This window comes from Diabrotica undecimpunctata, chromosome 7 (genome assembly GCF_040954645.1).
Source record: "Diabrotica undecimpunctata isolate CICGRU chromosome 7, icDiaUnde3, whole genome shotgun sequence".
Lineage (NCBI taxonomy): Eukaryota > Metazoa > Arthropoda > Insecta > Coleoptera > Chrysomelidae > Diabrotica > Diabrotica undecimpunctata.
The window spans coordinates 21,175,847-21,320,025 of record NC_092809.1 but is presented as its reverse complement, the minus strand read 5'-3'; the positions used below and the strand labels follow the sequence as shown (position 1 = coordinate 21,320,025).

The 144,179-nt window shown below is 33.0% G+C and overlaps 1 protein-coding gene across 1 annotated transcript; it reads left to right on the top strand.

Annotated features, from left to right (window-relative positions):
* Positions 1-24,674: 24,674 nt before the first annotated feature.
* On the top strand, positions 24,675-138,209 carry LOC140446306 (regulating synaptic membrane exocytosis protein 2-like). The gene is made up of 9 exons (XM_072538844.1): positions 24,675-24,771; positions 37,217-37,341; positions 44,630-44,840; positions 52,432-52,490; positions 132,213-132,394; positions 134,713-135,062; positions 136,811-137,143; positions 137,195-137,483; positions 137,782-138,209. Exons 1-9 carry the CDS (start codon positions 24,675-24,677, stop codon positions 138,056-138,058), a joined length of 1,923 nt encoding a protein of 640 aa, XP_072394945.1. The 3' UTR covers positions 138,059-138,209.
* Positions 138,210-144,179: the final 5,970 nt, after the last annotated feature.

The window sequence follows — 144,179 nt, the reverse complement described above, 5'->3', positions numbered from 1 at the left end:
GATATATTTGCAATCGGAGACACCATATTTTAGAGACCTGTTATAGTCACACCTAGAAATATGTGACGAAAATATTTATCTACATCTAATAATATGATACTTGTACTACAAATAAAAACATAAAATTGACTTTGCGACCAATAATTTTTAATATATTGATGGAATTAAGAGAGCTTACCTGGATAGAACGTGTAACGTAGTAACCACCATGTAAACAGCTCCTCTTGTGTAAATTGATACTTCTCTATGCTAGAAGTCACTTTAAACTAGGCAATACTTATTACAGAATGTCTGTGGATGTATAAGATGTCACATAACTGTAAAACGAAGCCAATTGTGGGTAGGCCAGACACTTGAAAATTGTGTGTACAATTGTAGACGCCATGAGCGAAAGGGTTAACCCGCCGTTACACGCGCTATGAGCGAATCCCTCAACATATTTATTTATAAGCAATAACATTGTAACTTTCGACAGCATTGAACACTGGGCGGTGGAAGAAGCTCTGGTCAATAGTAGCATAGATTCAAGATACCGACAATTGATACATGATATTTACCAAAACGCAACCATGACCGTAATTCTGGGCGACAAATTAATAACGGATAATATAAAAGTTAAACGAGGAGTCCGACAAGGCGATATAATTTCACCTAAACTGTTTACCTTGACCCTCGAAGATATAATAAAATCAACAGATTGGGAAAACAGAGGAATATGTATTAACGGAAAGTACCTAAATGACCTTAGATATGCGGATGATATATTCCTGATCTCCTCGGAACGATAAGAACTAGAATTAATGCTGAATGAACTTCATGAAAAATCACTGCAAAAAGGCCTAAAAATTAACTTCAACAAAACAAAAGTAATGACAAACACGGAAGACCAAGAGCCAATAAAAATACAAACAGAAAAAATAGAACAGGTAAATGAGTATATCTATCTAGGACAAGCAATCAGAGCTAACAAAGAAAATCAAACAGCCGAAATATCGAGACGAGTAAGAATGGGATGGGCAGCGTTCGGCAAACTTTCTTACGTTCTAAAAAATCAAACAATCCCTCTATACTTACGAAGCAAGGTATATAACTCCTGTATAATACCGGTGCTTACCTACGGAGCACAGACATGGACATTTACACAGGCCAATTTGAATAGGATAAGGAAGGCACAAAGAGCGATGGAGAGACAAATGTTGGGTATATCACTTAAAGATAGAAAACGTAACCAGTGGATCAGAACCAGAACAAAGACAGTAGACGCGATAGAACAAGCAGCAAAACTGAAATGGAAATGGGCTTTACACAATGAACTTCTCCAAGACGGACGATGGAACAATGCCATCGGAAAGTGGCGTCCATACAATGTAAAGAGATCAAGAGGCAGACCACAGATGAGGTGGAAAGATGACATCAGAAAACAAGGAGGTCCCACATGGCAGAGAACAGCTCAATATAGGGAAAGATGGAGACTGGGGGAGACCTACATCCAACAATGGAAGGATAGAGAATAGGTTTAAAAAAAAACATTGTCTTAGCTAATACTATAACCTTGACGCATCTAAGAATGCGTTTATAAGAGATGACAACGTTTCAGAATATTTCAGTATGCTGTAATACTTGGTCAAAGTGACAGCCCTCCTTAGGTAAAGGTACTTCTCACTGTGCGTGCGATTACGTTTTTGTAATTTCAAATAAAAAAGAAAAAGTGAGTGAAACCAGCATGTCAGTAGAATCAGTACTCCACAAGAACTGCTGCAAAGAACCCGGAACTAAACAAAGACCCCTTCTACACCATGACGATCATGATATGATGAGAATGATGATGATGATGATAAGTTGAATATATTACAACAGTTCTATATTAATCTATATTTTAATTAAAAATAAACTACTCTGTAGTCAATTTCGTATTATTTTATATGTTACACCATTGAATAAATATTAAATGTATATAACATTAACTGGACTAAAAATAATATATGTTGAGATTTCAAAACAGTTAACATCAAAAATATTTCATTGTATCATCATTGTACCTAAAATAGGGCCATTCATTCCATCAAAAAGAGCTTATCTGTTATCGATATCAGGACGAAACTGTTTATTGAAATGAATTTCAGTTCTGTAAATTTTGCGTTGAAAATAAATGGAAATAGCTCTTTAAATTGGTAATTCTCCCAAACAGACACATGTTGGTTTTATTTATATTTCACCTATGTGCAAAATGATCGCTATGTTGATTCGAGTTTGTAATAAACATAAATCTATTGTAGCAATTTAAAAAACATTCAAAATCAATAAAACGACAATTGGTATAAAAACGAACAGTCACTAATATACATAATACTTTGTATTGCTTGTCATTTCCCATTATACCAATTTAAAAGGTCATCATCGTGATTTAGGAGTTTTCAACGTGTGTTCGGATATGTTTTAGTCCAACTGCTTTGCCTCAAATACTATATTTGGCAACTCACCTCTCCGAATGTCTGTATTATGTCTGTGAATGTTGATCTCTTTCACTATCGGCCTCTGCATAAGCTCTATAATGGGACTGACGGGAGTCTTTCAGTAACTTCCAATTGCTGTTTCCAATCCATTACTGGATGTAAGTAATGTTATGTTCCGGGTCTGAGCAACGCATTTTGGTGACAGCTTTATAAAACTCGTTTGGTTTATTATATGTTCAGATCGAGAACCATCGCACATTATAGCTAAATTTATACCGTATGGTGGAATGATTAGCGAGAAGTTGGTGTGCTTATTTCTAACCGACTGGCTTCCTTTATCATGTACTCTACTATATTGCAGGTAGTGTTGAGAGTTCTATCATTTAATTCATTTAAGATACAATTTGGCTGGGTATCCATATTAATGATTGCTATAGGTAAACGAGCTAACTCTTCTTTGTTTAATTCTATACACCTATCTTTATTTTCATGTCACTTCAAAAGAGTGTAAATTATTATAATCTACTGCAAGTAGATTCCGGCTCGAAGGACCAATGGACAATTCGAATGTTATTATAATTTCGAATTTCTAAGTGTGTCCGATTCTTCTCGATCGACGATAATAAAATAAAATGTTGAAGTCGTGGAGTAAAAGATAGTTTTATTGACAGCTACTAAATTATTATAATCTAAGTGTTGTTGAGGTAAGAATTTATAATAGGCTGCGTCCCAAACTAGTCCCGAAGCCATATTTACAATCTAACTAAAATGCTACGATTCATCAAATAAGTGTATTGCCCTCTGAATAGAACAAAAACCTTTTAATGTTAAAAACTGGCAAATATAATTTGAACCCAGGAAATGATTGCAAGCATTTCCTCTATACCAATTAGGTAATCTATAGTTTGCAGGAAGTTGAATAAACTGTAATCAAATTACTAATCGATATATTTTACAATTATACACGGTAAAATTATAAAAATTCAGGAAATTAAGATTAATGTGAGATTACAAGTTTATAGAATAATTTGTGATTGAACAGGTTGTTTTAGAGCATTTGAAATAACGCTGGATACTGGCGTCTCACACGATACTACAGTTATATTTTGTGTGAGATTACGGCATCAGATTTTTCGGCCCGGATATAATTTTTTAGGTTTTTTGGATCAATACGAACAAAAAAGGTATGCTGTAAGTTTTCTCTTCAGTTGATCGTTTTCGAGTTATAAATAATTTAAAACTTAAAAAAAAAAAAGAAAAAAAAAGAGGTTAGTCTTTGTATGTGGGTATATTTTATATATACGATATTTATACGATATAGAGTAACATAAGCTGCCTAATGCATACGTCATTCTCTTAAACATGACCTTCAACAACACCAGTAATTTACATCTTTTATATCCAATATTAAATAATTATAGAAAAATTTTTAAATCCCAACACCTGGATTGCTGTTATCATTTTAACATCATCAAAGTTTTTTTAATCTTTTGGCTGTAGTAATATAATGTTTAACTAACATTGTTTCATGGTTCATTAACATTTTGTTTTTGACACCGCTCATGGGTATCTTATCAATCAGTTGCCAGCTGAAGTCCGTTTGAAGAGGTTTACTCTCCGGACACTGGAACTCACTTAAGCATGGGTGTATGTTACCTGAAGTAAAATCTAATTAAAATATTAAACATCATATAATATTATCAACATCATGTACACTCTTTGGTAACACATTACATTTTAAAGGGTTTTTACCCAAATATTTTGGTGGCTCAGGCATGGTAACCTGTAAGTATAACCATTTTGTTTTTTTTTAACCTTAGTCAAAATTTTAAACCACATTTGCTGTAATTAAATGGTTTATACTTATTTTAGGTATTTTAACCTGATGATGGAACGGTTGTTCCGAAAACGTTCGTGTTTTTAATGTTGCCCTTTTAAGGGTTTTTATAAAATAAAATATACCCACATACAAAGACTAACCTCTTTTTGTTATACGTGGTATACAGCCAGCTACAGGAATTATTTTCCTTGTGGATTTTAAAAAAAAAACTCAATATGGCGATTTTTAAGGCTCAAAAACAAAACTACAAAAATATTATTTTTAAAATGTGTCCAAATTCAAGTTTAAATCTTTTTCTATCAGCTTCTTAAAAAATAATTGTCCAACTTTTTGTCTGGGCGACCTTTTGAACCGTGTTTGGGGTATCTCATGAAAGTGATTTTGCAAAAAAATCTCATGGGAATATTTTTCCGAACGAACCCGAGCTTTTGGCCTTGTCTATACGGCTTTTTTGTATTTGATAAATTCTTCCTTTTCCTCGTTTAAGTCGAGGGTTATTTTCCCTTTTGAGTTTTTCATGAAGTGAATTATTTTTTTCTTAGTGTACGTAATTTAGTCAAAGTTTTTGTGTATGTTGACCTCATCATGTTTTCTTTGCAATTCTTTTATTTCACATTTTGGTTCGATCCAGGAATGTTTTGCTTTCTTATTCTCATATCTGATTTGTCGATATATTTTCATAGATTTCCACTTGCTTCATTGTTTAATAGGTAGAATATTTCATAAGTCATCAATCTTTTTTCTTTATTCGCTCTTTTTCTAGTTTCAAAAGTTCGTTAGTTTTTGGTACCATCGCGGAATTATTAATATTCAATTTTTCTTCTACAGTTGCTTGTCGATTATCGTTTCTTCCAATAACAATGTAATTTTGCATGTAAGCAGAGTTATTTAGTAAATGTATTATAGAGTTAATGCCATAAAAGTAAATACAATTAACAAAGTCTTATTATTTTCAACGGTTTTTCATTGACCCATATTTTTGATGACAAGTATTTTGAATGATTTTAACTATATACATAACATAGAATGATTTTATTAAGAAAATTTAGTTGCGGTTTTTCTTTAAATCTGCAGATTTTTGTTCACAAAAGTTACAGAAGAACAAATACTTGTTAGCTCAAGCCTTTCTACTTCCATTCGATAAAAACTTTGGTTTTTAATACCTCCAACCGCCTTTCAGAAAACAATTGGAATCGTTTGTCGATGCAGAAGAAAAGAAAAACTTCTCTGGCGGGCGGAGGTAGCCGTTTATTTTGTTTATGATAAGCCCTACACGCAAGCCGTTAGCGTCTATACTGATTCCCGACTATAAAAACCTTTTTCCACTACCGTTTTGGCGTTTGAATAACTCTCCGAGGTGTTTTCGACGAATTTCCAAGAGATGCTTGCAAGCCGATTTTAAATTTTTTATGACAATGGGATTGTTGCAAGCTGTTTGAGCCATGACCGTAACTTTAGGTATCAGAGCCATAAAACTGATATTAGCATTTAAATGTGTTTTGATGATCGTCTTTATGTATTTTAACAGAAGGCACACACATTCTAAAGCGATTAACAATTAAAGTGAATAAAATCTGGTTAATTAAAAGCAAAAAATTTGAATTGATAAGATTAACTTATAGTTGTGACTTAATCGGTTTATCAGTTTCTAAATCTTACAATTTCTTGCTTTATTTACATTCTTAAATTATTATAATTATATTTTCCCACCATCTTCCATATACTATTTGATAGAATGAAGCGGTGAGTGGTGGTTGCAGTGTGATATCTATTGTCTGCATAATTAGTAGCACAACAATCGGCTTACATACCAGATATAGAAATTATCCACTTACTTATTACCAATAACTCTTTGACATTTAATATAGTTTGCATATACCGATATGCTTATTGACAAATATGAGGAATTATCATCCCTTGAAAATCTCATTGTTGTTGGACATTTTAATTTTCCAGAAATTAGCTGGCCCATTATTTCCAAAACTTTATCATGAACTCAAATTTAATACAACTTATAACTAAGAGCCAACAATAATTCTTCAATTTTAGACTTATTTTTACAATCCACGATCAATTAATTTCTGCAGTTAAAGTGTCCTCTCCTGAAGGTCTTTCTGACCACTCGTTTATTACTGCTCACATTTAATTTAGCTTAACACTGATTTGACATTACGTATTTGTGAAGCATGTTGGTACACAGCACTATTTGCCAACAGCAAAGTGTGTACCTATATGGTGCACTGCATGCTGATGGAGTCAATTATTTTATGTACCTGTACAGGTGCACAACCTTAATATTTTATATGAAAATTTTAATCAGTTGGCCTCCTAGACCTATTTTGGAAATATAGCCTATTGTATTATTTTTTGGCAAGAATTTTTCAAAATACTTTACTATTTAAAGTGAAAGGAAAAATAGTTTATTCATCAAATAAGAACACTTCAAAAATACGGATTAATGCAATTTAAAGAAATAATCAGTGCAAAGGTATTTACAACAAATCGGACAACGTATCCACACTTTTTTAGAAGTTTGTTGTACTTCTTTTCGTCCCTCTCTTTTCGCGACTTCCTTATAGAAATTTTGGCATCTTCCTCTCTTGTTTGTCTTCTGTAAAATGTAACGATTTATATTTTGAGAACTTTCTGCTGTCTTTTTTGTTAGAAGACTTTTCACCAACTCTTTTTTAAATTAAGTGTAGGAATCCTTACCTTCGTGCCGAATCGGGATGAACAATGTCTTCTTCTTCTTCGGCTTTTCCCATTGTGAGTTCGCCGTTTTCGTCCTCCACAGCACTCTATTCTCCCAGTCACCTTCTCTGAGGTCTCTATCTATCATAGCATTTCCGACGTATGTTTTCCATCTTGTAGCGGGTCTTCCTCTCCGTCTTCTTCCCAGCGGGTCCCAGTTTAATATTCTTTTCGGCCACCTATGCTCTGGCATTCTTTGTACATGCCCGTACCACTGCAGGGCTCTGTTTTCCAACTTTTTTTGTAATTGAGCATTTTACTTCCATTCTGTTCCATATTTCCTCCGTTCTTATTCTATCCGCTCTTGTGATTTGTAGACATCTTCTTATAAAGTCCAGTTCAACTGTTCTTATTTTATTTCGTATTGTTGTTATACTTCCGCTCCATATAGGGTAATATTCACTATGCTTTGAAAGATCCTCTTTTTGTTTTCTTTGGTTAGAGTGTTGTTCCATATCACTCCATGAAGTGCTCTTGTGGCTTGTTTTCCCCATGCTATTTTCATTTCTATATCTTTCATACAAGTACCATCTCGGCTAATCATTGACCCTAAATACTTAAAAGCCTTACAACTCTTAATAGTCTCTTCTTCTAAACTTAAGTTCAAATCTGCAACCTCGGGTCCAATACATAAGTATTTGGTCTTGCACATATTTATCTTGAGTCCCCAAAGTTCATATTCTTCCTTTAATTTCCTTATCATATAGTCCATATCCTCCCTGTCTTGTGCAAAAATGACTTGATCATCTGCGAAGAGTAGTGAATGTAATATATTCTCTTGTACTGGTATGCCCATTGTTCCGCATTTTCTATACCATCTTTTCAAAGCCTGATCTATATATATGTTAAAAAGTGTAGGTGAGAGACCACATCCCTGTTTCAGGCCTTTTGTTGCGGTGATTGTTTTTGTTATTTCATTACCTGAACAAGCTCAAATTAAATTAATCAGGTATGTGAAGCCATGAGAACCACATTGATGCACATACTATATTTGTTGTATATTGAAAAAAAAATAATATAGAAGACTCAAAATAGTATAGTCAACCTGTTAAGGTTATTTTAGTTATCCCAGGTAGACTCGCAATCTATTTTTCTTAATCACTCAGATCCATCGTCAATGTCGGACTCTTTTCTTCATACAGCTATTGCAACAATTTCTGACCATACAAACGAACGGCAACTATACAGAAATCGACAAAAACCATAGATTAACCTCTCTGTTATCCGCTTAATTCGACAAAGCAAAAGCTTTAGCTAACATATAAACTCACTGGTACGAACACTGGACGCGTTCAGGATTACTTCGCATGCGCAGTGTAAAAATGACCGTTCGCGGTGATCAAGTTATGTACTGATAGTTCGGAATCTTCTTCTTCGGGGTTACTTAGTCCGAAGTTAAGAACCAGTTCAACCGATCCTTGGAATCTGAAGGGAAATTAAGGTCGATTCAAACACATCAGTCACGTCTCGTCACAGTCCCGGCGCCGAACCGAACAATCCGTCATACAAAATATTCTTTATTAGAAATATGCCGCCGGCACTCACATTCATCAGTTGACGAACAGTTTGCCAACAGTCAGGTTTCGACACGTCTATCGCCCGGCCGATTTTATAATCTCGGAGACGAATTTTTTGGTTTTGCTGGGAATATGACGGGCGGTACAAGTAAACAAAATAAAATTATTGACGAACAATTAATAGAATGTGTGAGAAAATATAATGTTTTATATGATTTGTCGCATGCAAAATACATGGACATTCATTTTAAAAATAACATTTAGCAGGAAATAATAATATTTGCTTATTCTTCATCCGAGAAACTTTCCATCTTTTCAACAGATTGGTCGCCGAAGACTGATGCATTTCGGGTGTGTGCGAATAGACGAACGAATAGTTCTGTGACCAGACGGGACCGGTTCGGCGCAGGGACTGTGACGGGACTGATGTTTTGAATCGACCTTTAGAGTTTGTACATGCGCAATAGGAATTTCAAAATACTTCCAAACATTTTTATATATTCTTTACTCTGTGTTTTAAACAGCTGGTTCGTCAACGTTGGCGCCATGAACTGTTTACTTTGCATTCTTTATTTGTGTTATTGTTAAAGTGTAGAAGTATATTAAATTTATTATTTACATCATTTGATTTCGTGGTTAAGTGGTGAATTATCTGTTATTTGTGTGCTTTTTAAGAGAATAAACTTTGTTATAGGATATAAAATGGACATAAATCTATACAACAATTAAATTATTAAAAAAGCTTCGCTTCAACAGATCAGGCTGTAAAATAAAATAAACCTGGCACTGAGGACTGAATTGAACTGAAGGTTGTTCAAAATTCGTTTGCGGTGTAAATCCATGATACAATGAATACACAAGGTATGATATTGCGCATGACATTTGACAGCTGGCCCAGGAGTGTGACGTAGTCAAGACCGCTCTACAGCTTAACGTACATATTAATTTTGAAATTACAGTCAAAAAATGATCTAATTTTTTTTAAATGTTTTGTTTTGGTTATAATTGAATAAAAAATATATTTTCAGTAGCATAAAACCTTTACTTTTCTTAGGGATTCAGGCGAAATATTTATTTTTGTTTTCATACATATACTAATAATATAAGCACTCTTTTTGTTTGCAAATCCTTTGAAATTTAAAAATTTTCTGCAGAGGAAATATTGTGAATAGGTATAGTAGTAGATTTGCTTATTTTGTTTCACTGTCACTCATTTAAAGGCATTTTAAAATAAGGCACAAATAAGTTCAAACGCAAAACACGATAAATATCGACTTCAGACGACTTTACACCGGCAAGACAGAAGGCTTGTATAAAAACAAAAGTTCAACAATAATATCGGTTATCAATGCTGACGATTGCAAATTGCAAGTTATGAGATAATAAATATATTTTAAAGTAACTCAATACTGACTGAGTCATCTATTTTATAATAGAAAAATAATTTAGATATATGCTTACTTTATACAAATATACACTTCGCAAGGGCTTAAAAAATTTGATGGGTTTTATTGGGCCTACCTCTTGTCCTATTTGCTTGGGGTTTAATCTCTAGATTACTTGTACAGCTCGATTATCTGGCATTCTTTTTAAGTGGCCAAGCCAGTTTAGTCTTTGTGACTTTACTAATCTAACGATATCTGCGCTCTGTAGTAATGCATCCAGCTCTGCATTAATTCATTTTTATTCTTCATGAACCTTCGCTATTTTTGAATGTTTGTTATGTGTTAAAAATAGGTGCTTTTAAAAACATTTGGATAAACTGAGTGATGTGCTAGTTATGCAACTAGAAAAAACTCCATTATAATATCTTTCATTTTGTAGATTAACGAAGACCCAGAATTCATATGAATATATCAGTTTAAATCTTTTTAACATGTTACTGTAAAATTGTTGTTATTTTTTTTAGACAGCAACCTTAAATGGCTCTTTCATTTCGATTTTTTAAGTAAGAAACTAGCCTCAGCCTGCTATGCAATTTGCAATAAGAACTGTTTCGGAAGAAATCAATTTAGCATCTTCCAAAATAAGATATTTGTTTTTGTTAAATCATGTTATAATTATTAAAATATGTAAGGTTATCATTATTATAAACAATACCAAGATTATTTTATGTTTGAATATTACAAAAGATGTCATTTAAAATGTTGTGCAATATTGTGTGACCTTACTATACTCATATTCGATGGCCAGCTAGCTCATCCGATCTAAATAAAGTTGACTTTATTATTATTTATTTTGATTTTTGAGTTTTGTTCCGTAGGTATATATGTACAAATTTTGGGTACCTCCATTACCAGTTTTTTGTATCTTTTTAAACATCTGAAATATCGAACTCTGGAGTATAAGTTAATTAACCTGTACCTACGTGTTATAAAAGATAATTAAAACTTGTTTTATAAAGGATATCTATGTTAACAAAATAACTGTACCAACAATCAATAAATTTAAATTAACTTCAACATTTTATTTATTATTAAAATGTTATAACATAATTTTATCTTCTCTTTATAATTACTGTAATTAAATTACCCAAATTATATAAAAGAAAAACTTAAAATTAAAAGTCTTTCCTATACTACATTCAAATGTTGCGGGAATAAGCGTTCTTGACTACGTCATGCGCGAAAGCGAACCGATTTTGGAACATTATGTATCATACCTTGTGTATTCATTGTACCATGGTGTTAATCTATCCTGAACTGATTATGAACCGCGCTTGCGTACAACCAGATTTTATGATATTATTGATAAAAATTAATGTTCATGAACCTTTTATAATAATAATAAACATTAAAAACCAATTATAACATTTTTGTTCTTATACAAACAAACTGTAAAGATTGAAGCAACTTGTCCAAATTTTGCACTAACTGTTTGAGTTTAATACCCTTCTCTAAATTATATTAAGCCTGTCTATGTCGTTAACTTCCTCGCCTCTTTCACAGGTATTCATTTCTCCGGATGAAAGGGGAACATCTCCTAGAAATTCATTTTTAACAAAACTTGAGTTCGGAAGTAAAGAATCTGTTGTAACGAATGTATACACCAAGCTCAGTATATTATGAAAACGATGATTATGATGATTCTTTACTTGAAGTGTTTAAAATTGTTGCAGTAGCATAGCACTGGCACATTTTCCTGTGAGAAGGAAACTAAACAATCAGTTGGGAGTAAGACGCAAATTGGGTAAAGAAGCGCACTGCGAAAATGAGTTTTTGAAAGTTGCCTACAGAAAATTAGTCAGTGTATTGTTGTTTCTTACACTTTTTTCCTAACTTCGAGTTAAATTTAAAAGTATGGTTCTTATTTGAAATTGGATTAAATATACAAATTTTAATTTTACAATATATTTCATTCATATTTGTTTATGTACTGACGAACATTAATAGAAGAAGGTGCAAATATACAGGTAGGTAAAAGTCAGGATAAAACAAAAAACGGATGGTATAACCAAGATTGTAAAGAAATAACGGGAAAAAAAGTGCAAGCCAGAATTAAATGGCTAAGAACAGATAAAGAGGAAGATGGAGAAAAATATGAAAAATTTAGAAAGAATGCTTAGAAAGTGATAAGGCAAAATAAAAGAAGATGGGTAGACGAAAAAATGCAAGAAATAAAGCAGGAAAGAACAAACAGAAATACGAAAAATTGTACAAAAAAATAAAGAACAAAACAAAAATACAAAGGCAAAGCAAACAGAATAAAAAAATAAGAGAGAACAGTGATAATAGAGGATCAAGAATACAAGCAAGTATGGAGGGATTACTGCAGAGAGCTCTTGACGGAGGAAACAACAGGAAAAGAAATGAATAACGAGGAGGAAACGGTGCACGAAGAAGAAACAGACGAAGTAGATGAAGTAGACATCGAAATTTCAAAATAACCAACATTAGAGGAATTGGAGGAAGTAATACAGAGAAGCAAAAATAGAAAAGCCCCTGGTAAATATGAAATTAATATGGAACTAATAAAATACGGAGGGAGGGAGCTGAGAGGAAAAATACTGGCACTATTAAAAAATATATGGAAAGAAGTGAAAATGCTAGGTGACTGGCAGGTAGGCAGATCATAACAATACATAAAAAGGGAAACCAAAAAATTTGTGAACATTATGGAAAAAAAGGTTATTATTATGAGAAAAACGAGGTTATCAAAGATCACAAAGAAAACAGTGGGACAGTACCAATGTGGATTCACAGAAGGAAGATCTACAATAGATGAAATGCACACAATAAAACAAATAATGGAAAAAGCAAACGAATATAAATTAGAATTGGAAATGATATTCATAGACTTCAAACAGGCATTTGATTCAATTAAAAGGAAAAGATTAATGATAGCACTTAAAAAATTAAAAATTTCACATAAACTCAGAAAATTGATAGAAATGACAATGAGAATTACAAAAATTGGCATAAAGACACAAAGAGGAGATGTGAGAGTGATGAAACAAGGAGATGCCTTATCAACAACTTTATATAATCTAGCCTTAGAATATGTACTACGAAATATAAATAAAGGAAATCTACGAACAAGAGGTGAAATAATCACATATGCAGACGATATTGCTATTATTGCAAAGAACAGGAAGATAATGAAAGAAGTGCTAGAAGAAATAAAAGAGAAAGGGGAGGTAATGGGACTAAGAGTAAATCAAAAAAAGATAAAAATATTATAAAGTTTATTTTGATGTTCGTATGTCCGAATATTTTCAATATTAGTGAGTCAGATAAAATTAAATTATTAGAAGAATTTTATTACCGAGTAATAAAAACAAAAATTTTTTAATTTATATTTTGAGAACAATTTCCGAAGAGGAAATCTAAACGTCAAAATAAACTTATTTTAAAGTAAAATTGTAGCTTATTCTTAGTAAAAGTAGTAAATAATATTTAATGAAGTATGCCTTGGATATTAATACACCTGTCCTTCGTAATCTTTCTTTAATATATTTGCTTCCTACTTTATCATCTATCGCTCTAATTAGAGAATAGTATATTCCCATTTAGTTACTTCTACTAAGCATTAATCTTACAAAAAGGAATATCCCAGAATTGGAAGAAAATAAATTAACTGTCAACTTGAACGTTATATATAGATCTTAAAGTAATAGACTAAATTATCAATTTTATACTTTATAATTATTGCTCAAGTAAATTTCTCATTGTCAGGATTTTTGGTGTGCGTTCCTGTAAGGATTTCGTTTGCAGATGCACCTGTTGATTATTTGAAATTAATCTTCCAATTAAACACATGTGGTATTATCGGATAAATAACAATATTTGTTTATGAAGACCAAGAATTTTGTTTATTTAATAATATTGTTTGTAATATTGTTTGCCTAAATACCAAACACACTTTCATACCTAATATAATTAAACTTTTCAGTCAGTACCTTCACTGTAAATCGTTTGAAAAATAAATTTTAATACAATGCTGATTTTCCATTTTTTTTTTATATTTTTATTATTTTTTTAAAAGCATGTAGCGTTCAAAATTAAATTTAAGTTGAAGATAATACATGTTAGATACAAATATTATACAAACAGTATATGCAGATAACCAACTGACACGTGACAAAAATCAGTAAAGAAAATAAATTTAATAAAATTGTTACCTGTCGATGTTTTAATTCATAGTTAAATAAAGGTAAAAACTACTTTTTTTTTCTTTTTAAATGCATATTTAAAATCTACTCATAAACAATACATTTAGTAATTAGTAAATGTGATGACAATATTGACTTGATATGGCTACCATCCAGCGATGGTTCTGCATTTTCACCTATGTAACCAGATCTTCTGGCCAAGGCCTCTTCAGTCTTCGTTCCTTCATTGGTGGCTGATATAATTCACTGATAATTTGGCAGTGGTACGTTGAATTACGAATTTTGGCCTTGTTGGCATGGAGTGATAGAAGATGAAATCTATTCGGTTGGTGCCCTTAGATCATTGTGCATAGTTGCATTGCTCTCATACCAAGGGTATTAGCTATCATGCGCAATGTTTTTGATTGGAAGGCCTTCAAAAAATTTGTGTTTCAAGGTTTGCTACAGACCCAGAGTTCTACGCCGTAAGTCCATATTGGTTTTAGTATGACTTTGTAAAGCAGTATTTTGTTCTCCAATAACAGTTGTGACTTTCTGCAAAGTAACCAATGCATTTGTGACAATTTTATATTGAGCTAAGTTTTTTTGGCGTTAATGGGTGAGCTTTCGGTCCAAATGCAACCCAATGTATTTCACTACGTCTCTAGTAGGAATAGAGGCGTTGTTTAGACTAAATTAGACAGATGCGTCTTCTTGTTGTAAATGTTATTGGGCTGATTTTTCGTTGTTAATTTTAATTTTCCATTTTGTCATTGTATTTTTACAGATTTTCGGATACTATGTCTGGATTTAAAACTAAAACTGCTGTATCATTAGTAAAAGTCGCCACTGTGACGTCATATGTAATGGGTATGTCAGTTGTAAAGATTAGGTACGAGAAAGGACCGAGAACATTTGGATTGAGTGTTAGGTTGAGAAATCATTATTAATTTTTACTTGGAACGAACCAAATTGCTAGACAGTGAACATTTTAATTTATATAGCAAACCATTGTGCCAGAGTTTATCGAAAGCCTGCTGAATTTCGAGGAAAACTGAGGCACACATAGTCTTTTCTTTTAAACTTTTCTTGTTCTTATTTACTATTCTATGACACTGTTAGGTTGTTTTTTTATATGTGTTAGTAAATTCTATTCAGTCAATCATCCCCAACAAATTCTAGTCTGTGTTGTTTTTTAAAAATATCTTTTTTGTAACTGTGCAGTCAATGTTTTTTTAGAAGTCTTTTTTAACTAATCAAATCCTAAGATTCTACAAGTACAACTTAATTATTATTGCAAAATTCTGAAGTTATTTGGTGGAAATTTATAGTGATTCGTTATCAGAAAAACAAAGAGTAGTCAATTTACTATTAGTAAACCTATTAGTAAACTGCCTTATTATTCTGCAAAACAAATAGCCCATATATGAGTATGTTAGACCGGGCCCCTTTATTAAAATTAAATATTCTGTGTCACTGGTGTGGGCGGTCGTTTCCTCAAACTGGAAAACAACTTAAAACTAGCTGGAGTGCGCGAATTCTACTCAAGCGCGGATAACTCTATCTTGTTCGTAAAAGTTGAGACGTGAAATATTTATATTTTTGGATTGTATTTAGTTAATCGGTATAAACAATGTCGAAGGAAATACGTGCCGACTTTTCTATGCACATTTTTGGAAGTGCAAATGGCATTTTCCCGGAACAAACAAGTGTGTTGCCAACGTAATAAGATGTGATACGGTGTTTTCAAAGTGTTCGCTTACAATTGAAAGGTAATGGAAGTAAGCAACCAGCGTCAAGAGATGTTGCAAATATTGTCGCTACAAAAATAGAAGTTGTTTGGAAGAAACCACTTGCCTACTGTTGTGCATGCACAAAAGAGTGGTAGATATAATACTGCAATATATTAATAAAAATATAAGACCATCATCAAACCTTTTAAAGGCAGAAAAACTACTTTTTTGACAGAAAAAATGAAAAAATTTAAAAATTAAGCCAGTAAGTTGTTTGATATTTGCTCTTGTAAATGTAAAATCAGGCAATTGTGTAATATATTAATACTGTAATATATTAATAAATACCAGACCATCATCATACCTTTTAAAGGCAGAAAAACTACTTTTTTCACAGAAAAAATGAAAAAATTTAAAAATGAAGCCAGTCGATGGTTCGATATTTGCTCTTGTAAATGTAAAATCTGACTGATTTGACAATAGAGGTGCTGCTAAAATTGCAAATGTCGTTCTAGAAGACCTAAACTTAATTTCCAAAGATAATACAGCGCTAACCATCGACAAATATCAAATTCGGAGAGGAGTTAAGGAAGCATGAAAAAGAATTTTAACTAAGTCAATTGAAGGTCTGTACTTCGATGGAAGGAAATATCAAACCATGGTCTTCAAAAGCACAAGACATATAATGAAAACTGAAGAGAATATAGCCGGAATTGAAGAACTAGGTAGGTTATATTTTGGACAATTGGCTCTTAGCCAGTCTCGTGACGTAGATATTACCGACGGAATATCAAACTATTTCTTTCTTTTTTAGGTGCCGTCTTCTTAGCGAAGGTTGGCTATTTTGGGCTTTCCTTATTAAACTTTGAAAGTCTAATCTTGTTCAATCTTTGATGTTACGCAGCCAGGTCGTTTGTCGTCTACCCGGGCCGCGTCTGCCTTCTATTAAACTATTTACAAAGCCATAATATAGGTCTAAGCATTATGATATGTGACGGTACAAATGTCAATACGGGCTAGAAAGGTGAAATCATTCGGATTATAGTATCACGAGCAAATAGACCATTATAGGGGAGTGTATGCATATTGCTCGCTAATGAACTTCCCTTGCGACATTTGCTGCAAAAATTAAATGGTCACACAAAAGGTCCCTACTGATATTCTGAGCCTATTGGATTCCTTCTTCCCAATTGCGAAAAAGTGCTTGTTATTAAATTTTATTTATTTTTTATTTATTTCAACGGCAGAACCATTTACGATAAAATACAACAAATAGTAAAAAGTAAAGATCATGTACAATAAACATCAAAACAATAACAAAGAAACAATTAAATAGTAAAAATTTGTATATTAAAACAGTATATCAAATCACAAAAGTTAAAAAATATCACATATCTAGATTAATAATTAGATTCTTAAGTTGCCTTTTGAAAACATTAATGTTTGGACAAAATGGATCCAATAGAAGGTCATTGCAAGAGCTGACAAGGGAAAATGACGAGCATAATCAGTCCTATGAAAAGGAACATAAAAGAGTGCAGTGTATCGAGTTCTCTGTATTGTGTTTAAGTGTACATTGGCTAATAACGGGGGACAATTAATAACGTTGTTTAGAATTTTAAACAAAAATAACATATCAGCTCTCAACCTGCGGTTCTTCAATGTAGCAATGTTCAATTAAGACATTATTATAGAATAGTCTATCAAATAATTTTTAGTATTTCTTATATTAATATGTGCTTTAAATGCTAAAGATCTTAGAAACTTCCTCTGAACGCTCTCCAATTCATCAATGTAGACTTGATGAAATGGGGACCAAACAACAGAGCAGTATTCATGACCTGAGCGTACCAGAGAGCAATACAATAATTTGAATACAATAGGTGAGAGATCATGACTGCTACGATAAATAAAACCAAGATTGCCAAATCCTGTTTCCTTAATTTTAAGAAAATAGCTTTTAAATGTCAATGCACAATCCAATAATACACCCAAATCTCTAATCTCAGTAACTGAATGCAAGAGTACATCATTAAGAACATATCTATTAGCTATTAGATTATTTATACGACCAAATGAAATACAAGAACATTTAGTTGGATTTAAGCTTAAACCATTTTGTTTTGACCATAAACATATATTATTTACATCATCGGCAAGATATCTCTATCCGATTTTACATGTATACAACGAATTAACTTAAAAAAACAAGGGACCACAATGAGATCATTGTGGTATACCAGAATAACAATGGAATTATTTTAAAATATAATCACCAACGCCAGATGCATGAAGTTTGTGGACCAAAAGGTTATGATTAACCTGGTCAAAGACCTTTGAGAAATCAGTGTAAATGCTGTCGACCTGAATTTTATTCTCAAATGCACCCAACAAGTATAGTTGGTAATTGACAAGGTTTGTTACTGTTGACTTCCCGTTAGAGAATCCATATTTTTCATCAATAATTATGTTTCTGCAAGCCCAGGTGAGATTTATCGATACCAGTTTATCAAGAAGTTTCGGGATTGCTGATTGAATAGTTATACGTTTATAATTGTTAACACAGTCACGATTGCCAGATTTATAGATAGGTGTAAGAAAACAATTTTTTGGAAATTTGTTTTGTGTAAAAGTTTTTAAAGGGAAAAAGTACAGTTCTTAATAAGTGCTGCAGGTATATCATCAGGCCCTGAAGAATATGTAGTTTTTAAACTCATAATCCCCTCAAAAATATCAGCCAGACTACACTTCAGAATCTGGAAATCCACAATATAGTCCACTTTAAAATTAGGTAAATTATACTCTTGTATATGTTTTATTATGCTTTAAAATTCCTGTGAGCTATTTTTTTCTGTTTAAATTTAAACCCATAGAAGCTGCTCTGCCTCATGTAAATGAAAATGATTTAATTACAGATTAATAGTATATTTGTACAAACTATCTAAAGCAATTTAAGATGTGATATGTTTTCAAAGTATGAGAGAGGGAAGTCCAGGGAAGATGTCACCGTCACGTTGGTTAAAGACGGCTAAGCGCAGCCTTAGAGTTTATGCAGCTTGTGAAAGCTTAAATATTTTAGCTGAGTGTGTAATAAAAGTATATATATATATATATATATATATATATATATATATATATATATATATATATATATATATATATATCGGTTTTAGAACGTCTTTCGACGTTGTACGATGCCTAACTTCCACGTCCTTCTATCGTCCCATTGGCCATCTCTAAGATCCCTTATACTCATTGCCTTGGTTACCCCTTCTTTCCATGTCTTTTTGGGTCTTCCTTGTTTTTTACGGTTTGGTGATACCCACTGCATAATCTTTTTGGGCAATCTTGTGTCTTCCATTCTTTGAACATGACCATCCCAAATTAACTGTTTCCTCTCAATATCTGTTGTTAAGTAACCGTTTACTCCAATTCGTCGTCTTATTTCCTCATTTCGAACTCTGTAATAAAATTATATTATATTCTTGAGATAAAAACACAGCCAAGATTGGAACATGGTGCCAGGCATCTATGGAAATTAGTCCAGGTCTCGAAAGATTTTCCGAGTAATGTGTCATCAATTATCAATAAAGGTATTCAAAACAATGCTTATTTTGCGCATCCGGAAAATATTCTAATTTCTATGTTAACAGATTCACGTCAACGTATTAAAGAGATTGCTGTCAGAAGAATTTTAAAATGTAGGAAAGCTGACATAAAAAAGCGTTGGAGAGATGTATTAAAATAATTACTGATACGTCAATAAAAGTGTGTGGTGAAGAATATAAAGATAATTACATACGAGTTGAAAGAATTTACCTAACCCAACCTTTCGTGTTAAATATTGATTCAAGCAAAGAGCGCTGCACAGTTCACAGTACATAAATAGTAATTTTTTTAATGAGATAATAGCATCTATAAAAAATCTCTAAATAAAGCATTAAAAAAAATTTTTAAGCTCCAGGGGCCCGGTCAAAAATAATTTATTTCGGCCCATGTTTGGTAGACAGTATTAGGATGAACATACAACTTACTAGCTCGTTTAAGGTTTCTCAAAAAAAAAATCTTTTGCCCTTTTTAGGTCCAGTTTATTATACAGTCATGTTTCTTTATTTATTTTCTGATTTCGTGGTATTTGTAGATTATTGGGTTTCTCAAAGTATTGTAATTCTAATTTTTTCTTAATCGTTTATATTTCTACTGTTTATATATATATACCGAATAAAATGTACTATTACTTTTGCGTGGATATAAGAAAACTTATCTGATTTATTTATCATCATTTAAATCACAATGCTCTTTTAAACTCTTAAAAACCGATTTTTAACTCAAAATTCGTTCTTCGTAATATAAAAATAATTATTTTCTGAGATATCCCGTTGTGTAATATCACTTTTCTAAGAAATAAAAGCCACAGACTTGTCGGAAATTCATTTTTAGCTCAAGTTTATGTGCAAAGATAGAATCTGTTGTTTTTAGTACGAAGTATATGTGCAGAATAGCAACGATGATTATATCTTTATTGCTCTTAGAAAATTGAGGCAGTATTTTTATTCATGTTTCAGCAGCATAAATCGTGACGTAACCAGCGTGTATGAAATCTAAAATGTGAATTTATTTTTTGCCCCAAAAGGTTACTAATTTTATGTATTCGTAATTTATTTTCTTTTATACAGGGAATATTCAGTTGGACTTTGGAATAAGTCTAAATTCTCAATCAGACTGTTATTTATTTTATTTAGCGTATGGCTCAATACATGGAGTAAATACAGTTATAATTGTAAAAAACGTTTAAATAAAAGATTATATAAAAACGAACATAGACAGAATACAGATAAAATACAAGATAATACAAACAGATAAGGTTATATCTTTAAGTCAAGTTGAGCTATTCATTCAAGGCTTGCAGGCGTAGTTTTGAAAAAGTTTTTGGGTCCCCTCGATATGCCCTCAATTCATATATCTCCACTATGTGTTGGATGGTTTGATCTGGAGCTCCACAGTCGCAGCTGGAGGTAGGCTGTTTTCTCCATTTATGTAGGTTGTGTGCGCATACTGGATATCTCGTTCTAATTCGGTTTAGGCTCTTCCATATGTTTCGTGGCTGGTCGAAACTATCAGGCTTTTGGACTGGGACAATAAGGTTGGTTACTTCAGGTGGGCTTCCTCAGTCCACAGCGTGCGCCATCTGGAGGTAACATTCAAATCATCTGTTGTTAGCTGTTGGGCTGTTCTTATGGGTGGTTTTCTGGATGGGACTCGGTTTGCTGCTAAACTCGGGATGTCTTCATGGATTGGTAGTTGCAAGTTGCTATTTACTTTCGAATGCTCCGTTATCAAGGCCTTTTGTCTTCGTAGAATAGGCGGAGGAATATGGCTAAGGATCGGAAGCCAATATAGTGGAGTAGTCTTGATGCAGCCGCTAATCATTCTCATTGCTATATTAAGCTGCGTATCAACTATTTTCACATGACGACTATTTAGCCAGACCGGTGCACAGTACTGTGCCACAGAACAAACCAAACTTAGCACAGATGTTCGTAGTGTGTCCGCAGATGCGCCCCAGTTGGTACCACAAAGATTCTGGATAAGGTTATTTCTACTACTTATTTTTTGTGCAGTTATTTGTAGATGTTTTTTAAACGAGTGAGTCCTGTCCAAGGTAACCCCCAGATATTTTGGGTAGGGTTGGTAGGGTAGTGCTACATTTCTCATTTTGACCTCTAATTTTTGGTTTGCCTGTTTGTTATTGAGGTGAAAACAGCTTACCTCAGTTTTATTTAAGTTGGGTATCAGGCGCCATTTTGTGAAATACTCATATAGTTTGTTGAGGTCGTTTGTCAGCACGTTTTGAGTCAATCAGACTGTATTACTGTTACTCATACTATTTTAAGGGTAAAAATCACACTATGACCTTTTTCTATTGCGTCACTTTTATTTAACTCTGATAATTCCTTAGTGATTACAGCCGGTAATTACGTACTCTTATTCCTAAAAAGTTTGGTTTATCTAGAAGCTCTATGTTAGCTAAGTCTTCCTCTTTTATCTCATATGCTCCCAGATAATATACTTCGTAGTACCTTAGGGTAGGGGAGAATGTTGTACTTAGGGTCTATTTTTCGTTTTTTTATTTTTATAAAGTTTAGAAATATAATATTCGCAAAGTTTATTAAATAGCTTCGTTAGTAAGTTTGATTATTTACCTATTATATACTAAGTGACATAGAAATCCGAACACCCAGTTTAAATTATTTTATTTTAATAAAATTTGGTGTAATTTATTTATCTTACTGAAAAAAACAAGTGATAAAGTTTTTAGCCTTATCAGTTGGGGATTCCGGTTTTTATACTTTTTGTTTTTAAATTCACTAACAATCTAAAAATGAATATTTCAGCCGCAGTAAACATCCAAATTTGGCGGATTGTGGTTCTTGGCATTCTTTAAGATTGGTTACGATGCCTAGAGTACGGAGACCTGTACGATTTCGTCAACTTAGTGAGTTTGATAGGGGCCGTATAATGGGATTTCGGGAAGCTGGACTTTCTTTTCGGGAAGTTGCAGTTAGAGTGCAAAGAAGTGTAGACACCGTGGTTAAGTGTTGTCAGGCATGGCTTCAAGAAGGCCGTACGCAAAGAGCAAGGGGCACTGGACGCAGCCGTAGAACAACAGACTGTGAAGATCGCCGCCTAAGATTATTGGCCTTAAAAGACCGTTTCTCCACTACCAGCTCCATTGCAAATGAATGGTTTGCAGAACACGCCAACACGAAAGACCTATTGGCATGCGAAGTGTTGACCGACAAATGAGAAGTGTTGGCCTGTTTTCATACCGACCACACTGGGTCCTCCCTTTAACTCCAGAACGCCGCCGTAATCGCCGCAGTGGTGCAGAGAACGGTCACTCTGGAATCAGGAATGGAACAGTATTGTCTTTAGTGACGCGTCTAGATTTTGTTTAGGCATGCACGGTGGTCGAGCGAGGGTTAGAAATCGACGTGGTGAAAGGGGGAATCCACAGTTTTTTGTTGAAAGACATGTTCATCACACTGTTGGAGTTATGGTTTGGGGTGCTATAGCTTATGGTTTCAGGTCACCTTTAATCTTCATCAGAGGTAACATGAACGCGCAGCGTTATATTCAAGAAGTTCTAGAACCCCACCTTTTACCCTATCTTGACACCCTGGCAAATCCAACTTTTTAACAAGATAATGTCCGACCACATGTTGCAAGAGTTACAATAGACTTCTTTCAACATAATGATGTCACATTGTTAGCATGGCCATCAAGATCTCCCAACTTATCTCCAATTGAGCACGTGTGGGATATGATAGACTCTACAAGCACTTGGAGAATGCGTAACACATCGGGGTGCATCCACACATTATTAAAGGTAAAAGGGCTTTAAAACAATGCAGTCATTTTGAAATTTTAATCATTTACTTATTATGCTTCATTAAGTACTTATACAAAATTTTATTAAAATAAAATCATTTAAACTGGGTGTTCGGATTTCTATGTCACTTAGTATAATTATATTATTTATACCTACTTTAACTTATTAGTAAGTCAAAAAATACATTTTAGTTAGCCCTTGAAAGTTGATCCAAGATCCAAATAATTTCCTTACTGTGCACTAGTGAAGATTTTTCTGATTTTCCTGATTTATGTTCCTTTTAGTCTCAACCAACATCCTTTGCAGTCTTTTTTTTTTAAGAATCTTTTTTACAGGCACACTTCACCACCGTACATTAACACAGGCCTCACCAACACTCTTATATATTTTCCTTTCCAGTCCTTCACCGATTTGTCGATCACAGAGTACTCCACTTATTCACTTTCAGTTAAACTATCCAGCCTGTATCTTGTGGACATATTTATAATCTATTGCAATTATTAACCTTTTGCCTAGTTTAGTTGGAGGCAAAAACACGCAGTTTCGTTATCTCCTGTAGTCTGCAGAAATTACAACAGTTTAGAACTTTTCCAATGTTATTACTGGAGACCTTACATATTATGTTTCCATTTTAAGTATCAACAGAAGTTCTATAAATTCACTAATAAATGAAAAAGAAATGTTTTTAAAAAATCTTCATTTGCGTACACTTGTCCCTACAAATGGGACAGTAGTATGCAAGTGCGTATTTTTACCCTAAAATTAAAATGTATAAAACCCCAAGGCTAGGCGTTTAAAAAAAAACTATTGAAAAAAAACCAAAAGGAAAATAGGTACAAAAATATAAAAGAGAACTGTATTTGGCGAGGTCGTCAGAGAATTCTACTGAATTTGAAAATCTGAAAGAGCTGGTTTTTATTGATTTTGAAAACTTTAAAACAATATCGTCCTTTCGAAAAAAGGCATCTTCCAGTGTCTCATGAAAACGAAATGTTGTGGGCAGTCGCTTAAAAAATACGCCTTCATAACCATCATCATTTACTTGGCAAAGACATTAGGTAAAATATTTGGTACAACATCAACGTCTGGCTCTTCATCGTTATCGGAAAAATGAATGTCACAATAATCAATACTTTCTTGATAGGAGAGTGCTACTGATTCATCAGATGATGTTTCGTCAAAAAATTTTCCTTTTGGCAGCCCAAACTTTGGCACTTTGAAATTTGATCTTTTGATTCTTCAGTAATGCTTTCCTCTCCTTCTCTTTTTCTGCTTTCTTTATTTCTTCTTGTTGTTGTAAAAGTCGCTCCTTATTAGGTGTCGATGTTAGTAGGGTTGACTGACAAACTTTTTCTGGTTCGTTTCCTTTTCATCTTAATTTTAAGGGAAGCGAAATAATGTCTGAAGGTGCAATTACTGACTATTCTGATTTTGATGACGGCTGGGGCTCGTTCGTGCCAGTGACAGTTTCTTTTTCAATATTTGAAGAATCAGGTACAGAAATTCTGACTTCCGATTTTGATGACGGCTGGGGCTTCTTCTTCTTCTTGCTGAAACTGGATTAAAACTTGACCTTGATCGTCTGAATCTTTACCTAAATCTTGCTCTGGTACGTCCGCTGGCATAAAATCTACGTCCGAAAAAATATTTTTATCTAGTGGGTAGATTCCTGTATACCGAAAGCCCTCTCTTGCTATATCTACAGTAGCAGTTTTTGCAAATGCTGTGGAAAAGAGACCAGCCACATTTTAAGTGGAAAGCACCTATCCTGAATGGGAAATGGTCTAGCAGTCAGCGACACTCTCATAATATGCTTTTAATGGTTTAAAAAATGCCGATCGAGTGGCTATGTCTCATGGCTGCTATGTGGTGGCAGACTTAATAAATGGATAAAATTATCTTTTGCAAATGTTACGGCTTGAAAACTTGTGTGCGATACATGATTAGTTAGAATCGGAAGAACGGGGTTCTTCTCTGTTGGACACGTATGTTTTTTAAAATGCTCCAGGTACTTGATAAACGTGGGAGTGTTCGTGTAACCAGTATCAGTAACAGCCATGTCGCAGGCAGTGGGCCTGTCTTTGATTAGAAGAAGATTCATCCGTTTTCGAGCAAGTAAGAAAAATGGAGGGACATGGTGTCCAGTTGCCCTCATAGAGCAAACAGTCGTAGTTGTTTGTCCTTGTTTGGCAGCTACAGCTTTTGCTACATCCTTCTTTCCAACTGGGCAGATGGTTTAGGACTGTCTGAATGCCCGGTTCATCGACGTTATACATACGGTTGAGAGGTAACTTATATTGTTTATAGTGTTCTCCAAAATTTCAAAATACTGATCTAGGATCTAGTTGCACTGTATTGAAGCCCATGGTTCTGGCAATACTTGTTTTTCGTGATACTCGTAAAGATAGTCGGCTGCATTTCATGAAAGATCTAGTGAAGTCCCGACCAGCCATGGATGCTCAATACGGTTTCTTACATAATAGGAGTAAATTAAAAAACGCAATGACTTCAGCGTCATTCCATAAAATCGTTTGTAGAGTTCTTTGCAATACCAAACTATTTCGTTTTCTTGGTACTTGGTTAGAACTGCTTTAAATCTACCTAACGACTGGATACAATTTCCTTTTTTCAACATTTGCCGTAGTTACGCTTCATGAAATCCCACAGCTTTTACTGTCTGACGTATAGAAACACCATTATTAATAAGTTCATGAGCTTCGCACAAAATAACTTCTGTCAAAGGCTTGCACTCTGATTTTCTTTTGTAGTTTCTGGAAAACAAAAACCAAGATTTATATGAATTAAATATTTAATTTCGAAATTAGTAGAAACAAAATTAATTTATGATAATGGGGAAAAAATACGCATTCGTAGTTTTGCCCCATAACTCTCGCGTATTTTTACATTCGGCAACATTGTCAAAACCATCTGTTGAGATTTTAAGGACCTAACCTCAATCGAAAACTGTTAACATAATAACCCACAAACAAGCCAAGAAAATACCCGAATAAACTAATTCAACGAAAAATACCAGTTTGATTTTATCACAAATTAATTTTGTTATGTCAATACTACAGTTTAATGCAGTGGTCGCCAACCTGTCGATCGCGAGCTACCGGTAGCTCGCGGAGGCAATTCTGGTAGCTCTCACAACGATTTTAATTTAAAAAATACAAACTGCAAAAATCAGAGAACCTTCCGAAAATTCCACAAAAAAATCTAATTGTCATAATATTAAACATAAACAGCGGCAACGTTGCGGTGAGCGATCTGCCCCTGACGCCGTCAAGCCAGAATCGGCTATTTATAGAACCGTCCAGCCGGACCAGCGCGTTAGTGTTCGAGAACGATCTGGATTGCTTTGAACGGGATAAATACGCACGGCGCGGCGACATTGCGCTTAGTTTAAAACTGAACGCGTAACCAACGTCCAGCGGTTGGGTTAGTAGAGAACAACAAAAATAATATTATGGCAAGTAGTTGTAAGAAGGTAAAGACATACCACTTTCATTCGGAATGGGAAGAACAATACTTTTTTACAGAAGTTAAAGATAAAAATGTGTGTTTGTTATGTAATACTTCGGTCTCCGTTGCTAAAAAAGGAAATATTGAGAGACATCATAAAACTGTACATTCTAATTTTGAAAAATCATTCCCACTACATTCTGCCGCCAGAAAGGAGAAACTGAAACAGTTAAAAAAACAGTTAATTGGACAACAATCAATATTTTTAAGAACAGTCGACAAAAATAAGGCTGCAACTGAAGCATCGTACCGTGTGTCCCAGATAATTGCACAAAAAAAGAAACCTTATGAAGACGGGGAAATGATGAAACAGGCGTTTTTAGAAGCTGCTGATTGGTTATTTGCCAACTTTAGAAATAAAGACGAGATAGTTTCAGCTATAAAATCAATGCAACTTTCTGCTGATACAGTGATGAGACGTGTAGAAGTAATGAGCAATGATTTTTTTACAGTTAAGAACTGACTTAGATAAATGTGTTTATTTTTCACTTCAACTGGATGAATCAACAGATGTCGTTGACACTGCCCAGATGGCCGTGTTCGTCAGGATGGTTTTTAGTGATTTTACGATTAAAGAAGATCTTTTGAAGTTCATTCCACTGAAAGGACACACTACTGGACAGGAGCTGTTTTCTCATGTAAAAAATATTATTTCTTCCGAGAAAGTTCCAATATCGAAAATGGTAGGCTTGACAACCGATGGCGCTCCAGCTAGGGTAGGTTGTGATAAGGGTCTGGTGGCGTTATGTCGTAAAGATGAAACTTTTCCGCAATTTCTCTGTTACCACTGCATTATCCATCAGCAAGCATTATGTGGAAATTTCCTGAAACTAAGCAACGTTATGAAACTGGTGGTAAAAATTGTGAACAAGATTAGAGCTCAAGCGTTACAAAGAAGATTATTCAAAACCTTGGCCGATGAAGTTGACTGTCAATACGGGGACCTACTCCTTCACTCTGAAGTCCGATGGTTAAGTAGAGGACGGGTGCTAAAACGTTTTAATGATGTCCTATCTGGCATAGTTCAATTTTTCAAACAACGCGATGAACCGACTCCGGAATTAGAAAATTCAATCTGGCTTAGAGATTTTGGTTTTCTCGTGGACATTACAGAGAAATTCAACGAACTTAATTTGCAGCTTCAGGGGAGAGACAAAGAACTAGCGCAAATGATTTCTGATATAAAAGCTTCTATCAAAAAGCTGGAGTTTTGGGAACAAAACCTAATTAACAGCGATTCCAAGCATTTTCCTATTCTTTCAGAAAAACTATCTCAAAATCCATTAGAACCCTATGACAACAAATATCATCGTAAAGGATTTCAATGAAATCGCTTTAGTAGCGCAGTTTGTTGTTTCACCCTTTATGGAAATTGATATCTAGCAGTTTGCAGCTTGTGTTATGCAGAACTTTGGCGAAGACATAGCTGCAACAGAAATGGAAGTCATTGAGTTTCAAAATGATTAGCCTTAAAATCGTTAGTCTCAAGTACTGAATGTATCTGGCCTATTGTAAATAAAGAAAAATATTCAGTTCTATGCCGTGTTGCCTTGAAAGTGAAAGCATTATTCAGTTCAACCTATTTGTGTGAATCTTCTTTTTCCAATATGACGTTTATTAAGAACAAATATCGCAATCGACTTACAGATGAACATTTGGATAATTGTATTCGAATGGCTGCATCAAATTATATTGCAAACATTAAAAAAATTATCGATGAGTCTGAGTGTCAGCCTTCTCATTGAACGTGCTTTTTTATTTTTCAATGTTTATGTTTATGATAGTGCGTTACTTTTTTGTTGTTATTATTAACTATTTTTAAATCATACGTGACATGCCGTTGTGGCTGGATAAAAGTTTGTGTTTATTTTTTAAATACCTTCGTTTGATAGGTAGGAATGTAGCTATGAACAAGTACGTACTAGTAATATTAGTTATTTTGTTATTAGTTTATTATTAGTACCTATGTATTATGTATTACCAGTTAAACAGTAAAATAAATACATATAATGATAGATTAACCGTGAATTATTTCATTTACGTTGCGTTACGTGGCTTCCGTGTGGGTAGCTCGCTGTTTATTCCAAAATTAACAAAGTAGCTCAACACATTGAAGAGGTTGGCGACCACTGGTTTAATGTAACAAATTATATTTACCCATCGAGTTAGAATCTATGGAGAAGCTATGAGCATATTAACGTATGTACTAAAAACGGCGTAGGTAAGCGTGGCTAACTGTGATATCAATATGGCGGTGGGATCATGGCCGGACTCAATAATATTAAAACTACTATAAAAATATGACTAGTTATTCAGAAGATTTAATCATAATCTAAAAAAGTGCAATACATTTTTAATAAAGTATGATTTATTTATCCCGCGGTAAACACTAAAAACACGATATATTATACATAAAGATAAATTAATACAGTCAAATACTATTAATTTATTCTCTGAAGTACGAGCCATTACTTTGTTTACATATTTGTATACTAACCTGTAGAACGTTATTCCTGAAGATTTTTTATTAACAATGCTTCTGCCACTGCAACTACGTTGAGAACAAGAAACCATTATTATGCACTATCACAATATATTACAGTTTCTATAAAAGTATTATAAAACTAAAAATATTCGAAAAACAACAAACGTAAATATACATAATACGATCTGTCAAAAGTGGCAAAACAATATGGCCGAAGTGAGGTCGTTTTTAGTCACGTGATGCCCTCTCCATAGATTCTAACTCGATGTACCTATTTACCTCATAGTTTGTAAACAACGCCTTGAATCAGCTTTAAACTTGGAACAACACATATGGCACACTGTTGCCAAACGTTTGTAACTAAAATCGGTTCAAACTGCACATTAGCGGCCAATTTAAATGACGTTCGTTGTTTTGTCCCGTGCGGGTTTTGACCACCAACTACCCTATCAGTTAAATACATAAGTATGACCTCTAGGATTAAAAATTTGTTCTGGTTTAAATCTCATACGTACAGCTTGTAAAAAGTAATTTTAAGATGTGTAATTAATTATTAATAAACTAAATAACAACGATGTTTCGACACCAAGACATTTAATACTAATATATAAGCATTTTTTTATAATATCATCATTAGTTTCAAACCTGCGAAAGCGACCCTGTACTCGTTTAAAAGAATAAAATCGGCCTAAAAAAAGAGTATATCACTATAATAACTATAAATGACTATGACATAAGCTTAATTTATAGTTTCTTATAGTTATTTCCAAAATTGAACAGAGAATAAAAAAATATCATTTGTATTATCGCAGTTACTTTAATCCCGTAAATTTAAAAGCAACAAACCAGATTTTCCAAAAAATATTTTAACTTATCATGTTAAAAGTTTTTTAAAACTTAATGGAAAGTTGTATATAAAAGGAATTTCACAATGGCGAAGATGGCACTGCGTGTATACAGCTTTATATTAACAATAATGTGTGTAATAATTTTTCCGAAAGTTTAAAAGCATTAAAAAATTTGTGTACGCTTCCTCTGACTACCTTCGAAAACGAGTGTGGGTTTTCAACCCTAAAAAGAAGAACTTTTTGTAGAAACACCTTGACCCAAGAACGGTCGTGTGCTTTATCTTATCTACGCTAAGCGTAGGAAACAATAAGTAAACATTAAAAACTTTAATAAAAAAATATTAAATTTAAAATTTTAATACAGATTATATATATATATATATATATATATATATATATATATATATATATATATATATATATTTATATATATAATATATGTATATATTATATATATATATATATATATATATATATATATATATATATATATATATATATACCCTAAGATACCCTGGTTAGCTACCTTGCTGGTCAACCAAAAAAAGCGCAAGCGTATATAAAAATTAAATAATTTCTTGGTTTTAGTAGAATCAACCCTAAGGCTTTGGATAATAATGCTGAGATTTTATGTTTATAGATCAGAGGTCTCACTAAAATTGATAATTTTACGGCCTTTAAAAGGTGGTGTTTCATGGCTGACAGAACCAAATGTACAGTATTTCCAGAAAATGAAAAAAACAAATGGAGCCAAGGCAGGAAAAGAACATCCTGACTCAAGAACTTACGAGATTGGTTTGGACTTGCAACAATTGAACTGTTTAGAATCTATTTTTCTATCTATCTAATTAGCCTTCCGATCCATCTTTGGACATAGGCCTCCCCAATTCTTTTCCATTCTTCTCTGTCTGTCGCTACAGTCATCCACCTAGAGCCCACGTGCTTCTTGATATCATCTGCCCATCTCATTTGTGCCTTCCTCTGCTTCGTTTATATTCCCACGGTCTCCAACTTATAGGAATTTTATTCCAACTGTCTTCTTTTTATCTTATATTGTGTTCGGCAAATCTGCATTTTAATTTTGCAACTTCTTGTCTAACATCCCTCACTTTTGTTTTTTTTCTTATCCACTCGTTTCTCTTTTTATCCATTAGTCTTATGTGCAACATTTGTCTTTCCATTGCTCTTTGGGTTTTTATGACTTTGTCCATGTTTGCTTTTGTAAATGTCCACGTTTGGGAACCATAAGTGAGAACAGGGAGTACTCATTGATTGTATACTTTGGTCTTAAGATGTTGTGGATATCTTTTGTTTTTAAGAATGTAGCTCAGTTTGCCAAATGTCACCCATGCCAGTCTAACTCGTCTTTTTATCTTTGCTGTTTGGTTTTCTTTCTTAAGTTTTATAGTTTGACCCAGATATATATATATATATATATATATATATATATATATATATATATATATATATATATATATATATATATATATATATATATATATATATATATAATCCTGAACTTGTTCTATTTCATCTTGTCCGATCCTCATTGTGATGTCTTCATCTGTATTTGTTATGATTTTGGTCTTGCTGTAATTCATATTAAGGCCTGTCTTCCCAGCTTCTACGTTCAGTTCCTTCATTATTTCAAATAATTCTTCTTTTTTTATCGGTTATTAATGCGATATCATCAGCGTACCTTAGATGGTTCAAGCGTTGTCCACAAATTTTTATACCCTTTTCTTCCCATTATAATCTTTTAAAAATATCTTCCAGAGCCTGATTGAAAAGTTTCGGTGATATTGCGCACCCTGTCTCACGCCTCTATTTATTTGTATTGATTTTGTTCCTTTATATAATTTTAATTGTTTTGGCTTCCTTATATATATTGGCTATTAGTTCCATATATCTGTGGTCAATTCTGCTGTTAATCAAAGAACTTTTCACTGCCCAATGTTCGACACTGTCGAAAACCTTTTCGAAATCTATGAACGCTATATATAGAGGAATGTGGTATTCATTTTCTCGTTCTATAAGTATTTTCATACTTAGTGAATGGTTACTTGTGCTGAATCCCTTTCTAAAACCAGCTTGTTCTTTGAACTGGTATCCGTCGAATTTTGTCGTCAATCTATTGGTTAAAATTTATGTTAGGAGTTTATACATTACATTGAGGAGTGTTATAGGACGGTAGTTTTTTTATATCTGCTTTATCCCCTTTCTTGTGTAGGATAATGGTTACGGATTCCTTCCAGTTGTTTGGGATTCTTTTTTCTTTTAATATCTTGGTAAAAAGGGAATGACGAGTATTAATTACCATTTTTCCATCATAATTCAGCATATCTGCAGTTATTCCATCTTTTCCAGACTATTTGTTGTTTTTCATTTCTTTCAATGCCTTCTTTATTTTTGATTTGCTTATTTCTGGCTGTAGCTCTGAGTTGACATTTTTTTATTTTAGCCTTAAGTTGGTTTTTAATTTCTTCTGGTGGTTCCTTTTTTGTTTTATATAATTCTGAGTAGAAATGGTGGATTATATTTATGATTATATATATATATATATATATATATATATATATATATATATTATATTTATGATGTCATCTTTAATGTTTGTTTCTACTCCGTTTACATATTTTATTTTGTTTATTTCACACTTACCTAATTTCGGTCTTAAACATTTCATATTTTTTTGTTCTAATTTACTTCTTCTATTTTTATTTCTTGTTCTTTTTTTCTTATTTTCTTTTATCATTCTGATTATTGTTTTGTTGATTTCTACATATTCTATAGATTTCCTTATGCCTTCTTCTTTCAGCTTCCTTCTTTTATCCATAAGCTTCTTTGTTTCTGTTGATATATAGTTGTTCTTTTTTAGATCCTTTTTTGCTATTTCCTCTCCACTTGCTGTAAGTATGTTGTTTATTTCGTCTATATCTTTATCATCACTGTCTTACTCAATTTTTGGGTAAGTTGTTCTTTTAATAGGTCTTTGTATATCTCTTTATATTGCCCTAGTTTGTTTTTATCTATTAGATCCCAGTTTCTAAAGAAAAATAATTAGAAACTGGGATCTAGTTTAGAATAGCGGTATATATTTCCTCCTATAGATTTCCAACCTCCTATTGGAAGACAAAACCTAAAGAAGAAGATCTAATATAAAACTAGAGCATTATATAAATAAAAGCATGGCATCCTTAAATTAACTAGAGGAAGTTGCAGAAAAGAAGTTATTTCAATCAATAGTTTGTGGTTTTTCATACGTTTTTCATACAAATGGATGTATAGTATGTAAAACTTGTATATGCATCTTTGTATTATATTAAACATTATATTTAATATATTTTCTTCAAAAGACAATTAGTTTATTATTAGTTATGGGGTAAATAAAATAAACCATTCGTAAATGTCATAAATTTCCTTCGTATTAGAGACAAGCGATTAACCTAAATTGGTATTTAATGTTTGTAATAATACAATGAAATAGAACTAAAATATTACGTTCATTATCGACCAAAATTATTATATTGATTTTTAATATGTATTGATTCAGAAGAAAATAGGTATTATTTGATTAAATCTAATGTTAATTAAGAATCATTTAATCTTGTGGATAATGGAATATAACACATATCTATTTGTATATATTTCTGAATAAAATATTCAATACGCTCTATCTTGTCGTCTTTCTGAGTGTGTGACACAAAGGCAACTATTGACGTCAAAAATCTGTCGATTGGTAAAAACAAAACAAATCATTTAGTTAGTAGTTTTCAGCGATTTGATAGTGGTTGCACTATTACCTGCTAAAAAATACCCCTAAGATCAAGATTTTTTTACGATATTTTAATGGTTACTATTCGGAACTGGGACGACTCCAAAAACCACACATCATTAAAATCAGTTAAGCCGTTCTCTAGTTGTAAATAGTATACCTAACACGATTTAGGTGCTTAACACGGTGCAGCTTAAGTGTACTCAGACCTTGAAGTAGACCAGCAGTAACAACAAAGACATATTTAGCCTACAATTCTTCTGTCACACAAAAATAGCAATCAAGGCACCAAAGTAAAATATATTGCACTAAACCGCACTACTGTCTCAAATGTAGATGGCAACATAATACAGAAGATTGTAAAAACCCTAGAAACACCCCAGCTAAGTGTGCATTATGCAAACAAGATCACCCTGCTAGCTATAAGTGCCCTTTAGTCTACACGGAACTAGAGGAAAACAGACATATGCCAAAAAACAGAAAACCAAGAGCTTTAAAGAACAACATTTAACAGCCCTCATGTATGTACTGAAACAATTTACACCACTTTACAAAACCATCAAAGAAACCTATGCAAACCAACTACGAATTAGAACCTAAAACTAATATAGGACAACAACTAATAACATTCCTAAACGAGCTCAAAAACATGTTCTCGCAACTCATGAGTCAAATAGTATGATATTTATAGCCGAGGGAGACTGGAATGCGAAACACAAACACTGGAGCTCAAGACTTACAACAACATAAGGTCATAATCTTCTAAAAGCAATGACCGACTAAAACTATGATTGTCACAACAACGAAATCCCTACGTACTGGCCGAGTGACCCCAGAAAAATTCCAGATCTAGTAGACTACTGCATAAGCAAAGGAGTGTCTAGAAACAACTGTCTAATAGAATCCAGCTATGATCTCTCATCGGATCATTGTCCGGTTATTATGAGCCTGAGTACCACAGTTATAAACAACCCACCCCCTCCATGACTCACGTCAATACGTCAATATTTCACCACACTTGTGTAAAAAGCGGCATGGCAATCTACACCACCAACTTAACGCAAACCAACACATACCACAAATTTTCCCCTGCACATTCGCCAACTCATTGCTAAGTCATGCTAGAAGAACCTGGCAAAGATCTAGAAACAACACAGATCTATATAAATTGAATAGACTACGTATGCAACTTGGAGCGGTCATAGTCAACAAAATGGCGAATGGTCCTGTTTCAACAAAGAAAAAGCGGACGTCTTTGTTGAACATCTTAAACACGTATTTCAAACAGACCCTGATCAAGAAATGAAAGAACCAATTAGCGCAGCATGTCAAATGTCCCTCCCGATTAAAAGTTTTACTCCTATAGAAGTCAAGAAAAAAATAAACAAACTCAACTCACGAAAGGCCCTAGGTTATGATTTAATATCGGCAGAAGTACTAAAACAACTTCCTTGCAAAATCATTACTTTGCTAACAGTTATATTTAACCGCATGCTAAGCTTATCATACTTTCCAAGAATATGGACTTTTGCTGAAATCATTATGATCCTTAAGCCAGGAAAAGAGCTCAATGAAGTAACATTTTATCGACCCATCAGCCTACTTCCAACCGTAAGCAAATTTTTTGAAAGATTGCTGCTACAAAGGATATACGCAGATCGTGAATTCCTAATTTTTCTACCAAAACATCAGTTTGGCTTTCGGGAAAATCACTCCACTATTCAACAAGTCCATTGAATGATAAATGAAATATCAAAAATCTTAAAGAAAACAAATACGGCAACGCTATCGTATTTCTAGACATCTCACAAGCGTTTGCCAAAGTCTGGCACAAGGTTTGCTTTACAAAGTATAAAAAAGCACGATCCAGCAACTATTTCCTTCTACTCACATCCTACATCAAATAGATATTCTCTGTAAAATTCAATGACTAAAATCCAACCTCCTATCAACTCCGGAGTCCCGCAGGTAGTGTTCTAGGACCGCTGCTTTTCTTACTCTATGCAGCCGATATACCAGATCAGAGACTAATAATATTACAATCGCTTCCTTTGCTGACAACGTAGAAATACTTGCTGTAAATGAAAATCCCATAGAAGCCTCACAAAACCTGCAACATCATCTGAACATACTCAGTAATTGGTATACAAAATGAAGAACAAAAGTAAACAAAACAAAATCAACTCAAATAACATTTACCAATCGCCAAAACATATGCCCACCTGTAAGAATGAAAAATGTAAGAATATCAACAGTAACAGACGGTAGATACCTTGGCCAACATCTTGACCAACGTCTCACTTGGAAGAAACATATCCAGACCAAAAAAAGACAGCTTAACTTAAAATTCCGGCCAATGTATTGGCTCCTTTGAATATCATTCAAAGATTCCAGTTTAAAGTACTAAGATGTATAGTGGAAGGTATGTAAGTAATCAAACATTTAACTACGACTTTAAGAGTCCTTTCATCAGAGAAGAAATCTATCTAGCTACAGAGTTAAAAAGTGAACGTACCATTCACCATGAAAATGAGCTAGTAAGGGAATTATTCCACAATGGTCCATCCACAAGAAGACTAGATAGAACCTGCCTCCAAGACCTACTTTAAAAGTAAACCAAAATAGAATAAGGTGAGCCGTCATTGGATGTGTCTCCTTCACGTCCAAAACCAGTAACACATTTACTTAATACTCTGTAATGATGTAGATTATAAATAAACATAATTATAAAAAAAATTGTCGTAAGAGATACGAAAAGAAATTATTGTGTATAAGGTTGAAGCATAGATGGAACCACACTTTACACAAAATATTTTCAAATATACAGAGTCAGCCATATTGGTAGGGTAAACAAATTTATGTTTTTTTTTAATGGAGTATCCTATATATATTTACAATTTTTGAACTATTCTCATTTTTATCGTTTTTTAATATTAGGATCTGCAATGTTTTACGGGGTAGTTTAAAAGAAAATTACATTTTTTTTTTATTAATTTCGTAAAAAATCTATTCATATTCAAACGATTTTTAATATAGTCTAATATTGTCCAAAAATTATGAATGTAAATTATTTACTTTTGGTATATAACTATTTTAAGTTAAGTGTGGAGAAGAAATAACATTATTCTACGTACATTGCATGTATATTATAGATATTTATCTTGCCTCTTAAAAAGTACACGCGATATTTAAAATACGAACAAATTTGTTTCAAAACTAAGAAAAAACATATGTTTCCGAACAATATACCATCATTAGATCCATTCGTATTCCTACCCTAACCTCACTTTTGTGTTTCTATTACAGCTCGTGGTTTCGGAATGCGTGTTGTGGGAGGAAAAACAGCTCCCGATGGTCGTCTTTTCGCCTATATTGTCTGGACGGTCCCTGGCGGGCCAGCTGAAAAGGGAGGATTGCAACAGGGTGACAAGGTATGTTTTTAGATTATATCTAAATGTTATACATGGATTATAATACATATGGGTTTGAATTATGCAAAAGGTATTAAAAGGGATATTCAGAGAATGTTTGCTTTTACCTTTAATTTTACACCCAAAGGCTACTACCTACATATAAAATGATATGTAAGTGTTATCTTATTTAAATAAGGATTTAATAATAATAAAATTCAGTGTCAAAATTTCATCAACGAGTAAATATATGTTTAAAAATTTTAAATGAATAAATAAATAGTCATAACGGAAGCAAAATATTAAAATTTCAACTTTATTTATTTTATTCTTATCATAAATCGTTAAAGATTTGGTAGAAAGAACATTAAACGATATGTGATTAAGGCAGTCGTTAAATTGGGAGAGAAAACATTGCCATAGCTGTAAAAGATAAATAAAGAAGAAAGGTAATGCATAATAAGAAAACATAAAAAAATTACAAAAGGTCGAATGTACAAAAAGAATGACTGAACAGTAGAATAGAAGAAAACGCAGAGAAAAATATAGAAAAAAACAATAGGGGCTACATGCCGGAGCAAGTCAATAAATGTGAGATCCCTAAAGATTATAATAGACGGAGAGAAGGTTAAAAATCTAATCGAACAGAATGAAAACTAGATCAATCAATAAATTAGAGAAGAGCATATAGAAAAACCAATATTATGGTGGAATTGTAACTGCGGACAATGATTTGGATAAAAAGTGTACAAACAGGAATGTTCAATATAATAAGTAAATTTAAAACGAGTGCCTTGAAACAACTAGGGAGAGTGAAAAATAAATGAAAAAAAAATATAATTTTCTTTCTTTTTTCATTTCATAACATAATTACAACAAATGCTGGAATGGAGTGGCCTATTGTTGTACGATATACAAGGTAGATTGTTTATCTATTAAAGATAACCAATTCCATTCAAATGATAATGAGTTTGTAATGGGATGTAGATCAACAATACAATAAAATAAAGTGGTAAAAACTGTACTGATACGTGTTTCGAGATTCTGGAGTATTTGATGTTTTGTACTTCGTGTAGGCCTCTCGTTTCTCTTTTACATAATAATTTGTTGCCAAAAACCAAATAGACTGTAAAGACGTGTCAACTTTCTTAGCAACCAGACAGTAAGTTCGTAGTTACCATTGGATATTAGGTCAATATTAAATATTTGTTGTGTCACATCGATTTAGAAGTCTGCACTGGTGTCTTTTTGAGAAATATTACTCTAATAGAAATAATTTGAAATTACGATGGTGTTGTCAAAAAACAGCGAATAGAAGTTTTGATGATCTTATGTTACGGCGATCATAAAAGCAGTATGGCAAAAGTATGCGATACCTTTAATGAAAAATATCATGATCAAGTACTAATAAGTAAAGCGACGGTAAGCAAAATATTGCGTAATATAATGATATTGACAACGTTAGAGATAAGCTCAAGAGTGACAGACCCACTGTTTTGGATGACAATCAAATAAATATATTACTTGAAGTTGAAGAAAATCCCCATTCTTCATTTACAACTTTATCAACTAAGGATGAGATCTGTCGTGCTACTGTTCATAAAATTCTAAAAAGAAGGCCAAATTACATCCATATAAAATTAAACTTATATAAGAACTTAATGAAGACGACTGTTGCAAAAATATGCAAGAATTGTGTAATCTAAATAATGAATAATTGAAAAATAGTTAATAGGCAAGTTTATACCCAATATCCCCAAAAAGTAAGTGTATGGGCTGGGATTGTTAAGAATGCCATCGTATTTTTTTGACGATACTTAACAAAAAATTAAGCCACAACACAAAACATCTTCTAGAGGAAAGAAGAAAACTTAGGAAAAATCAGGATCATAACCAAAATGAACTAAGAATTTTGAATAAGAAAATTAAAAAGGAAGTTAGAAAAGATTTGAGACGATACAATACGATGGAAATAACTAGAGTAATAGAAGAAAACAAAAGCTTAAAAGTACTCAGACAGAGCATATTCATTGGAAGAAAAAACTTCCACAAATTAAGAAATGAACAGGGGCAAATCATTGAGGATAGAGTTCAAATTATAAATACGATAGAGAGTTTTTATAGACAACTATACAATGAACAGCAATGTAACCGGAGTGGATCATTACCAAAAATAATCAATCAGAAATCTGAAATTTTACCGGACGTAACACCCAATGAAGTTCGAAGGTCAGTGCAAGAAATGAAAAACAATAAGTCCCCCGGAGGCGATGAAATAGTGGCAGATGCCTTGAAAGTGGCTGGAAAAAGATTATGGCAGGTCCTTGCCAAACTATTCACTAGATGTTTGCAGGAAGCAATAACACCAACCCAGTGGTATAACGCAGAAATTATCATACTTCATAAAAAAGTGGATGCTACCGACCTCAGAAATTACAGGCCCATGAGTCTACTTTCACATATTTATAAACTATTTACAAAAATAATTACGAAACGACTAGAAAATAAATTGGAATTTTATCAGCCCATAGAACAGGCGGGTTTTAGAAAAGGCTGTGGAACAAACGATCACCTACTGGTAATAAAAAATCTTATAGAAAAATGCACTGATTATAATAAACCACTAGCTTTAATATTTGTCGACTATGAAAAGGCATTCGACACCGTAAATCAACAAAAAATGTTGGAAGCCTTGACAGAATGCCGAATTGACTATCGGTATATAAATATAATTAAACAAATATACCAAAACGCAACAGCCAGTGTTAGAGTGGGTGATCGTCAAACCCAGAAATTCCCGATACAACGTGGAGTACGCCAGGGGGACACCATATCGCCGAAACTGTTCACTTTTTGTGTGTTTTGCCCCGAAAAGGGCAAAACTGACCGACAAGAGCATAAACATAAACGGAGAAAAGCTTAGCCATCTAAGGTTTGCAGATGATATTGTACTAATAGCTGATAGGATAGATGAGGCCAAAGAACTTTTAAATCAGCTCTACCTTTCCTCGCTAGAAGGAGGATTGAAAATAAATATATCTAAAACCCAGATGATGACAAATCTTGTAGTCAGCGAAGATATATGCGTAGGAACAAGATCCATAGACCAGGTAATGGCCTATAAATACCTAGGTCATGAGATTCGCATAGGAAAAGATAACCAAACCGTTGAGCTTCTCCGTCGTATAAGACTGACTTGGGCAGCCTTCGGCAAGCTGAACCATATTTTCAAATCGTCTGATATACAAATATGCCTTAAAAGAAAAACGTTTAATCAGTGTGTTTTGCCAGTGTTAACTTACGGTGCGGAAACGTTGACCATGACAAGGAGAACAGTTCAAAAGATCCATGTGTGTCAAAGGGTGATGGAGCGTGCTATGTTGGGCGTTTCACTACGAGACAAGATCCCAAATCGCCAGCTACGACAAAGAACAGAAGTGGCTGATGCAGTAGAGAGAGTAGCAATACTGAAATGAAACTGGGCAGGTCACGTGGCTCGAATGACAGATAATAGATGGACAAAGCGGATACTAGAATGGAGACCAAGAGATGATGACTACCGAAGCAGAGGTCGTCCACCAACACATTGGACTGACGATCTAAAACGTTGTCATAGGAATTGGTTGCAAGAGGCACAAGATCGAAATAGATGGAAAAGTATGAGGGAGATCTATGTCCAGCAGTGGATAAGCGAAAATTGAATGATGATGATGATGATGATGATGATGTGACGGATGACAGGTATGACGTTCCAAACCTACGTAGTTCCTCTTTTAACCGCAACATTTCCAGATATCAATAATCCTGGTCAAATAGATACGACCATTTGGTTTTATCAGAATGAAGCAAGTCCACATTATGCTGTAGTGGTTAGAAATTTTCTAAATGCAACTTTTTCAATCACTGGATTGAAGGACGCGGTCACATTGGTGTACTACTCCTCCAGTTTTCTAAGCATATAAGTAGTCTATATTGGAATGCCCATATTGCAGCATTTTCTTCTCCACACTGAGAGCGCCTCATAAAGCTGCTTCCTTGACTTTATTTATTATCTCTTGTCTCAGATTTTGTAGTAAAATTGATCCATAACAGTCTAGTAAGCAATAGTTAAGCATAACTTAAGCATTATGCTTTTCTTTATTGGCTTTAACAAGTTATAATTCATTTCTAGAAACATGTATCATACTCTCAGAATAATAGTAATATTGAAGAAGTTAATTCAATTAATTAAAAGATCACTGAAAAAAAAACAGATATAGAGTAGCTACTGAGGAAGATAGCTTGTCAGAAAAATGCTTTTAGGTTTTTAAAGAGATTAATACAAGGAGATTAACTAACAAACTTTGAGACTAAGTGGCACTATATCGGTAAAATATTCTTTATCATTTTAATTACCCTTACTTTTTAAAACATTTCGTTTTTTTAATTAATAAAAGAATCTTATCCTAGGACAATAAAATGTCGCGAAAATTTGCAGCTAAGAATATTATATTTTTAAACGTTGAAAGATATTGGTGTAAAGAAAATACAAATTGATTTTATGTAACGTTCTATAACATGTTATTTTTAGGTTGACATGTTTTCTTTGCCGTTCAGCCGGCTTTCTTTTCTTTTTTCGGTATTTTAAATATAAATATAAGTTTATAGATTTTTCTTCAAAAAGGCTTCAAATAGAAAAATCGTTTTGTACATTTTTACATTGTATTTTATTTATGTGTGGCGTAGAAGGGAATATATTTTAGGGGATAATCAATTTACTTTTTTCTCCATCACTAACGATAGCTGTGAAAATAAGTAATGAGGCGTCGATTATTGAATTCTTAAGAATTCGGATACTACTTTCCTCTAATCTTGTGATTTTTTCCTTCTCAATCGTCTTCAGACAAAATCCTTGCCAATTTAAGTCGAATTAGTAGTAGTAGAGACAAGTAAGATTCATAACGCAATTAAGGAGATAGATAGACTATTAGTACACATAAAGTGGATAGGTAAAATGAGATTGACGGCTTCTGGGCAATGTACAATTAGAACATAATATTTATCACTGATATTATTCAAGTAACCTCAACAGAAGGTACGAAAATGGAGTAGGTATAATCTTAACGTATAGAATGAGAATGTTGTTTGACGGTCCATACTGACCAAACATTTTTTTGTAGGAATTCATTTAAAAGGTTTATAAATATGATATAAAATTACTAGTTTCTTCAAAAATCATATAGTTTTTGACAAAAATATAAAAAAAAAATGGTGGACAACAACATCAAACCGTCAACCCAAGTCCTGCGCTGTGGCCGCTATGGACATGCGTGGCTGAAACAACCTGATGGGCAACACGTTTACTGTATGTGTTAGTGTCAGCCATCGCGTCGTGTTTTTGTAAATGCAATTGAGTATTTATGTGGTGAACGAAAATAATGTCGTATGAGAAAGAACAGAAAGGACTACAAAACTGTGGAATGAAATACTTTCTGAAGAATCTGACTTTTCACCAGACGTGTCTGAATATTAACCAAGTGATTTAGATTCAGCTAGTTATGATAAGCCAATATCTCCAAAGAAACGTCTAAGATTATTGGATTCACATTTTAAAACACAAGATATGACTTTGAAATCCACCAGTTCTCAACAGCCGATAGCAGAAGAGTTTTGTTTAAGAGAAATTGAACAGACGTCCAATGTAGCAGAAGCGGATCTGTCAGAACAGTATTTTTTTCCTGATAATGTACAACAGATGTCAAACCTTAATGCTAATACATGTGATATTGAAAAGTATATAGACGATGTTATTGAGTAAAATACAGTTTTTCTGAGGACAATAATACTACGATTAATGTAGAAATGTTACAGTCAACCGAATGGGAACTTGTTACCGAAAATAATTTGAAAAACTTTGTATTTTCAGGGGAAAATCCAGAGATCCGAAGTTCTATATTTGATAAATATAATATGACTCCATACGACTTTTATAAACTTGTGATTACGTGCCCATTTCTATTTAAATGGGCCACAGATTTATCCAGCTTACACAATCGAGTACCTTTTGATAGTCAACGAAGCATTTAATCATAGGTTGTTGAAATTCTCTAGACTTTTCAATGAGTTGTCTCAGGTTCAGGATTTGTTCCTGTGTACCTTTAGCTTTACAATCCCCGCTTGTTCCTGAGGTATTGGGTAATGTAGATGGGTTTTTAATCTGTTTTTGATGATATGCAACAAGATTTCACTAACATGTGTTATTAGTGACAGTGTACGATAGTTTTCACATCTGGCAGTATTTCGCTTTTGGTGTAGCGGGATATACATTGAGGTTCATCAATCAGATTTTCCTAAATTCCAAACAACCACACAGGTAGAATAGATGATATGTAATCCTATGTTACCTAGTGACTGTAGTATTTCACCTGGTATTGAATCAATGCCTGGGGATTTATTTCTCTTTAGCGATTTAATTGCATCTTTGACTTCAGCGAGAAAGACAGTAGGGTAGTCAGAGGGCCATCGATTTTCTGCTAGTACCTCGTTATTTTTATAGCTCGCCACAGTAGTTTTGCCATGTTTAGAATGTATTACCTTCCTTATCTATTATAGACCACGTTTGAGATTTAAATTCTGTGGTAAGGAGTTTAATCTTCTGAAATAAATCCCTCGGTTCATTTCGAAAACCAGGTTCCTATTCCATGTTCTGTATATATTTGAGAGATGTAATCAGCTTTGTCTTTGCGGCACTGTTTTCTGATTTCTTTTGATAACGCTCTGTATTCATCGTTTGTTCCGTATCTAGTTTTATGTTCTTTTCTGCTTTGCATCACAGTCCACGTATTATCGGATATCCACGGCTTACGGCCCGTGGAAACCGCTGCCTCAAAGTCTTTTGGAGCCTCGATTATCTTATCTTTGCGATAGATCCAAGTAATCTCAGGGTCAGGACATTTCTTAGGGGTCTTCTCTTGGGAACGTTAAAACGAAGTCGATCGTTCAATACCAAGGGTTGATGATCACTTCCACAGTCTGCGCCAGGATATGTTTGACAGTTAATGGCCGATATCTTCCATCTTGATCTTATTAGGATAGCTATGAATCGCATAGATAACAATACTACAATATTGATTAACAATTTAAGAAACTATGCCGTCAATCCTTATCGGTGTAATGATAATCTATGATTTTATATCATCAAAAACAGATTTAATGTTTCTTACAACACTGTTAATGGAAATAATATTTGCTAATTTTTTCACTAATCTTGGCAGAAAACAATTCTATAATTTTTCTATAACATATAATATTCCTGTATTTTGTTTTTTAGGTATTGGAATGGGGAGGAGTCTCATTAATTGACCGTTCTTTCGAAGAGGTTTGCGCTATAATGGATCGAACAGGAGACACTGTGGAATTGTTGGTCGAGCACGCCACTGATCTGAGAATGTGCGACCTACTGGATGATCCGATTCCGCCACCAACTACGGTTATCACGGGACGGAAGCCTTCCGAGGCAAATATTTCCGCGTTGCATATAGGTAAGTTAAGTACAGATATATTGGAATCCATTAAACCCACGCCTATACCTTCCAGGTCAAGTAAAATCACTTGCAAGATTGGAAAAAATTTAATATTGGTTGCTTATTTTTCAGTCGGTTCTATCTTGTCTTGCTTTTATACTTAAGGGTCTAAAAGTTTGAGTGAAGGAAAATGAAAAACTAAAAAGTGAAATAATCTATTTAAAGTAAAATGAAAGGGTACATAATAGGACATCCAGCGGAAGTGGCCATAATGCACTATACAATACCTAAAACTAATAATAAAATAAACCAATATCAGCGTATAGAAACGGTATAAAAAAGACTTATCAAAGACTATATCGTCGGCTGTATGCAATAGTAACACAACACAAAAACTGGTTTTTTTTCCAAACAGGGGTTTAAAGTTTGTGTGCCAATAATTTTGTCTTATTTGTTGTAAACATCTACATTTGTTATAAATACAATAAGACCTCTATTTGCAAAACAACCAATCTCCACCCTGGCACAATTGTTGTAAATCGTAATTTTTTACCGTGAATATATTTGTAAAACCTGGAGCCACAAAATTTGTTATCCATAAACCGTGATCGCTCAAAATTAGTTTTTCGTTGCTAGTTTCTTGGTTGTTATTAAAATACTCTTATAATTAAAGAAGAATATTTGGAGATTGGCTACTTTGCAACTAACAAGTGCAACAAAACAATTATAACTTGAAATTAAAAATCGACCTGTTTTTGTGTTCAAGTTCGATCAGAAACAATATTATGAAATTTATGCGTTACTTAACATAACATCCGTAACATCATCATCCAACCCTTTGCGTCCACTGCTGGACATAGGCCTCCCTCATTTTTGTTCATTGTGCTCTATCTTGAGCACTTTTCATCCAATGTCTTAACATTTTCTTGAGATCGTCAGTCCAATGAGTAGGGGGTCTTCCTCTACTTTTTTTGCTTTACGTCGAACTCCACTCAAGCAATCTCTGTGTCCACCTTTCATCCCTGATTCGGCCGACGTGTCCGGCTTAGTTCCATTTCAGTGTGGCAATTCGGGAAATTACACCGGTAACTCCTGTTCTTCTTCGTAAGTCTTCATTTCTAACTCGGTCACGAAGCGATATACTCAGCATTGACCTTTCCATTTTTCTCTGAGCTATTTGCAGCGTTTTAGAAGTTGTAACTGTCAATGTCAAAGTTTCGGCACCATAGGTCATCACAGGTAACACACATTGATCAAATGTTTTACGTTTTAAAAAAATTGGTATATCGCTTTTAAAGATGTCTTTAAGTTTTCCATGGGCTACACATGCTAGGTTTATTCTTCTTCGTAGTTTGCATATTTGGCTGTCTCTTGTGATGATTATTTCGTGTCCAAGGTATAGGGTAAAGGTGACAATGGTTGGCACCTTTCTGTCTTAGTTGGGTTTCATATATTGAAAAGAAACCGATATTGGTTTATGTGAAGTATATAATGAACGAATATGAGTGTCCAGATATTGCTTGTTAACCCTACATCATCATTTTCTATGGCTATCCTTGTTTTACACTAGAAATTTATGAATTTAACAAGGATGGACGTAGTTTATAGTGGTTGGCATGTATATTACACTGCTTGGCATCTGATGATTTAATGGTTGGCACTTGTTTTGTGGGTTGGCATATCAAGTTTTTCTTTTTGAAAAGTGCTTAAAATTAATGTCCTAATTTACCTAAAGTAATAAAAACCAAAATTTTCGCTTAATATTACATTTATTAGACGTAGGATATTACAAATTTGTGGAAAATGAATACTTTAATTAGAGTTCGGTGCACTTACTGCAGATGAATACTTTATCAAATATTTTTTTGTTGCATTTCAAGTGAAAAGTTCTTATACATTTTGAACATTTTCTTCCTTTTCTGTTTAGGTATATATTGTCACCACATTGATAACAAATTCCGTTTATTACTAGTATTTTTTAGAAATAGTCATGCCACATGACATCTGTTGAGATTTTGTATTATTTTCTCCAATAGTGTCAAAAGAACATCCAGGAGATGAACAATCAAGATTTTTTATTTCTATATGATTTGTCAACTTCTGTAAACTGCTATTTACACTTCCATCTTCTTCATTATTTTTCTGCTCATTTTCAGTTATATTCTCTGTGTTACTTTTTGATACAGCTGTAGCTGGCTTTACTAATATGTTTTGTTGGATACATACTGATTTTTTTTGGCTTCAACATTGACTTTAGTTTTTTTGTTTCTTTCTGCTAGTGTAACTTTCCTTCCTTTACTTATATTAGCCTTTTTCCTGTCTTCCTTTGCTTTTCTTCTATTTTTTTTTTCTTCTTCCTGCAGCCTTTTTTTCTGTTCTTTATTCTCTGCAATAACTTTCCATTTTTCTGATGTTATGACATATGGCAGTTTTTCTATTTGTCTTTTATTTTTCCTTAAAGGGGACGATGGCCAGTGCAGAATTTCACTAATAGGCACTACGTTCTCTATAATCACATTTTTTGGATTAAGCATATCTTTGACTAATAACTGATCAAATGTTGATTCTGTTTGAGCTGTAGAAATATTATTATCAAAGAATTCCATGGGTTTCTCAGGATTTGTTGAAATATCAGGCATGACCTCATTAAAGGTACCTAGTGCATCTCTCAATTCGGGATCAAAGCTAAAATCCAGGAAGATTTCACTAGTTTCAGTATTTGCGTTAAGTAATCTTCTATCAGACAGTGTGTCCACATCTGATTGAAGTGGCATGTCTACATTATTTATACCTGACGGACATGGTATATCTAAATCCGGTTACTTTCTATATCATATGAAGTAAGTGTGGTATTATTGTTGCAAGTAAAGAAATTCCATATTTTCTTTAAACATAGATTTTCCCTACTACTATTGATTCCACCATTGCCAACTTCAAAATTGTGCAACAGATCTGGACCTAGCAATCTTTTAAATGTATCAAGTGTTAACACCGGTTCATCTGATGCATTAGTAGTGTTTATTTCATCACCGTCATTTTGACTTGTCTCCACTCCATTTCCTTCATTCTTGTGTCCCATACACTTGGAATAGTCTATTGCATTACAATCCCAAGGAAATAGGCCAGTAGCTCTAAACCCATTAATTATGGTACTATTTTTAACATAGTCGTTTACAACCTTGGAAAGTAAAGGAGCAAAGTTTTCTTTCGTAAACTGGAGCAATGGATGTTCTCTTTTCCATTGAAGTATGCCCTTTTGCCAGCCTGCCTTTAATGGCTTAAAGGCAGCGACATCAGCCGGTTGCAACAGTCTTGTAGCATTTGGGTACAAAGCTATCAGCACTATACCCAGCTTGTTGCATAACTGATTAACTTGGAGAGTCAGATGTGTTTTATGCCCATCGACAAATAGAATAACTGGCTTTTCAACCTTATTTTTTACAAGGAATGGGTTAAATACGTTTGCTATGTATTCGTAGAATAAAGCAGATTTCATCCAGCCATTTTCTGAATAGCCTACTCCCCAATCTTCTGGAACTGTTTCCAATATTTCTTTTGGAGGTTTTCTCTTATATGGAAATATGATCATTAGTGGAGTCACACCACCATTGGCACAAAAGGTGAACATTACTGTTAACGCAGCTTTAGCAGTTGCTTGATCCACCTCGTACACATTTTTTGTACCTTTGCATGCAATTACTTTTTTATTTTTTGGGCATAATAAAAAATTTGTTTCATCTCCATTATATATTCTATTGCCATCTTGCAGTATACTTTTAACACCTTCATTTTCAAGTTCTGTTTCGATTGTTTTGAACCAGTTTTTGATATCATTTTCGCTAATACAGGCACTAGCTTGCGTAACTGCTTCGGTAGTCCTCAAGCACAATTCTGGATTCCTTTTCATGAATGCACGATACCAACCTTTGCCAGGTAAGCCATCAGGAAATGGGGTGACTCTATTGGCGTTCTTTATAATATTTTGTACGCTGTGTTGGACATCTTCAATCCGCCTAGGGAAACCTTTCTTTTGGCACGTTACTATCCACCTGTTAATTTAGAAAAAGTAAATATCGTACATTATTATAAAATTTACGACTTACTTAACCAAAATTGATTCTTCCTCTTTTGTAAGATAACTAGCTGGACCAAAACCTGGTTTCTTGAATTTATTTCCCATTCGAAACTGAATCGTTGATCTGGGCACACCATACAATTTTGAGGCTTTTAATTTTGACATGCCATCCTTAACTGCTTCTACTGCTTTATGAATATTTTCTTCTCTTTCTCTATTCATTTTAAACACCTAAGAGAAATTAGAGTACCTAAATATAATGCCTTCAAATATTTTAGGGGCATATTTGGTTATTTTAGGAAAGTAACTACCTACTTACACGTCTATATACTACCTTTTTTGCAAAGATATTTTTTAAATTAATAAATCCTAACTTTCTTATAAACTTAGCTCCTACATAAAGGAGGTGTCAAAGGTAGGTGCCAAGGATTGAAATACACAATAATTTTTAAAATACGGTGGTTGGCACTACATGCCAACCAATAAATTTGTCATTTTTTTGTAGACAGTCGTTGGCACTAAATAAATTTGAGGTTAAAGTTTATACAAAGCCTCATCCTTTAGTGTAATCAAGATATAGACATTGTACACTATACATACACTAGATTTTTTATGACACAACTTACCTTTGGAACAATATATACATAAATTATTCACACACTGTTTAGCAATATAAACTGTCTCCAGACTCTTCCAGATACAGCGTAACAAAACCATTCATGAGATGGATTTACTACCAACGTAAGAGAACAAAAATACTAAATACACCAAACTACCAACACTAAACTGTAAAACTATAGAAACCTGATGTCCACAGAATAAAATATAAACAGTTGCCTTGAATCAGAAATTTGCATGTCAACTACTATAGACCTGCCAACCACTGTCACCTTTACCCTATGTATTTTTCCACCAGCTCTACTTCGTTGTCTCCAATATTGATATTTCCAGTAGGTACTAGATTTTTCATGAATTTTCATGAGTTTTCAAAACTATGTCATCTGCGAATTTCAAATTTGTTAATCTTTCTCAGTTAAGTTTTTTACAAGTGTATTCTAGTACTGCGGTAAACAGTTTAGGCGATAAGGTATCACCCTGTCGGACTCCTCTGATCCGTGTTTTATGTAGTTTCACCGACATAGCTGCGTTCTTGTATGTATTGTAAATTAACCTTGTATATCGGTAGTCATACCGATACCTATACTTTTAAGACACAAGTGTTGTAGTTTTTGTATTCCATAGGGTACTGGATTGGCTGATGAATAAAGATTTAGTTTTTTTGTTTATTTATTTCTCACACATGGATAATGGATACACAGATTCTATAGGTTATATATGTCATGTCAAACTTCTTCTTCATTTTATATTAAAATTCAGTTGTACCAACTGCTGAGTACAAAACTAGTTACAAACATTAAAACATAAAAATCCTAACATAGCCCCCCTTTGAAGGGAACCTTCAAAATATATAATGTAAATTTCACGATAATTTCACGATCGTTTTAGGACACCTTTTGTAGTGGGCACAAGGGATACTCGATGAATACCATCTGGACCAGGAATCAGCTGCAAAATTCGTCCTAGTTGCCATGTTTGTGGTGGTAAGTGGTCATTACGGATTAATACCAGACTTCCAACTGAAAGTTTTGACTGTGGAGACTTCCATTTATATAGTTGGTGGAGCTGGCTGATGTACTCTTTTGAAAATCGATTCCAAAACTGTTGTTGCAAAGGTTGAACAGCTTGGAGTCTTGTGATACTATTTTCTGCTACTTCCAGTAAGTCTAAGGAAGGAAGAGAAGTAATAGGATGGCCCAAAAGGAAGTGGAAAGGAGTCAGAGGCTCGTAATCATTTGGGTCATCTAAAATTGCATAGAGCGGTCTTGAATTTAGAATGCCTTCAATTTGAATAATCAGAGCAACTGTATATTGTATGGTTATTCTTTTTACAAAAGTTACATTTTTTGTAATGATTATTTGAATTATGGCTCTAAATTAAAAATTTGAATGATTTTTTGTTTTGTTTTAGATTAGGTTTTATATTAGAACTAGAATTAATGTTTACATTTGTAGTGTTGTGTATAATTTCCAATATGTCTGCTTTTGATTTAAGAAATTCTAAGAATTCCTCCATGTTAGGAAGTTCACCACTAAATTTTTTCTCTTTCCACTCTCGAAAAGTATTTTTGTCTAATTTTGATGAAACTAAATGTATAATTAGAAAATCCCACAACTGGTCTTTACTAATACCTATGTTTTGTAAAGGTACAAGATTTTTTGATACATTGTCTAATAGTCTACGAAAACTTGTTGAGGATTCTTTAGAACAATGCTCTATGTTAAGAATTGAATTTAAATGACTATCTACTAAAAAATACTTTTTGTCAAACCTGTCTAATAATGTGTTCCAAGCTTCTTAATATAAATTATCAGTGAATGGAATTTGATCAATTAAACTTTTTGCATAACCTTCTAGTGATGCTCTCAATAAAGAAAATTTTTGAGAATCTGTCAATGATGCATTCTCATGTATTGTTGAAAGGTAATTACTTTTAAACTCCAGCCAACTGTCATAATCACCTTTAAACATTTGAAGTTTAATTTTAGGTAAAATAATATTTTGTAATGGATTTTTATTATAACTATTACAACTTAATGAATTGTTACTAGTTGGATTTGCAGACATACTTTCTATGTATGTCTTAAGAAAACTTAGAGTATAATAATAGCGCTTTTTAAATTGTTCTCTCTCCTTATAGTTCTCCTCAAGTTGTTGTTCAGGACAATTTACCTCTATTTCTAATTGAATGATTTCAAAGTCTTTATTTATTAACTCTAATTCATTAATTCTCATTGTAGCATCAGTTAATAAAGATGTCCTATCTGGTTCTGATGTTTTTATAACATCTATAAACTTTTCTACCAAAGTTAACCGCCTTTTAACTGAACCCCTAGTTCTAATACATTTTGCTAAATCAGACATGATTATTGATTAAAGCCTCTAAATTGTGAATAATAGGTTGGATAATCAGTAAGGTAAAATAGGAAATAGAATGAATAACTTACGATTACCTCCTGTGTGTGTAGTGTATGTAGAACACTTCAATCTGAATTTTTTTAAGTTCTTGTGCATATTTTTTGAAAATAGCTGTTTCTGGATATATCACGCTCGAAGGATCAACAAATGTTGTATTTTTTGTATTCCATAGGGTACTGGATTGGCTGATGAATAAAGATTTAGTTTTTTTGTTTATTTATTTCTCACACATGGATAATGGATACACAGAATCTATAGGTTATATATGTGATGTCAAACTTCTTCTTCTTCTTTTTATATTAAAATTCAGTTGTACCAACTGCTGAGTACAAAATACATAATATGAACTGAACATAAAAATCCTAACACACAAGGATATAAAAATACCGAGAATTTTCCGACATATACAATATGTAGTTTGAATTTATTTATTTTAAATATCTTTCTAATAAATTTAATTCGTATTTAAGAAGTAATAATTGTGTTTGTTGTTTCAGAACCCGATAATGACAAGGCACCATCTTCACCGACAAGGCGAAAACTACCTAAAACGCCGGTATAAAAAACAAACCTATTATTAATATACATATCTAACTATTGAAATGTGACTGATTTATACATATATTATTATATGCAGTTATAAATTTACAATGTTTGTCTGAATGAGGTAAGAGTTACCCAAACGAAAATTGTTTACCTACTTAATTATTCATATTTTTATATTGTTAATTATTATGTTATCATTGTTAAAATCCCTTGTTTTTATTTCGTTTATATATTATCTTATATTCATTTATTAAGTCTATAGATCATATAAGCAGGTTGCTATTAGCACAGTGTAGTCGATGTAGCGGAGATTGTTAATTCGGATTCCCATCTCTAAGGAATTCAGTGAAAATTTCTTCAGTATCTATATATATATATATATATATATATATATATATAAATATTGAAGAGAGTCGACAAGTCTACAAATCGACAAGAGCTCACAGCCTAATCCTGGCTTAATCCTTGCATTATTTTCACTGCCTTCGATTCTGATTAGAGCACGCTGGCTAAAGTACAAATGTGTGATTATCCTGATGTCCTTCTTATCCATTCCTATCCTTTTTAGGGCATCACAGCACCTCTAAAGTAGGACTTGTAAAATGATAAGTACTTCTCGTGTACCCGCGAAATTACGAAATATAAACTGCATTACTACGACATTTTCCTTAAATTTTTTGTAATTCTGACATGTAGGATTAAAAAAAAAATCTCAAATACCTAATTCGAACAACTCATAGGCCTGATGGTCCGAAACTAATCGCACGTTTTCGCAGATAGTTTCTTTAGCAGTGCTACAAATGTTGACAATGTTACCTGAATCCAAGAGGACGTTAAACTGTTCACTTAACTTCTGTATGCTCACTTCGCCCGTCACCGTCATAAGTTATTCGTCTAGACCTGTGTCTTTACCGTTCTTAGACCATTCTAAAACCGTTTTCACCTCGTTCTTTAGTATTGGCGGCCAGTCTTCTTCATGTGCCATATCAGAAATATCCGATGTTGGCGATCACCACTGCGAAGGCTTGACGATCTTCTGCCATGTTGAATAACTGTCCTACTGTTGCTACTGCTAACACTGTTTATCTGATCCCCTGTTGAGTTTAATGCCTAAAAACCGCCCTTGTAGCCTCTATAGTATTTATTCTATCTCTTAATATATTTGGTAGCACCTTGTATGATATGTTTAGCTGCGTTATATTTCTGTAATTCTTGCACACTGTTCTGTCACATTTTTTATGAATTGGGATAATTATACCTTTGTTTCATTTCCTTGGCAGTTTTTCTGATTCCCATTACTTCTCCGCCTCATGCAGTCACTCTCAAGGATTGTGTTGTTTTTTGTCATGATATGGTGTTTTGATGGGAATTCGTCTGTTCTTCTACTGTCTGGTATGTCCTACTTGCGATTTTGGCTGTACCCCCTTAGTTGTCTGACTCTGCATTTGTCCCCATTTCGCTTCTTACCTCTAGTATATTTCTTAAATATCTTACGTTTGTTGGTACATCATGTATCTGATTTCTTGTTTTTCCATAGTGCGACACCTTTGTTTCTTTATAATTATTCTTATGGAGGAAGATCGTAGACATTGCTATAAGGTTATTAGTTACTGCCAGATTCATTAATTATTGTCGGTTTTCATTTGCTTTGAAATTTATCTTTGAAAACGTTATGTCACATCTTTTATTCTGAGATTACTTATTTGATTATTTACATTTATTACTTTACTTACACAGTCAGTGTTCAATGTGAAACCTGTTTCAAGCTCATATTCATTATTTTCTGTACCACCATTAAAAATTGTTTAACCATCCATCACTAATGTCCCCTCATCTGATCATCTAATTTCTTGGGGAGGGTTTACGTCTACCTGGTACGTTAATATTATTTTACGTAAAAAAGACAATTTTTTTTAGTTTATTAACATTTTGTATTTGGAAAACGATTTCCGAGGTGTAAATCGAAACTTAATTTAAAGTAAAATTGTGGTTTATTTTCAGTAAAAATAGTGAATTATTATACGTATATTTCTAATGTTAAAATAAGAAATTGCTTAATAAAGTCTTCAATTCATATCAAGCATTGTAAATTTATTAAAAGAAAAGAAGTATTTCGCGTTGAAGTGCAATCAGTGTTCAGTCTTAGATATTTTTATTATGATATAAATAATGGAGAACGAGGGGCCCAAGTTAATTTTTGTATGAAGCTAAGAGAAACAAAACACTTACACTAATTAAAACGACATTTATCGTATTAATAATAATATTAACATTCATAAAATTAGTAGTTGGTAGGTAGATATTTGATGGTTCAAGAATTATTGGTGTGATTTAGGTTTTAGGGCCATTTTGCTAATATATTAAATGGTTAAGATTTTAACAAATTGGGTGTATTTTACTAATGATGAAAATTCATGTTAATAAAACAAATATAACTCAACTTTTATATATATTTTCAAACGATTTTTCTAACTTACAATAAAATGTGTTTGATGAAGAACCGTTCTCAAATAAAGAATTCCAACTGAAGTATTTCCATTTATGTGTAGTCAGTGACAAGATTTGGGGAAAGCGAATTATTTTTCTCGATTTAGGTAATACACTTTAGCTCATCGGCTTATTTATTTATTTCAAAGAATGATACAATAAACCTGAGATCTTCTTTTTTTATACTTAACCGATGAATTGTGCTATAATCCACGTTTAAGTTGGAAACTCGTCTATGTTGACAATTATTTGAATTGTTGTTTTGCCATTGTTAAATCTGGTTATGCCTCTTTCACTTGCCAATATGCTACATGCTTTTACAGTACTCAATCTAACCGAATAAATAGTGGTGTTTACATTAAAGATAGAACGGTTCAATGCTTTTACTGCAAAAACGGAAGCACTCAATAAAGTAGTCGAATACCCAATGGACTAGTCAAACAAATCGAATACAGAATATCTATATCTATAATACTAACATTACGATATATTTTATAGAACTAACGGTTGTGTAGACGCTATCGCGTGACGTCAGATGGGAACTTCCATTCTACATTCTACTTCTTTAATAGTTATTTAACCAACAAGTGTATTAATAAGGGCAATTAACAATTGAGATATTTTATGTTAATGTTCGAGATTGTTAATCGCCATTTTAATTCACTTCATTACGAAACTTTTCCGTCGACCGTACTTTTCAGAAATAAAGATATCTTAGTTTAAATATTTATTTACTTAACGATAAACAACAATTTTTTCAGCTTTCATTAACTTTATTTAAGTTTAATTTTCCTTAGTGGTAGTTTTATTATTGTAAACATTAATATTCGAAATAGTACAATTACTGAAATTAAAGGGCCACAAACTTGCTATTAGTCCTTTTTCGGCAATGTTTGAAAAATATGTCAACAATACAGATTCTGAATATCGTATTATTTTTCTCTCGTCACACCATGCAATAAATTCAGCGTATGTTTTTTCGTACAACACTTTGCTCTTTTCAGGCAGTAAACTTAAAGATATTTCATTTGCAGTTTCTGCCACTTCTGGTGTATTTAAATTAAACTCTTCGTCAATATCCATCTTTTGATTTTTCAAATACATAGAATTTTAAACAATAAAGTAAATAATGACATACAATAACAGACAATAACAGATAGTACTAACAGCGGCTACTTTATTTTAAATTTTTTAGTGGGAATATAAATAGGTATATGTTTGGTTGCCTACACCACAGGTCACTGCCAATCACAGAGCGTATAATTAATATATGCAAGCAATATATGTTGTGTTGCCTATAATGAAATCGTTCATTAATAGAAAATCATTCATTAATAGGGGTCATTAATCAATGAGGGTGTTAAAATTGATCATAAATGGACGGTCGACGGAAAAACAACTTTATTTAATACTTACTTGTTTACAATACTTTAACAAACTGACTTCTAACAAACTTCAAACTTCAAAGTATCAATTGAGGAGATTTAAAGCAAAACTGAATAAATCCACTAACAACGATTTTTTGCAAAATAGGAATTTTCTGTGACGCAAAAAGTAATTATTTTTTCAATTTAGTAATGTTTGTATTTTGAGAACGATTTCCGAAGTGGAAATTGAAACGTCAATAAACGTACTTTAATCTTTAAGTGTGGCTTATTCCCATTTAAATAGTAATTATTTTTTTTGTTTATCTTGTTCGGAAATAATATTAGAGAAATCATAATAAAACTTTTGCTACAATATAAATTTAAAAAAGTGATATTTACTGCAAAAAAAAATTTAAACAAAAGTGGATTTATTTGGTTTTGCTCACAACTTTATTAGCAACAATTAACTCGATTCTTTAGGTACTTTCTTAGTATGTTCAACTTGATTATTTTCACATAATAGATTCGTTTATCACAAAAAAGTTTCGTCACTTTTCCAATCCTTTCCAAATTGTTTTTCCATAATTTGTTTGACACTTTATATGTTCTTTGGTGGAATAGCACTTCGCAGGTTTACTTCGGATAGAAAAAAATGTTCTCTTTCCCCTTTTGTAAACTGCTCGCCTAATTTCGGATTGGGCTTTAAATCAATAATGCTGAAAGCATAAAATTAAAATTTCTTTAGTTTTTTTAATCTGTGTCTTTTTCAAACAGATTCTTATTAAGTCTGATATTCCAACAATCTTATTAAGGTAATTTTGTAATTCCTTGATATCAAAAATTCTCCAGTCTTGTCCTAAGACTGAGATTGGGTCCCTAAAATTTGTGTTTTAGTTTAGTTTTAAGTACTAAAGATAGCAGTGCCAAAGATTCAGGTATCTATTATCCTTTCTACCAACTAAAACCACCCTCTCTTACTTGTGCACAGTTGACTGTCGCACGTACCGTACTCCGAAAGTAGGGTGGCCGCTGTAAGGCTGACGACATTTTTAGAACACTCCCTTCTCTTATCTAGATGTTATCTATTGTTCTGAAGCTATTTTTTTGTGGCATTTTAAAGTAATTACTATTTTAATGGGAATAAGCCACAATTGAAGGTTAAAATAAGTTTATTGACGTTTGACATTAATCCAACTTGTAAATACAATACATTTTGGAGACGAGTATCGCCGTATTCCCGTTCTCCTCTTCCAATCCTCCCGGTCCAAGGCATGCTCCTCCTCCAAACCTCTCGATTCCATCGCTCTTCTAATTCCTTCATTCCATGAGCGTCAAGGTCTACCCTTTTTCTTCTTCCAGAGGAATTCAATTTGTGAAGTTTTTGGGGCCAGCGTTCGTCAGAAATTCTCAATAGGTGTCGAAACCATTTTGAACCTCTTCTTTCTATTCTGGTACTTCGGTACCAACCGCTACTCTTTTTTCTAATAATTGTTGGAGTATAAACAAGTTATCAGTGCAAGACAAAGATCAAAGATTCAAACGTCAATAAACTTATTTTAACCTTCAATTGCGGCTTATTCCATTAAAATAGTAATTAGATCTTATCTCTGTCATTGGCCCGGTTGGTGTTTCTCTTCTTCTTTTTTCTTTTTAATGACTGCTCGGATGTAATTGTGAACACTATTCCATCCCTTCGTACTTCCCGTCATCTTCACGATCATCTCTCTTACAGTCACAGGGTTCATACCTATTGCTTTATACATTTTGTTTCTCTCCACTGTACATCTATTACACTCCAGTATAGTGTAACAACCGTATAGGCACTTATCTGTATCTGTCTTTCTGAACCTATGAAGATACGCCCTAAAACAGACAATATACCCAGTCCCTTAGGCTCGGGATCAATATCTTGGTCCACTGGGCAACATTTTCCTGGTTGTTCCACTCGTCTTGACATCATTCCATTGGTTTTCTCTTTCTTCTTTTTTTTATAGCTGTTGTCAAATACTGTCTTCTCTCATAGAGATGTCTCTTTTCTACTAACACATGCAGAGGAACACAACCCGTGAAAGTCCACAAGGCCGCCGCAGATACAGTACTGTAGGCGAATGCTACTCGCGACAGACTCGTTCGGTCTACTTTTTTCATAAGCCCAATATTAGGTATCTATATCTAAATATAATGAAAAATATTATTAATTATTGTGTATTAATTATTGTGTATTTATATAATAATTATTGTGTTCTACATATTTAAAGTGGTAATTTAATTATTCAATTAGCGTTTTGGATTTTTTGTATTTTGTGTGAAAGACAAGTTACACTTTCCTACTATTCTTTATAAATTTTTTACTTTATATGCCCTGGGGGATGTATAACCCCCAAAACCACCCTGGGTGCGACACAGGGTTGACGTGGCAGTTAATGTGTCAAGTGCAATTTTTCAGTTCCTTAATAATATCTTCTATGTTTGTAACAATAAAGATTTTTTAAATTACACAGTTATTGTTGTCCAATATGTATTTATCATTTCAAGTCAATCGCATACCTTACGTCAATTTAACTTTGTAATTACTTGTATTGTGTTGTAATTACACTTTAGCAGAACATAAAGTGTGCCAAAGTGTCCAGTAATACACAAAGTTTAAAACGGTTTATATGTTTACACTTTAATCAAATGCGCAATATGGCCTCCTTTTAGCTCAGTAAGTTTATTAATTATTTTAATAAAGGATCCTCTCATTTAGTATTTATCACTTTCTTATATTCTCTCTCTTCGCCAACTTATACCAATTCATGCCAGTATCTAGGTCTCTCCCGATTGCTTCCATCTTTCTTTATCCTGTGCTTTGACTGCAATCAAATGTTTTTTATTTTAATTTCCACATGAACTTGCTGCAAAATATTAATAAATGTCAAGAGAAACATATTTAAACAAAACTTCTTGCGTCTCTATAAACAAGCTAAAGTGATGTGGATTAAATCATAGTATTTTAAAATTAATATTGTGTAGTTAAATGTTCATAAGCATAAATGAAACACCCTATACATAAATTTTACCGTACATGTATAAAATCTTAACTGTTTCAATATATTTCGGGCAAATGACAATTAGCTAGAAAATTTTTAGAAAATAATTTACTTTTTCGTTTATTTTAACTTTGGCCTAGTTATAGTGTGCTTAAGCAATATTGAAAAACGTTTTATATGGTAAATTTCCATATGCGATTCCTTTCGTACGTTCTTCATTCTTCCTAAACGTTTACTGTAGGTTTGGACCAATTCTTAATCATCTTCTGTCTAACTTCTGCGATTTATAGCTACGGGAGTTCTTAGATAAATCAAAAAAAATATGTAGTTCAGACAACATATACGAAAAATGTTAAGTAGTCCGCTACTGATATGTTTTAAGTGATTTATAATGGCTGTTTGCAATTAAATTAATTAGGTTGATGGCAAAAATATAACCTTTAATAATAACTTCTGAGAACAAAATGCATCTTTTTCAATACATACGTGAACGTAAAGTTGCATAAGTAACAACTAGGACTCAAAATAGATGTTACGAACTTCTAGCTGAGAATATGACGAAATTAAATATGTAGTATCAAGAATATTAAATTAAAACTTAAAAGATCTACAAAAATATACACAAAAGGAAATAATTTTCGTTTCATGGAGTAAATATCATTTACAAATAATACGATATACAGTACAGATACTATCATCGATAATACTCAGGAGCCATTTAAGCTATTTGAACTAAACTGGTATTGTTTTGTACTTCATAAAGTTTAAAATTTAAATAAATTACTTTGTGGTTGCATTTTTCACAGTGACGCAATTTATTTTTTTATGTGGGGGTGGTTAGTATAAGCTTGACTTAAATTTTCAAGTTTGTGATATCGCCGAGGGGCGCCGTCCCTCGGCGTCCATCTTTGGAAAAGGGGTGCAAAAGATTTTCGCGCTGCACCTCGTAAAGTAGCAACCCTATAGGAAATTTTATAAAACAATATTTTAGCAAATTAAATTGTCTGTAACTTTATTACAAAAGTAAGTTATAAACAAAAGTAACTGAAAATTTTTAACCACATTTTTTTTATTAAGTAAACCGCGTCAACCATGAAAGGTTATTGGCGGGGAAGAGTTGTACATAAAATCAGATGTTTGCTTATAACAACTAATTACTAATTGATAACTTAAGTCTATTTTTATATTAGATTGTACAATTTAGATAGTTTTAGAAACTTAGTCACTTTATCACATTTACTATATTTCAGAGCACTTTTCAGATCACTTTGAAGTCATTCCAGGTGATAGAGTGGGCAACTAACAATAATGTGTTTGATTGTCAGAAGAATATCACAAACATAGCACAGTTTTTGTTGTTCTTTCATTAGGTTCTGGTGGGTTAACCTGGTATGTCCTATTCTCAAGCGGTGTTGTATGACATGATCTCGTCGTTTTTGTGGCATTATCCCTTTTGGTGACAAATTTGGGTTGATGCGTTGCAGTTTGTTGTCGTCAAGTTTTTTCCATTTTTCGAGCCATATTCTCATTGAAAATTATGTGATGGTGTTTTGAATGTTGGAATGAGGAATTTCTAGGAGCTCTTTATCTGGTCTATTCGTATAGCAGGCTTCTTTAGCTTCCCGATCAGCTTTTTCATTACCTATTATGCCTACATGAGATGGAATGCAAACAAATTCTACTTTTTTATTCTTACTGTAAAGTTCTTCTAGATTAATTTTAATTTGGCATAGTATTGGGTGGTTTGGGTAAACCCTTAATATTCCTTGTACTGCGCTTAAAGAATCTGTGAAAATGACTGCTTCCAATTTGGGCTGGTTTAATATATGTTGTAGGGCTTTAGATATGGCATGTTAATACGGATTGAATGTTTCACTGAATAAGAGACATTTTGTTTTTTTTTTATTTATCGTTAGAAGGAGTATTTTCCTGTGATGCGTCAGTATCTTCAGAGGTGTCCTGAATACTAAAATTTTGGTTTATTTTACTAAGTAGTTTTTTCTGGATTCTTGTAATTCTAGATTTAATTGCTCTCTCGTTTAACATGAAATATATTTCAGTTAGCATATGTCCCAACCCTTGTATATCCTGTGTGTATTCTAGGGCCAGTTCTACTGGGGTGGAAGAACCTTGAACGTCTTCTAAGAATGCTAATAATTGGATCTAATTTAGTACATATGGTGGTGATGCATCATGGATAAATTGTTTGACTGGTTGTAATAACGACTCAATATTAGTAGTTTCTGAAATGAATTTGTCTAATTTGATATTTTTTTTCTTCTTTTTAATTTGCACTGGTTTTGGTTTCGTGAATTCTGTTGGTATAATTTCTGTAGGAGTGAAGCAAGTTGGGGATTGACCACATTTTCTTTGGCGTTATAACTTTTTTCTGGTCATTTTATAAAAAAAGTACATCAGAGAAATTTTGTGTAGGGTATTTTAGCGAATAATGTACACTATTAATTTGTTAAATTTTACAGCGCTCCGAAGTTCACCGGGTTCTTGAATACTCGTAAGAATACGATAAAAATCAACCATTAGGCTTAGTTTTCTATTATATATTTTTTGTTCATATAATTTATCATTTTCGAAACATTTCTATGTTATTATTAATTAAATATTGACCCTTGCCCCACCACAAAACTTATAATATTATTGATTTTTACAATAAGTGGTAAACAGTGTACATTAACAAGAATCCAAAGCAGTTAGAAAAGTTGTTATAATTTGTCCTAGTAGGTTCAGCTGTTTCTTCCCCCTATACTTATTCATTAAATTATGCTACATATTTCGCTAAGTGCAGAGTTATTGAATTGTGACAATTATTTTGAGTTTTATAGGTACAATTAAGAGTTTTGTGGACAAAATTTTTAACACTTTGATTGTGATTGTTCCATTTATAAGAAATCTCTAAAGAACAACAAGGTAAGAATTGTGAAGGCAAAATGGATGAAACCTTTGCTTGATCTTGAATAAAACTTTGCAATTTTTACATTGATTTTTGGTTTTTTGGATTTTGTGCACTATTGCTTTATTTGCGCAGGATCATTCCAGGATCAGAGTCATTTGCGCCAAATACAACATAGGAGGATTTTTCAGGTACTTATGTAATGAAGGTACAAAAAAAAAGCATTATGGACCTTATTGACAAAGTCAATGTTCCCAGCTTAATAGATGTTGAAGCTAAGTATGAGTATGTTTTTGCTTACTTACATGAAAGTATTGAAAAGTGCCAATTCCTAATGACAGATTTAATAAAATCGGTTAAAGGAGATTACATTCATCACAACCGTACAATCATAGAACGATTAAAGACGAAGTATAAAGATGCAATTTTATTTTTCAATAAAGCTGACCAAGATTGCATTTTCTGCTTCAAAAGGTTGATTTATAAAGTAATATCCAGAAGATCATCTCATAAAAGAACCAATAAAAAAAGTAAAGTTCGTGTAACCTTCTGGCTAAGGTTTAGTGTTATGGTTTTCTGGTCGCGCAAGCGCTAATAACATAACTTAACGACTACTTTCGTAGCCGGGACCGACGGCTTTTACGTGCCCTCCGAAGCACGGTGGCAGCTCAGGTAAATTAGAAATTGAAAATTTTGATGGTGCCGGGATATGAACCCGGGCCTTCCAGCTTTTTTAAGTCAATTACATAGCCACTGAGCTACGGCTGCCGCTATAAAAAACAATTATCATTATTAGAAGAAATTGAAAAATGTTAGACATGCAGCTGCAATTATTTTAAAAGACATCTGTTCACAGTCTTATGAAACGAACCAGTATCCACCTTCACATGATAGTTTAACGGACATTCATACTTAACATTATTAAATGCCAATCAAAACGTAAGTCATTACTTGCAGTACTAAGATAGTGTATATCGGTTGTTCACTCCATAATTGCAGCACCTCGACATGCTTTATTTATTTCTCCCCTGCCACTTGAGGTTGGGGATCTTTTTTATACAAAAAATATTGTTGTAATCTTTTTAATTTTCTTTCGTCATTAGGCTTCTTCTTATCTTATAAATCTATTTCTTCTTCTTCTCTTCACTGGCTTTACAACTCGGGGTGAGTTTTCGCCGCATCTATTATCGCCTTTCATCCTCTGCGATCTTGCGCTTCTATTTCCCATTGTTGTACCCCAATTCTAGATAAATCGGCTTCAACATCATCCTTTCATCTTTTTCTCGGTCAGCCTACTGATCTTCTACCATCTGGTCTTTCAAAAAACACTGCCTTTAACACTCTGTCATCCTATGATCGTACCACGTGACCTGCCCATCTTATTTGGTTTGCCTTGATATGTCTAACTATGTTTTCAGTTCCATACAGAGTCACCAATTCAGCATTACTGCATCTTCTCCAATCCCCTGTGAATTCATCTCTTTGAAGGCCAAATATTATTCTGAGAACCTTTCTTTCAAATACTAGAAGCTTATTGATTTCCCGCTGGTTGACAGTCCATGTTTCACTGCCATATGTAATAATTCAAATAATCGACTTGTACAGTGTTAATTTAAATTTTCTTTTTAGCAGCTTCGATAGCTTCGATCTTAATAATGTTGAAAGGGAGTATAATGCTCTATTTTCGGCAGCTATCCTTGCTGAGACCTCTTTTTCTATGTGGTTGTCCGCTGTGATTATCACCCCCAAGCATTTAAATTCCTTTACTACTTCGAAGTTGTGATCATTAATACTGATGTTCTGTCTAACTCTTAGTCTTGGATTTTTGGTTACTACCATGTATTTCGTCTTTTCTTCATTTATTCGGAGACCCAGACTACCTGTTTCTCCTCGAGCTGTGAAAACACCTCTCTCACGTCTCTTGTAGAATGCGTGACTGCATCTATATCATCAGCAAAGGCCAGCAACAGTTTTGATCCTTGATCAGCAAATCCTCCTGTCAACTCAGACGATATTTAACTTATTGCATATTCTAAAGTAAAATTGAACAGCAACGGTGACAAGGGGTCCCCCTGCCTAAGTCCTGAAATTATCTATTCTATTTCCTTGTTTGAAATATTCTTCAGTGTATTTCGTCCAGCCCCTAATATTTTACCTCACGCTTTTACCGATTGATGGTAAAAATACTTTTCAGACGATCGGTGGTATTCAATGTGTTACACCATACACCTTACGACAGTATAGAGGCTGATATATCAGTTTACCACGTATCTCCAAAAGAATATCAGCTTCAGCTAAATCTACTTAAAGGTTAATTCCTCTTGTATCCTACTCAAAAGGCAAAACAATTGGATTGGGTAAAATAAATGTTTTATTAATTGAAAGTATCATACCACAGACCAAAAAAATTGTCTTTAAGCCTTGTGATTTAATGTGGCTTTATGGTAAATGATCTTCCACTTTAAATAGTAGGGGATGGAACAGTTTTATGATTGAAGCAACTGCTGAAAAACCTTTTCGGATACGTAGAATCTTACGTTTGCCATTTATAAATGCTCCTCCATTAGACTATGACACAATTTTAGCATTACTTCTACTTTCCGTTGAAAAATCTAAAGGTTCCAATTAAAAAATATGTATTGTGACATATGATCAACCGCTATATTGGAAGCTGTAAATAGGCTTACTGGAAATACCAAAAAAAAACGCGCCTCTAGACTCTACCTCATAGGTGGCGGGGAAAAGGTCGATAATAAATTAATAATCACATAGAAATGGTAGGAAAATGATAAACTATATGAATAAAAAAATATATAATAGAGAACTAAGCCTAATAGTTCATTTTCATCGTATTCTTATGAGTAATCAAGAACTCTGTCAACTTTGGAGGGCTATCAAATCCAAATAAATTATTGAAATTAAACAAATTTGTAGTGAAAAAAATTCGTCAAAAAACCTCTATAATATTGTTTTGATGTCATTTTATTATAAAATAAATAGAAAAAGAGTTATAAGGCTCAAAAGATAATTTGTTCAAAAATTCTTAGTTATTTTCGTTTATAACTTTTAATTTTCAATTTTACGATAAAAAGTATTACAATAAAATTTTGTGTAAAGCTGCTAATTTGCGAAATACAGCGCGAAAATCCTTGGAACCACTTTTTCCAAGGTTGGCGATACAAACTTAAAGTTAAGCTTATCCTTACCCCCCTCCCCCTAACATATAAAAAAATAAAATTGCGTCCTCTGAAAAATGCACGCTAAGGCCTAAAAAATGTAATATTTCAACAAACTAATAGGCCAGAATCTGGAATTGCTTGTTCCTGACATGTAAAGCTATGGTTTGTTAGAACAGTAAGCGACTCATACCTCACAGTCAGTCTAACGCCGCGTACGTTCGTCAAAATCAAAGAAATGGTTCTCTATGATAACGGTGTGTTAGGTTCTGCTGAGCTGCGCGCACTGCACAGCGGTAGCAGTGTACGTTGACGGTGTGCGCTGGAATCAACTGCGATTTGATTTGGACGCAAACGTTCAGCTGAGCTCACAGCGTACACATCTATACCGAAATTATAATTGTATTTTTATATAGTTATTATTATTGTAATAATTAAGTGATGCCTACTAAATTTTCTCCTGAGGAAGATAAAAGACTAGTGGATCTAGTACAAATTGTAAGACAGTTCCAAATAAATCCCTGGAAAGTCTTAAATATTCTCGAAATTTTTCCTCCGTTTAAACAATGTTTCTTCGACTATTAATTTAAAAGCACCTTCTGTATTAAGACATGAAAAAATTTCGTTTACATTTTTATTTCTTTAATTTAGATTTAACGTTATCAACTCTTCTTCTTCCTCCTCTTCTTGGAGTAATAAAATTATTGCGTTAAGTTTGCGAGAATTCATTTTTTTAAACGTATAAACTTTGAGGGAATAAACGTGAAAATATTTTCCATAGGTAAGAAGGTTAGGTTAGGTTAGGTTAGGTTCTAATTTCTAAACTTGTTTTCAGAGCGACAGAGTATTTATGCGAATTAATCTAACAAACCGACTCAACCAAAACTGCCGTGAGTCGAGTACAACAGATTCTGCTGTACGTGTATGCTGTGCGCTGCGCACGGTTCTAACAAACCGTAGCTTTAAGCATGTAACTACTGTAATTCTACAGCGCATGTAACCTCCCAACCACGATACACTTACACCGGTATGCTAACGCGCAGAGAGAGCAAATGAATATTGAGTCTATTACTCTCACACTTTGACGTCACGGCGAAGCAACTTGAATATATAATATCACATAATATATATTGGTTTATGAGTTTAATTGGCCTAAAATAAGATAAAGAAAGCATTTAAATTATTAAGATTAATTAATATAATGTAATGATAATTTAAATTGTATTAAGAGCTACATAAACATAATTTCACTAAACACATAATAAAAATAAATAAATAAAAAATTAATAACTAAACGCGAACTGAAAAGACGGTTTTCGTCTAAAGCAAATTTGATAATTTTTGAGAATATTTAGTTTATAATATGTTGTGAATAAAAAAAAAGAAAACAAATGTGTATCATTATAAATTACAAACTCAACCAATATTACAGATATTAAAATTTTACAGATTTGGTTTAAAAATAGGGAAGTTACAATGAAAAACGCACAATGCATAATATTTGCCCTTTTCAAACGGATGCTCGCCATGAATTTATTACTTACTTATAACTTATTTCTTCAAATCTTGCAATTTTTAAATGTTGACATTTTTTTTTCTAATTTTCTCTTGCAGTTTTCAAAGCTAATTTTTTTATTAAGATGTCTTAATCTAATATATGTACGTGTTTTGCTTAACGGATACGGTATGGCATTATTATTTTCTTCTAATTTTGCCATGGTCCTAGCAGTTAAAGTTTTAAATAAATTGGTGTCATGTGACAATGAAGATGAAATTCATGATCCAATATTTGTGCAACAAAAAGTAAGTCGTCATTAGGATTTAATAAACCACCTCTTGAAATAAATTGTATCCAATCCGGCATGCCAGTAATGCTATGTTATCCGCTTTACATCCTAAGTTGGAATTTATCTACGTATCTAGATATATATTTCAAAGCATCTTGGTTAATTTTTTCTCCGCATTCAAGAAGATTTATTGTAGGAACAGCATCAGGTTTAAGGTTCCTAATACTTGGCGGCATAAAATTTGAAAAATATCTTTGTTTTATAGATATTTCAAAACAATTCTCATCGAAATGTGTTGAACAGATGCATGCTGTAGGGTATTTAAAATATTATTTTATATATTATATGCTAGGTATATTCAAAATTTTTGCATAAACGCTTATATGTAAGTTTAGGCAAATACAACATAATTATCTCCTTAAATGTTTAAGCGTTATTGAGAAATTATTTTGGTACAAACTTTTCCTCTTTATGCAAATTTTTACACACTATTAATATAAAGAGATATTTCCCATTTTTTTAATTTATTTTATCTTGTCGTATATCAGTCCCTTTTGTTTTTCTATTATAATTGCCACATCCAAAAACGGCACATCCAGGCATAACTATAATTATTTAGTTTTATACATAAACGTTAATTTCAAATAAATCACCGGCGAATTAATATATCTAAACGTTAACAAAAGCTACGAATATCTATCTAATGTGTTTCGCGCGTTATTCTTGCTTCGCCGTGACGTCACTGCGCCAAGCCGACGCGTTTAGGATTTTGATCTAAAAAAAAGGTATAAGTGTATCGTGCTCCCAACGCTCATTGATGATCTTCTCAGGTATCTGTGTGATTTATAGCATTTCCCATAGCCCATCATGATCAAGGTTCACTTGTGAAAATTAAAAGAAAAAAAATGAAGAATTTCCAGGTACGAGCCTTTTCTCGGCCTTTTAAGATATTAATATTCATGTACGCGAAATTGCTTACTACTGAAATGGAAATGGTACGCGAAATAGAAGATACTTTTATTTCTTAATCGATACAAAATAAAAAAAAAATTAAAATAAACATTATAATATGTTTTCAATGAGTCGTAATAATCTCTTCAAACAAAACTTTCCGTAGCTATAAATCTTTAAAAATCTAATACACCTAAATACTTGACGCTAAACTATACTCTGAGAGTACGTTAAATAGATTTTGTTATATTTATGGTATACAGTACGGCTGGTATACAGTATACAATCAAGATTGAATATTTTCGTGATGTACTTGTAAGACTGGGGTATTGGAAATCATGGGTATTGAACATCACTCGATATTTATGTTATGTTTCTTTATTTTTTTTAAATTTATTGTTTTAACTAGTACATATTATCGGTTGAAATTCATACAAAAACAAAAACCAAATGCACAACAAATTTTTTTGTAGTTCTCTGATTTCGGAACTTTTTTAGAAAATTAATTTAATCTTCCTTAAAGATAGCTAACATTTAAGACATAATGCTGCTTCGATATTTAGTAAAACGACAAGAAATTTAGAAATGTTATTTAAAATATTTGTTTAGAAGTTAATTGCAAGGATTCATTTTGAAAAGTTCATAACTATAACAGTAAAGGCAGGTTTACACGTATTAAGTAAGCCGTCGCACTGGCACGACAGCGCTGGCATAGTAGTGGCATCACATGGTACAATGAATACACAAGGTACGATATTGCGCATGACATTTGACAGCTGGCCCAGGAGTGTGACGTAGTTAAGATCGCCTGAACCACCTCGAACCCATTATTACAGCTTAACGTACACATTAATTTTGAAATTATGGTTAAAAAGTGATCTATTTTTTTTTAATGTTTTGTTTTGGTTATAATTGAATAAAAAATATATTTTCAGTAGCGTAAAACCTTTACTTCTCCTAGAGATTCAGGCAAAATATTTATTTTTGTTTTCATACATATACTAATAATATAAGTACTCTTTTTGTATGCAAATCCCTTGAAATTTAAAAATTTTCTGCAGAGGAAATACTGTGAATAGGTAAATAGTAGTAGATTTGCTTATTCTCGTTTACTGTCACTCACTTCCAAGCAGTTTTACTGAAATAAAAATAAAATAGAGTACAATAGAGAAAAATCTGTTTTACAATTCCATATGGTATTTTAGATGAGTTATAATGAAATTTAGTAAAATAAAAAATATACACATTACTATAACCTACCGATTATTATATGCAAAATTTACATATCAAACAATATAATAATATGAAAATAAGACACAAATTAGTTCAAACGCAAAATACAATAAATATCGACTTCAGACGACTTTACACCGACAAGACAGAAAGCTTGTATAAAAACAAAAGTTCAACAATAATATCGGTTATCAATGGTGACTATTGCAAATTTCAAGTTATGAGATAATAAATATATTTTAAAGTAACTCAATACTGACTGAGTCATCTATTTTATAATAGAAAAATAATTTAGATATATGCTTACATATGTGTCTTTATACAAATGGTATTTAGTTACTATTTATTTATACTGTATATAAGTATAGTATATATATATATTATAGTATATATTATATATATATAGTATATATTATATATATAGTATATATTATAGTATTTTTTCGTAAAACTGAAAGTTTTTATTTGCCATTGTATATCTGGTTTTGTACCTTTTTCAAAGTATGCTGTGCAATTGCTTGTTGCAATAGTGACAATGAAGATCAAATCTTTAGGTTTCATACATTTCCTAAAGATAGTGTGACCAGAAAACTGTGGATTATATCTTGTTGTAGATAGGATAATTTTAATTGTAATACTGCAAGAATTAGAAAACAGGAACTTTTAAATTACGTTCCTAAAAAGGGTCTAAAACTGAAACCTAAGGCAGTACCTAGTCTTTATTTGCCTAAATCAACATCGGCTACCCTTTTAACCAACCAAAAGAAACGCGTACAAGGAGGCGAACACAGAGAGATAAAAAGTATGTTGAGCAGCTTCTTACTACTTCTAGGTCAACGACGTAAGTCTAAATCTTTATTTTTATTAATTATTAGTCATGAAACCTTAAATGGTTTTTTCATATCGATTTGTTAAGTAAGAAACTATCCTCAGCCTGCTATGCAATTTGCAATAAGAGCTGTTTCGGAGGAAATCAATTTAGCATCTTCCAAAATAACATATTTTTCTTTGTTAAATCATGTTATCATTATTAAAATATACAATGTTATCATTATTATAAACAATACCAAGATAATTTTATGCGTGAATATTACAAAAGATGTCATTTTAAATGTTGTGCAATATTGTGTGCCCTCACTACACTCATATTCGATGGCCAGCTAGCTCATTCGATATAAATAAAGTTGACTTTGTCATTATTTATTTTAATTTTGTGTTTAGTTCAGTAGGTATATATACGTACAAATTTTGTGTACCTCCATTACCACTTTTCTGTATCTTTTTAAACATCTGAAATATCGAACTCTGGAGTATAAGTTAATTAACCTGTACCTACGTGTAATAAAAGATAATTAAAACTTGTCTTATAAAGGATATCTGTTTTATAAAGGATAAATATTATAATAACATAATTTTATCATCTCTTTATAATTACTATAATTAAATTAGCCAAATTATATAAAAAACGTAAAATTAAAAGTCTTTCCTATACAACTACATTCAAATGTTGCGGGAATAATCTTGATTACGTCATGCGCGAAAGCGAACCGATTTTGGAACATTATATATCATACCTTGTGTATTCATTGTACCATGGTGGCATCATGCTGACACTTTTTGCGCCAGTCCAGCGCTGTCTTGATTAGAGAGCTGGTCTATTTTTCATGCCAGTGGTCTTCGTTCGCGTCCCCTCTAACCGCGCCAGCAATGGTTGACATGTGTACACATCGTTCCAGTCGCTGGCGTATCTGTGAATCTGAGTGTATCTGAGTACAACAAACGAACGTGTCAGTGAGACTGGCGTCAGCTACTGGATATGTGTCAACGTGCCTGTCCAGTGCTGTCCTAGTCAAGCACTGGCATGTCAGTAAGACTAGTGCCAGTTACTGAATATGTGTAAACCTGGCTTAACGCTATGTTATCGATGATGTGTATTGGTTTGTGTTTTTTATATTTAAATTAAATTTTATATTTCTTATATATATTATATATGAATAATCCACCAAGCATTAAGACATACTGTATACCGATTATACTAATTTTAAAAACTTAAAAGAAACAACGAATTTTTTAGTTTTTTTATTGTATGGTTGTGTTTTGAGGTTGATTATTCTCCACATGATTTTGATATTTACTTAAAGAGACTTAAACAAAATTCAATGGTTCATACTTTAAAAATGTTTATATCTTTCTGACACAATATTTGCAGATTTTATTATTTATTATCTAATTTTATGATAAATGGTTCTGTTTTCCACCCATGTGCCCACCCAAACATTTACATATACTACACCTACTTAAGTACACATAGGTACGTTCCTTAGTACTTAAACTAGGCATTTTTTATATTAGGTTGAGTTTCGTCTGTCTAATTTTGACTGGCAAACAGCTAAATATATCACAATTATCAAATATGCGCAGTTTTCATAATAGTTTTTAAAATTAAACAGTTCTGAGGCCTTTATTTTATAAAGAATAATAAACCGGCATTTATGCGCCCCCTAGGTTTAAATAAAGCATTTGACCAAGTCCAAATACAAGGTATAATACACTTATTCTGTGACAGAACCATACAAAACAAACAAAATTAAGACAGTGGAAAACATGCACAAGAAAAACAAAGTAGTTACAAAGCTCATGATCAGATTCTAGACAAACAATACTACAGATTCTCATTGGATGTACGAATTTATAGTAGTCTGATATCTAGCAGCTGCCAAAATCTGCCTTCGGCGAAAAAGTTAATGAAGTTCTGATAGACAAACTATCGACCAAATTACTTTTTTATTCTGACTTTCCAAGTTTAACTAATATATTCCTCATAGCCACACTAAAGTACATTCGTTTACCAAATTCCCATTAGTATGTGTTGATATTCGCCGTCTCATTCGTCAAGAGGCTATTAAATATAATTTATTACCTTAAGTCAGACAGATTCTCATGTTACAGATCCAATTTGCCAGCATTTTAAATTCAGATTGTATCGTGTTGATTTTTAAGTTTATATATTGTGTTATATTTATGTTATAGTTATTGTTAAGTTATTTACTGGTGGTATTATTTTTTAGAGTTGAGTTTAATTGTGATATAATGATTAAATTTCAAGAAAGTCTTACACTAACAGTTTCAAAAGTAAATATTTTTAAAAATCATATGATACATAGGTCGTACATCAGTACGACCTTGTTTGGCTTACACGTGGTTCTATTGACGATTGGGAATTTGTAAAATGAATACGGTTTAATTAAATTACTAGCAGATTTAACAATAATTTATACACACGATTAGAAGGGATCATTAAAAGAAAGATAAAACTCTAAGAACACGAATACGTTACCCTCAGTCAGCAAATGAAGCAATCAGTACCACTGTAGAAGAATGAGTACTTTACTGAGAACTCTACAAAAGTATATCATAAGTTGATATAAAACAACACTCTCACTAAAGAAAACAAAAAATAATCTTTCGCAGTATCTTGGAAAATAAGAGCGGAAATATGGACAGTGACAACAAGAATACGAAATAAAATAAGAACAGTCGAACTGGACTTTATGATAAGATGTCATAAATAGCCAAAAAGAGTAATGAAATGGGACATCCATAAAGAAGACTTAGAGGAAAACCATTTAAAAGGTAGAAAACATACATAGGAGTGCGGTAACGGAGAGATCTCTTAGCTAAGGTGACTGGGTGGATAGAAAGCTGTGGAGGGTTAACACGGTGAGCTCATAATGGAACAGTGCCTAAGAAGAAGAATCAAGAATTCGCTGAAATATGTCAAATTCCAGATGTGTGTCCTATTTTTACAGCAGAGGCGGTTGCTATACAAAAAGCACTACACTGGAGACAAACAAGGCGAAAAGCTCCGGTTCGTTCGGAACAATATTCCTATGAAATTTTTTGCATAATCACTTTCATATGATACCCCAAAATAAGGTTCAAGAAGTACCCTAGCGAAAAGTTGTTCAAACTTTTTTAAACAATTTTTGTTTAAACAAATTGTGACAATCTAATTTTTGACCTGAATAAATTTTTCTTTAATTTTTTGGATCATTTTTAACAAAATAGGTTTCTTGTAATTTTTCTGTAAACTTGGACGTTTTCGAGTTATAAACAATTTAGAACTGAAAAAAACCCGAGCTTTTCGCCTTGTCTAAGTACCATTATTTCTTGTGAGAATATTGTAATATTAGAGGAACGGCGTCAAATTCCGATTCCCAATTGGTTTTTACTTTTATACTAAAGTAGTTTGAATTCAAATTTAAGAAAAAACCTAAACTAACATTATCTGGGAATAACTTTTCTTAGTTTGAAATGTTCTAAAAATATATACACTTCTCCAAGAAATTAACGCGCCACTTCAATAAATCAATTTTATTTGTAAACAGACAAAGAATAAAAAATAAAACTTCACCAGATTTGTTCTACATTTTATTAGTAATTATAACAATTTGTCTAATCATCAGAAAATATTGAAGTAGAGGAGAAAAAAAAATAAAACGGAAAATTCTAGAAAAATAATGATAAGAAAAGTAAACTAAAATATGAAAAAATCTTAATAACGAGTGTTTCCACCTCTGCTACGTATAACAACCTCACATGGCCCATACTTAAAATTAATTGCCGTATTTCATTTTGGTCTAGTTCTCTCCAAATCTGGATCAGCCTCTTTCCCACTTCCTGTAAGTTGTTTGGTTGGATCGGTGTCGCTCTTAATCGCCTACCAAGGATATCCCAGAGATTTTCAATCAGATTTAAATGCTGGCCATTTTATAGTGTTAATTTCTACCTCTTCCAGATTTGTGCTGCCTGAGGTCTGGCATTATCTTGCATTAGTAAGAAATTTTCACCGATATATTTAGCGAATGGTACTACATATTGCTACAGGATCTCCAATATTGACCGTTCAGCTGTAACAGTTCCATTTTGTATGACCACTAGGTCCGTACGTGCGGTCAAAGAAATACCACCCCACACCATAACGGATCCTCCACCAAAAAATGTGGTGGGTGTGTGAGAAGTTACACTGAGCATATCGTTCGTTGGGTGGTCGCAACACGCGAACACGTCTGTCGTTATTGTATAAACAAAATCGGGATTCATCAGTAAATAGCACTAGTTCCCAGTCAGCATCTAACCAATTAACGTGTTCTCTGGCAAAATGTAGTCTCCCCTTGGTTGCTCTGCAGTTAATAGAGGACCTCGGGCGGCAATCCTAGGTGTTAAGTTGTATTCCCTAAGTCGCTGGCGAACAGTTTCAGTATTAATTTGTATAGCATGCACGTCTCGAAGCTGAATTTGTAGACTTCGATGTGTTACAAAACGTTGTCAAAGAGCAGAAATTCTTAAAAATCGATCTTGAATAGAGGTAGTTACCCGGTTTCGTCCTTGCCCTGGTCTGCGAGTATGATCCCCTGTTTCGAGGAATCTTTCTAACACCCGTAAGACGAATGTGTGGGACATAATATTAAACCGACGATCGATTTTTCGGTAACTCCAACCTTCTTCCGACAGTATCACTGCTTGGGCACATTCATCTCGGGTTAAATTACGTGATTGACGCTCCATAATAAACTAAAAAATAAAAATAAATAAACATTTTTTGCTTCTTTTTGTTTTGTTGCAAAAAAAAACTATAGCGATAAAACACAGTCAATAAATATAGAGTGTACGAATAGCATATACAAGGAAGGGGCTTGCAAGATATAACATTACAATGGAAATTTTTATTAACGCTAATAAAATATTTTAACATTTCAAAGTGGTGCGTTAATTTATTGAAGAAATGTATTATATGACTGCTAATTTTTGCAAACGTTTACAAAATAGGCACTTAAAAAAAGTGCTGTAAATTCTGACCCCTCTTTTTCCTCGTATTTCGTACCCCCTAAAAATCTAATGGATTATCACTGGTATAAAAATAATTCAGTTAAATAAATATAGAAATTTATTTCATTTTTAAAATAGATTGTTTAACAAACTGTGTACAAATCTGACTTTTAAGTGAATTAAATACAAAAATATCAAAATAAATTAGCTTTTTCATAAAAAACGTAGGTCTATGATTGTTTTAAGTTTGAATCTAGTTTACTGACAGAAGTCGTATATGTAATCATGTTTTTCCGCACTAATACAATCAACATGTGCCCAACATTGACACATTAGGTATTTGATCCACTGTTCACCTGTCAGTGACTTAGACCATTGTTTGTTGCAGAACATACACGTCACATCCCATTTATCCGGTGCTTCACTTTTCAGAGACAAATGATCTTCTTCATCAGATGAAAATTCTTTGTGTATGCTAAAATCTAATTGTCTCTTGACCTGAAAGTTAGGTTTAGCTTTTTACACTCTTTCTGTAGGTTTTCTTTATTTTCAGCCTCTATGTGTTTGATCTTTTTTTCCTGGCAGAAACTTTTTAGCATTTTCTGCCTCTAAGTCTGCTTAATAAGGAGACAAAGTGATTATGGCCGACTTGCAGGGCTTGCTGCCTCTTCCAGATGATTGTTTTATCAATTTAGGCACAGTCAAGATTTGAAAGGAGCTTGTGTAAACTGGAGAAGGATTTGACAGAGAACTTGATAAGCGGAATGACAGCGGTAGGGTAGGAGGTTCTACCAACTGAGTTGAGGTGGACGCCTGTCATGGTGCAAACCATGAAGGAGAATGTGTCACCAGGTGAGAAGATTCAGGATTCAGAATATTTAGAATCAAGTGTGTTGTTCATGTTGTGAATCATCAGATATACAGCCGTTATTATTTAGATCAATAGGCTTCTCTTTTTGGACTTTTGCAATGAACTTGGCATCAGCAAACTTGTTGCTATCCAGTGGGAAAATTCCAGTTATCTTGAACCCATTGATGGCTATTTCTGTTGTTTGACACTTTTTGTAGGCCTTGTCAAACATCCTAATTACGTCAAATTCTATTAAAGTCTGACTATAATAAGTCTTTAAAGAAGACAAAAAAGACTTAACTATGGGCTGCAACTTAGGAGTTAAATGAGGCGGTAAGAAGATGATTGTAACATGGTTCTACCTAGCCTTCTTGATAATGCAAATTTTTCTAGTATATCTTGAATGCCCGTCAACTACTAGGAGAAAAGGTGATTCAGTTGTAGATTTTGAAGTGCTCAAAAAATGGTCGAACCATTTTGTTAACAGTTTTGTTATAATCCATCCTGATGACTGCACGTGAAAGACAGGACCTGGAGGAGCTTTTTTTGCAACTGAGCATTCATGTCTTTCCAAAGAAATACATGAAGGCACCTCTTTCTGCTTATCTAAATGAGCTTACCGGCCAAAGTTTGGTAATAAATTTACCCTCTTCATCCACATTTTTTTGTTAAAACCTAGCCACGCTTTACCTGCCACTTGTGTTTAAAAAAAAGGGTGCGTTATGCCATTCCGCCATTCAGCCAATTGATAGGCCATCCGAAGAAGGTCTCGCCTACTCAAACAAAAAAATGTAGATTCCATAACCAAACAATTAATACTTAACCAACTGTTCCTCAAATTTGAGAGGTAAGACAGTGGGCCTTTCTGCCCTAACTAAAGCTGCTTTTGCAGATTCTCCATATTTTTCCATTGACAAACGCATCAGCGTGGTCTTGGGTACTTCAAAAGTCTTGGCAGCCTTCTTTCATCCCATTATTTTTGCCCTAGTGGCTTTTATAGCCTTTGTCATATTTTCCTCCGACCATCACTGCTTCTTCTTTTCTTTGGTAGTTTACGGCATGGTTTTTTAATCTGCAGATATAACATTCAGAATTAGTTTTTAATAAGGAAACGTTTTTTCTATGGATCCGAATTAGGAAATAACACGTGCAAATCAAAACTAACCCCGCTCAAAAACTTAGAGGTAGAATTGTTTTTCCGTCACTTTAAACACTACACTAACTCATTTAGTACATACGGTAGTATTAAATTCTTATCTTCACGAGAACTATTTTAGAAAATGATAAACACAGCAACACTGCAAACATTCCAGGAGTTACAAAAATAAAAAACACTCGTCACTGTCTAAACTCAGTCATTAACTGAACATCGGCAGAGCCTCAACATCCGGCAATGCCAAGGAAAGGTTTACGCTGTTTTCCCATTGGTAGCAGCGCCTCCGTATGAAACTGCACTAGGGGTTCGAATTTGCTGCGGTTCCTCTATCAGTCTTGTAGTCTACAAGCTATTGGTGGCCATCCACTAAATTATTTTGAAAAGTTTACTATTCTGAACATTAAAAAATTGATTTAAAATACACCAATAAAACAGTTACTTTACTCTGGGTGAAAAAACTCTCTAGAGTATTTGTAAATGCAATAGTGGATGAAAATGTGGAAAAAAATGGGTAAACTATCAGAAACAACATAAATCGTCAACTTCTAAAATTTAATTTCTCTTGTCAAAAGTAAGGAAAGCTGAAGGTAGAAGTCTAAATATCCAAAAAAATATTAATTAATTGCTTTATGAATTTTACTATACATCTGCGTTTTCCAACAAACATCCCCCATGTGTATTTCAATTATAATAAAATTTATTCCTCAATAATATCCTGCTAAAATCAACAATGGTCCTTTCCCGAGATTTAAATTTATAATATATAATTTTATTATAATTTGTAATATGTTTTTTAAAAAGTTCTCTGCAAAATAAGTGTTTGTGCTTTTGGAATTTTAATATTAGTAGTTAACCATTGCAACTGTTTACTTGATTTGATTGTTATTTATATTTATTTTACATTAATTTAAATTTTTGGTTTGCAAATAATTTTTTAAAGTATGAGCCATATAGACTTTTTTATACTATTTATACTTATCCTCTATTTTTTACTATCGGTAAAAAGGTATAAACTTTTACATATCTTGGAACTCTTATCAAAGAACAAATCTTTTAGATAAAGACTAAGTAACGAAATTAAGACTAACTCTTTTTTCTATGAACAATTGTAGATGTAAATAAAGACATTAGATTTTTAGAAAATATTCAAAGTATATTGAGCAGACGACAATCTTGAAGAATTAACAACTGGTTTTACAACTAACTAATTAGAAAACGATTCCGTACAATCAGCGATAATGAAAAACTAGTCAGTAAAATTTTTGTAGGATAAAATTTATGGAAAATTAAATCAAATATATTTATCAAAATTATAGTCCAGTTGTCAGAGAATTGACCCCTAAAAATCATACGAACAAGCTGAATTTTGCAGAAAATATTAATTTTTGGATACCAAAAAAGACGCAAAAAAATCCATTTATTAAAAATCTATACATTGTAGAGAAAAAAGTTTTAAATAAAAAATGTAGCTAAACAAATTTTAGACAAAAATGTTAATAAGCATTTTTTGTGTAGAATGAACCGTTCTATTAGAATCAACGTTTGAAGCGACCGTCGATTTTGCATGTCAGTCAAGCGCGAAATCCATGTTCAATAAAATTTGTATTAGCTCGACGGTAAAAATTCGATATCTTTTGATTCAGATGTCCTATCGACAAAACTCAAGTTGCACTATAAAGGCAAAGAGTGCATCTTTTGTATACGGTTTTTGTATTTTGCCGAGAATAAATCAGTTTTTACAAAGGTATTAAATAAATGAACGTGGCGCGATTTTTGCCATTTTTGCTACGATTTTCGTAAGCTCAATAAAATTGATTACTTTCATTGACCAGTTTTAGTAAAATTTCCATTTTTAGTTTCCGTTGTTACCACAACTCAAATTACAATTTTGAGTTGTGGTAACAATTATGAGGCATTTGAAATATGAATAAAAAACGCAGAATTTAATGTTTTATATTACAAAAGATCACAGGTCACGGGAAATGCATTTAAGAAGACGGTTTTGGGTGTAGTTTATTGCAGAAATTTTGTTCTTTTGAGAAACGTAGTAGTGTAATTAAAAAAAAAAAGTTTTAAATGTTTTAGATTGTTTGTTGTATGAAAGTTTTTAAGCATATTTCAAATGCCTCACATTTGTTGCCAACACTCAAAACTAAATTTCATGCTATAGGATTTAAAGGTTAGGCTCTAGTAATAGAAACTTTATAGTAGTTAGTCAATAAAAGGGATAGATTGTATTTATCTCGTAAGAATCATAAAAAAAGGCAAAAATCGCGACACGTTTATTTATTTAAATTTAACACCTGTATAAAATCTGAATTTATTTGCGGCAAAATACGAAAACTGCATACGAAAGCTGAACTTTTTACCTTTAAAACGCGATTGTTGTCAAAAGGTCACTTGAATCAAAAGATATCGAATTTTTACCGCCCAGCTGATACAAATTTTATTGAATGTTGATTTCGCGCATATGACTGACATTCAAAATCGACGGTCGCTTCAATCGTCATTTCTGAGAGAATGGTTCATTCTATACCAAAAGTACTTATAAACATTTTTGTTTAAAATTATCTCAGCTATATTTTTTATTTAAAATATTTTTTTCTACAGCATACAGATTATTGGTAAATCGATTTTTTTGCGTTTTTACCCCCTTACGAGGAGGGTTTTAGAGGGAAGCCTGGGGGTAAAAGTAGTAAACTCTATTGCATCTTTGTTGGGGCCCCAAAATTAATATTTCCGGCAAAATTCAGCTTGTTCGTATAATTTTTAGAGGTTGAGTGGCATTTTTGTCTCTGACGACTGGATTATAAGATATAAACAGATATTAATTTAAACAAATGGATTAATTACTAGCTGAGTACTTTCGGCTTACAAAGCCATAATGAGAGCTATGGTCAACATATAAAAAGTACCACTACTCAAGAGAGATCCCATTTAGCGGAAAAATCACAATTTTCTCTTTTTTTATAAAAGTTAAAAAGTTACAAAATCTTTTTCGAAAAAACACATAAAAGACAGAACATTGGACTCCACAAGAAACACATTAAAAAGTTTGTTTATGGTGCCGGTGTAAGAACTCGATCATTTGGTTATAGTTGAACCGGCAGAAGTTGCGGTTGAAATCTGAACCAAAGGGTCGGGTTCTTACACCGGCACCATAAACAAATGTTTTAATGTGTTTCTTGTTGAGTCTGATGTTCCATCTTTTATGTTTTTATAACTATTTACCTTTTATATAAAAAAAGGAAACATTGTGTATTTCTTCACCAAATGGGATCTCTCCAGAGTAGAAGTGATTTTTAAAACTTTACCATAGCTCTGAGGATTACTTTGTTAGCCGAAAAAGCTTCAAAAATACATTTTTCCATTCTTTTATTTGTTATAATTTGTCATATTTGTTATAAGTGTGTACAAAAACATATCAGTCTTTCATTAGATATTAATTTACCTACAAATAGTTACTTTTTATATATTCTAGAAAAAGTAGCCGGTGAAAAAGTGAGTTAATCCTTCAAGAGATACAATTAACATATCCTAAACTGTTAGAATAAAAATGTTAAATGTCTAATAAATGTTTAAAAACCACTAAATTTTGAGTTAAGTCTGGCTACAGAAAGATGAGAAGAACATGTTATCATAAATCTTAAACCGAAGGAATTGAAAAACAATATCAGTTCAAGCTCTGGTCGGAATTGCTTATTCTTCTCATGGTTGTGTACCAAACTCCTGAACTCGAAACTAAATAAATTGCTTAGATATTGAAAGTGTTAGTATAGTAGAATCAAAACTGAGAGCTTTAATTAACTTATATCTTTGTATACAAATAAATTTATTAACAGCAAACACTAATGATGTAAATATTAATAATTTTACATTTTTTGTCAAGTCGAGTAGAGTGGAAAACTCTTACTAATCTTTAACATATCTAAAACCATATATTTTTCTCTAAATAGGAAAATCATCCTTTTTTTTCTCTATAACACAGGATATTTTAAAAATGTTTGGTTTATTCAGGAACCACTAAAATTTTTTTAACTTAAATTGAAAAAAAATCTATATTAATCATTCTTAGTTTTTTAAAATGTACGTAGATTTTTAAGGTTGTAGATATTGATAGAGTGAAGTCATTGCATTAGAGGTATTTGAACACAATGGAACCTAGGTTAAACGGAATCGCTTAGGGCCGGTTTCACCAACGACAAATAGCAGTCTATTCAATGAATAAAGTTATTCGACCAATAAAACTGACATATCTGCATTTCACCAACGTCAAATAAGACTTATTCTATGAATAAACTCCAAATAAGTTATTAGTCCAATATCGGCCAAATAAATTTTTATTCTTCAAATAAGTTGACAGCTAACCTTACTTTAAATATCAATAATAAAGAAAATTCATTAGTTTAACTAGAAATTGTCAACAATGTATTGCAGGTAAACGTAATTATATCACACAATTTGAATTTTGTATACATATATATTTATTTTAGATTATTATCTTCATCATCATCATCCTCTGATGACGGAAATGAGCAGCGAAGGAGAAGACCACGCTTGCAGCTGCAAAGAAGAAACCCGTTTGCTGAATTTGATGATGTGGACTTTAAAACTAGGTTTAGATTATCAAAGTTCTCCATTTCTTTCTCTAAATAATTTTTGCTCCTTTCGCGTTTTTTGTCCATTTTGTTTGTGTCAACGAGTACAGTCTGTGGAAAATCATTACACTTTTACTTATTCGACGAATAACTAACTGAATAATTTGTTGTTGGTGAAACCGGCCTTTATAGTCATAAAACGTTTCCCAGGTTAAATTTGATACATTAAAATGTGTGTTAAAATGTAGTTACAAAGAAAGATTACTTAGAAAAACTATATCCATAATACAAATAAATTCAACGTAAATCGGATACTTATGAAAGTCAGTTGTTTATCATTACAAGATTTTTTTTAGTAGTTGTTAAGTTTAAAGACATTATTACAGACCACAATCGTGTAGTCGCAACTATCCAATTAAAACTTAAAAGAGTAGTCAAGGCTAAACCCAGTCATAGAATAGCATGGAGTAGTGCTAACCAAGGACAGCAACAGAAGTATGAAGACATAATAGACACGCAGTTAGAATCTAAGACAATAGCTCCCACTAAGGAGAAGACAATAAAAGAAAACATTAAAGACATGTGGGGGAAAATTAAAAATACTGTCTTGGAGACAGCAGACCAAAGTATACAGAAAGAAAACCGTAAACATAGAAAACCAAAGATGACAAACGAAGTATTACAAATTATGGAGAGGAGATGGATAGTAAAAAACAAAAACCTAACAAGATACAAAGAACTCAACAGGGAAATTGAGAAAAAAATAAATGTAGCTAAGGAAGAGTGCATAGAAGAAGATCTGCATATGAAGCATAAAGATAGAGAACTACACAGAAAGGTTAAAGAAGTAGCTGGAATATGGAAACCCAAACACTTATCGATTGTAACAAACAAGAAAAACCAAATGGAATTGGACCCTGAAAAACAGAAAGAAATATGGTAGCAATATCTTAAAGATTTGTTTGGTGATCAGAGTGATCTTCTATCCCATTATCAGCAATACAGGATAGTTTGAACTATGTATCACCAATCATTATATAAAAATTCTTGTACCGGCATGTAAGTACTATTTTGTTTATTTCTAATTTATTACAATTCAATAGATTATCTCTTACCAATTTGTGGGTTGTTACTTTGTCTGCTAAATTAATTTTATGCATATTAATAAACACAGACATGTAATATTGGCATAATTACTTAACCTTTTTTGATCTATATCTTTATAAGACAGCACCCTAATATGGGCTTTTTATAATTTCAACATTTAATTTACTTTGTACCGTTTGACCTGAAGATGCTTTGCAAATTTTAGAAAACGAAACCGGTCGTTTTGGGTAGTAAAATTAACTGATTGTAAGTCTAATTTATTTCTTTTACCTAAAGGTAATTATATATAGAGAGACAGAGTCAGATAAGTAATTTTTATTATTGGTATTAAAGGGAAAATGAATTATCGATTTTAAATGAAAAATAAGTTATTCTAATGACAATCTTAATGGTTTTCCTGTAAAAACAGATAATTATCTATGGAGTCATATGAAGCAGTCATAAATCAGAACGCGAAATAGATTATTATTAAACAAAATTAGAATGAGATTATTAAATGAACAAACAATTGACGAAATTAGTAACAAGCCTTCTAATCAGACAATCATACAATTCTCTTAATAAGAAATACATTAAAAACATTGTTAAAAATGTCGTTTATGCGAAAATCAAAAAAGCCGATGTTATGCGACGAAAAAGCATTATTCTGCAAATAATTTATGTCCTCAGAAGAAATTATCCTTACATTCTTGGAGATAAGAAATGTGTACCCTATAAATTTGATCAACCAAATGACAGTGGAATTTTTAAAAAGATCAGGGCCGTGCACAAATCCTATACAATGTTACTACAATTTACAATATACAAGCTATTGTTTGAGCTATAATTGATTACATTAATGTTAACTACAGTCCATCTAATTTACAAACCGTTGCACGTCATTATCTACGTCAGAGATCGAAGTTGACATAGTTGTCAAGGTATAAAAAATTCCTGAATCCATTTTAAATCAAATAGGTCACATAATTATTGCAAAAGTGTACAACAACAGTATACAACACAATAAATTAATATTTAATGTAAATAAATAGAAACAAAACAAGAGTTAAAAAATAATCTTGTTAAAAACAATTTGAGCCGCTTGTTTAAAAAACAACATATTTTAATTAATAGTAAATAATAAAAACAAAACTAGAGTGTCAACACCGCAACTGTCAAATAAGTGTTACCAATTTATGCCAAAATTTCACCTTCGTTCGATTACAGTTACAGTGTGTTCCGAACAAATGTTCTTCATAAAAACGTTTTATAATGCATTTATACAAATTAAATGAAACATATTATTGTGTATTTCTTTAAGTTAACATTAATAGAAATCTTTAAATATTAGTTCTACGCGTATATAATAAAATATGTCTAATGGCTGTAATGCCAGTGTACTCGGCAAAGTGATTCTAAAAAAGAACACACCTACCGCCTAAATATTTCGTGTTGGTATCATGTGACGTCTCGGGCTATGACGCCGATGACGTGCAACGGTTTGTAAATTAGATGGACTTTATACATATTTAATGCTATGTTTAAAGTCGTTAATATTATCCAATTTTACGTCAAAAATGTTTAGTGGTTCTTGAACTGCAAAATGTAAAAAATTAAACATCCTATGTACGAACATGCAAACCATACATTTTCGAGTACCATATTTTTACTGTCTCCCTTCATACTCCCACTCTTCGACTTTTTAACTATCCCCAAATTTTCAACCAAAAAACAAAACTTTTTAATTGGAATAAAACCCGTGGTTGGAATATGATGTAAAGTTTTTTAATGCTAAAACATAAATATCTTTAATTGTGTTTGTTATTAATAAATTTATTAACTGTTTTGTACATATCACTATTCTATCCACTATTTATGGATTACGTATCTGCGCTGGTTATACAGGTTGTTTTATAGTAGCTTCAATAAAGAAAGTCGAAAATTACAAAATATTTTGTATTTTACATAAATCGATAAATAATCAAATTTATCTCTTAATATGTATCAACAAACAATTTTATACAGTTAACAAACGTGTAACCTAACCTAACATAACCTGTTTCTTATTAAAACTAGATGATTAGAAAACTGTTAGTGCAAGTTTGAGTATACATATATGCAAGTTTGAGTAATTGTACTAATAATTATTATTAAAAACCATTTTCTACAATATTCTTAGGTAAAGTAGGACTAATGGCTAAAATTATATTCTAAATATGTTTTGGTAAATTCAAATGTCTTTTATAATGACAAATGGACCAGATTTAGAGAACATGAATGGTACTTAAAAAAATCATATTATAAACAAGTTTATTGAAATACCTTTTCACAAAAATTAATTTTAGTAGGCTTAGTATAATTGTATGCCAAAATGTTTAGGCCTCCTAAATCACAAACGTAAGTTTTATTTTCATAACTGTTGACACAATGTTCATCACAGCGCTGAAAACACTTTATACACCTTAGCAGAATGGGCCTCACTTCACCCCACTTTTGACGTTTGATCACAGTTTTTGGTGGAGGCGGGTATTATGTCACGTTAGGTGTGCGTCAGATGACGTTAGGTGTAAATCAGGTCACGTCAGATGTACGTCAGCTCATGTACGATGTTAAATGTCACGTTATTCGACACAAAATATGACCAGACGTACACCTGACGTGACCTGACTTATACCTAACGTCATCTGTCGCACACCTAACGTGACATAATATGCGCCTCCACCAAAAAATGGAATCACACCTTATCTACTATTAGGTATAAAACAAACATTCGATGTCCATGTCTTCATTGTCTTTATCCATATCCATGTTCGAATTATCATCCATAATTGTATCATCTCCAAATACTTAGGAATTATAATTACACCTCCAGTTATTTTTCATTTCACTTTTTTCTTTCTTAGATAATTCAGTGTTTGTGTTAATGTGAATTCGAGGATTAATTTTAGTTTTTTTGTTTCTTTAGAAGACTATTTTTGTTTTGTTTGGAAATACTTTGTTTAAGTTGATCTTTGTAAGAAATATTGGTTATAGCTAGAACATTTTTGATGATATTGTTGCTTACTGCCTTGTGAGAAAGCACTGCAATTTAATTGACTAACATACTTGACTTTTATTACTTTAGCCACTGCTATGGAATTTTCATTTGATTAATTACTGAGTTTTCTGCTGTGGCACTTTTTAAATGCAAGCTTACAGTACAGATTTGCAGTGAAGCTTTTACTTTGCGACTAGGATTATGTCTTAACCATGATTCAATTTGTTTCGAATAATGTCTTAAATAGATATAAATGGCAAGTCCAAAGATTGTATGCTGTGAAAACTGTATGGTAGAATACATACAATGGTTATGCAGATTTTGTACCCTGGTTCGACATCTAAATTTCTTGTGTAACTGTAGTGAGTATTAAAGATTTGTAGTACTAGACATTTACGAAAAGGATTTACATTGGCGATATTTACGGCAAGGATTTACATTTGCGATACGGCTCTGTAGCCATAAGCAGAAAATGTGCTACTGAATCCATATAAATAAATGGAAAGCTGAAAAAAAATCCAGCGGTGCTCTGTCTAATTACATAACACAAAAAACACAACAAAATCAGAAATGAAACGAATACTTTAGTTAGACAAATAAAAAGGGAACACTGGCAGAGCTTCTCAAAATAGATGGAACACAAAAATAAATATGGAGAATGATCAGAGGACAAAAAAAAAGAGATGAACGAGGTAATAAAACGAAACACATTTAAAAGGGAACATGGGCAGACTACTTTCAATCCCTATCTGCTTAAAGTGACGATAATGAACTACCAACACCAGAGGTGACGACAAATGAAGAAAAATGTAAAACGCTATGGAACAGAGCTAGAAGTATAGATATACGACGTAGATGCCGAGGTGAAGAATATCAAGCACTAGGTAAGAAATAGAAGAGTAGAATGGAACGATCATCTAAGCCAAATGACAACAAATAGAGTAATAAAAAAGACAAGAGACGCTTTCGCAATTGGATGACGATCAGTAGGAAGACCATGAAAACTATGGAACAACTTACTAGAGGCACATTGCAAAACAGAAAGTCATTTCTACATAAAGAGAAGAAGAAGAAGATGTTTTTTCGTAGAAACATGAATAACGGAGGAGCAAATCCACGAACTGGATTCAAACAAAACACAATAAAGACTTTGTTCATGGAACCTGTCAGCTCTACACCAATACTGCAATCAATTGACTTATTTTACATAATCCATTAACTATAATACAAGTTTTCGAGATTTCGGCAGACCTGAAATATGCTCTCCGCTAATAGATATTTTATTTGATCAAGGGGCTATCCAAGGTTCTTCTATTAAAGCAACATCTAACCCTATAGCAACAGTAAGTTCTATTTTAAGCAAATACAAAATACGCGGCCATATCGTCCAATGTCCGCGATAAGTACTAAGGCTAAAATATTCCAGAGTTCCCAGATCTTTGGGGCATCGCTTAGACAACGCTCACCGTATAATTAGTCAGTTGTAGTGCAGCTGTATGATAATTTGCTAATTGAGCATGAGGACTTCCACACCCAATCTATTCTATACGGAGTAGTGGCGAGCTCAAACTCACAGTCTCAGGTTGGCATCGCTAGTGATTAGTAAACCGCTTTCAGCAGCACTAACTCTTTTATTTCTTCCCACTTTTAATAGTATGACATATGTATTTCTTGATTGGACGGTTGTTATTCTCGTTTGGTCAATATCTTTTAAACACTGCAATTCTTGCAGTGTTTAAATTAATTTTAATAGTTTTATTAACCCATAACACAGCTTAAAAAATTCAAATACTGGGCGTAGATTTACTCAGTTACCGTGACCCAGTCAGAGACCTGAGCGGGCAGATAAAAAGGCTGTAGCAATATCTGGATGTTTAATAAATATTGTCTGAAATAACTTATACATGCGAACACACAGCAAAGTTAAAATTTATAAAACGTATGTATATCAGACCCATGATGACTTATAGAATAGAATCACCGGAAGACACCAATAACACCACAAGTATGCTATGTACAACCAAAATTAAGATACTTAAAGTAAGATACAATATCAAGAAAAAAAGGGGTAGATTATCAAACATCATCAGGGAAGAGTGCGACATACAAGATGTAGTGAGTGAGCTAGAAGGAAAACCTGATGGCAAGCGACCACCGAAGGGATTACCAAAGAGATGAACAGTACCTTAATGGCCTGATCATGCTGTATAACTAGTAAAGAGCAAAACGTGTCGCCCATTCTTTGTCTTAATAAATACCTACAATGATTTAACACGGATTGTGAGTATGAGATCCTTTTACCTTACATTCATGAATATATGCTCACACCAGTAACCTTTTTATTATTTGCTTCCATTTCATTACAGCCTGGTTTTCTTATTGATTGGCAACAAACAATTCTGGAGTTTTATCTATCTATTTGGCGTAATATTCCAGTTACATCAGAACTTTGACTTAACCAATTTCTTAAATATATTATAAATGCTAAAAGAGCTATGATTGTCTCATAATTAAAGGACATGCCCCATAACCGAAATTAAAGTACATTTTATATTCGAAATTGAATGCTGTCAAGTTCTTATAACACATTGAAAACACATTTATTACAAATTCTAACAATAAATAAAGATATTTGTACTGTAAATATGTTTAACTGATATATTTTTCAGTATTAAAAGTAAATATTAATAATAAAACCCTAATATATGTATTATCTACGAAGTGTATTTAGCTAAAAAGGCTTTTTAATATAAAACAACCTGTATAAACTGGCTCTTTACAGTAGAACAAGTATATACAGTTTACCCGGCAGTAATGGTAAGTGTGCGCATTTATTTGTTCGATGTTAATAGATGTTTTCATCATTCCCTACATTCATCTTTTTGTTTTTGTATTTATCTAGTGTTTTATTTTATTCTATTTTTCTTTGTTTTAAGTTTTAATAATACTTTTATATTAATCGGAAAAACCTGGTTCTAAGTACGGTACACCTTTACAAATTATATATTATATATAAGCTTGAAAGCTGCATTGTTATTATTATATAGCTGTATATTACTTTGGCCACCATCCATGTAAAAATTATCCTAACTATAAACAATACCAACAATATAAAGTCATAGTGGGGAGGGAATGAAATAGCAGATAAGCAAACAATCTTCTTCTTTAAGTGTCATCTCCGCGATGGATGGCCGCCGTCAGAGACGGCGGCTTTAAAATGTTAATTTGATCTACATCCGCACAACTCTCTCAGGTTGCGCAGTCATAATATTCAACATCTCTTAACACTTCTTTTATCTTGGATTTCTCCCTGCATAATCAATTAGCACAAGATGTATCTCTCTCTACGTGTTCGTATCTCACGTCCTGATCTTGCAAGGCCATGACATAGCTCTTCTGTTTACTCCTCTCCGGCCCTCCAATTTCCTTCTTCAATATCTTCTCTTCAATTATTATTTTTATCAGGATATATTTCTCATTATGTGGACTAGGTACGAGGTATTTCTTTTCTTAATCATTGTTTCTTAAGTTCTAACTGTCTATTTATGGTCTTTAATACTGTTCGATTCCTAATGTGTTGTGTCCATGATATTCTGAGTATTCTGCGATAAAGCCACACTTCAAAGGCTTCTAGCAGTCTCATGGTATTTAATTTTAATGCCCAGGCTTCAACTCCATACAGAAGGACTGACTAAACGTAGAATTTAATAACTCCAATTCGAATGTCTAAGCTTAGTTTTCGGTTCTAGATATTTTGCTTCCATTGTGCATGTTCCTAGCCTGGAAGTAAGCAGGATAATAACAAACAAATAATGGTATGTTTTATTGATAAACGTGAAAATTATATAACTATAGAAATCAAAAGAGGTGTTAGACAGGGTTGCGTGCTGTCCCCATTGTTATTTAATCTGTACAGCGAAGCTATTTTTAAGGAAGCAATATCAGAGGAACAACAGGGTATATCAATAAACGCAAAAATCTTGAACAACATAAGATTCGCAGACGACACCGCTGTTTTTGCAGACAGTCTAGAAGTACTGCAACGCTTAGTAAATAGATTACATCAAGTCAGTATAAAATATGGACTACAAATGAACGTTAAGAAAACCAAGTGCATGATTATTTCTAAGCAACATACAGTAGGAAGGCTAGATATAGAGGGAACAGAAGTAGAAAGAGTGAATAACTACAAATATCTGGGAACCTGGGTAAATGAAAACAATGACCAAGGTAGAGAAATGAGGACACGCATTGAAATTGCAAAACAAGCATTTATAAAAATGAAAACAATGTTTGTTAATCGGGACCTTCCTCTGGAGCTGAGGATAAGAGCCTTAAGGTGCTACGTGTTCTCGACTTTGTTGTGGGAATGGAATTCTGGATACTAAAAGTGGATAATATAAAGAAGTTGGAATCATTTGAGATGTGGTGCTATAAGAGGATTTTGAAAATACCATGGACCCAACGAGTTACAAATGCAAAAGTGTTAAGAGGGCTACAAAAGTATTGCGAAGTCATAAATCACATCAAAACAAGAAAGCTGGAATATTTAGGCCACATTACCAGAAGTGCGAAATACGCGATATTAAGGTTCATAATGCAAAGTAAAACCAAGGGTAAAAGGTCCATAGGAAGACGAAGAATTTCCTGGCTGAGAAACCTAAGAGAGTGGTATAGTTGCAGCTGAGTAGATCTTTTCAGAGCAGCCGCCAATATGCTACGAATAGCTGTGATGATAGCCAACCGCCGATAGGAGAAGGAACTACAAGAAGAAGAAGTGAAAATTATTCACAACATAAGTTCAAAATGTCAAAAATAAATTTTAAATTCGCAAAAGGTTTAAATCTCTTTTTTGAACAAACGCCTAAATATAAATTGTATCTAGAGATAAAAATGTTAGTTAGGCAAAGATTTATAGAGCCATAAGAAAAATTGAAATAACTGCCCCTTATACTACCTTGAAACTAAAAACTGAAATATCTGGTATTTCTACAAGAAAAAGAATTAATCGACTGGTGCAATCAATGCACAATTACAGAATTATAAGCTTATTGAAGCATGTTCTCTAGCATTCTTTAACGCATATATAAAAAACAAAAGAAAAACATTAGTAACAATGTTTAGCTTGACATAAGACGTGAAAACATTATAAACTTTTTTAAATATTAAAATAATCTGATATTGATGACAAAGATTTACGCATAATCAGAAGCGTATATTTACAACAAAGGTCTACTGTTACGAGTATGCAATGAAACCTCATAAGAATTACCAATAAAACGGGAAGTTCATTAAAGTTGCATTTTATCACCATTATTCAATACATACTCGGAAATGCTGTTCATGAAAGCTATTAATGGGATAAGCGAGGGCCTAAAAATCAATGGTAAAAGCATTAACAACTGACAATACGCGGACGATAAAGTTTTTATGGCTGATAGTGTGGAGGATCTGCAGACACTAATAGATAGTGTAGTGAAAGGCCCTGACAATTACAGCATGAAATTAAACTATAGAAACACCAAAATTCTTCTAGCAAGCAATAAAGTGAAATTTTGAAAGGAGTAGGCAAAGTAACATATCTAAAATGCAGCCTAAAGAAAAGATATGGTCAGTAGTTGAGATTAGGTGTCGCACAGAATATTATATACGTATAGGTTATATTGACTATTAAAATGACAAAATTACACTACCTGGAACATGTCACATGTGAAGATAAACATTAACTGATACAAGTGATCATGCAGAAAAATATTGGAGGTAAGCGTAGCAAAGGAAGAAGAAGAATGTCTTGGTGGAGAAACCCTAGTGAATGGTTCGCTTGCAGTTCTATTCAACTGTTCCGAGTAGCTGCCTTCTAGGTCATAATTGCTATGATGATAGCCAAGGTTTGTAGCGGAGATGCCACATAAAGAAGAAGAAAAAGAAGGAACCTCTATTAATATTTATTATGCTTGAAAAATCATGTTTTTGAAAGTTTAGATTGAGTGTTTGGTAAATGGCTCTAACAAACTTGGAGCGAAATCTAAATCAATACATAGTATTGAATAAAAATTGCATTCATTCTACATAAAAGATCTGTAAGAACCTGAAAAGATGACATAAGACTGAAAAATAAGAGTAAGCAGGGGAAAATATAATGGGAAAGATATTAATGATGATTTTGGAAAATTAAATCAATTTTTGACAGTTGTAGATATCTTATAGCCTTATCTTAGAAATACTTTCTAAGTCAAGTCATTTTTTAATTTCTATTGAATTTGCTACTACCATTTTCTACTTAAAGGATAAACATTAAATCTTAAACTGTATCTGATGGACAGCGTAAAATCCCTTTTACTGATTAAATTATATTATTGGGAATCAGTCGCAATTGTTATAAAAATATTTGATTTGAAATTTCGACTTCCAGCTCGGAAACTGCTTTGAAAATACCAATTTTTCACTAACTAGTTGAAATGACTAGTTTAGAACCGTTTCTTTTTGTAAAGAAAATTCGCTTAATAAAACCGCTCATATATTTTATATAATTTCGGTAATTTCTGTTATTTGATGTTGTAGAATTATAATATTATTATACATCATCTTCATCTATTGTAATTTTTGTTTATTTTTTTTAATATTAGAGCCCAATGGTCGCAATTATCTGAAAAATATTTTATATATATTTTTTTTATTAAACATAGTTATAACTTTTTGATTTTTCAAACGATAATTCATTAAAATATAAACGTCTAAGACAAATGAAGACGTAAATGAAAGAGGAGAATTTGATTCGTTTTGAACTATTGATAAAAATGTGTCATCTTTTAACCAAAATAATAACTAAAAGTATCTATAATGGTTGGCCACTGAAACGACTTCTCCCTGATACTTGGCAATATTTTATGAAAAGGTCAATTTTTATTCCAACGGGGACATATTGTAATAATATAGATACCTGTCATTTGTCAATCCCCTCCCTTCCAGTAACTCAAACCTTTATTTTTAAATGTTCATGTGTGGCACAGCAATAGACATGTATTTCGCTGGAGAATTCGAGCATCCATTATTTGTTTCAATATTAACTCTATTCTTGTGAAAAAATATCAGTTTATTTCAAACCAAACGTAAAGAATATGTTTTGTTAGCTTCAATTTAAATTTTTCCCGTTATGTCAAAAACTACATTAAAATGAAATTTGCAACATTAAAACGAAATTTGCAACGTTAAAGGAAATTTCGTTAAAGGTTGTTAAATATAACGTGAATAAAATGATTTAAATTTTAAATTAATAAATTTATAATTCAAAACAGTTTACTTATCAGCTATAGTTATTTAATTAAATGTTCAAAATGATATCCACCAACGTTCATGTAATTATAAATGTTAATTAAAGCTGTTAGAAATTAGGACGGCCATTTTAAATTATTTTAGGGGTTCTTCTTCTTCATGTGCCTTGTCCGTTCCGAACGTTGGCAATCAACATGGCTATTCTGACTTTGTTTACGGCAGATCTGAATAGTTCAGCAGATGACAATCCGAACCTTTGCCGCAAGTTTTGGAGCCACGAATGTCTTCTCCTCCCTGGACCCCTTCTGCTGTCCATTTTCCCTTGAACGATCAGTTGTAGTACTCTATATTTATTACGTCTCATAACGTGACCCAAGTATTCCAACTTTCTTTTCTTTATACTTATTTTTACCTCTCTCTCTTTACCTATCCGGCGTAGTACCTCTTTGTTGGTCACGTGCTCAGTCCAGGATATACGTAATATACGTCGGTAAGCCCACATTTCGAAGGCCTCTACTTTTTTCATCAATGTTGCGGTCATTGTCCACGCCTCCATTCCATATAACAAAACCGGGAATACATAACATTTCAGAAGTCGAATTTTGAGAGGTAGGGTGAGGCTTTTAGAGGTGAAAATTTGCTTCATGCTAGTGAACGATGCTCTTGCCTTTTCTACTCTTATACGTATTTCCTTCGCTTGATCCCAATTTGAGTTAACTGTTGTTCCCAAGTAGATGTACGAATCCACGTGTTCAATTCTTTCATTGTCTAATATCAGTTGCTGTGGTGGTTGTTGGGTTTTGCTTCCATTTGGTTTTTGTGATATTTAGTCTGAGTCCGTATTGTGCACTTGTTTTTTGTATCTTACTCATTAGGCAACTCAGTTACTCCATGCTACTTGCTAGAATCACAGTGTCATCAGCATACCTTATGTTATTAATTATTTCTCCATTTATCTTTATGCCTTCTGTGCTTTCCTCCAGCGCTGTCTTAAATACTTCTTCTGAGTATATATTAAAGAGAATAGGAGACAAGATACAGCCCTGTCGTACCCCTTTCTTGATCTCAATTTTATTGGTCAATGTAGATCCTACTTTCACTTTAGCTGTTTGACCCCAATAGAGACTCGCTATTGTTCGAATGTCTCTGTAGTCGACTCCGATCTTATGGAGAACTTCAATTATCTTTTCGTGCTTTACGTTATCGAATGCTTTTGCGTAGTCTGTAAAGCATATGTACACGTCTTTGTTCATATCTCTGCAGCGCTGGATGAGTACCTGTAGACTAAAAAGTGCTTCTCTTGTCCCAAGAGAATTCCGAAACTCAAACTGCGAATCTCCAATGTTATCCTCGCATTTTTTGCTTATTCTGTTGTAAATAACCTTGGTGTATGCCTTCGAAATGTGGTTAATTAGACTTATCATCCGATGTTGATCACAAGACTTTGCTTTTGGTTTTTTCGGTATGGCAACAAAATTTGACTCTAGCCAGTCTTCAGGAAACTCCCCGCTGTTATAAATATTGTTAAAGAGTCTGACGAGTGAGTCTAGAAATTGACTGTTTGTTTCGCACAGCATTTTAAATACTTTCCCGTATACGTTATCGTTGACTGGTCTTTTGTTATTTTTAAGACAATTTATAGCATTCTCCACTTCTGATTTTAGAATAGAAGGGCCAGTATCATCATTGCTCAGTGTATACCCAATAGGACGGTCATCATTAAACAGTTGTTCCACATAAGTTTCCCAGATTCTAACTATTTTGTCGGGGTCTAGTTGTAGATTTCCATTATCATCGCACAGCCCTTTCGATAAAATATTGTAGCTTTTCTTTGTTGTGAGTTCCTTTTAGGGGTTACTAGACTATATCCATGCCCTATTCGTCATTTTAGTTCTTCCAATAAAGCTGGAATGGTATTATTATTGTGGCTTTTTAAATAACCGTATCGGAAGAAGTTCAGGTGAGTTAGATCGGTGAATCTTGCTGGCCATTCATTAAAATCTCCTCGTGTTTAATCCATTACCTAGGATACTTTTCATTAAGGTATTGCTTAATTTCAAACTTTGTGGCAAAAAGAATGGCCCAACAATACGATCCATAGAAATTTGTGCCTATACGTTTAATTTCAATGGTTGGGTATGTGTTTCGCGGAAAACTATAGGTTTTTCATCAGCCCAATAACGGCAATTGTGACGACAGTACTATTCAGCCAGCTTTCATCGATATTAACGTTTTTTAATATTTCATTCTCAGCAAAATTCTCTGATATTCTTTTTCTGTATAAGTATTCCGTGGATTCCGTTGACTCTTATTGTTGTTTGTGTTGGCGCCGCTCTCTTGGGTGTGAAGTATTTGATGATGATTCTTATTTCACATAATACTAGACTATGATCGCTACCTACATCTGGTGAGTTGAGGCCTCTTACGTCAATTATTTTTGTTATAACATAATCCATCATAGATCTTTGTCTACGGATGTTATTGAATGCATATTTGTATTGGTCTTTGTATTTAAAAATATGTTGTTTATTCTAAGTTCCTTATTCGTGCAGAAGTTTATCATCAGTTCTCGATTATCGTTTTTAAAATTCTCGTCATGTTTTTGCTTAATTACGGGTATTACTTGATTGCCTATTCGAGTATTAAAATCCCCCAATATTATCATCTTCCGCCTGGCTTGATCTACATCTTGTTGTAATTCGTCATAAAACGTTTTCCTTGTTATTTTAGGCTTGTTATTTTCTGGGCCGTATACCCCGATGATGTTTAGGTCTTTCTTCTCCATTCTTATCTTTGCTTGTTAAGATCCTTTTTGATATGTATTGACACTCTTTGACCTTCTTTGGTCCTATTTTCTTTTGCTACTCCGCTGAAGATTAGTAGGTATTCTCCCAATATTTATTTGTCCTTATTGGGTTTTTCATTATCATCTGGGTTTTGGATCTTTTTGGCTTGTCCTTATTTCTTGCCGTGGCTGTCTTCATAGTAATAATCCAGTTTCAAGGCTGTTAATTGTTTATTTGAGCAGTATTTGTTTTTGCGATTGGTAGGTTGCTAACCTTGCCAATCAATCTCTTAATTTTATCCCGGGCTTGAAATCGGCTGTGGTAACCGCAGAGCTACCCAATTCATTCAGCAGTTACCCCAGAGAGTGTTTAATATAACCACCAGAAAATTTAACATGTTAATTTCCCAAAAAAGACAAAATGCATGGATATAAAAGCAAATTTACTAAGATGTGAAAATCTCTACACAGAAGTGAAAGATCAAGTGAAAAAGAGCAGAACAAGAACAATAATTCCAAAAATCAAATATTAAATAGAAAGTTTGGATTACTATTTTTATTTTCTCAGTCATAATCTCACAAAACTGTAGACGCCTGTCTTGATCATCTTCATTTGCTTGCTGCACCAAGTATATTTTGTAGGGATGAAATTCGTAAATAAGCATGACCTAAAATTACTACTAAAAGTCCTAACACGTTTCCACACTCCATTTTTTAACTAGTTTTAATACGTGCGAGAGACAAATTTGATTGAATAATTTCGCTGTTCTCCTTACACACTTTCTATTCTCAAAAAATATGAAAATAAGTTCAACACCTTCTGCTACAGAATAGACCATTTCGAACCAAATTAAAAAATACTTTACTGTTTAATTACGCTGTTAAACTCGACCAACAACATTTCAAATAACTAAACTTTTTGAAAATAAATTGCAATGTCATTTTTGACGTAATGGAAAATACCAGCTAAATATAGGCGTTATGTTTTGGTTTTAAGAAGTTTAATACTTTTAATATATTGATATTTTTCTCCATAACAATCTTCTTCTTCTTCATGTGCCTTGTCCGTTCCGAACGTTGGCAATCAACATGGCTATTCTGACTTTGTTTACGGCAGATCTGAATAGTTCAGCAGATGTCAATCCGAACCATTGCCGCAAGTGGACCCCTTCTTCTTACCCTGGACCCCTTCTGCTGTCTATTTTCCCTTGAACGATCAGTTGTAGTACTCTATATTTATTATGTCTCATAACGTGACCCAAGTATTCCAACTTTCTTTTCTTTATACTTATTCCTACCTCTCTCTCTCTTTACCTATCCGGCGTAGTACCTCTTCGTTGGTCACGTGCTCAGTTTAGGATATACGTAATATACGTCGGTAAGCCCACATTTCGAAGGCCTCTACTTTTTTCATCAATGTTGCGGTCATTGTCCACGCCTCCATTCCATATAACAAAACCGAGAATACATAACATTTCAGAAGTCGAATTTTGAGAGGTAGGGTGAGGCTTTTAGAGGTGAAAATTTGCTTCATGCTAGTGAACGATGCTCTTGCCTTTTCTACTCTTATACGTATTTCCTTCGCTTGATCCCAATTTGAGTTAACTGTTGTTCCCAAGTAGATGTACGAATCCACGTGTTCAATTCTTTCATTGTCTAATATCAGTTGCTGTGGTGGTTGTTGGGTTTTGCTTACTAACAATAACAATAACAATATGAAAAAAAAAATCACATATGCCTGAATTTTCCAGCGAAGTATATATCTAGTGATGTACTCATATAATCTATTTTCCATTTAAAAATCGGAGTTTTCATTCTAGAAGGAAGAGAGTTGACAAATGCAAATTATATCGTTAAAAGATGGCCCCTTTCCAATAAAAATCGACCTGCTTCAACATTTAAAATCCACATAGTTTTGCTAACTATCAGGGTGGACTCTTTTGAATTGACAACCTTATATAATAGCTGTTAATGCCAGAGCCAGAAAAGCTATCCAACAATTCACGCAAACATTCAAATATATACACGTGCTTATGTTAAATTTTTTTAATAAACATAAAATGCTCAAAAAATTTCACTAATTTATTAACATAAAAGTTGTTCTATGTTAGTGCCAAAACCGGACCTGTTCTGAATTCTGAAGAGTTCGGAACAAGTACGGTTTTGGCACTAACAATGGCTATCAACATTGCAATATAATATTAATAAATAGTCCAGTCGTCAGAGAGTTGACCCCTAAAAATCATACGAACAAGCTGAATTTTGCAGAGAATGTTAATTTTGGGACCCCAAAAAAGATGCAAAAAAGTTTACCACTTTTACCCCCGGGCTTCACCTAAAACCCCCCTTGCAGGGGGGTAAAAACACAAAAAAATCGATTTATCAAGAATCTATACACCGTAGAAAAAAAAATTTAAATAAAAAATGTAGCTGAGATCATTTCAAACAAAAATGTTTATAAGCATTTTTTGTGTAGAATGAACCGTTCTCATAGTGTAACAAAAACAATGGGGAGCGGTGTAACAAAAACAAATAAACTAAAGCTGGCTAGCAGACGGTGCCGGAGAGTGACTACTTGACACTCAAAAGAGGATTCGGCCAATTTGCATGCCCTACAGAGACTGTAAAGTGGATATATGAATGACAAGATACTAAAAAAAAATAGAAATAATATAAATGAAAGTGGTAAATTATAGAAGTTGCTGTAAGATATGAGTGGACGCCAGGAAAGTATTAACATATACCTTCCAAGGTATCTTGTAAAGCTATTTGCTGCAAAAAAAAAAGGAAACAGGTATTAATTAAAATATTTAGTTTTCACCACAAATTTTAATACCTATCCAAATATATACAGTATAATTTTGCTTTTATAACTACCCACCACCAATTATGTACAGTCAACCTAGTTATATACAAAAAAATAAATACCCCCGTTATACACAACTGATCCCAGATGATCTGAATTTATAAATAATAAAATATAAGACAATTTTAATGATTTGTCCTAAAAAGGTAATTTACTAGCCTACTAGAGAGGTAACCCTGTACTTCGGCTTTCAATTAAATATTCGGCAAAAGTAATGAGGACACTATCCTGAAGGGGTAGATGTCCAAAGGTTTAAATATATAATAATACAATAACAATTAATAACTCTCTGATTAAATGTTTACACAAGAAATCGTACAAATGAGTTAAACGGGAGGATTTAAAACCTCAACCTACTTAGTCCCTAAATATGATTAAATATTATTTTAGAAAAAAAAATTATGTTTTTTTATTATTATTTTAAAATAGTATGATTTAAAGTTAAAAAAAATATTGTAAAAAAGATTAAAACTAATAAATAAACTTAATACAGGTTTACGAGATTTTATATTCTGAAGGAGGAAGATACTTCTCGCTGCTTTCTCAAATTGTCCGGGAATAACAAGGCCAGATCTGGACCTCTAGGTAACAGCCACGTCAAAAAAAAAATCAACTCTGGAACCAGGTGTAGTTCCGACCAGGTATTAACTTAAAAATTCTTCTTGAAAACATCCAAAAAAAAAACAAAATCAAACATTCTTCCCTCGACTTCTGCTTGACTCCCAGAGGTAGGCTAAAAAAACATTTGTTTTAGAGTTCTTTCTTACTCTTGATACAGAGTATGGAAAAACACAAGGTTTATGAACCTTGAAAGGTTTTATAAAGGTTACTTATGAAGTGTGGAAGCAAAAACTTAATGATTTTGTAAATGATGTGACCTTCGTATGGCTTGACCGTATTTTAAGTAAAATGGATTAATTATATCGACAATTTTAACGAAAAGCATGATATGGATAATAATATATTTTATAATATAATGAACGGTATACGACAAAATATTTTTATCGATACTCTTAATAGATAATAAATTGTTTTAAATATAGATAAATATGTTTTTTAAGGCCGGGAAGTAAAATTAAAATACATATGATTTTATATCAATAACACCTTCGATTTACATGTTGAATTTTCTTAATGAAATGATGGGAAACATTTCAGATAAATATATCGAATCAAATGAAAAATGACAATACTGTAGGATCTCAAAAATGGCTACTGGTTTTTATATTTTCATTTTATTGATAATTGGATAAACTTACCGGTTTAGAGTGGTTATAAACCAACAGGACACAAAAAAAACCAAACCAAAACTTCCTGCAACTTCTTAAGAAAACTTTAATATTCTAAATAAAAACCTTTTATGCCTTCTCTGGCCCCTGCCTCTAAACCCAAGTGTCTCTACCGAACGTCGAAGCAGAAGTGAGCAATCAGCACTTGTTTTGAGTTAGCTAAACTATGATTGCAAATATAGACGCTTGGTGTCTCTGTTGAATACCAACTTAAAATTTAAGAATTAAGGAAATTATTAAGAGGATATGGATTTAAAATTTTTATTTAAAGTGAATAAAGAATTATTGAAGTGACGGACTCGTTACAATAGAAACAACGCTTGAAGCGACCGTCGAGTTCGCGTGTCAGTTACGAGCCCGAAATCAATGTTCAATACAATTTGTATCAGCTCGACGGTAAAAATTCGATATCTTTTGATCCAAATGCCCTAGCGACAAAAATCAAGACGCGTTTTAAATGCGAAGAGTGCAGCTTCCGTATGCAGTTTTTGTATTTTGTGGACAATAAATTCAGTTTGTATGAAGGTGTTAAAAAGTTGCGCGATTTTTGCCATTTTTACGATTCTCGTGAGATCTAAAAAATTTATCACTTTCATTGACCAGTTGTAGTAAAATTTTCATTTCTAGAGATCAATCTTTAAAACCTATGACATGAAATTGCAATTTTGAGTTGTGGTAACAAATATGAGGCATTTGAATTATGAATAAAAACGTAGAATTTAATGTTTTACATTACAAACGGTCACACGTCTCGGAAAATGCAATTAAGAAGACGATTTTGGGTGTAGTTTATTGCAGAAGTTTTGTTCTGTTGAAATACGTACTAGTGTAATTAAAAAAAAAGTTTTAAATTGTTTAAGATTGTTTGTTGTGTGAAAGTTTAAATCGAGCGTTTTTAAGCATATTTCAAACCTCACATTTGTTGCCAAAACTCAAGGCTAAAATTGCATGCTATAGCTTTTAAAGGTTAGGCTCTAGTTCTCGAAACTTTATAGTGACCAATCAATGAAAGGCATAGATTGTACTGATCTCCTGAGAATCGTAAAAAATGGCAAAAATCGCCTGTATAAAATCTGAGTTTATTTGCGGCAAAATACAAAAACTGCGTACAAAAGTTAAACTCTTTACCTTTAAAACGCATCTTGATTTTTGTCGATAGGTCACTTAAATCAAAAGATATCTAATTTTTACCGTCGAGCTGATACAAATTGTATTGAACATTGATTTCGCGCGCGTAACTGACATGCAAAGTCGACGGTCGCTTCAAGTGTTGTTTCTAATAGAACGGTTCATTCTACACAAAAAATGCTTATAAACATTTTTGTTTAAAAATATCTCAGCTACATTTTTTATTTGAAATATTTTTTTCTACGGTGTAAAGATTCTTGGTAAATCGATTTTTTTGTGTTTTTGTCCCCCTGCGATGGGGATTTTAGGGGGAAGCCAGGGGGTAACAGTAGTAAACTTTTTTGCATCTTTTTTGGAGTCCTAAAATGAATATTTTCTGCAAAACTCAGCTTGTTCGTATGATTTTTAGAGGTTCATAGGCATTTTCGTCTCTGACGATTGGAGTAAAAGTCATTAATGTCCTATAAGAAGCTGTTTGATTAAAAAAATATGATTCACCAATTCTTGGAAAGATATAAAAACAACAAATTCTAATATAATTTCAAATGGTTAAGAGTCTCTATATTTAATGGACATAACCAGGTTATATTTGACGTTTCGATTTCTATCTCGAAAGTCGTTCTCAGAATTTTCAAGGTAGAAACCAAAACGTCAAGTAGAACGAATTTTTAATTAAAATTATATTTAATTCCCATTAAGTATAGTATATATCATAGAAATAACACTAAAAAAGTTTCAGAACCATTAGAATGTTTATTTACTATCTTTAATGGGATTAACCACAATTTCCGATTAAAATACGTTTTTATTTTGATGTTTCGATTTCCATTTCGGAAATCGGTTAATTTGTGCCCGTGAACGATTTCCGAATTGGAAATCTAAACGTCAAAATAATCGTATTTTCGACTGAAATTGTAATTAATTCACATTAAAGATAGTAAATAGCATTAAAATGACACAAGAAAATAGTTTCAGAACAACATGTAAAGTTTCGCACATTTTATAAATTAGATATAACGATCGTTGGGTTTAATGCATTCATTTTTACTCCTGTTAAATTAGTTAAACATTTCTTTCTGCGTTTACTTGCCGAAAATTTCAAAACAACGCTATCTGATCATCCCTAGAGTAAACTGTATTACTACCAAAAAGACAATATTGTACATTTGTGTCTAGTAGTATAAATGTAGTAGATATTTTGTTGAAATTGTACATGGATCATTTCCGAAATTTCGTTCGTTGAAGTTTTAAAAATGGTCCCTAGTTGTTAGTTGTTATTAAATGTTAGTGTCAGCTGGGACAATTTGTCCAAAATTAACAATGAAATAAGTCAATCTGTGCACTTTTAGTCGCCATTGTCTAGACATATTCTAGATTTGATATTGTAGAAATATCTCGTCGATAGATTACATCGATTTATTGATTTGAATATTATATTTAAATATATAAGTAATAAAAAATTATTTATCGTACATTAAAACAAGCTCAATGAACAAAAGTATAAAACTAACTTGTATTTCTGCAAACCTATAGTAGTGTATCTTAAATGATTCAAATTAATAATAAATTCTAAAGCTATCGAATTAGGTTATAATATTGACATATCCACTAGACTTACCATATCCAACACCATATCTCAAAACTATCTTTATAGGCTCGGTTCCAACTGTCTAGTAAATTTAGTAATTATTTGTTGCTACGTTGACTAAATTTTTACTTACTGACAGTGGATGGAAATTACTATACAACCAATCATACGTGGTCATAACCAATATATAAATAAAAAAAATATTTGCTAGCGTCTTTTTCATCATCGTCATCATCATCATGGTGCTACAGCCCTTAGAGGACCTCGACCTTCTCAAGCTTTCTACACCATTCTATTCTGTCCCTCGCTTGCATTTTCCAGTTGCCGACTCCGATCTTCTCGGCATCTTGTGTTACCCCGTCCATCCACCTCAGCTTTGGTCTACCCCGTCTTCTCATTCCCACGGGTTGCGCTGTTAGAATCTTTTTTATCATGTTTGACTCAGGGGCCCGGGCTACATGTCCTGCTCACTGCAGGCGGTTTCGTTTAATTATAGTGGTAATATCTTTACCACCAAACGTATGATTGCAGATATTCTGCAGATTAAAGTTATATCTACGCCTCCATATTCCGTTCTCACAGACCGCTCCGAATATCTTGCGTAGCACCTTTCTTTCAAAAATGGATAGAGCAGATTCATCTGTTTTCCGTAAAATAGTTTCGAAACACAATTCAGATTTCAGCCTTAATCTGAGCCTTCTAAAAATTACAAGGCAAAACAGACGTTGATAAAGATGTTAATAGAGACATGGGGAATCTAAAATTTGCATTCCACAACATGTCTCGTGAACTAAGCAGAAATCATTAGCGAATTGGTTTCTTGTACTCATACAGAGTAGATCCGAATAAAATAAAAAAGACAGTCAAGATTTGATTTCACGTACAAAGCGTCTATGTATCTGTTTATACGTATTTCGCCTTAATAAGGCTCATCAGAACAGATATTCATAGGCGTTCTTAACGTGAAAAATAAATGTTTCCTGTCTTTAAGAAGCAACACTAAAATGGCTTCGAAACGGACGCAATAGCGACATCTGATAATAAATCCGTAAAATAGTTTCGAAACACAATTCAGATTTCAGCCTTAATCTGAGCCTTCTAAAAATTGCAAGGCAAAGCAGACGTTGATAAAGATGTTAATAGAGACATGGGGAATCTAAAATTTGCATTCCACAACATGTCTCGTGAACTAAGCAGAAATCATTAGCGAATTGGTTTCTTGTACTCATACAGAGTAGATCCGAATAAAATGAAAAAGACAGTCAAGATTTGATTTCACGTACAAAACGTCTATGTATCTGTTTATACGTATTTCGCCTTAATAAGGCTAATCAGAACAGATATTCATAGGCGTTCTCAACGTGAAAAATAAATCTTTCCTGTCTTTAAGAAGCAACACTAAAATGGCTTCGAAACGGACGCAATAGCGACATCTGATAATAAATCCGTAAAATAGTTTCGAAACACAATTCAGATTTCTGCCTTAATCTGAGCCTTCTAAAAATTGCAAGGCAAAGCAGACGTTGATAAAGATGTTAATAGAGTCATGGGAAATCTATTAACATCTCTATCAACGCCAAGTTGATTTTTAAAACTTTATAGTCGTTTATAGATTAGTATTTACAAATGGAAAGTTTTTAATGAATAATGAATATTCACTCCCATTATTCATGATTATTCTTCTTTTTTTAATTAAATAAGTCCACAGGAATAAGTTTATTTGAGCTATTCATAGTAAAGGTAGGAATTTTTCTGTTACTTGGTTCAGACAATGAATCTGTCAAAATATTCCCAAGTTTAGTGAACAAACTTTACTTATAAACACTAATAGTGTTTCTTCACTATACAATACTTCATTTATCGTTGTTTAATTTCCCATCATAAACTTTTATTTGTATTTGAATAAATACAATTTAATGATTTTATAAATTTTTGAAAGGCTTTCGGTGGTGTATAATATTCGGCCGAAAAATGGTTTTTTTGTTAAAGAAATGAATTAAACTACAGAAAATAATGAAACAACTGAAGCACTAGAAATACAATAAAAGGAGCTAGTACATATTTTGTCGAACAAGAATAATTTTGTAGATATTCTTAAAAACCGACAATATTCGAGGAAAACACGAGCAGAAGTGTCATTACAACATTATTTGTTCAGGCAAAATATGTTTTTAAAATTTCTTATTTTCTGGTAAGGTTGATAATACGACAAAACTAAAAGCATCAAATGTTGAAATAGTCAAGAAGTGATACCTGGAGTTTATTAACATTTATGGCAAGTCACAATACTCAGTAAACAAAATCAGATTGATGAAATAAAAAAGAAGCAAAAATGTAACTTCGGCAAGCTGTATTATGGACTAAAGGAGAACAAATACCCTGGAATATAAAAACAAAAGTCATTACTCACAAACTCGATAACATTGACATTATCGAGGACAATGTAAGCTAAAGGACAGACAGCCTAAGGTAAAGATAGCGAAATCGAAGACAAATGCTGAATATAAATCTATCAAAGAGAAAAAGAAATATATTGGTTCATAGTAAAAGCCTAGACTTGATTCAAAAGCTGAATTCCTCACAATGCAATGACTATCGAATATTAAGCTTGATGTCTCATGTCCTTTAAACTTTTCTCAGAATAATCCATACACGAATTTACAAGAAGTGTGAGTTTCAGACGAGTGATACTCAATTCGGATTTTGAAATGGATTGAGAACAGAAGAAGCCCTTTTTGAGTTACATTTGTTAACACAACGATGCAGCGACATGAATGTAGATGTAGATGCATGTTTTATTGATTATAGAAAAGCATTTAATTGCGTTAAACATCAAAAGATGGACGAAATTCTGAGAACAACTGGAATTGACGAACAAGATGTGTGTATTATCTCAGAACTATATTGATATCAAATAACAACAATTGAAATAGAGCATACAATATCCGAATATATATGAATCCAACGAGAAGTACGACTGGGTTGTGTCTTGTCACCGCCATTATTTAATCTGTATTTGGAATCTATATTCAAAGAAGCATTAGACGAGGTCCAAGTAGGAATCAAAATTAACGCATCTTAACACATCGTCCACACAAACACGCCATAACATAAATCTAGGTCTTCGAGCTTAGGCAATATAAACTGAAAAACTTGGAGTTTGCAGAGAATTTATGCTAACTTACCACACCAAGAAGTTGAAGATAAATACACCATAAATAAGCATACCTGATGGAGTACCTGTGTAGATTTGAAAGGCTCTAAGAGAGAAAGATTTTGATGTGTTGTGCCAAATGTTGACCAATTCATGAAAGGAGAACGTAACGGTACCACTTTACAAAGAAAAGGGGCATTCAGGACTGTAAGAACTAGAGCAGGGTAAAGTTAAAGTAGCATACAATGAAAATTTGGGAAAGAACTGTAGAGCTAAGGTCAAGGTGAGAATCATCGATGGAAGAAAAACAGTTTAAGTTTATGCCAAAAAGTAGAAAAACAGATAGCTTCTTTGCTTTGAAACAGTTGAGAAGGAAAAAAAGAGCTACATTTGGTAGTTATATATCTTGAGAAAGCATATGAGTCTCAGTTTCTAGACAAGAGCTATGGAAATATTTGAGAGAAATGAGTTTCTGAGACGTTTGTAAAGCCCGTGAAGAATTTCTACGAGGGAGCATAAACTTTCTAGTGAAGGTTGGTTATTATGATCTCCTAAATACATGGAGATGACAGAAAGACAATATTCGATTTAATTTCAATGCAGGGCATCCGCCAGCCACTTGTACGTATTTCATCATTATTAGAGTGACATATGCAGAAGCTTATGGAGATGAAGTACACAAGCAGAGCTGGAGGTAGAACAAAACCTGAAGAGAAGTACAGAAATTAAAAAAAAAAAAACAAAATAATATAGAACATATAGAAGGATCTACCTACTACTACGATATACCGACTACTACGAAATAAATATGACTGTTCTATTTATTCTATTCTAAGAAGAAGAATTACATGCGCCATGTGAATTAAATTTGAAAATATTCAGGAATTTATTAGATTCACGAAGTTTAGATGTGATTATGAATAATCAACGGTCATTACACATATTCTGCAGTTTTTTTTTTTTCGTTTTTGAAGTTTTTGTCCCCTTAAAGTAAACAAAGAGGATATCGATGAAAGTCATGTCAGAAAGATCAGACAGTACAAGTCCTCGCTTTTATGCTAACAACAAAGAAAGTTTAGCCCTTGTAAATATAATTTATTTTTCATAAATTTTTGGTAAAATGGTATAATTGTAGAAATATTGTAAAACAAATCTCGGAAGTCAGAATATATTATAAAATATTTTTAACTCTATATAGGTAATTACGTGCATTTTAAGTGGGATGTGTTATAAGTAAATGCCTAGTTACTAAATAGAAACAGCTGTATCGTCTTTACAGTAGCTTATTATACCCAAAAGACCGCATCATTTTTAATGTTAATAATTTTGCGTAGGTATAAAAAATAAAATATAATACAAGTAAGTTTTTATAAACATCCATGTCTTTAGCCGGTAGTATGCAATTTAATTACGAGATTAGACTTGGTTTAGTATAAAAAAATAGATCAAAGAGTGATTTTAAGAGAAAATCATAATATCAAAACTAGTTTTTGCAGTTAAATTTTTTTTTTATTTTCGCTTGAATGATTAATAATAATTAAAGTTAACTACAAAGAGCTAGTACAAAAGCAGAGTACAAATAAAATCAAATATATGTCGCAATAGAAATTCTATTAATGAATTACCAATACCAATGCATTTTATAAATATGCGTAGGCACTATTTAAAGCCCGTTTGGTTATAATAATATAGTAGTCGGAGTCGTATTTTATTAATATCAGTAAAGTACACAGATTGACTTTTGAAACCAAATAAATGACAATGTATACATGCCTACAAAGTAAAAGTATTAAACAAATTTTTCGTCTTTTTATACTTCAATACCTTTCCCTTCAACTGGTGACTTCCTGTTGACGTTTGGCAGTCAATATTTGAAAAATACGGTACGTTTGGGCTTTTTGATTTTGTATTAGAGATTCCAAAATACCTGCTCTTTGTCCCAACTGGCACGAAATCTTGCTTTATCACTTCCATAGTTGCTTGCCTTGTCTATGTTTGTATGTGTTAGTATTAGTACTTTTTGTATTGTTATGTCTTTAGTTTTAAGAAAACTTGCTTTGATTTATATACAGGGAAGCATTAGAAAAATAGTTTGCTTATATGATTGCTGCAATATTTTTGCCTGGCACAAATGTTGTCCAGATATGTAAATTGTCCAAATTTTTTTATTATTAATGATACATTTAAAATATGCATATGCATGGTACTTGACTAGTACAACAAATTTATCATACACTGTTCAAAAAAATTACGGAAACACATCTTTATAAGACTATAAATTTTTGAGTAAAAACAATCTACAGGTAAATATTTACAGTCCATAGATTTTTCTAATAAATAAATAAAGCTAACAAGCAAGACTTTATTTAATATTAACATGTGACTAGAAGTGTTAAAACACTACAAAAACAATGTGGTGATATAAGCCTTATTTTATATACTCGATATCACTCAGGAATACTTTGCACCATACAAAAAAAGGAGATATCTTTGAATGCTCTAAACACAGAGGAATTACGCTTCCAAATGCAGCGTATAAAGTACTATATCACCGTATGGCACCATATGCAGACCGGATATCAGGAAAATACTAGGTTGGTTTCAGAGGTGGTAAATCGACAATTCATCAGATTGCAACGCTGATACAAATTTTAGAAAAAACACTATAATATGGCATTGGTACTCATCACATATTTACAGATTACAAAGCAGTCTACGACTATGTGAATAGAAGAGAATTGTTCAAAGCAATAAAAAAAGCTAGGAATACCACACCAGTTGATATATTTAACAAAACTAACGCTTGAGAAAGTTGAATGTAGAATACGAATTCAGGGGGAACTGTCTGAACCTTTTAAAACAAATAACGGTCTGCGCCAGGGAGACCCTCTTTCCTGTATACTGTCCAATCTGGCTCTGGAAAAAGTAACACGTATGTCACAAATCAGTGATTCAATATATAATAAATCAGTGCAAATCCTGGCCTATACTGGTGATATCAATATAGTTGGGAGAACGAAAAACGCTGTACGAGAGGCGTATGCAGCATTAAAAGAATTAGCTACAAAAATGGGTTTAACAATAAAGACCAACAAAACGAAGTATATGAAAATAAGCACTCAACCACAAATCCTACTCCCACTGCTATAGAAAACGACGTCATCGTAAGCGCTATCAGAGTGGAGCCATAACCTCTTTTGGTATGTAGGCCGGGCGATGCCGGCTGGGTGGCTACGATCATCACGCAACCAAACCTCCGCCATCCGAAAACCGGCCCAATCCTGCTGGTCTGTTCCTCCCCGTTCCGATCCGGAAAGCAACAGACCAGCAGCGTATGGCCCTTTTTAGCCCGATGTTTGGCCAGATTTAGTCATACGAGACCAACCATCCCCCCCTGTAACGCAATCAACGCCAAACGCTCTATCGCGGGCTTAAGAAAAATTAGCCAAGATAGCAAAAAGTGCTATCACAAAAGTTTAAAAATAGTAAATATAAAAAGTATAAAAAGTAAAATGGGACATTCACAGACATGAAAGAGACAACACAAACATCTACGAGGTCAAGTAGTAAAACCCTAACTAGACGAACGTAGATCCCACGATAGGAAGAAGCCGATATGTGATACTCGAACATAAAAATGTCATAAGTCATTTATGTTAGGACCTCATAAAATGACTATGAATATGGATACTACCTTGAATTGCCTTTGTGATAAAATTGCGGACGTCGAACCTTGAAAGGTTTAAAATTCTCATGACAAGAGAATTCGACTGACACCATGTTCCGCGAGCTCCCCCGATTAAAGGTGCCATGCAAATCTGTTTCCCTGGATATCGGGTCTGCATGGTCTAAAGGAATCGAGGCTCTGTATACAGCGCTGTTTTATTAGCAGCGGCTGTACTAAGGGGTCAGGACCCTCCCAGCTGACGGCAACGTCCACAAGAATTACCCGCTCATCCCAATGCGCGACAAGGTCAGGTATCTTTAGAGTCCCGTCGGCGCATCTTATTCGCAGCTCAACCTCGCAAATCCACCCTTTCTTATCAGCTGCTTTGCGTAGGTACGTAACGAGCTGGTCGTGTCTCTTGATTCGGTGCCAGTGTGATGCGGGGCACTTTTGCAAAACGTGACTAAGGCTCTCGTTACGTTCGTATCCCTTTCTGCACCTCCGTTCATGTGGTGGATTTGAAGGGATGCCTCTAGTTGGCAGTAGATTTCCTCGCAGCTGAATTGCCTTGACAAAATCTATCCCCGACCAGTAAGGTGGTGGACTGCTTATTCAGGCTGATCTTTCGGAATGTGAAGAGCCCTGGCGAAGTCCGTTTCCACTATAGCCGTCCTCAAGCTTCTGGCTCAATTCACGTGCGATTGATGCTGAATTGCCTGCTGATGTTCTGGTCCATTTAAGGATCTTCTCCCAGAGACGAGACATGTATGGTAAACTGAGGGCTAAATGCGACGAGTCAGTAGCTGAGCTTCGTAATTTCGTCAGTCTCCTTCTCATAATAGCTGGGACGTGCATGGCCATGGCGTGGCCTCTTTTGTGGGAGCGTGGATGTAAGCACCTGCGCACTCTTGCGATTGAAGGACAGAAACTTCCGAACGGCTATACGCACGGACCTGTCAAATCCCTTCAATGTCTTCATAGTGATGGTTGGACTCCGAAAATAATACTACCGCAGAGATAAACCGCAGCATTTGCACGGCTAACATATACTATTGTGGGCTCAATCTTCTCCTTAAATCCACAATTATATCAAGAAATATAAAAATAAAACTCTACAAAACAATAATACGCCCAGTCCTAACCTATGGTTCAGAGACCTGGACTCTAACAAAAAATAATGAAAACATGTTAGGATGTTTCAAAAAAAAGTACTAAGACGAATCTATGGAGCATTGAATGACAATGACGTGTGGAGAAGACGATACAACTTTGAACTTTATATAATATACCAGGAACCTGATTTCGTAAAATATATTAAGATAGGACGTCTGAGGTCGATAGGGTATGTAAGGCGGATGAGCTCATTGGTCAGAAAAGAAGAGGAAGGCCCAGAACAAAGTTTCTTTATAACATCGATGAGGCCTTGAGAAATATGGGAATACGTACTTGGTGGAGAAAGGCGATGGATAGGGACGACTGGAGAGAAATTCTTGATGAACCTAGGACCCACGAAGGGTTGTAATGCCAGAATGAAGATGAAAATATTGAATATGGGTAGCAAAAGAACAATCGCTGAGAAGTACAAAGAACAAATTTAGCTCACGGAAACACGAAAACTGAGAACTATCTAAAAATAAAAGAGGTTTCAGTTCTCTGGAAGTCCAAAAATGTGTCTATAATGGAAGACGAAAATATCGAAATGGTAACAGATTTAGAAAAATAAATTTGGGAAAAATATCTGCTAAACTTTTTTAGAAGAAGGAGACGATCTCCTCATATTGACAGCAGAAGTTGTATGCACTATAAGAGAAACAAAGTGCAACAATGCAACTGGAGGAGACTCTGTCGTAGCAGAATATTTTAAACACCTTAGCGAAACAGCAGTTAATAAATTAACGTACTTCTTCAATGACATATATGAAACAGTAATGCTACCACATTACAACATAGAGGCCTAATATGTCTAAGACCAACACTGGGTGTCCAAACAATCATCAGAATTAAAGATACTTAATAATAAGGAAAAGAAGAATAAATATAAAATAACAAAGATAGTCGAAGACTTCTACGAAACTTGTACAGCTCCCAAAGTCAGCCTAATAAATCAACAAAAGAGAACGTCAAAAGAAAAACAAAAATTTGGTACTACCAAACATAGAGGAATTCCAAATAGAAAGAGGTTTAAAAGATCTAAAAAATAATAAAGCTGTAGGATACGACGATATAATTGCCGAGCTTTTGAAGACAATAACAATCTCTATACTAACAGAGTTATTTAATAGATGTCTCCATTATACCAGAATCCTTAAAGACTGGAACGAGAGTCTAGTACATAGTTCACATCTGGCGAACGCATGTGACCGAAGCCCTTTGACCGAATTCTTTCGATACTTTTGGCGTCCGATGAAAAATTTGGTCTTTTGACCACATTACCGCGAACGAATTCGTTGCAGTTATGTAAAAATTACATCGGATAAGTATATAATTATTGCATGTGCGTTGTATATTATTATTATTAGTGGGGCGGAGGCTAAAGAAGTAAAAGACCTCCCCAAAGCTGGCATGGAATACGAGCTTTTTCAAAATTTTTGTAGAATGAAGTCTACTGTTTTTGAATAGTTAATTAAATGAAATTGGCCCAAAAATCGCGAAAGAAGATACAAAGTTAAGAGAAGCGAGACCGCCAACAGAAAAATTAATGTTAACCCTACGATATTTAGCTACTGATGACTCATATAAAAGTTTTATGCACTGGATTCCAAAAAACTTCTTGGACCTTCTTGGACGCATTTCCCGTGACGTGCGATCATTTGAAATGTAAAACATTAAATTCTGCGTTTTTTATTCATATTTCAAATGTCTCATATTTGTTGTCACAACTCAAAATTGATATTTCATGTCATAGGTTCTATAGATTGATCTCTAAAAATGAAAATTTTACTACGACTGGTCAATGAAAGTGATCCGTTTTATTGATCTCATGAGAATCGTAAAAAATTACAAAAATCGTGCCATGTTTATTTAACACCTTTATAAACATGGAGTTTATTCTTAGCAAAATACAAAAACTGCTTATGAAAGCTGCACTCCTTACCTTATAAAGGCATTTTGATTTTTGTCGATAGGAGACTTGGATCAAAAGATATCGAATTTTTACCGTCGAGCTGATACAAATTTTATTGAACATTGATTTGCGAACGTAACTGATATTCAAAATGGATGGTCACTTTAAGCATTGTTTCTGAGAGAACAGTTCATTCCACACAAAAACTGCTAAAAAACATTTTTGTTTAAAATTATCTAAGTTATTGTTGTTTTTGCGTTTTTAGCCCCTACTAGGGAAGTTTTCGGGGTAAGCGCGGGGTAAAAGTGGTAAACTTTTTATTCATCTTTTTTTGGGGTCACAAAATTAATATTCTCGGCAAAATTCAGCTTCTTCGTATGATTTTTATTGGTCAACTCTCTGACGACTGGCCTATTAAAGCCAGTACAAAGAAAACATGTAACTCAAAAAAACCAAGAAACAGCAAATTGTCACAATTTACAGGAAACTTAATGAAAGAAAGAAAATGCACTAAGAAAGGAATATCGGAACATACAGAATTAAATAAAGAGGACATGAAAAAAGTACGAGAAGACATTAGACAATATAATATAAACTCGTACGAACAATTATAGAGGAAAACAAAAATATGAAAGAAGAAATATCGAAAAGCTCTATGATCAAATCCTAGACATCTTACAGAAGCTTAATAAACATGAAATTTTATATATTATAAACAACTTCAATGCAAAAATTGGGGAAGGTCAACGGGGTCATGCTGCAGGACCATATGGTTTTGGACAACCTAACGATCGAGGACAGAGACTGTATGAATTTTTGTAAAAATAACGATATGGTCATTGCAAACACCTGGTAGAAATTACCCAAGAGACTACTATATACTTGAAAAGCCTTATTTGATAATAGCAGCAGCACTGGGTCTTCAAGAAACCAAATAAAATATATACTCGTAAGTGAGCGCTTCCGAAATGCTGTGAAAAAAAGTCATTACATTTCCCGGAGTAGATGTCAACACCTTGTGGCAGATATTAATTTACGGTTATAAATCCTACGACAAAAACCAACAACCAATATAAATAATTTTGAGGATATAAGGATAAAAGATAACATTTTTTTATGTTCATAAAAAAGTAAAAGAAATAAGCAATATATCTAAAAAACGAGTTTCCTTTATACTACTTGCCAATAACAACAAAATTATTGTAAATGGGAATTAAATAAGAATGGCAACTGTGTATATCATAGTTGTTTGAAGATGGCAGAAATAATAATACCGAATCCTACCAAAATTGTAGTGAGAGCTCGGAAATTATGAAATCAGAGGTAAAACACGCTTTAAAAAAGGCTAAAATTAGGAAAGCTTGTGGCCCAGCTGATACACCAATTGAGTTATATAAATGCACGACAGACCCTACAGCTCTTGGCTCACCAACTTGCTGAAGCTAATAGGTGAAGATAACATGAAAATACTAGTAATACTTTTTAATGCAATATGTAGCACAAGAGTTATTCAGTTATATTAGGTATTTACAATATCTAAAAAACACAATGCTAGAAAATACTCAGAATATCGATTAATTAGTTTAATGAGCCACACTCTTAGGATTTTCCTAAAAATACTCCACAACAGAATTAGACTTAAATGCGAAGAAGATCTCGAAGAGACCCAATTTGGTTTTAGAAATGCTATGGGAACTAGGGAGGCACTTTTTGCGCTAAATATCCTACTACAAAAATGTCGTGATTAAACAAAAAATGTATTTGCATGCTTTGTGGATTTCAAAAAGGCATTTGATAAAGCTGAGCATGTCAAATTAATTGCAGATGATAAAAAATATAGAAATAGATGACAAAGATATTCGTGTCATAAAAAACCGGTACTGGAATCAAACTGCTATCGCAAAAATTGGAGACAAGTACACCACGAAATTTTCATACAATTCCCATAATTGTTCAATGTTTACTCAGACCATCCGAGTTAAAAACGAAGTTGATAAACAGCTATATTAAATCAAAATCAACGGTAAACTACTTAATGTAATTAGATATGCGGACCATACAGTAATTCTGTCAGAAAATATTGGTTTCCAAATTGTGCTTGATCATATTCACGAAGTAGGAGAGGAAATGGCATTAAAATAAACTCAAACAAACCTGAAGTGTTAGTCATTAGTCGTAACGCACATCCAGATACAGAGCTTCAATTAAATGGACTCTAAGTTAAAAAAGTTCACAAAATTACATATTTGGTAATTGTTATAACGGACCAACCAGATCCAGCCATATAAATAAAACGAAGAATAGCAATGACTATAACTACTTTTATTAAAACGAATACATTTATTTGCAATAATCATCTCAGTTTAGAACTAAGACAAAGAATGGTTAAATGCTACAGCTAGAAAAACCAGTGAGGAAGTCACTTAGGAAAAAAGGAGGGTCAACAAAGATAGAGAATTCCTAAAGACTATTAAACACCGGAAAAGATCTTATCTGGGACATTAAGTAAGAGTAAATTGATATAGAATACTACAACTGATCCTTAAAGGCAAAATAGACAGCCGTCGAGGCGTAGTGAGAAAACAGGTTTCTTGGTTAAAACACATTCGTGAATGGACTCAGATATCAAATGCAGGACAATTATTCCATGTGACAGAAGATCGAGAAGCCTTTTTAATAGTGATCACCAACATCGGATAATTCTAATATGATACGTGAAGAAGAAGCAGAAAGATAAAAACAACGAAGTAAAACGTGACAAAGATGAAATTAAGACAATAATCGAAGACTTTTATCAAAGTTTATATTTTGAAGTGACGATCATAACAGCGTAAGTTACCAATACCGGATCAGAACAACTACCAGACATCACAAATGAGGAAATTGCGCACGCCGTAACCCAAACGAAATATAACCGTGTTACTGGTGAGGACGAAATTACTAAAGATATGCTACAATTAAGAGGCACTATAATTTTAAAGGCAATGGGAGTTCTTCTGAATAAATTTTTAGCAGGTGAGAGAGCCAAAGCAAGTCAGAGACCCAGATAGCTGGCAAAATTCAGTCATTTCATTGTACAAAACGGCGATAAACGGCGATTCTCACACAAATTACGACTAACAGGCTATCTAATAAACTCTACGGCTATCAACCTCCAGAACAATCTGGTTGCCGCAAAGTTTATAGCACTGTAGAACAGATTCATAGCATCCGGAAATTGATAGATAATTGCAACGAATACAATGTCTTATTACACTTAACCTTTATTAACTATCACAAGATACAGAAACGTTACATTAGAAATAAAAATTGATGAGAACACAAAATCTAACAAAATACGCATTGAGAGACGAGTGAGATAAGGCGATACGATTTTCCCAAAGTTATTCACATTGGCTCTAGACTCTAGAGAACGTTTTCAAGCAGCTTAACTAGGAGCAAAAAAATCTAAATATTGACGGACGATATCTGAGTCATCTCAGCTTTGCTGATATTGTCATAATTAGTAGCAAATTCAACCAGCTACAAGAAATGCTTTTAGAATTAAAAACTGTTTCAGAAAGAATAAGGCTTGAAAATGAATCTAACGAATATGACTAAGATTCTTACTTTGGAGGAAGGAAGTATCAGTTACTGTGGAGGAGGAAATTGTGTAGAGACAATTAGGTTGACCATAAAAGCTGTCATCAAAATGACAATAACATAGAATGCAGTGGAATGACTTACACTGGGAATAACTGTAAAAGATTGCGTCCGTTATGAAGAAATACAAAAGAGAACAAAAGTAGAGAACGTAATACGACTCGCTGCTTTAGGTCTTGGGTAGGATATGTGAGCAGCTAGACAAGATGATATCAGGTGTAGTAAACGTATCATTTATTGGAGCCCTAGGTTACATAAAAGAGATGTGGGTCGACCTCCACAACACATTGACAATTAAGGCTAAAATATCCTTTACGAAAGTCGAATATCTCAAAAACTTACCCGATACGAGCAGAAATAATCTCTCAGAACCACGCACTGTAACTTTAGGTAGTCCCGTGCATTCTTGTGGGTCAGAAATTCGATAAGAATCAACAGAAACAGACATATAACATTTAGTGTAACATCATACATCTGAGTGATTCTACATTCAACATACGGACACCAATTTTAGAAGAAAAAAAGAAAATAAAGTAGACACAGTGATAGGACTGGTAGAATTACGATGAAAAGGAGGGCAATGTATCGAACTAAAAAGCAGTCACCAACTATTCTACACACGAGATGAAAATCAAGCAGTGGACGGCGTAGGCTTATTTATTAATAAAATAGTGACATCCAGGATCACACAGAACCAATATGTCGGAAAACGTAATATCTGTAGACATCAAAATTAACCAACATTATACGTGTAAAATTATTCTGAGTATGTCTCAACATCAGATGGCGAAAGAAAGTAGAGCAATTCTACGAAGAACTTAAAGAAACAATGATGAAAAACAAAGTATGTAAATATTAATAGGCGACTTCAATAAAAATTTGGGAAGGAAAAAACCCAAATAAAATCTTAATAGGGACCTATGGATTAGGAGAAAGGAATAAATAGATGAGAAATACTGGTAAATTATGCAAAAGAAAACAACCCGTATATAACCAATAGTTTTCTAAAACAACCCAGTTGGACTTGGCAAAGACCAAATTATTTAACTTTGGATATAACTCTGGACACTTATAATATAGTAAATAGTGAATCGTATAAATACTTACGACAAAAAATCGAACTATCAAAGCTGGTCCAGTCGTCAGAGATTTGACCTCTAATAATCATACAAACAAGCTGAATTTTGCTGAGAATGTTAATTTTGGGACTCCAAAAAATATGCAAAAAAGTTTACCCCTTCTACCTTTCCCCTTAAAGGCCCCCTCGTGGATGTGAAGGGGACGGAAGAAATTTATTTACCAAAAATCTGTACGCCGCGCTGTAGAAAAAAATGTTTCAAATAAAAAATGTAGCTGAGATCATTTTGAACAAACATGTGTATTAGATCTTTTTTTAGAATGAACACTTCTCTTAGAAACGGCGCTGGAAGTGACCGGCGAATTTGAATGACAGTTACGTGCGCGAAATTAATTTTAAATAAAATTTGTATCAAATATTAGGCAAAAAGACCAGTAAGTGTTGCTGGTACTGTCATATGGAACTGAATATGGAACTGGCTTTTAACAACAATATAGTTGTTACAAATTTTTCCAACTATCTCTAGCTTCTAAATGGCGTGATGCGTGATTCTAGCTTTTATATACTAGGAAACATGTTTTCCACCCAATCCGGCTCAAAGGACCAATGTTTAAATTGTATTTTATTGTAAATTAGGGTGGAAAAAAATAGACATCGATAGACACAAAAATAGCGTGTGTATTGCCTTGTTAAAATTGTTATACTACATTATTTACAAAAAGAAAATATGGAAGAGATATGTCTTCCGAGAGTTGATGAAAAATGACAGGCAAACTTTTATTACATTGTTGCGATACATAAAGGTTAAAATATTAAATTGAACAATAGTCTACATACTTTAAGTGACTCAGAAAGATGTAGCACGGAGAATGCTCAACATTAAGCTGATTAATCGCATATCCAATGAAGAAATAAGAAGATGATCAGAAGTAACAGATGTAATCCAAAAGATTGCTTGTTAAAATGGAACTGGGCAGGTCACAGGAAAAGAATGGAAGATAACCATTGGACGAAGCGAGTTACTGAATGGGTACTCATGAGTAAATAAGAGAAGTAAAGCAGACCTCAAACCAGATAGAGTGATGACACAAGAACACACCTAAAGGAGGCTTACATCCGACAATGGATGAAATAAGTGTTGATGATGATGATGACTTCATAGTGCTTTAAGGTACTTCACACGGCAGATGTAGGTTTGTGCCATTCAGGCAGAGGACCTAATCTCTCGAAATTCCTTCTTCTGGTAAATTTTGGACGTTTGAGAGGATATGTTAAGCCCTATATTTGGAGCCCGTTAAAGAGCCCATTTGGCCAAGAGCTAAGATGATCAGATCATCTGTATAGCACAGAATGTCTGTCGGTACTGACAGGCTTTCTTTGAAACATTAATCTTTTAGACTAAAACAGATAGGGTAGGGTAGGGACAAAAGATATTTTATATCGCAGTGTGAAAAATTATACGATACCAATTGACTCATTTGAAATCTAGAATCACCAATCTACTAAAAAATTATAAAGTCATAAAGAAATAAAAGGAAAAAGACAGTTAAGATTTGATTTCACGTATGTGAAATACGTATAAGCAGATATACAGTGCGTCTGTATATCCGCTTATACGTATCTCACCCTAAAAGGGATAATCAGAACGGCTATTCACAGACGCTCTGAATTTGGTTTCGAAAAATTAGTTTACGGATTTATTATCAGATGTCGCTATTTGCGTCCATACGAAGCCATGTTAGAGTTGCTTCTCAAGACAGGAAAGATTTATTTTCACTTTCAGAGCGTCTGTGAATAGCGGTTCTGATGATCCCTTTTAGCTTGAAATAAGTATAAGCGAATATACAGATGCACTTTACGTGAAATCAAATCTCAACTGTCTTTTTCCTTTTATTCCGGTATACTCTTTATGAGTACTAGAAACCAATTAGCTAAGAATTTTTGCTTAGCAGAGGAGATATGTTGTGGAATGCAATTTTAGATTCCCCATGTCTCTAATAACATCTTTATCACGTCTGTTTTGCCTTGCAATTCTTAAAAGGCACAGATTAAAGCAGAAATCTGAATTTGGTTTCGAAAAATTAGTTTACGGATTCATAAAGAAATGTTTTCATATATTTTAAACAGTGTATATAAATATAATTTTTTAGTCAATAGTATAAGTTTTCAAAACTTTAATATTGAAATTTATACAGAGGCGACATAAATTAGTATAGAACGTAAAATATATATTTATTACAAAATTAATAGGTGCTATATGCTATATAAAAAATATTGAAAAAAATATTTATAATGAATTTACGAAGTAGATTTATAATAGATCAATTTTAAAATACTTAATCATATCACAGATTTAAGCTCTAAAAATCATACGAACAAGCTGAATTATGCTGAGAATGTCAATTTTTGGACCCCAAAAAATAAGCAAAAAAGTTACTGCACCCTCGTAGTGTGATTAAAACGGAAAAAATCTATCTACTAAAAATGTATATGCTGTAAAGTCCATTTCCATCATATTGATAGCACATTATGTATGCAAATCCCTAAACTGTTGATACGGGTGACTCAATGAAAAATAGATATTTGTCAACAAGTTTACAGAAGTATATAGGAAAACAATTTTAAATTGAGTATGACCACCAAAGGTTGAAGCAGAATAGAATACAATAGTTTTTGAGGGTTACTAATCCCTAAATAAAGTTGCCAGTGTCGGAGTGATGGAGATTAACAGGTACTAATGAATTTGCAAGAAATGTAAGATGTTTATTTTATTGGTTATATATAAAATAATTTGTGGCCGTAACAGGGGCCGATTTGTAAAAAAATGAATATTATTTTAATCAAATTCCATTTCAGGTTCACTGCTTTCTTCAGAATATAAGGAATCTTCAACTCCAATGTTAATTATTACCGGTTCCAGCATTGCATCAGTCATATTATCCAAATTCCACATTTTATTTTCTTCCTTGTGAGCATGACTAACAGCATTTTTCCAATTTTCTGGAGTTACTTTTGATAAGGAATGTTCTAATAATTGTTGTAAGTCTTCTAATTTAAAAGTTTTGTTGTTGCGTCCGACTTCACCCTTTACTTGAGACCATATATTTTCTATCGGATTCAGATCACAGTGGTATGGGGGTAAACGTAAAATAATTACATTACGGTTTAATGCCATTTCATCAATTATATATTTTGTGTAAGCTGCTTTATGTTGCCTTACAATAGGTAATAATTCCTTTTTTGTCGAATTCTCATTTTACTCAATTGCGTGTTTATCCAACCATTCGATTATCTCTCCTTTTTTCCATGCCGTTGTTGGCAATTTTTCTGCTAGTCTTGAATGGTAACTAGCATTATCCATGACTATGACAGAATTTTTTGGAATTAAATCCAACATTTGCTCAAAATATTCTTCAAAAACGTCAGCAGTCATTTCCTCGTGGTAATCTTTGGTTGATTTTGAGGCAAAACTTAATAATCCACCATTGACAAAACCGTATTCGTTTCCAATATGGGTTATTATGAGTCTGCGTCCTTTTCCAACGGGAATATTGTTTATTCCAGTAGATACACCTTCGATGAATGCCTGACGGGAACTTTTCACATTTGTATCAACCCATAGATATGGTACAGTATGACCTTCAATTAGCCAAGTCTCGTCCAAATAAAAAATTGTTTTCCCTTCGTCTCTCTCGGTACTTTTTAATAGTTCTTAGATAATCTCGTCTCCAACATACAATGTAATCTTTTTCAATTAAAACGGGTTTTCTTCTATTCTTTTGCCAACGAAATCCCATCTCTCTCAATAGTCCCCATAATTTCTTGTTGTTTATGATTGGTAACTGTTCGTTTTCTCTAATTAATGTTTGGATTTTGTCCAATGTTGGAAATTCTTTGTTAAAAAAAAATGAGTGGACGCTGCGTCTTATCATGTTTTTATGTATTTCTTCAATTTCCAAGGGTTTACTCCCTCCACTCTTCTTGGGAGATGAGACAGTTCCTCCTTTTCTTTCTTTTAGGAATCTATAAATTGTTGCTTCTCCAACCCCTGTCATATTTGAACACATGTTAACGATTTCACGAACATTACTTAAAGGGCGTTGATGTACAAGTGCATCGTGTACATTTAATATTATATTTTTCTCTCTTAGACTGAAGGGACCTTTAAAACTACACTTAACCGGGATAAAACCTGTTGTCGACGTCATTTTTAAATGCAAATAACAAACTATCGACACCAAAAACGTAGGTAGGTAAGACATGAACAATGTACATCTACAAACTAAATGGAGGATGCAAACAATTTCTAATTTATATTATTGGCATAAGCTGTATTGTGGCATAAAAACTACTTAAACTATCATTAGTGAAGCCTTATCAGTAATTCCAGGTAATCGTTTAAAGAAGGTATTCTTTTTGTGTCAGGCGATAACTTGTATAGAAAATAATAATCACCTTTAAATTACTGTTTACATTAATTTATTTCGTGAAACATTGAATTCTCTCGTTAATCACCCGTGTATAATTAACAATAATCGTGTGGCATATATACCGACGTTTTTTACGCACAAAAAAGGTATAGTGAGATTAGTGGACACTTCTTTTACAGAAGATTTTTTAAAAGATAATGAATTGTTGACGGCATCTTAAAATATTAATTTTTTTTTATTTCAAAACAAGTATAGGGTGACGCCTATGGTTTTTTGACCTGTTGAGGATTTGCATACATAATGTGCTATCAATATGATGGAAAAGGACTATAGAAAAAAATGTTTCAAATAAAAAATGTAGCTGAGGGAAATGTAAACAAAAATATTTATTAGCACTTGTATAGAATGAACCGTTCTCTCAGAAACAGCACTTGAAGCGACAGGTGATTTTGTATTAATTCATAATACTAAATTTGTATTAACTAGATGGTAAAAAAACGATACCTTTTTATCAGAGTCACGGAAAATGCTACCACAAAGGCAATACTGTTAGGAATTTGTAGCTGAAATTGTTTAGTTTCGAAAAAGGTACTTATGTAATTAAAACGAAGTAGTTTTAAACGTTTGATCATTTGGAATGTGAAAGTTTAAACTCAGCGTTTTTAGACATATTTCAAATACTTCATATTTGTTGCCAAAATTCAAAACCGTAATTTCATGCTATAGATTTTGAAGACTAGGCTGTAGTAGTGGAAATTCCATAGTGACCGTCCAATAAAAGTGATAATTTTTATTACTCTCATGAGAATCATAAACAATCGCAAAAATTCAACCAAGCAAATTTTTTATTACTTTTAAAACAAAAGAAATGAATTCTTTTATTCTGAACTATGTAGCTTACTAAAACTTATACTGTTAGATTTGAGCTCAACCGAAATGTTATTTTACAAAAAGCAGTTGTTTTAAGCGACACTGAATTTGAAATTTACAAAACAATGGAATAATCTATATTTCGTGCGCTCACTTTCTGATTGAAAAAATACTATTTAATCAAACCAATGGTTTTAATGTGGTAATTTGATTCTATCTTTTTGAATGGCTTGTTGAAACATAAAGAAATACACAAGTTTACATAGACAAAACCAGCAGAAGTCAAAAAATTATCATAGCCCTTACAATAACTAGATTAAATGCTTGTATCCAATTATAAGACGTAAGAGTACATAGAGGCCCCCATGATTGAAAGATCTGTTTCAGAATTGTACCAATAAATCGGTAGAAGAATGGAAAACATCTTATATATTGACAATACACAAAAAGGTGACAAAAGCAACTGTGACAATTACCGGAGAATTTCTATAACAAATACATTAAGTTGAATCTATCGCAAGTTAATAAAAACAGAACTGAAAGATAATACAACGAAATGGGGGCAGAAAAATAAGGAGAATTTGAAGTAAGGCCATCTATAATTTTTTTATTTGATTGCACTGACACAAATAATAGATAAAAAATTAGCATATAATCAAGAGACCCATATATGTAATATATGTTGACTTAAAAAACATACGATAGCTTCCCTTTAAGTAAACTCTGTGAAACATCAATATTTTTTTATAGCCCTTTTTCTATCCGAATTGTCGAATAAAGGCCTCTCCCATTTCTCGCCATTCATCCCTGTTGTGTGCTAGGCGTTTCCACATTGGTCCTGCGACTGTTTTGATATCGTCGCTCCAGCGCATTTGAGGTCTTCCTCTTGGTCTCTTCGCATCGTACGGTCGCCAGTTTCCGACTTCTTTGTTCCATCTACCATCTTCGAGACGTTCGTTGTGTCCAGCCCATTTCCATTTTAATTTAGCTGCTTGTTTCGCGGCGTCCTTTATTTTTGTTTTGTTCCGGATTGCTTCGTTCGTTTGCCGATCTATTAGTGAGATACCAAGCATCTGTCGTTCCATGTCTCGCTGAGTTTTTCGAATCTTGTCCATGTTCTTTTTTGTGAATGTACAGGTTTGAGCTCAGTAAGTGAGAACGGGAAGGATACAAGAATCGAACACTTTGGTTCGAAGGTTTTGGGGTATCTTTTTGTCTTTCAGTATGTATGAGAATTTTCCAAATGCGGCCCATCCCATTCTTACTCGTCTGCTTATTTCAGTAGTTTGGTTTTCTTTGTTTACCTTGATATTCTGACCCAGATATATGTATTCTTCTACATGTTCCACTTTTGTTCCTTGGATGGTTATCGTCGGTTGATCATCTTTATTCGACATTAGCTTAGTTTTACTCAGATTCATTTTCAGTCCTTTTTTTATGGATTCCGTAGGAAGCTCATCGATCATCGTCTTCAGTTCTTTCCAGCTGTCGGCTATTAGTACTACGCCATCTACATATCTTAGATGGTTTAAATACTTTCCGTTTATCGATAGTCCCTTCGTTTCCCAATTTAGTGATTTAAAGATGTCTTCAAGTGCGGCAGTAAATAGTTTTGGAGATATGGTGTCTCCCTGTCTTACTCCTCGGTTGATTTTTATTGGCCTCGTTTTCATTCTGTTATCCATCGTGACTACCATTTCAGCGTGTTGATATATATTATGTATTAATATCCTATATCTAGGATCTATTCTGCTGTTGACCAGTGCTTCCTCAATAGCCCATAATTCTATGCTGTCAAAAGCTTTCTCGTAGTCTATAAATGCTAAACAGATTGGTAAATTGTATTCGTTAACTTTATCTATTAGGACCTTTAGTGTGTGAAGATGGTCACATGTACTGAACCCTTTTCTAAATCCGGCTTGCTCTACTGGTTGATATACATCGAACTTTGTTGTCAATCTATTTGTAATTATTTTTGTGAATGTTTTATAAAGTTGTGATAGTAGTGATATTGGACGATAATTTTTCAGATCTGTATTGTCCCCTTTTTTGTGTATTAATATTGTGTTAGCAGTATTCCATTCCTTTGGTATGTTCCCTCAAATAGGCATTTATTAAAAAGTATTTTTAGGTACCTGATGTCTTCTTCTCCGCCTTCTTTCAAAATTTCTGCCAGAATTCCATCACTACCCGGTGCTTTATTTCTTTTCAATTCTTTAATTGCATTTTCTATTTCTACTTCGCTTATTTCGGGCATTACTTCAGAATTTACGTTTGTTATTTGTCTTTTTAGATTTTGCTTTGAAGAGTCGGGGGGATCGTTTCTTGGGCGGTAGAACTCAGTATAGAAGTTTTCAACTATGTTTGATATCTCAGCTTTGCTTGTTTCTAGTTGGCCTTGTTGATTTTTCATAGTTATAATATTTTTCTTTCCTAATTTTGGTTTGGTATATTTCAGACTTCGATTTTTCTCTATCACTCTTTCTACATGTTCTTGTTGATGTTTTTTAATATCGTCTTTTATCTGTTTTCGTATAGCTCGATTAAGTTCTTTGTATTCTGTGGTATTTCTTTTGTTTAGTGACAGGAGCTCTTTTCGTTGTTTCAGCATATTCTTCGATTCTGCACTTATTTTGGATTTTTTGTTGTTATGGCGGGTTGCTACTTCTGAGCTAGCATTCAATAGTTCTTTTGTTATAACTGAGTTAATTTTATTAACGCTGAGTTGTTCTAGATTCAGTGCTTGGGCGGTTTTTAATTTGCTAGCATATTTTTCTTTATCGACTTTTAGCTTTTCTGTGTCTATTTGTATCGTGTTATTAAAGTTAATTCTACGTTTGCTATACTTAATCCTTAGTTTAGCTCTAACCATTCTGTGATCACTACCCAGAGAGACATTATTTATTACTGTTACATCTTCTACGATACCTTTCTTGTTACACATGATGTAATCGATTTCGTTCCTTGTTTTTCCGTCTGATGATAACCACGTCCACTTTCTTTGCGGTTTTTTCTTATAAAATGTGTTCATTACGAAATATTTGTTGCTATGTAGGAAGTTAACCAGGGTTTCTCCTCTCTCATTTCTAACACCATAGCCGAATTCACCAATATAGTTTTCGCTTTCTTCTAGTCGTTGTCCAATCTTAGCGTTGAAATCTCCTATTATAAGTGTGTAAGTGCTGTGATAGTTCGTGTTGGTTTCTATTATTTTCTCGTAGAACTCATCTATCTCTTCATCGGGGTGTGTTGAAGTTGGGGCGTACACTTGAATGATTTTTAGGGTGATTTTCTCGTTTATATTCATCACAATCATTGCAATTCTTTCTGAGATTCCCATATATTGTTCTATTTTATTAGCATGTTTCTTAGAAACCAGAAATCCTACGCCGTTTAGACTTTGTTCTTTGTGCCCTTTGTAATACAAGATGTTACCTGATTGCAATGTTATGCGCTCCTCACCTTTCCTTTTTACCTCTGCGAGACCAATTATGTCCCACTTTAGGTCCTTTATTTCTTTTTCTAGCTCATAGATTTTTTCATCTCTGTTTAACGAGCTTACATTGAGTGTTGCTATATTCAAGTTTGTTGTTTTTAGCGATTTCTTGCTTCCCCCAGATTCCATAAAGCTGTCCTTTTTTTATAAAGGAGTGGGACTTGCCAACACTGTATGATCTACCCACCTGGGGACTTACTCCTATCGTTTTAGAATTCGCCATCATTTTGGGGAGGTTATTAGCCTTAAAACACCGCGCTGGCCAGACGTGTTGGTGAGTGTGTATTCAGCCGTCCATTCTGGATCAGACGCTGTTCGTAGCCGTCCACTCTGGATCAGACGCTACAGTTTGTGATCTTATACTATCCCTAAAATCAAGGGTTGCCAGCTCCGCCATCTTCGCCGTATCGAAAGTGTTCTGCGTCGCCTTGAATGCCGTTCTGGACTTCATCCGTGACACTGGACAAGGGACCCTTAGCAGGTGCTATTTTTTTTATAGCTTCCCGGGTCAAGAAGCTCCTGGAATCTGCGGAGCGCAGGGATTGATTCACTTTCCCTGATAGGACTATCTAATAGAATCTAAGGGACTCCAAAGGAGTTCCTACCCGCTACCCGCAAAACATCAATATAGAATTAATAAAAGCAGTATGAGATATTGCAATCAACAGAGAATTTTTAAAAGGATGGTTATAAGGCATAAAAACCAAACATGGGAACGAAAATGCGAGGAAATAGAATCATGTCTATGTGGAAGCAAATCTTGGAGGCTTGGAGATTCATACGAAACCTAAGGAGGGAGGCATAAATACAACAAACATACCAACCAATACAATCAATGTATTTAAAATTCACTACGCAAAAGAACTACAAGAGTCCAGATCTGAATATCTCCAACAAACATACAGAAGATACCAAATCCATAGAGCCGAAATATACATCGAAAACGGCCTACTCGCCAAACGTATAAAAATCATGAAAAATAAAAGTGCCTATGGAGCAGAAGGAATCTTTCGCTAAACTTTTGAAAAATATGAAAAATACAATACCAACGCTTGTTAATATGCTCACAGAACTCTTTAACAGATACCTAAATGGAGATAATATAGCTGAAAGCTTTATTACCAGGTGATTTGTTATCTTTTAAATCAATGGACAATATTGTAAATGAAGACGAAGCCGTAAATTATCTAACAAAATTTTTGAATTCTTTGGAAATACCAGGGATGCCACCATACAATTTTCAGTTGAAAATTGGTTCACCAATTATTCTGCTACCTAGAATATACAACGGAACACGTTTGGTCATTAAAAGGATCACATTAAGGATCACAAAATATTATTGAAGCAATCATTTTGACTAGACAATTTAAAGGATAAATCATCCTATTGTCACGTATCCTAATGATACCCTGAGATACCACAATATCATTAAAAAAGTTTTAGTTCCCCATTCAATTGGCGTTCACGCTGACCATTAACAAATCTCAAAGCCAGACAATGCCCGTTTGGATCTTGGATTTAGAGAATCTATGTTTCTCACATGGTCAATTATATGTTGCATTCTCACGTTTTGGTAAACCATCATATTTATTTATATTAGCAAAAAACAAATTAACGAAAAATATTGTGCACCAATTAGCGGTTAATTGAATGTTAATTAGTAAGTATAATTTAGAATAGGAAATAACTTTTACTCCAACAGAAGTGGATCATAGATTATATAATAATGAGACAGAAATCAAAATTTAAGTGCCAAGACCACAGAGTAAAAAGAGGATCTAACTGTGGGACAGATCATTACTTTCTTTTAGCTAATCTTTTTTGTCACTTTAAACAATACTACAAACACAACACCGAAAGTAAGAGAAACAATACCATACAGTACAAAACGGAGAGATATAAATTGCACCTTTTATTCCAACCAAGTATTAAACATCTTTTTCAATCTAGATTAGATGTAGAACAAGAATACAACAACCTCAAAACGATAATAAAAAACTTGCTTATGGAGTGTTAGGAACAGAGAACAACGACAAAAAATACCACGAACCACCATGGATGACAGAAAACGTAAAAGAAACTATACAAGAAAAAAAACAAAATATATAGGAAATAGCTCACAAATAAAACATCTAGCAATAAAGTAACATATCAAAGGAAAAACGGAGAAGTATGCAATCAAATAAAAGAAGCAAAACAATTTCTGGGAACCAAAATATGTCCAAGTTGAAAATTTAATTGGTGGTTCTCAGACTACGGAGGCATGGAGAACTATCACTAATCTAAAGAAAAACACCCATAACTCCTTAAGCAACTTAATTCCTATAGAAAAGTGAGAAAATCACTACAAAAATTTACTCCAAGAGTCCAGATTGGAATATATGGGGGAAGAATACAGTATGGAGACACAAATAAATAGCAACAGTAATACTACTAACAACGAGGTCCGTACTGCGTTAATTAAAATAAAAAACGGACGATCTCCAGGACCTGGAAATATAGCTGTAGAGTTACTTAAAGCAGGAGGTTCGCTCCTAATAGAGCGAATAACTTTTCTAATGAATCAATGCTGCCAACAAATTAAAGTACCATCTGAATGGAAAACTGCTCACCAAGTGTCCATCTTTAAAAAGGGAAATCAAAAAGATCCTAACTGCTACAGAGGATTAGAGAAGAGGATTGATGATTGAAGAGAACTGATTCAACCATGGTTGAATCAGCTCTTTACTATGGCTCTGAAGTATAGACAAGTAATGCAGACCTGTAGAGAAGATTGTTAGCAGTTGAAATGGATTATTTGAGAAGAAGTACTAGAACATCAAGGCTGGAAAGGAAGACCAACGAATCTATAAGAAATAACATGAATGCTACAGAAACGGTCATTGACAGAATAGAAAGAAGAGGTTTAAAATGGTTTGGACATCTATTGAGAATGCCTGTTGAACGTTGGTCCCAAAAACTTCACAGATGGAAGCCGCCTGGAAGAAGAAAAAGAGGTAGATCTCGACGCTCATGGAATGAAGAAAATAGAAGAGAGATGGAATCGAGAGGTTTGGAGAAGGAGCATGCCTTGGACCGGGAGGATTGGCGAAGGAGAACGGGAATACGGCGATAGCCGTCTCCAAAATGTATTGTATTTACAAGTTGGATCCTGTATTATATATATATATATATATATATATATATATATATATATATATATATATATATATATATATATATATATATATATAATTTAGAATAATATAATTATTTGGAGTAAAAATCAAATTCTGGCTGTGTGAAAAAAGGAATGGAATACCCCAAGACCAACGACAACTTTTGTTCAAGATATTTCAAGCTATTTATTATCATCGACTAAAGAAACGAGGATTGGTGCCTTGCTGATGGGAACGCATGGCCACGCAACAATTTCAATGAGATAACAGTAAGACTTTTTAAAGACGTAGTTCTACATAGAAACAAAGCTTGTAATGCTATAGCTTTAATAGACTTTAGCTATACTGCCTTAAAAGAATATTATAGTAGACGGCTTCGGAATTTTACAAATAGTAGAGATGCAGCTCCAAGATTACTCTTTAAAATGCAATTAGAAAAAATTTAATATTTACAGCAGGAAGATATAATAGTCCAGTCGTCAGAGAGTTGACCCCTAAAAATCATATGAACAAGCTGAATTTTGCAGAGAATATTAATTTGGGACACCAAGAAAGATGCAAAAAAGTTTACCACTAGGACCACCTAAATGCAACTAAACATCGAGAAACGCATTGAATTTTTCATAAATATTACATTTTAAATATTTAAAAATTGTTATAATTAATTTAAATATATTTTGTTTTATTTTCTATTGCATTCTTTTAGTTTTCTTTAATCATACATACATTACAAATATTTTAAAATCATTCATATTTTAACCGATTTTAATAAAAAGTCGTCTCTTTATGAATATAATTTTTTTACGATTATTTAACATTCCGCATATAAATTTGGCACCAAAGTAACATTCCATATACGTGTTTGGCACCTCGCCGCCTATTGGTTGAAACATGGCCGGTTGTCGCAAAGGACCAATAGAAAAGTCCTAGGTGTTAAATATATACGGAATGTTTAGATGCGTACCGTTGATCTGAAGATGCATAGCAAATTATAGTATGCGAAACCGGTCGTTGGTAGTAGAATAAATTAATTGTAAGTTTTATTCTTATTTCTCGGCCTCCTCACGTAAGTCACACGATGAGGAGGGGTGGAGGAAAAGCCTGGGGGTCAGATAGGTACGACTTCGATTAGCGAAGTGTGACCGGTTTGATCTTCGGACATGTGGATCCCACTCTTACAATGGTATACACATGTTCCTAGGGGCAGGGTTGATCACTGCGCGTGTGTGTGTGTGTGTGTGTTATTTTTATTTCTTTTTATCTATTTGAAATGGACAGGCAATATATTCAAGATTTTCATACCTCCTTTATGGAACTTAATTCATATAAAAGTTGACAATAACAAATTTTATATATAAACCTAAAAATCAAAATTTTCTAGTGAATTATGTTTAATTGCTAATATCACAAATTTTATTTTTTGATGCCAATCTCTGACAGCTCTTCGGCATGGATATCATGATATTTGTTTAACTCTGTTAATAAATTAAATAGAATATTAGTCGTATAATAACCAAACCACAGCGAAGCGTGGCCGGGTCAGCTAGTTTTTTATAAAAAAAAACGGGTGTGGCAGTCCAGTGGGACTGTCGGTAGAAGTTATACTTCTATACACGCGTTCGCCGTTAAAAATTTATATAGGAGTCAATCTGCACAATCATTACATATGTAATGCTATAGGTAAGAGAGAGCAGAAAAAGAAAAATAATTAGTTATATAGGTATATGGTGCATCGTTTGCTGCATATAAACATTTGACCTGTAATAGGAGTATAGTAAATGAAGGATTGTATCAATATTTTAATGAAAATATATATTTTTATATATGTATAAGAGGAGTTGAATGCAAAATAAATTACACATATTCTGCAGTAAAATTCATTGTTTATTTTGTTATTAATATAAAAATTACAATACAATAAATACACTGCAACATAATTTAATATAATAATACAATATAAATTAAAATGTAATATTCATAAGTATTTAAAACTGCCAATATACATAACTTACTTTACGAAGATAAAAATAAAAAACCAACAACTCGGATTATGTTGTAAATTTTCATTTTATTTTAAAATTTATGTTTTTTGCGTATATTTCATATATTTAATAAAATTAACGTGAGGTTTTTAAATATTTCAAAAATAAAAAAGAAATTCATAATTGGGATTCGAACTCACAACCACCAGCGTATGAACCAAACACGTAAAGGATTTGCCAATTAGACATGACACTAACGGATTTCAAAATTGGCAGTTCTCGGTAAAACAGTGATTATTTTGAAATACAAAAGCCTAAAATAATTATAAACGTTTAATTTTAAATAATACAAAACATATCACATAAATTATAATATTAATACATATTATATTATATATAATATTATATATATATATATATATATATATATATATATATATATACAATATTATATAATATTAAATATATATACAAAAGGAACATTTTTATTCTCGAGAGAGGAAGAGAGAGAAAATATATCTTCTGTCTCTCTCTTACTCATTATCTTACATATGTAATGGTTTCACAGATTCACTCTCATGCAAATTTCCAACGCCGACCGTGCGTATAGAAGTATAACTTCAATAATAAATAAACAACAATATGAATAACAACAGTTCAAATAAATCTTACTTTTAAACCTTAAAATTCAATGCGTCTTTGAAGAGATGAGATAATCTTGAGATTTGCTTTTATGATATCAGAAACTTATAATCTATTTTATTTCTAGGAACAACTAGCTCGAGAGAGGTGCGTGTCGGGAAGAATACAAATTCAAGTATGGTACCACGACGAAAGAAAAGAGCTAGTCGTTGCGGTTCTGGCAGGAGACGATTTAGCAGCTAGGGACGATAGTTTGGGATTCGGTTCTCTTCCGGAAGCCTATGCTAGGTTGTGCCTACTACCTCTAACGTAAGTTAAAATTTATAAAAGCAGTTTCTAGTTTGTATTAGTATTTTCTCAAGTTACGAGTTATTAGAGTTAACCATATTAAATTGTAATAAAGGGAAATATACATATGTAATATAAACATTTTAAAGAAGAAACCCTTGGTAAAGATATAAATAATAGAAATATTCAAAACAGACACCTTTATGGTGATCTTCATATACTAACATTAAAAACAGTATGTAAAAACATGAACAGGCAATCTGAATTGTATTTTATAATTTCAAAAAGATATTTGAAATCTAAGTGAATTGAACTAAGTGAGTTCACGTAAACTTCATCTACCTCCAAAACTCATATACAGATATACATAAGCCTAAAATATCAATAATACTATGCCCAGTTCTAATTCTATAAATAAACCTAGATATGCCATTCAGATACAGAGGGAAGACTAAGCAAAAAAAAAGAATAAAGCTTTACGTTAAACTGAAAAGAATTTGGTTCAACTGCTTGAAAGAAAAAGCAGGAAATAAACACTAAGATGGAGTAGGATTAGTATCGGTATTTAAGCCGAGAAAATGAGAAAATGCGCTTTTTTGGGGATTTATAAGCTTTTTTCTTTGTTTGGTCTCTTTTTTTCAAAAATTGACCATAATTGCGATATCATTCTTGAGCAGGGCATTATGGATTCTTAAACATGCAGTAGTTTCTTCCATTTTCCCATAGAACTTCCTCCATAAATCTCTTTTTACTTTAGTAATTTCTTATTGTCCTTTATCTGTTATATCTGTAAATATCCACTCTTTGTTGATTTAGAATTATTAAATAGTCTTAGTAGTCTTCTTGCCTTTATCCTACACTTGTTTAATTATTCATTATATCAGATATATTTTTCTTTTTTCATTTTCGTGACGTCTGTATAGAGGTTTTATATCACCCAGATGTTATTACCATTTTTGTATTTCTTGTTACGGCTTACCATTTCTACTATTTGTTAGAGACCCTAAAAATCTCGTGTAGACAGTTTTGTATCCAGAGACCTTCTTATTATACCTTTATAGCCTCAGACAGTCTTCCCCAGATATCTGAACTTAGTTTTTATAAGAGATGGAAAAATTAAGCCAAATCTGTACTGAAGATAGGTCGATGTATACAATCCTCTCTACATAAAGTAGTGGGTATTGACGTGATGTCCCAATATTAAATATTTACCATACCTGGGCGACGAACTCTTTTATCTCCGCTGAAATATTTAGACTGAAAAACTATATGTGGTGCTCACTTCCGTGGCTATATTTAGGATACCTAAAACAAAATATCCAGTGGAATGTGTCCAAATCAGTTTAATTTTTTCCATTAGCATATAGAGTTGGCGAGTAATATTTATAAAATATGAAATCTTGCTTTTTAAATAACCGAATAGAAAGCGGTTGAAATATAACTGCCGAAATTTGTTACTCTGCTTCAGGAGCATATATGCCTCCCATGCTAATATTTTCCCGAAAGCGAATGCAGCAGGGGTTTTTAGATGGCCTCGTGCCTGGTGGATGGGTTGAGCTTAATGGAAAAGGGCGAATAAATAAGACATTGTTTTTTATGGTTTAAAAAGTTTGTAGAGTATTCTAGAGCATCAAATAATTCACCGGTTCTACTTCTGCTAGATGGTTATTCATCACACACAAAAAATCTAGAGGTAATTAATTATGCGAGGGAAAATGAAGTGGAAATTCTTTGTTTTTCACCTTATTGCACGCTTTAGGCTATGGAAGCAAAATCAGCAGAAACAAAAGCTTGAACTCCGAAAAGCTTTAAATCAAATTCCACAGAGGGATGGATAAGCTGTTTTAGTTGCCATAAATGGGCTTACAATTTATGTGCAGGTGAAAAAGATGATGAAGATGTTTTTTTTTAGTATGCTTTTCTTGTTTTCAATTTCGTACCCCATTTTACCCTGTACGTCGGGCATAATGGGGTAATTTACATTATTTTCTGTTTTTACATATAATAAGAAAAAAATTTATTTTTTTAACTTTAAGTTATAGTAATAGTTACTACTATAACAATGATATTTGCCTTATTTCAAGACCTTAAAAATTACAGATTTATTCTTAATCCCAATTTAAACCTTAAGTATCCCATTTTGACAGCCTTTCTCCTAATTGTCGAATGATTGAAAGAACAACTAAAAGTTACAAGAAATTTTAATAAAAATTTAAAATTTTAGCAGTTTAGATCTGTATTTAGACTTAGATTTAGAAATATTATAACATTAGTTGTAAGTTTATCTTAAGGATAAGAAACAACGGTCCTCAAAAAATATTATTAAGGTTTCATTTTAGAGCTGAAGAACATTGTGTACAAACTGAAGTAGCCCCGGCCAGTCAAAACCCCATTTGGAACGCCAATTTAAGCTTTCCCAACGTTCCAGGTGAAGAGTTAATGGAGCGAGTTTTAGAAATCACTCTGTGGGATTTGATCCCACATAACGAACATGCCTTTCTTGGAGAATGTTCCGTAGATATTCAAAAGGCGTTTCTGGACGACAGGGCCGTTTGGTGCAGGCTAGAGGATCCTAGACAGTTGAGGGGGAAATCTCCACACACCTCTCCTAGAGGATCTGTTGCCGGGGGAGGAAAGAGAACAGATTTCGGAAACCAAAGAAGTGTATCAGATGATGTCGACTCTATAGGTATGGTTAAAATACATTAATAACTGTAGATCATTATAGCTAATATTTCCAGTTAAATAACAGAAACCTTGTAGCAGAATATATTTTTTATCGCCGAATATGGTGGTGCTTCTTTAGCTTATTACAAATAACCTTATTCTTAAGTATGTATACAAATTATTTCAAAAAGCGACCAAACCCTTAAAAATTTTAGTTTTGAGATATTTTAGAAATCTCTAAACATCTAAATATACACAAAAATTATTGTAAGTTGTTGTCTGTAAGACTAACCTTAGATACGAGTGTGTCGACTGTGTATCTTATTAAATCCCTTATCATATTTTGATACTCCCCTTTAAGTATGCTATTTGCAATTAAAGTAGTAACATGCCAAAATTCATCTCGTTTTACCTGTTTATCTACTAAAATTTTTTATTCGTGCAGAAGTTTATCATCAGTTCTAGATTTTTATTTTTAAGATTCTGGGTATTACTCTTCTTGATTGCTTCCCTCACCCCCCCCCCCAATATTATCATTTTCCCTCTGAATTTATCTACTACTTGTAATTTGTCTTAAAACGTTTCCCTTTTTGTTTGAGACTTGGTATTTTCTGGGCGGTATACTCCATTTGGATCGCCAACCTTCGAAAGGAGACGGCGCAATGAGAAGAAGATACTCCAATGGAGTTCAGGTCTTTTTTTTTCATTCTTATCTTTGTTGTTACTGTTACAATCCTTTCTGATATTCATTACATACTCTTCTCATATTACCTACTCTTTGATGTAATTTTGGTACCTTTAGTATATTAGTAAAGCTACACCTTCTGTGGCACTGTTTTCTTTTGCTACTCCATTGTATGTATTCACCTAATTTTGATTTCCTTTTCCTTTTTTGTTTCCTGTAGAGCAAAGAATGTCTATTTGTTTCTCTGTCAGTACTTGGGTTATTTCTTGGCCCCTTGAGTTAAGTGATCTGGTATTCCGTGTAGTAATTATCATCTGGGTTTTAAATATTTTTCGCTTGTCTTTATTTCTTGTCGTGATAGTTTTCATAGTGTCAATCCGGTTCCGAGGATGTACATTATTTCTTTGAGCAGTATTAGTTTTGTCGATTGGTAGGTTGTTAACCTTGCCAATCACCCTCCACACTTTATCTATGCTTGGCACCGGCTGTGGTAACCGCAGAGCTACTCAATCCACTCCGCAATTACTCCAGGCAGTGTTTATGGTAATGTTAATTACGTTAATCATTGGATTTTTGGATGTATACATAATAATAATTCAATTAAATATGTGATGCAAACTCTGGCCAAAGAAAAAATATCTTTCCCACAAAATCAAACATCTCTCTTATATCTTTTTTGATAAAATCATAAAATCATCCAAATGTTTTGAGAATTTTTAAAAATAAGACAAGAAAAATGTAATATGGAATGGATGATTCAGCATAAATGTGTTTAGTTTTTGTTTATTATTTCTACCCTTATTTCATATCACCCTCCTTAAGGCACCTTAGGGTAAAAATTGTCCTTGTTCAACTCCTTATTTGTAATTCAATCTAATTTATAGTTTATAGATGTCATTACATATGACCTTTAGGAAGAAACCACATTTGGTTTCTTTTATATTTAATATCGTAGTACAGGGTATTCCTAATTTATCATAGTTGAATGAATCAAGCAATCCAAAGCTATTAAAAAATACTTTCTTTTTAAAGAAAACTTTTATTTGTCATAGAGATATTGTTTCTAATAAATGTATAACATTCAGGTGAATGTGCGAGTCTTCTTCATCCAGACCACGCCTGGGGATCGAGACGTGGTTCATCTCAATCTGAACAATTAGAGGTTGAAGTCTACGAGCTGGGAAAAGACTTTTCGAGATCTCTTCCAGGCTCCAGAAGATCTTCGTTCCAGTCTGCACAAGAACAAGCAGAGGCTGAAAGACCAGCTGTTCCTCCGCCTCCCTCCTATAGTAGAGATAGAAGGCGAAGTAGCTGTACAAGAATGCTAAGAGATCCTGAGGAGATCTTAAAAAGTTTAAAGGCTGTGAAAGGTGAACTGGGAAGGACAATGAGCCTTACTGGAGATAAAAGACATAGACGTAAGTTAATCTCGTATTTTTTTGACCAAAATAATGGTGTTATAATTAAAGGTTCAAGCGCTACATCTGAGAGGAGAGACTCCCGGAAAGAAAGTGTCATAGAGCTAACGGAAACTGTAAAAGAAGCTAGCCCGCCTTCAAGTCCTGAACGCACTTCCCCGCCACAATTGGGTCCAGGCCAAATAAAACCCCGAGGATTTCGTCTTTCGAGTACCAAACCCGTCGAAATTAAGTTAGGATTATTGATGACCAAAGGACAACTCGAAGTTGAAGTAGTTTGCGCGAGGCATATTCCTGCGAGAGATATTTATCCAGATACATATGTTAAATGTTATTTAAGGTGAGGTAACTTAAAACAATAATTTTAACTTATGTATATTCGGTATACTTCTACTACCCTGCAACTCTTAAATCCAAATTTTTCAGCCCTCCAAAAATATTCTAAGAACGCAACGCTAGAAAAACTGAATGTTTGGTTTCAATTTAATTTTTTATTTTAATTGTCATACTGATCTCAGAAAGTATTATGTTTACGATAAAATTGGACATAATTAATATTTTGATGGAAATTTAATTGTAAAGAATTTTACTTACATCAAAAACAAAAACTAAAAAATGTTAAAACTTTCTATACGTAGGGATGGAGACCGCTGGCTTCAAAAGAAAAAGACAAGAGTAGTCAAGCACTCGTGCGAGCCCCAATTCCGACAGACACTCAAATACCAAGCTTGCGACGTGCTAGGCAGAAGCCTGGTTGTTATGCTGTGGGAACGACAAGGGGGCTTCGAGCACAATCAGGGTCTTGGAGGAGCAGAAGTAGCTCTCGACTCCATCACTCTAACTCATCTTACAACGGGCTGGTACCCGTTATTCCCAATCCACTCACTAGGATCAGATTCCAATGATTCGCCTTGACCTGGAGCAGAAAGCCCTCCAGAAAGTTCTGCGGAATAAGATTGGTACTAGTGCTCGAATATTGTATAATATTACTTGAGATGGTAACAGGTCGAAGTTAATAAAATAACTGAGTTATTCTGCTTTGGTTGTTTGATGCTATTGGTTTTGTCAAAATATGATCAAGCATACGTGAATATTAAAAGAAAGAACGTAGATAGGTTGTTCAAGAGGTCGTATACTTTTTATATACACTAGTAGTCTGTCTGTCGAGCTATATATTATTCTGTAAATATAAATATTTCAATACCTACAGTTATTTTATTAACTCATCAGGTACCACATTTGATTTTTGTTATGATTTTGAAAGGAACTGTAAGTAAATATTATATTAAATAAATATATGGTATTTCAGTAGTATATTTTCCCATTTTATAGCAAAAGTGACAGCTTGACAAGCCAAGAAAAATGCAAAAGTCAATAAACATAATTAAATATACAAAGTGGATTATAATAAAAGAGTTAAGTGGAAAAAATTGTAATTGGCTAACCCGGTAATTATGACAAAATTGTGGTATTGATTTACACCATAATAAAGGTTACCGTGCTTTCATTAAGATAAGAAATGGGGTATTTATTAAATATTTTGATAACGTCTTCTAAATTCAAAACATTGTAACTTTATACAGTATGTAAAAGCCAAATGGAATAAATTCATTATTTAGGTTTCTGTACATATTTATAAAAAATCCCGAAACACGTTAAATTTAAATTATAACTTGACATTCTTTAACGTGAAAATGCAACCCCTACCTTCAACCCCCTTAGAATGACAGGTACATCCCCCAATTTTTAAAATAGGAAGTATAGGCTTGTGATATATCGTTTGAAAGGTCTTTTCATTCTCCATTCAAAAATGTTGTCGCTTTCAAGTTTATTAAGATTAATTAAGATGAAATAAATTAAAATCATGTGATTACCGAAATTCGCTAAATTATACTCAAAACTTATTTCCTGTTTAGGTCTTGATAATGAGAAAGTGAACAAAAACCATAGCAATGTGGTTTTTAGATGGTAACCATTAAAAAACTTTAAAGAATTTCCGTATCAACGTTATTTTAACACGCATTAGTAAATTGTTTTATTTAAGTTGTCAGTATTTTAATTTAAGTAAAAAGTTTGTTCAATTAAATTTTGAAAAATGGTTAGATTAACGAAAATGCATAAAATAACAGTTTTACAAATGATTGATTACGGAGATAATACCCGAACCCAACAGGAAGTAACTCGCCTATTTCATGAGAAATTTCCCAATTTACCGCCTATATCCCAAGGAACAATAAGTAAAATAGAGAAGCAGTTTCGCGAGTTTGGTCATGTAAGGCAGATAAAACAAGCAGCTGCCAATGCACAGAGTGATGAACTCAAATTAGATGTGTTGCTTGAGTTTCAGGAAAATCCTCATACATCGAGTAGACAGGCATCCACTACATTCAATGCTAGCCATACATCGATAGTAAACATATTAAAAGAAAATAAATTGCATCCCTATAAGATGATACCTACTCAGGAGCTCATGGAAGACGATTTTGATAGGACAACTTTTTTTGTGAGCAAATGATGGACATGTTGGATAACAATATTATCCAATTAGAAGACGTTATGTTTTCTGATGAGTGTAGTTTTTCACTTAACGGTCATGCTAATCGGCAAAATTGCCGCTACTGGGCCACGGAAAATCCTCACTGGATGAGAGAAGAACACACTCAATACCCTCAAAAGGTTAATGTTTGGGCAGGGATTGTAGGAAACAATATCATGGTCCCTTTTTCATTGAGGGCAACTTGAATGGCAACAATTATTTGGCACTACTTCAAAATGATGTCATTCCAACGTTGGAAAATTTATATCCTGATCCAGGAAACCCTAAAGTTCCAGCGAATACGATATGGTTTCAGCAGGATGGAGCACCACCACATTACCAACTTAATGTCCGGCAGTACCTCGATACAATATTTCCCAATCGGTGGATAGGGAGGCGATAGGAAGGTCGATCACGCCTGTTATGTTAAATAATGTTAGAAGACAGTTTTATTTGAGATTAGAATGTTGCCAAGACATTTGTGGTAAACATTTTGAACATCTACTTCATTAACATTCATAGTTCTTTTTCGTGTTTTACATTTTATTACGTTTTGCATTACATTTTAGTTTTTGATTGTATTGTAGCGAATTTCGGTAACCACATGATTTTAATTTATTTTATCTTAATTAATCTTAATAAACTTGAAAGCGACAGCATTTTTAAATGGAGAATGAAAAGACCTTTCAAACGATATATCACAAGCCTATACTTCCTATTTTAAAAATTGGGGGTTGTACCTGTCATTCTAAGGGGGTTGAAGGTAAGGGTTGTATTTTCACGTTAAAGAATGTCAAGTTATAATTTAAATTTGACGTGTTTCGGGATTTTTTATAAATATGTACATTAACCTAAATAATGAATTTATTCCATTTGGCCTTTACACACTGTATACGAACAGTATTACTTTACGCAAAATAAGTATTCTCATATAATAATACCATATTTTCAAAAGATTAAGTATTCAATTAAACTGATGATTTTATTCACAACTCTCTTTTTATTTCTTAATGACAGATGTCATTCTCTTCTGTCGATTATGTATCTCTCCATCTCCCAGAACATTTTAAAAACTTTGTGTTGTACTATTATTGACAATAATAGTTGAGGAGCAAGTGAGCAAAACGTATCAAATCCATAATACGTATATGATTTTGAGTTATCGACAAAAAACTAATTGAATTAAACTTACTTAAAAGAAAATATTTTATTGACTATAGATTCTTTATTAATAGCATTACTTTTTACAGAAAGTTGGAGTTTTGTGTTTAATTTCTGAGTTTCCAATTTTAAAAGCTTTTATTTTGTTGGATTTATAGCATTTTGCTCCATATGAATGGATTTATTTCGTTTTGCTTAACCGTTGATTGGATTTATGTCATTTTGCTAAATAAGTAAATACCTAAATGTCGAAAATAAAACACCAGTATACGAAAATACTATTATTTATTTATATATCAAAGCTTCTCAAATATGTAGGCCTTTATCATATTCTAGGCAATCACATTGCTTTTCTATTTCATCACCTTCTTTAGCGGTGTCATCTTCTGTGTTTTCCAGAATGGCCTTATACCATGTAAGGTCTTTTTCTTCTTCCCAAGTTTTTGAAATTCTTATATCAATAAATGTTTTGACAATTATATACTTATAACAATGTTTTTTTCTTTTCTTTTAGTGGTCTTCCTAATCTCGCGGTTTCTAGTGTCAACTGTAAGTCTTTTTTACCTTTCTTTATCAACGTTTTAAGAACTTCAGAGTTACGTTTAAACCTAAAGTGTTTAAAGCAAGTAATGGTTATTGGTGAAGGATGATTTTTCTTCAATATAATTCTTTTAACATCTGATATTCCATAATTCTTTTTAAATATGATTGCAATTGTTTAATATGATACAGAATCCAATCAGATGAAAGGCTTTTTACAGCTCCAAAACAGCGGTAAATTTCTTCATATTTTTCTTTTGTCTTTAAAAGTACCTTTTCTTAAAGCTTTTTCAACACGCCTAAATACTCTGTCAGCTGGTAAGAAGCTGTGACCTCTAACAGAGAATGTAAGATGAAGTTCAGTTAAGTTTTTATACGATTTTTTCTTTAGCCAATAGTAGAGGGCATTGATAACATGATGACATCCATGACAACACTCCAGATGACAAAATAAATCTGATGATACTTCCATCGATCCTCGTCCAGCCATATTTTCGGTCCATGTGTAGAATATTGAACTTTGAGCGCGCGTGTCGATACAGCATAAAACGTAAAAACTCCCTTATTGAGCATGAAAAGATCATTAATAGGTGTTCGTGGAAGGGGCTGCATTTGCTGCATATCAAAGCAAAAGGTGATCGGTGACACTTCTCTTGCTAACTCATAAAAAGCCTTGCCTCTTTTATTACGAATTCTGTACTGTAATATCAAGTCGCTTTTTTTCTTCTCATCCTTTGCTATTTTAATTTTGTGCTTTAATCGAGTACACAGAGAACAGCACTCGATGCAGGGGAAGAAAATCCGATATTGAATTTTATTCTAAAAATATTGGCAAACATCGTAAAACTGGAGATATGGTTGTTATCTGTACATTGTGAGTTATATAGTTTTTGTAATTTTTATATATTTAGGTTGGCAGATAAATAGATCCTCTTTGATTTTGATCTGTTATAGTGACTTTCGCAGCCTTTTAGTTTGCCAATAAATCCAATAATATTTTTCTTTATCTTTACTGTTTTATAAGAAACTTTATTTCCCCCTCTTCGATCTTTTAGTGCAACAGTATTGTGTTTCTTTTTAGAAACTGTATTTACTTTTCGCTCACTGATTCCGAGAGCTGTTGACAAGAATTTTAGACAAACTCTTGTGGATCTGGTACCCTTTATGGGTGTTGTATGATAAAAAGTATTAAATGAGCGGGAGCGAGGGTTTGGCTTGATACCTCGTTTTTTTCTAAGGGATCAACAGTTATCATATAAGATAATTTTGTATCTTGCTCTGATTTATCAGTCGTAGCGTAAAAAGATTGCCTTAATCGTCTTATATAAGACAATTTAATATTAGTGCATTTAAAGTTGTTACCTGAATGATTACATGGTCTCTCAAACTTCTTTAGTAACTTTTACTTTTTTTAACCGATCTTTTAGACACTTTAGCCATTCTCCTTCGTCTCCCTTGTTACTATCTATTACGCAAATACTAGATATAACATCTTCCATTTTAGTAAATTAACATGCAGTGTCTGATGCAACTGTACAAACATACAACTCCCTTTAAGTACCTAAGTAAGTAAAATACATTCTTATGCTTAACAAATGAACAGAACTGTGATTGCCATCTTTTGGTTATTTGTGCAAAATGAACAAAACTTTCACCTAAATATTTTTTCAAGCATTTATTGCAGCTTGATTAAATATGTTGGATTTGTGTGAATTTGCTTGTGTGTAGATATATTGGATTTAAACCACATTGTCGGAAATGAATACTTCACAATGTAGATTGAACTAAACCAAGTACTTTGTAGTATTCACTTGTGTAAAATGTAAAACTGGATTTATTGATTTTTGCTCAGTTGATCTTCAGTTGTAGATTGTCAGTAAAAGCAATTCCCTGAGTACAAATTCAGATTTAGAAGTTGTGAATAGGCAGGAATGTTTATTATATTTACAAATTTGACTTTTTGGATTTTAAAAATGAGTAACATGTACAGTATTTGTTCACACCTGAACAAAGGCCTACAAATGAGTTTTTCACTCTTCTCTGTTTTATGCTATTTGTTATCAGTTTCTCCCCATTTGCTTTTTAGCCACCGTTGTGAAATATTCCTCAAGCTATATTTATTTGAATATATGGAAAGAACAAATTAAAAAATACAGACATAATTCTGAATGACCAACTTAAGACACACAGTTCTTCCCTTCTCAAATTGTTCAGTTAAAAAGTATAAACTTTAAACACATACCAAAAATAGATTACTTGAGAAAGGCACTCAGCCGAAAAAGTTGTAGTGATAATAATTTAAAATACATTTTGTAAACGTGTTAAAAATAAAAGTTTTCAGCGTTATATATATATATATATATATATATATATATATATATATATATATATATATTTAAATATATATAATGTATATTTAAATAAACCTGCCACTTTTAGGGCTTATGGAATAATAAGCAACATTTTGACCCATTTTTTCATTTCATGGAATAACATAACTCTCAAATAGAATTTAAAAAATTATTTATTTAAAGCAACTAATCCACTACAAAGCTACAAATAAAACAAAAGCTTTCCACTAATGCGAACTTCATTTTTCGTGTTGTGTCAAGCTGCCTCGAAAAGGGTGCTTCTACATTTTATATTTTGTTTTCACAAAACTGTTGAATGCTAAAGTGCCTGTTGGAAGTAAAAAAAAAACAAGTATATTGAAATTTTATCATTCACATTGCATTACATTACTTTTGTAAAAGTTTTTTATAACTCGCAATAGTTAAAAAAAGATAATAATGAGTTGAG

Coding starts and splice junctions, on each gene's coding strand:
- LOC140446306 (XM_072538844.1), top strand. CDS start 24,675: ATGTCTGAAGGTGCAATTACTGACTATTCTGATTTTGATGACGGCTGG. Junction 52,491..132,212: donor GAAAACTACCTAAAACGCCG/GTATAAAAAACA, acceptor TTTTATTTCTAG/GAACAACTAGCTCGAGAGAG. Junction 137,484..137,781: donor TATGTTAAATGTTATTTAAG/GTGAGGTAACTT, acceptor TTCTATACGTAG/GGATGGAGACCGCTGGCTTC.